This window comes from Thermobia domestica, chromosome 6, assembly GCF_964235325.1.
Source record: "Thermobia domestica chromosome 6, izTheDome1.hap1.1, whole genome shotgun sequence".
Classification (NCBI taxonomy): Eukaryota; Metazoa; Arthropoda; class Insecta; order Zygentoma; family Lepismatidae; genus Thermobia; species Thermobia domestica.
Window position 1 is genome coordinate 97331437 of NC_137459.1, and position 144179 is coordinate 97475615.

Below are 144179 nucleotides of genomic sequence, written 5' to 3' on the forward strand. Positions count from 1 at the left end.
TTTGCACCTAAAAGGATTTTATTTCTTATGTAGAAGTAATTTTTATCTTGACAACACGGATATTTTTTACCTTTTGTTTTCAAAATGAGTTGTCTTCAAAGAAGTTCATCTAGTTTATATTATGACGTGCCATATTGAATTGTTTCTTTCTTATGTATGTGTGTGTGTGTTCTTGTCTTCTTGCATATAAATGTCGTGTTATGAGCATGAGCGGATTTAGGGGTTGTCTGCTGTGTGTGTCTGTGGAGGGGGTGGATATTCCGGTCTTTCTTTGAATACTCTTCTGTCTAGTGGGAGATCCAATGGTTTTCACGCAAGAAATTTTAATATAAAAACTCGGTTTTTGAACATTTTCGTGTATAAGTTATATATATATATATATATATATATATATATATATATATATATATATATATATATATATATATATATATATTCAGAAAGTTGTTGACAGGGAATCAACGACTCTCCATGTCTACTCTGTAATTAAAGAGAAGCTCTAAAGCGGTTTTCAGTCATTATGCAAATAGAGTTGAGTTGAGTTGAGTTGATTTTAGTTTAGCGTCCCTTTCAGCAGCGAGGCTATATGAGACGCGGACCTACTGATTAACGTGGAATCCGAACCACATGAGCTCCCGCCGGGAATCAAACCCGGGTCTCCCACGCCAAAGGCGCGTACGCTAACCGCTTAGCCACGGAGGAGCTCATTATGCAAATAGAAATGCAATCTTTAAAGCAGCATAGCCTCACCGTATTTCAACATTTAGATAGCCGGTATGTTGAGTCAAAATCGTAATAGTTTCTGCTTTTTATTCACTTCGAACACTGTACATAGTTAATATTACATATATAGAAGAATATATACAGAGTGTTTCAAAACAACACCGACAACGTTTGGGAGGTGATTCCGAACAAAAAATAAGACAAAAAGTATAGACCAACTTGGGTGCACAAATGTTTCCTTTCGGAATTCTAGTCTGCCGAAATCATGAAAAATTGAAATTTAATGGTCCATAGCTCCTAAACTATGGGACCTACCGTAGTCGAGTCAAGACCTGACTTAGGAACTAGTATGTACCCTACCCAAATATCCATGTTTCAGAGTCCTTCGGTACTTCCGTAACGATTTTTTAAGAGGTAGTTGGTAAGTACTTCAAATTATGTGCCCGTAGCTAAACTCCCTCTATAAAAACTATTGCGGAAGTACCGCAGGATTTAGAAACATGTATTTTTGGATAGCGCACATATTACTTCCTAAGGGAAGTCTTGACAGACTTCGGTAAGTATCATAGTTTTGGAGCTATGGACCTTTAAAGTTCAATTTTTCATGATTTCGGCAGCCTATAACTCCGAAAGGAAGCATTTGTGCACCCAAGTTGGTCTATACTTTTTGTCTTATTTTAGTGTCAGGAATCACCTCTCAAACATTGTCGGTTTTGTTTTGAAACACCCTGTATATACAGGGTCATAGTGAAAATACAAGAAGGTGGATGCAATGCGGTGATAAATTCTTGTCACTGACGCAAATGACGTCATCTAAGTAGCAGATAGACTTTTAACAAGCGCTAGCTAGCTCGCTTGTATCTCACAGGCGAACTTCGATTGTATTTGTAGTGATCTTCAACGGAGTGAAAATTTTAGTACAAATAGTAATTACATAAACGTAATGTAATCAATGCTTAAGTTAAGTGAATTCAAAGCAAGATATTTGCAATACCAAATGAAACAGCAATATCAGTTCATATTAAACAACTTTGAAGCTTGACCAAGTCAATATTGCTCACAACATTTTTCTCCTTTTTCTTTCTTTTCTAACATATGATGTAATACACTCGAGTATGTATAGGCCAGAATAGTCTAAAATGGAGTGTGTCGTTAATGCAATTCATGATTATATATTTACGTATACTCAAGTATATTTTCGCAACACATTGATCGGCTTCGAATTACTATTATTATTATTTAGCTTGAAAGAGAATTCTTTACAGATTACTCCATGGGTGATATCAATAAAAATAAGTAACTACTCCTGAGAAATCCTGCTCGAGAATCGGATTAACTACACCTGGAGTAATTTCCTCCCTCAATTTCGTATCAATAAAACAAACCACTACTCAGGTCTAGTCTGCTCCAGATTTATGAACGTTTACTCGCGCTTCCTCTGCACGTAGCACTGAGTCGTATCAATAAAAGAAGTGATTACTCATTTCTCCCATTCATCGCGCAGTCATTTCGTTGTTTTTAATCTATGGCGTAGTATCTTAAAAGCCATGAAACGGGCAACAGTAGCGTGCCTATATGAGACAGAACCCACTGATTAACGTGGAATCCAAACCACATGAGCTCCTGCCGGGAATCGAACACGGGTCTCCTATGCCAAAGGCATGTACGCTAACCGCTTAGCCACGAAATAGCTCTTCCTATTAACGTATTACTCTCCAAAATACTAGGTTTCTTTAATGCCACTTGTGTATAGTCAAGTGCTCCGATAGCACCTGGAAATGTATATTGTTCTTGCCACTCTGCCTTTGCTGTTTGTATATTACGCACACTTCCGGAAACAATCCATTTTCAGGTAGTCATAGACAGTACTTTGAGCCACACCAGAATCCCCTGACATTCCGACCTGGAATCCCGGATCACTCACGTAACGCAAGAAAACCAAAGGCACCGATTTCTCTGTAATTTTTTTTGGGGGGGGGAGGGCATTCAGATGCAGAAGGTATATATAGTGGTTTTCAAAGCTAAACCAAGTTTTCTTATCAGCAGTAAAACTGTCATATGGTTGTTAGCGGCCACGTGCGGTTTGTTAATCAGTTGGATGTTGACGGTATTACAAAAGCTTAGCCGCTCTCCCTGTCGCCAGGGTGAACAATGAAGTCTCGAACTATTCTTTCTGAGTGTTGCAAACCAATAAGCAGATACATAAAAACAGAATAACCATTTAAAATAGGGATAAAATAGGGATAAAATATGTCATTCAACAAGTAATTTTCTCTCCTATTAAAATAATAATAATAATAATAATAATAATAATAATAATAATAATAATAATAATAATATGATAGTTTTTATGTCCGAGCCATTTCGGGCTACTATGCATTTGCGGTAATGCTCGGAAAATAGAATAGAAACTGAACCGCACGTTGGACCGATATTGTATTTTTACCCGTATGAATCGGGTTTGCCCGATTGAACCGTATGAATAGGGATGGCCGGTAATCCCGTTGTTATGAAAACAAGCGTAGTCTGTCATTATTGTAAATGATGTGGTGTTTCACTTTATTATTATAACACAAATTGTTCTAATTATCATGTACGAACTCATAACGAGTCTATCGGTTCAAACGGTCCAAACAGGCCAAACACGGGTCAAACGGGTTTATCAGGTCTAAGGATCGAGTAAACCAAACGCAATGGGTATCGGGCGAGTACAGTTTACCCGAAAACTTCAAGCACTAATTATAGGTTAAAGCCAATACTTAAGAGCTCTAATTGTTTGCATTCACTTTTTTCTTTTTTCTTTCTTTTTTTTAGGTAGCCGACCAACGAACTTGCGGATACATAAATATAAATGCTCGAATCTAAATTATTGCATTATATTATTGCAATTAGCATCAACGTGATTTACTATCAGGAGTTAGCATGATGCACTAATGTTAGTCTTTTATAAATGTTATTATTATTATTATTATTATTATTATTATTATTATTATTATTATTATTATTATTATTATTATTATTATTATTATTATTATTATTATTTGTTTATGCCCTTCATGCAACTTAGAATCAATCTCACATCAAGCACTATATCAGACCTGATTGAACATTATTTTGAAAATTTTCACATAAATAGTTAAAATAAACAATTGGAACTTAACACTTCACGAGTAGTGTTGTCACGAGACGAGACGAGACGGCACGTCTCGAGAAATGTCTCGTCTCGTCTCGTGTCTCAAAAATCAAAACGCTGGCGGGAATGGCCAAGATTGAAATTGCCAGTGGTAATATAGATTGCAAAAGGAAAATCCCCTTTGTGAGAAAACATGTTGAAAAGCCTTCATAGAAAAGTGTCTTCTGTCTATTGAATAAAACAATCGTGATACGTGAGCTTCCAGGAATATCATCCTTAATGTCTTGTACCCAATTCCCCTTGCTGTAAACTGAGGAATTCTCATTTTTTTTCATTTCTGGCTGGAATGATGACAAACAAAATCAAAGACAGGGAAGATTTTTACAAGGTCAAGAAACCGAACTACCACCACCATCTATTCAATTTGAAAACTGGGTAAGGTTTACACTCATTACAGGCTGTAGTTGAAAGTTCTGGCTGAGATGGCGGAAGAGAACAAAACATACTACACTTGTCTTTATTCTCTGGTGGCGGTATTCTTTCTGCTATATGAACCGAAAACGGAATTGAAGTATGTCATCTTGCAACTAAAATTTTGTCTTCTCTCTCTCTCTCTCTCTCACTCACTCACTCACACACACACACACACACACACACACACACACACATAAAAAAACACACTTTTACCATTTTACCAATCGCTCGCTTATTATACAGCAGTCATGTTGTAAAATTCACCTCTTCGTTTGGAAGGCTGGCGAAGGACAAAGAAAGCAAAGATATTATCGACGTTCAAAACATGTTCTCGTTTTCGTTTTCCTTAGTTTCTGAGGACGATTGATCTATCTCGATGACAACATGATCTTTGTCTCCATCAAAAATATTTTGCAAGACATCATAACTTTCTTCAGTCCTGGGAAATTATTATTATTATTATTATTATTATTATTATTATTATTATTATTATTATTATTATTATTATTATTATTATTATTATTATTATTATTCGACAGGCCATCTGTCTATAATGACAATTTAAAACTTTCTTTTTAAAAAAAGAAATGATTAAAAAGCCTTCTATTAAGTACCTAAATCCTCATATGTATTAATGTATGCAGGTTAATATCTTAGTAATAAAGCTATCATTATTAATTTCCTGTGTATAGTATCCTAATTTGTAGTTTGTCCAGTTTCCCACATTAGAAAGAAACTGATCAATTATATATTGACCTGTATAACTATATCTTAAAGTTAGAAATAATATACTTACAAGCAGAGGAGATAAACAGGCAGAATCTTTATTAAGCCTATTACTAATATTACATATTGTTATTAGCAATAATAATAATGACAACTAAATTCCTGGCGCAACAGCCTTTAGAAAGCCTGGACTTATGGCACTCATTTCTGTGGGGTAATGTGTTTGGAGGTCTGCACGGGCTCGGGCTACTATGATAACCGTAATGGGGTTAGCCATACTGAGAGCTTTATACAGTTCTACCTGAGTTGGAGTGGCAACGTCGGAATCTAGTTACAATGAAGGATTTATGGTAGGGACAAGTAAACCCTTAGATCTTGACCTTCGAGGAAAAAATTGGTTATGTTTTGTCGCGAGCTATATATCAGGATTTTAAGACAAATTGCACTCTAATTATGCCAAATATTGTATATTCATAAATACAATAGGGGGCCCACATGAGCTTTGGGGAGCCCGGGCCCCCACAGGATCGGCGCCCTTGAAGAAAACCCGCATCTTTTCATCATTACGTAGTCCATCACCCCGAATTTTGGTTGATTCTCCTTAAAAAAATGTTGTGCTAATCACTACATTTTCTTTCATAAACTTATAATGCTTTTTGTAATCTCCATTTCCAACATTTCTATGCAGTTTATAAGTTTTTCTACGTAGTAAAACAATCATATACTCTGCCATATTTCGCACGGAGTCACCTATTTAGCTTGCTCCACAAATTTGGAGAAGTTACTAGCATCACAGAGGAGTCTTTGATTTTTATTGATACCAAACGCGGAGTAGTTACTCGTCTCGAGAATAGAGGTGTGGTTACTTCAAAAGGGCGGGGCTTCTCCGAGGTCAGCCGAGACGACCAGTGCTCAGTTCTCTTTTTATTGATACCAATGCGAGTAACTACTTCAAAATTGGGCGTAATGAGTAACTTCTTCGTTTTATTGATATCACCCCATATATATATTTTTTAGAATATCTCAGGGCCGAATTCATGATTTTCCTAAACAGAGGTGCACATAGTATGTTTTCGTTATGTTTAATCAGTTTTATTATTATTATTATTATTTTTTAGTTTTGTTTATTCAATATGAAAAACAAATAGCTTTGTTTCGATTGTACAAAAAACTGAAATTATTAGTTTAGTGTCCTATAAATATGTCCCTTGGACTAAAGGAGACAAGTAATAAATGCAAGTGAATTATTATGGAAGAATTTGGTGGAATGAGAATGTGGGAGTACCCCGAGAAACTCACGAACTCTGTGTTGTCCACCACAAACTCACTTGACCGGGAAGCAAACTCGTACCCCCTGCACCAGAGGTGAGAGTTCTACTGCTGAGCCACCGTGCTTCCTTCCGTGAATCTACCATATTTTTATACTAGCATCAACTACCCGCTTCGCTGGGTTTAATTAAGAAAAATAGTAACATGTTCCGTTAATCAGTCACTTTTTACTATTACTAAAGCGCTCGTTCATATCGGTCATTTTCGATGATTTTTATATATCCCCTCCTCTCCCCATGTTGACGAGCACGGGATCGTATGTGCCATTGTTCACCTCAGCGACTCCGAAAACTATGAATTCGACACTGATAATTTTCATTTCGATCAATATATATATATATATCCCCCTCCCCCAAGTTGCGGAGCTGAATTTGGATTTAAACAGCATCAGAAGTGTCATTGTTCATCTTAGCGATCTCGAAAACTGGATTCAACACTAATATCGGTCATTTTCGATCATTTTTAAATGTCTCTCTACTCCCACACCTTTAAGTTACACCGTCAAAGTAGTGATATAACAAAAAAACATCTCAGGTTTAAACTTCATCTAGGTTGTAAATTTGATCGAGATCGGTCCGGTGGTCCAACAGTTATTAAGTTTTATTTATTTTTATATATCTCCCCTCCTATCCCCCTTCCCTAAGTTCTACCGTCAAAGTGAGATGATAAAAAACATCTCAGACCCGAATTTCATCTATGTTAAAATTTGATAAAGATTGATTGTTTGGTTCAAGAGTTATTGAGTTTTATTTATTTATTTATTTACCCCTCCCTCCCCCACCCTAAGTTCTATCGTCAAAGTGAATAGATAAATACCATCCCAGGGCCGAAACTCATCTATGCTGAAGATATGATTGAGATCGGTCGAGTGGTTCAAGACTGATGAAGTCACAAAAACAGTCAGTTTCATTTTCATTTTTTTTACTATATCTTCCCTACCCCCTCCTCTACATTGCACTGTCAAAGGTAAATGAAAAAATATCCCAGGCCCAAACGTCATCTATGTTGAAAATTTGATCAAGATGGTTGGGTGGTTCAAAAGTTAAGTCTTATTTATTTTTATATTTAAATCTACCCTTCCCTTCCCCTTTCCTAGGTTCTACCGTCAAAATGAAAATATTAAAAAAAAATTCAAGTCCCGAATCGCATCTATGTTGAAAATTTGATCGAGATCAGTCGGGCGGTTCAAGAGTTATTAAGTTTTATTTATTTTTATAGACCTCTCCCCCTCCTCTTAGATCTACGGTAAAAGTGATATGATAAAAAACACCCCAGACTTGAACCTCATCTATGTTGAAAATTTGCTTAAGATCGGTCGGGCGGTTTAACCGTGACGAAGTCACAAAGACAGTCACTTTTATTTTCATTTTTAACCTATATCTCGCCCCTCCCCTCCCCTCCCCCTACGTTGCACTGTCAACGTTGAAAACATCCCAGGTCCAAATCTTAGCTATGTTAAAAGTTTGATCGAGATCGGCCAGGTGATTCAAAAGTTATTAATTTTTATTCATTTTCATATATTTGTCCTCTCCTCCCCCTCCCCTAAGATTTACCGTCAAAGTGAAATAATAAGGAACTTTCCAGGTCCGAACCTCATCTATATTGAAAATTTAATTGAGATCGATTGGGTGTTACAAGAGTTAACTCATGAACATAAGCACTTTCATTTTTATATATATTTTATAATTCATATGAAATATATACAATAAATTGAATTAAACAAATTAAATAATTTAGTAATACAAGAAGTGATTATTTCATATTATTAATTTAAAAAAATATTATTTATATTTCAAACAATATTAACAACTATTGCCGATCCATTGCTAGGTTAAGGTCTTCCCAATACAATCTATCTTGGAAAACTTGTTTCCAAGATGTGCTACATAATCACGTTACACCACCTTGTATTGGGATACTAAGTAAGTCGCTACTAGTCACTTGTGGTTCCTATCCATCTACTATCTATTTACATATAGTATATATATATATATATATATATATATATATATATATATATATATATATATATATATTATAACTGAGACAAACATTTGGATAAATATATTTGACATTTTTTTACAGAAAGATAAACAGCAAATTCTGAACAGTTAGTTATAAAAGGAAAACTTCTAATATTTTTTTTCCCAGGAGGTAATGTACCTAAAATGGAAGCCACATTTCCTCGCTGAACTGCTATGCTGATACGTTGAGATATGTTTTTTTATATACATATTGATTTTAGTATATTTCCCCCTCGTCCTCCTCCCCGACGTTGCTCCATCAAAGTCAAATGATAAAAAGAACATCCTAGGCCCGAACCTTACAAGGGACATCACCCAATTGTCCGGCTCCGATTTCAATGAAATTTTTCTAGCTGATAGTGGATATATATGTATTATTTGTGATGATAGAAATTTTTGCCATGGTGCATGTTTTCTATTTTTTATAATATTTATGAGTTGTGATGTGGTTATTAGAGATTACTGCAGAAGTCCCTTACTAACCTTTGTAAATGGAGCGTCTATGAAAGAACAACCATAAAGATGCATATAAGGCCTAGGGGGAAGTTGTATGTTAGGTATGACCTTGATGGCAGCCATCTTGAAATCCCCCATTTTGAATTAAGGTCAAGCTTTTTAAATTTGAATAGGGTAATATGATACATAATTTCGGGCTAGAATTTAATCAGGAAGACAATGGTGAAGTTAGTGTTGAAATACACTCATTTGGGGAAAAGTTACAGGCATTTAATTGTTCACTTACTACGTGCGAAAGTCCCGTACCTCCGCTTTTAACCCGCGTATTAATGATAATAAGTGGAGAAAAGCTTCGGTAATACATATTATGCCTAGACGGAAGTGATACGGTAAGAATATCCTTGACGGCAGCCATCTTGAAATCCGCCATTTTGAATTAAAGTGAAGTTTAAAAAAGAAAACCGTAGCATGTGACACCTCATTTTAATAGGAAATTTTCCCAAGAAGCCAATGGTATGCTTATTTTTGTTCTATAATTAACCAGTGTGAATTTAGGACTGCTTCTAATGTGCACCAAACGTCCATTATTCGATCTTTCAAATTGGCAACACTCCTAGTTTTCACAGAATGTTTTAATATTCCAACTGGCACTCTGCAATTGTTGCCATGGTTCATGTTTTCTAAATTTATTACATGTTTTAAGAGCTGCTATTTGTCAGTTCGTGAATAGTGCTGGGATAAGCATCCAGCAATCTTTCTGAATTTTGAAGACTTGCAATGTAATTATTTATTTTAAACGAGAATACATGAAGAACCTATGGACCTATGTGACGTAAAGAAATACAAATTAAATTATAACAAATTGGTGTTATACGAACATAAAATTATCAGGAAATGTAGCCTACATGTTGCGCAAACGACAAACAATAAAATATTTTTAATAAATACAACATTAAAGAAACAGCAGCAATGCTAGAAAATATCAAAGAGGCATCATATGACTGTTCCCACAACATTGTTTGTACCACGAGCATAATACGAAAACAGGCAACTTGTTTATAAAGAGGTGTAACTTACTTGAGTGCCCGATCAATACTGATTATAATTTTACAATCATGAATCATCGACAACAATCGCTAGAAAACAAATGACTTTTTTGTCTGACTAGCTAAAAAATTAACAAAGAAAATAAATAAATAAATAAATATACAATAAAGAAATAAATATAAAACAAAAGACCCTTGATTTACACAACAATCATATTTCATTTTTTCTTTTTGAAGTGAATTTTCATTTGATTTTTCGTCTCATCTACTACGCAAGCTCTTCGGTATTACCTGAATGCAAAGTTGGTGTTGTTTCGTTGTGCGATGATTCATGTTAGTAAACGAGTTTTTAAAGGGCAGGTATAGGAAATAAATAATTACACGGTAAGTCTTCAAAATTCAGAAAGATTGTTGGATGCTTATCCCAACACTATTCATGAACTGACAAATCGCAACTTTTTAAAAAAATGTAAAATAATAAATTTAGTAAACATGAGCCATGGCAACAACTGCAAAGTGACAGTTGGAATCTTGAAACATGCTGTGAAAATTAGGAGTGTTGCTAATTTGAAAGATCGAATAATGGACGTTTGGTGCACATTAGAAGAGCCCTAAATTCATACTGGTTAAGTATAGAACAAAAATAATCATACCATTGGCTTCTTGGGAAAATTTCCTATTAAAATGAGGTGTCACATGCTACGGTTTTCATTTTTCAAACTTCACTTTAATTCAAAATGGCGGATTTCTAGATGGCTGTCGTCAAGGATATTCTTACCGTATCACTTCCGTCTAGGCATAATATGTATTACCGAAGCTTTTCTCCACTTATTATCATTAATACGCGGGTTAGAAGCGGAGGTAAGGGACTTTCACACGTAGTAAGTGAACAATTAAATGCCTGTAACTTTTCCCCAAATGAGTGTATTTCAAAAGTAGCTTCACCATTGTCTTCCTGATTAAATTCTAGCCAAAAATTATGTATCATATTACCCTATTCAAATTTAAAAAGCTTGACCTTAATTCAAAATGGGGGATTTCAAGATGGCTGCCATCAAGGTCATACCTAACATACAACTTCCCCCTAGGCCTTATATGTATCTATATGGTTGTTCTTTCATAGACGCTCCATTTACAAAGGTTAGTAAGGGACTTCTGCAGTAATATCTAATAACCACATCACAACTCTTAAATATTATAAAAAATAGAAAACATGCACCATGGCAAAAATTTCTGTCATCACAAATAATACATATATATCCACTATCAGCTAGAAAAATTTCATTGAAATCGGAGCCGGACAATTGGGTGATGTTCCTTGTTACCTATGTTAAAAGTTTGATCGAGATCGGTCATTTGGTTCAAGAGTTATTAAGTTTAATTTATTTTTGTTATAATTCCTCCTCCTTCCCCTCTCCTAAGATCTACCGTCAAAGTGAATAGCTGGAAGCACTACCAGGCGAAAACTGCATCTACGTCTAAAATTTGAAAGGATCGGTCGGGCGGTTCAAGAGATTAAGAGTTGCAAACATAGTCACTTTCAATTTTATAATGTGGACTAGCCTTTGGCTGGCTGGCGGTTCCGCCCCCAGACCCCCGAGTTTACTCGGCCTACAGCGCATTTCTTATCTATCGCCCTTTGCATCAACAGTTAATTTGGTGAACTTCCTCTTCATATTTCCTAATCCTGCCCATCCGGGGGCTTCGCCCCCGCACACCGTCTTTCCTTGCCCTACGGCCTCGCACCCCTTGAACCCACAATTCTATCGTTTCTTTTCCAATTTCAACTATCTAAAGATAAGATTTTGTATCCCAAGAAAACGCCCATTAAATAACATGGGAATTTCTTCATTCCCCTTTAAACCTCTAAAAAATTAAAAGTACTCACTTTTGGCAATTTTCCTGTCGGTTAGTCCTGGAAGGCTATAAAATGAAATGAAATCTTTGAGTCTTACGTCCCACGCTTATGCCGGTTAGGCTAAAGGAGACGGTGATGATGAGTAATGAATGAAATGGTGCAATGAAGAGAAAATGTGTAAGTTTTACGTCCCACGGTTATGCTGGTTAGGCTAAAGGAGGCAATGAAGAGAGTGGAAGGAAACGGGTGTTTGTGCATGGTGTTTGTCCACCACAAAGTTCACTTGGCGGTGTCTGGGATCGAACCCGGGACCCCAAGCACCAGAGGTGAATGCTCTACCACTGAGTCACCGCGGCCCCGCTGGAAGGCTAGAATCATGCCAAATTTCATCATTCTAATCGTGCCGCAAGTACCTAAACATTTTGGGGTGTAGAAGACCTCCCATATAGATATCATGGGAAAGATTTTTCAATTCCCCATAAAACGATTGTACGGTTGGAAATTATTATTTCTGATAATTCACGTAGGTAACGCTAACGAAAACGTACGAGCATACCGAATTTCAAGTTTTTATTCCAATTCTAAGTACCTAAAACATGAGATTACACGTCCAAAAAAAGCCCATTTAAATAACAAGGGGAAATTCTTCATCCCTTCTTTAGACCCCCTAAAAATTAAATATATTCATTTTTGGGAATTTTTCTGTCTGTTAGTTCCGGAAAGCTACAATCGTGCCAAATTTAATAATTGTAGCCCTACAGGAAGTGCTCATTAGCTCATTTAGTTTTATTTAATATATATAGTTAAGGTTTGCTGCAGTCATTCGTAACTTTGCAATTCTGGATGGGCTCCCTAAATATGTATTTATTATTATCCAAAGTTATGATTAAAATGAACAAAAATATCAAAATATCAGTGTAAAAATGCCCCGACAATGTCGCCCATGACACGGGAGATGGATACTTTATTCTTTTGGTCCAATGCATTGTTACATATCTTTGTAACCGTTATTCATTATTACGAACCGTCCATTTGTTAGTTAGTTAATTTGAAGTGCAACATCCTGCTTCAGCACCGAGGCTACAAGGAATGCGGACCTCCAGAATAAAATAGGATCTGAACTAATTTAACGCGTTCAATGCTCCCCATATGCGTAGGTCGAGGGAAGTAATGCTTCCTAGAATATGATGCCTCCCTCCTCAAGTTACATGTCTGTCTTTGTGGAAAAAATTTTGTCTCAATATCTTATATAGAAGAAAATGATGATCGTAATGATCACCACTGTCGCTCCCACCCCATGACTTGGAATCCAGGTCTTACCTCGAAGTTAATCTTTTTAAATTGCATGGACGACTCCAAAAGTGCACCACTGCCTGCAATTCTCATTTTCCTGCAATAGTAGGCAACCCAAAAGCGGGGATCTTGGGGAGGTTGAGAATTAGAAAGACGTTGGACTGTAACGTGAATTTTTGTTGATCTCGAAGAAAGCATGTTTGTGACAGTAACTTCTCGCTTTGATTATTTGGTTCGCGTTTTAAATGCTAGGGTGAGCCGTGTTTTGGCCTTGATTATCTCTTGATTGATTGATATGCCACCTGCTGGTTGAATTGTAAACCTCGTGCAGTGGGCGTTTACAACTCAGTTGGAATGTCAGGTAAAAACTGGGAAGACTAGGGGAAATATTGCTCTCTCTGTGGCGTCCAAATTTGTTGTCTGATATAGAGTGTGGTGAGGATGTTGAGCGGTGAGTGCTGATATCGGATGAAGCATCTGTAAGGGCATCAACTCTTAAGGTATCAAAATAGAGTGGATGAACATTTGTAATGCGTGATTGAATGTATCTTGTCCGGAGTGTAGCAAAATGATTTAAAAATGGTTGGAAAGTCTATGTGTTCGCAGGTCATGTAATTTGGATATGGTAATCGAATCCGATATGCCAGGTGAATAACATGGCGTTCCATAATTGCTAACTTCTCGTAGAGTTTAGGTGAAGCATAACACCAGGCAATGTGACCAAATGTGAGAAGAGGTCGAAGAAAAACTTTGTAAGTCTTTAGTAAGACATCCGCACTTAGTCCCCAGGTCGTACCCATAAGGCGGCGTAGAAGATTTAATCTAATTGATGCTTTTTGTGCCAGTTTTTGAAAGTGAGGTTTCCAGGTGAGTTTGGTTTCGAATACCACACCAAGATATGTAGCAGAGGCGGTTGGTCAAGAAAATGGACGTCAACTGATACACAGAGATTAACGGAATTTCGGCGTACTTAATTCTACGTTTTGGTGGAAGGAAAACAAGGGCTTGTGTTTTCTCCGAATTGACAGTTAATTTCCACTTCCTGCACCAGGTAAGAAAATTGTCGAGTGTCAGTTGTAGGCTTCTGTTGAGCTGAAGCATAGTTTTCCCGAGCGATAAAAATGCTGTGTCGTCAGCATATTGGGAAACATAAACATTAGGCGGTGGTCTAGGCATATCTGAGGCATATAAGATATATAATAATGGACTAAGTGCGGAGCCCTGAGGTACGCCTGTATGAGCAAAAATAGGTCTAGAGAGGACACTTCCTATTGAAACATATGCTATTCGATTACTTAAAAAAGAATAAATGAGACGGATGTAACAAGTGGGAAGTCGGAGTGACTGTAGTTTGCGCAGCAAGCCAAAGTGCCATACCTTATCAAAAGCTTTCTCTAAATCCATAAGTACTAGACATGATGGAAGAGCTTTATTGTATTGATTGGTGAGAACCGTGGTTAGGCGTAGCATTTGGTCGCTAATAGAAAAGTTTGGCCTAAACCCTGCTTGATGTGTTGGTAACAGATCGTGTTCTTTAAGATAAACATGTAGTCTGTTGACGAGAATCTTTTCAAATAGCTTACTGAAGACAGAAGCTAACTGAATGGGCCTGTAGGAAGGAACATCATGAATAGGCTTTGTTTGGTTTATGAAACATGCACACCTTTGGGATTTTCCATTGTAGCGGATAATAACCAATGTTGAGTATGAAATTATAAATAGATACTAGCAAAGAAATAAATAGAGGTGGAGATTTTTTCAGCATCCTATACGAGATACTATCAATTCCTGGTGATGTGTTACGTTTCCGTAGAAGATCGGTATGCAATTCAGGATCAGAGATTGGTCTGGTAAGAGGATGATTGATGTTGGTTTGATGTGATGTAGAAGGTTGTAAAGAATGTATTCTGGAAATATCAAAGCGTTTGCTCTGGCATGGAGACTCAGTTGGAGTGAATACTGTTTGCAGTTGGTCTGCAAAAGCATTAGCTTTATCTGCGTCTGAAAGAAGTGAAACATTATCGACATGGAGCGGATATGTTGTAACAGCGTTTTTTTTATTAATTGATGAAATTTCTTCCAGTGGCGGGTAGAACGTGCTTCGTCTCTCAGCTTATTGCAAGCGCCAATCCAGTGCCTCCGTTTATATACAATGAGGTAGAATTTAACTGCCCGTTGCCATTGTCTGTGACAATGAAAATGTGCCTCGTTCCCAGTACGATGATACTCTTGAATGTGCTGCCGTGCACGTTTAACAATGGCTAGGTATTGAGGCGGTAACTTTGGTCTGTGTGGGCAGATTTTGTCCTCAGGAATGGATGTTTGAGCATTTGTAGTTAAGGTATCTGTAAGCCGGGAAATAGTGTAATACAATTCAGACTCGGTGGTTGGTGCTGTGAGATGTCTAATGTCTCTTTCAATGGTTGTTCTATAACTATTCCAATCAGCTTTATCATAACGTTTAACAGTACGAAACACAGGAGTAGTGTGGCAAAGATGGCCCTCGTTGAGCGTTAATTTTACTGGGCAGTGATCACGACCGATTGTGCCAAGAACCTGTATTGTACAGTCACCGACCAGATTAAGTGATAATTACAACATCTGATGTTGTTTGACTACTTGACAGGGTATGACTAAGTAAGTCATGGATATGCAACTGTAACTGTTGAGTTACGTAGTTCAAAATCTGTTGTTTTTGCCGGTCGCTTCTACTATGGATATTGATATCAGCCATAATGATGACATTTCGAAAATTTTGTGCAATATAATTGAAAAATCGAATGGAATGGAATGGAATATAAATTGTAGAAACGTTTATGACGATGGAGGGAAAGTAAACAGAGAAAAGAAGATGTTCTGGATGATTGACATAAGCCTGTAGGTGATATTGTCTGAATGGTAATTTTGGTGAAAAACCTATTTCAACTCCACCTTGAGCTCTGGCGGCAGGTCCTCTATAGTCATGTCGGTGAAGGATATAACCTGTTAGGCGTGCTGTGATATTAGGTTTGAGTGAAGTTTCATTGAGAGCAAAAATATAAATTTGTCCCTCGAGTAAAAGGTGCTCTAGGAAGAGTTTGTGTTGTTGGAAAGATCGTATATTAACAAATAAGAAATTCATGACTACAAGCAAGATGGACATAGATTTAAACAATAGTTTCAAGAGGCGCGATTTGAAAATGAGCATATTGTCTTGAATATGTACCATGCATAGTGATGTTAAAAAACGATTTTGCAGTGGCAGTAATGGTGCGAAGTATATAATCGCCTTGAAATTGCATCACCTTCTAGAGCACAATGGTGAGGTAGCGAAGAAAATCTTCGATACTGAGCGGATGTAGGATAGATTGGGCTGGAGGTGTAGTTTTATCGCTACTTCGAATAGATGCAGTAAACTCCGGGCAAGTAGGTCCTGCAGGGGGCTTAGCCTTACAACAGTAGCTGTATGTGGGGTGCTCATCTCCACAAGTGGAACACTTTGGAGGTTGTTGTTGATTTTGGCACAATCTAGTTTCATGTTGGCTGCCACAATATCCGCATCGTGGTTGAATAGGACAATTGTTAGTGAAATGAGAGTTGTAGGATTGACATCTCTCGCACCTAAGAGGTACTGGCCCAGTAGTTTTAGAAGGCTCGACTCTATGGATTTTCTTATAAATAGGGGCACCATGGGCCAAAAGGTAGTCAATAGCCTGTTGGTTTTATGATAATACACGTACCATATATGTTGGTTCGTTATTGGTTTTATGCGTATGCATTTTTCAATGTTGATGACCTTTTGAATAAGCTCCTCGCGCACTTCGTCGTTTGTGAACTCTGGGAGAACACCACGTATAACGACAGATAACATTGACGATTTTTTAGGAGGTGGTGGTTATTTCGGCCTAGAATCAGACTTTTTTGTTAGTTTTGCGTTTTCTCCAAAGATTTCCTAAGATGCTTTATTACGTATATGGCTTCCGAAATTAGGATCTTTTGATTTTATCCATTCCTAGCCTGGACTATTTGTTCAACATTTGCGCGTGGAACGTATTTATTGATCTGGGGAAAGATCATCTTTGGATGAGTGTATTTCGTGTCAAAATCGGTGAGGAGAAAATTGTAAACAGGATCTGGAGTTATGCTGAGAGTTACAGATGACGATTCTGAAGGTGACGATCCAATGTTCATTGGTTGGACGTTAGAAGATTGAGATCCACGGCGATATCTCTTTGCAGATTGGGTTGAGTCAGCGGATGGATGTCTTTCTTTAGACGTACTGGTTGACTACCCCATGAAAAGTGTCAAGTGCGACAGGTAGTTTCAGTCGGTGTAGCTTGGGGACGTGATGTGCCTATACTTGTAGGAAGAGAAGCTGGTAATCCTGTATGTCGACCGAGAGCCGATTGTCCGTTAGCATTGGCAGAGTCCCCCATCACTATGAAGTAGTCTAGGGCCAAAGCCCAAATCTCATTTCTAGTTCTATTAATCTTGTAGTTCTGAGTCTGTGTTAAAATTACAGAGAGAAATAAGGACAATGAATTATGAATATTTTGTAGAACATTCGACTTTAATACCTCAGGCATTTCATCTTCCGACTTGCTAAGCTGTGGAAAATTGTAGAGCATATTGCTATGCTATTTAAAGTATATGTATTGTTGCTGATTTCTGATGACAATCAGAAACAGAATTAAAAGATAAATACTAATAATTTTCTATTAAAGGGGAAGTATAACTACTTTTAACAATTTTTTGGCTTAAAATGATTGCTCTGGTTCACCACCATCCACCTCACCCTTCAGTACGGAAATGCAAGAACATATTTAGATTTAGATCATTGATTCCAGTATATTTCAAACATCATTTCCCGGCTCTAGGCCTATGTGATATGTCGATATATGGATATCATCGATATCAATATTAACACATATTCGATTTCGTAAATATATCAACATCGGTATATCCGTATCTTAATTTTTGGTATCGATCTTGGGGTAGCTTGGAATAGGGGGGCCCTTAGACTCGCGATGGATGGAGAAACAAAACTTAATTTTTACAATAATGTTTTCCAATGACAATTTCTTTATTACCACAAATTGCAACGTAAATAAATCAACTTGCAAATTTTTAATATTATACCGGCGCCAAAACTTTTCTGTTCCCGAGGAAAACACCTGTGAAAGTAAGGGCTTTGAACTTTGACCCAGAATTTATCGTAAGAGAGTGTTTTTCCCTTTCTCTCGTAGATTTCCATCCCATTTGGCCTTTGATACCGCTCATTGACAAAAACTGCAAACATGACCGCTATATACAGACACGCTCTTAGGCCGAGTCAAATATTTGGAAAGGAAACGAGTTTTTAATAATAATAATAATAATAATAATAATAATAATAATAATAATAATAATTATTATTATTATTATTATTATTATTATTATTATTATTATTATTATTGTTATTGTTATTATTATTATAACAATGGGTTTACAAGTAGGATCGTATCTCTTTATCTTGCATGGGAGCCCGCAAGTTCGCTACGCTACTGGTGTCCCTTATTCTGGGTTTGTCTCTCTTTTCGTTTCGTGTGCATCTTTGGTTTTGTGCTGATAGTCTTTTACCACGTATGGCAAGATAGCCCCCCACTTCAGAAAACTAAAACAATGACTAGGTCATTCGTTTGTACTACGTTTGTACCGTTTGTACCGAAAATATTTTCGTTTGTACCATTTTCCTTATAGGATTACTTGAGAGGTCAACTTGGGAGCTATCTTGGCGCCAAGATAGCCCCCCGTATCACAGCACAAAAAAATTGAAATACACCATTCGAAAGCAAATCGTTTGTACCGTTTGTACCGAAAAAAGATTTGTTTGTACCCTGATAGCTTTTTAGACACAGGGGATGATATTTTGGGGGGATATCTTGGCGCCAAGATAGCTCCCCCGTATCACAGCAAAAAATTAAAATACACCATTCGGAAGCAAATCGTTTGTACCGTTTGTATCGAAAAAAGTTTTGTTTGTACCCTGATAGTTTTCGAGAAACAGGGGATGACATTTGGGGGGCTATCTTGGCGCCAAGAAAGCCCCCTTGTATCAAGCGCAAAAAATTGAAATACACCATTCGAAAGCAAATCGTTTGTACCGTTTGTACCGAAAAAAGTTTTGTTTGTACCCTGATAGTTTTCGAGAAACAGGGGATGACATTTGGGGGGGCTATCTTGGCACCAAGATAGCCCCCCGGTATCACAACACAAAAAATTGAAATACACCATTCGAAATCAAATCGTTTGTACCGTTTGTATCGAAAAGAGTTTTGTTTGTACACTGATATTATTCGAGAAACAGGGGATGGCATTCGGGGGGAGGCTATCTTGGCGACAAAATAGCCCCCCGTATCACAACACAAAAAATTGAAATACACCATTCGAAAGTAAATCGTTTGTACCGCTTGTACCGAAAAAGTTTTGTTTGTACCCTGATAGTTTTCGAGAAACAGGCGATGATATTTGGTGCGGGAGGCTATCTTGGCGCCAAGATAACCCCCCTCCGTCGTCTCATAGAAAAAAAAACTGAAATACACCATTCGAAATAAAGTAGTTTGTACCGTTTGTATCGAAAAGAGTTTTGTTTGTACCCTGATAGTTTTCGAGAAACAGGGGGTGACATTTGGGGGGGCTATCTTGGCACCAAGATAGCCCCCCGGTATCACAACACAAAAAATTGAAATACACCATTCGAAATCAAGTCGTTTTTTCCGTTTGAATCAAAAAAAGTTTTGTTTGTACCCTGATAATTTTCGAGAAAAAGTGGATGACATTTAAGGGGCTCTCTTGTACGCAAGATAGGCCCCCTAATGTGTACTTTTGCCGTGCCCATTAATAAGTATTATGTGTTTATTCATGTGAATTTGTATATTTAGAACTCTGGTTGTACATATCCAAATAAAAAAGAACTTGTTCGGAATAACTCAACGTCAAAATTGATTCGGCGAGGGGGGAAATATTGTGAGTCCAAAATAAGCCATTTTGAGTTAAAGGTAAAAGTAATTTTGAAGTAAATAACACTAAAGATGTAGAAGTACAAGCTGTAATGAAGAGCAGTACAATTTTCAAGACCTCGCACGTTATAGCAGAATGCTGTGATGTCGACTGTACATTTGTGGCAATAACAAATGAAAGTTCTTTTTTCAAATATCTCAAAATGCGTTTTGTGGACTACTAGTGCTTTCCACTCAACGATTCAATTAAATTTTTTCTATTTGCATTTAACATTGCATTTATTTATTATTTTTATATAAAATTCACTATATTTTGGCTTATTTTGTTCTGTCGCCTGCAAGCTAAATTCCATTTCTGAAGACATTCTCCCTCTTTTTGAGGAAATCTAAAGTATTTTATATTACTTCCTTTACATTTTCTAGTGATTACTACAGCCGTACATTCTCGATATACGTAACCGAACACAGTAGACGTTCCACTTCCAGCCGCGCCTTTTCCCGTTGTCCCTTGTCACTCAGATGACGTCATAACCACGGCGGCACTCAAGGCCACATGCGCATGCAACCACCTTCTTATCTTTCCGCCATATACAATGTCAATGAATTAGACCTACAAACTGAAATAGGTAATTCCTACCTACAAACTGAAATCAAAATAAGGTAGAGTTCGTATGGACCTGTGGTTAGAAGTTCGTAGTTTCAGAGCTAGGGCTGTCCAAAATTGTGGGAAAAGGAAATTGGGAGTGAATATCATCAAAACTATTACCATTAAGCTGACGCGGCATGTTATTATCTTAGACCTGTAATCTGCTCTATCCAAAAATGCATCGTTTTAAATCCTTCAGTGGCGGTGCAATTGGTCCCGGATATTCAGTTGAGCATGATTCATGACAGATGGAATGACATCCCAACAAGTTAAAAAAAAGTTGTTGACCGACCATTGATATTTTGAACAGAATGAAGGTTGTGAAGCATTATTCGTGGACTGTGCATGGTTGCATAACCACAGGAGGATCTGAATGTAGTGAATAAAATGAAATTAAAGAAAATCATTACATCTGCAGGTTCATGACCCACAATCATGGTCTGTGTGCGAAAGGAAACATACATTAATAATTCTTAATGATTTTCGAAGAATTGCTGCAATGAGAATAAACTAGAAAATGGGAGTATTCCCCCCAAAAAAATCAAAGAAACGAAAGAAGAACAATTGTTACAATGCTTTTCATCACAAACTCACCGGGTTGTGGATCCGAAGTGGAATCCAATGAAAAATAGGTGCACACTACCACTGACTGATCATGTACTTCTTTCTCCCTTCCCACGTAGCGAACAACAGATTGTTGACAAAGTATGGGAGGTGATGGCACATAAAAGCAACAATACTGCTTTAAAAAAAAGAGAGAGAGAAAATTAGGGTTAAGAAGGTAGATATCTCGAAAAGAGTTGGTAACGTATCCTCCCAGATTTATTTTGAACAAATTAACATTCCACAGTGTTGCCACTTATGCTAAATGAGGTGGATGATTAAAGAACTATGAAAAGATTTGAGAGGATCAACAGTACAATCTATACTGAAAGTAATTTCTCTCTCTTCACCTCCTCCTTTCCACTTTGATGTATGAACATATGAGATTATCACAAGAACATCAGGAACTAATGGTCTGCTCACCACGTTTACTACGCTGGTTTGGCGTACTGCGGCCATTGGCTCTATTTGATGTTTCACAAACATAAGCACCCGATCCGTAGTTTCTCTATCTTGAACGAATTGTCCTTGTGCATGTAGTACACCGTCAGTGTTTGCGCGTTAATCTTGTCGGAATTGTGATGTAACTCCTATTCTCTAAGGGAAAGATATACACCCTCTGTGCTGCCAGATAGATAGTCCTGAGTTTCTTCCAGCTAACCTACTGGTCGAGGCGGTTCTGATTGCAAGTCAAGTCCTCACATGCTCTGCTGTCATTGTGCTCGAGCGTTATGGCAAGCTCATTTCCCGCCCATGCTTGTCGTTACCCAGATTCCTGGGATAAGCTCACACAGGCTACCGAATCTCACGGTATGACTACAGCCCTGTAGAGTCCAACCCAATCCTAGCAAGCTTTAGGGGACTTGTTCATTCCTCGCCCTGCCTACCTCTGTACGTCCAATGGCTACCGCCTTCGCGTGTAGGGGTACCACGCACACATCGAGATACTCCCGTGTTTCATCCCGGATCCAATGGTACGTGTTTAATCACCATTTGAGTTTGATGCCAGCCCTTATCGTACAAACCTTCTTCCCGTCTACTGGGATTAAAAACTGTTACCCAGATTCCTAGATAGGCACTTTTCCCCAGTCACCGTTCAGTACCCCCTTGAGGCAGGAATCTTACATTCTTTTCCGGCAGGATCGTCGAAGTTATACGGGACTTCCTCTAATTACAGTAGAGGTACATCGTACATTACCAGAGCCAATGACTGATGTAGACCGTCTGCTTAAAGTAGACATGATCATTTGGGAGTCGTGTCTCCCCTTATAGGCTCGCCAAAGCAATAGGGGCTACTTATCTTTTACGTGTTTAGCTACCACATACATATTGTAGTAAAGCTATCTTCCGAACCCAGTCGTGCGTGTAGGCCTCAACTGCGAGGGACCACCACATCCTCCCTCGGTAGGATCGTATTACGGTAGAAGTACACCGTACATTACCAGGCCCAATGGCTGATGTAGACTGTCTCCCTTTAAGGAACAATGACCATTTGGAAGCGGTGGCTCCTCTGGCAGGGTCATGGGTTCTGCACCCAGTAAGGATCCTCAGGAGAAACCTGGGACGAAGAATTTCACCACCTCATTTATTCTTAAGGTATGAGTGTACGTTAGGATAACAAGTATCCCATCCCGGGCGCAAGAGCACGCACGAAATGTTCTTTGAGAGCAGTTCTTACATCATCCTCCAGTAGGGCGTGGGTTCGCCACTGAGTGCACCACTACTTTTCTGTCATACATATTGGGGTACAACGTAGTCTTATCTCCCGAACACAAAGGCACAACCTACTTGCCCATTACGGAGGATAGCCGAAGTCTAACCTCCACCGGTAAGGGTGGCAGTTAACACTAACTACCTCGATGAGAAGGTGACGAGGTAGCACGTACTCTCTCAGGCGCAATAGCACGAGTTAGTTGCCCATTTTGGAGGATAGTCAGAGCCTCACCTGCGTCGGTAGGTTCTTGCCCGTGTGTCTCCGCTACTCATGAATAGGGCAGCAATTTGTAAGACATTGTATGTTTCCACACATTTCCCAACTACCTGTCCCCCATCAGACATCACCGGGCCACCAAAAGGCATATGAACTATTGCTCTGAGATTGGTGCTATCGCAGGGACAGCGAAAACAAATTACAAGTAAATTGAAAACTCGTTGTTTACGGGTGCACTCATATTGGCCATAATGGATAAACAATATCACGCGCCGGCTTGTAATTAGGGGATACCTGGTTCGATTCCTAGGGTTTACAAGAAGTTCAAAGCCAAAGGTAGGTCATGATTTTATGTATAGTGTTATCGGTACTGAAAAAAGTCATACGACTATAACATAACCTGCAGTAAGAAACTTACCTATACCTGCGGCAGGCCCTAAAACGCCAAAAGAAAATGCAACATTTCTTAGAATACAATGGATTTGGTACTCTATAACAGTATGCATAGATAAATTCATACATAAGCTATTAAAATGCATATGTCAACAATGTACGGTGGGTGTGCAATCGATTCTGCAGAAGGCATAAGTGAACCCCAGACATGCTCGGACGGAAGGGTTTATCCAAATGCGAAATGTAAACCTTGACGGAATGTGTTAATGGGAAGTTGATCTGGAAGCCAGATTGGGAACATAGTGTCAATTGTGTTTGATTGCATAACGATAAAACAATACATAACAATAGTGATGAAATGGAAACATCACTAAATATTCAAGAAATGGCTTTATATTCATCTCTAGAGAAGCTGCCTAAAACGCCGTCCTCCGATGTCAATACAGACATTACAACGGCAACGCAGTGAGTCTACAACACGTGTTAGCATATGTGACGCCTTCCTGATGGCTTTTTGAGCGGTAGCCTTCTCGTGTTCTTGACTAGCTCTTCTTCAGACAGTGTTTCGTAGACCAGGGCATTCATATACCCCTCAAATAAAGTTTAATGGGTTTAGGTCCGAGCTAGTCATCTCACGAGACCGCCTCGCTCTATCCATTACTCCGGATACACAAGATTCAGATATTCCCCCACGCCATGTGGGAAATGGGACGAGGATCCGTCATGTTGGAACCAAATGCGCTCGCAAAGTTTTACGAGAGTTCTGGTAAAATGTTTGCCAAGAAATATCAATATAACTGCCTATTTAATCGAGCTGGTAAAGATATGGATGAACGAGGTAATCTTCGAAAATACCAGCTCAAATATTGACTGTAAACGAGTATTGGTGACCGATATGAATCATGGAGTGCACGTCCCATACACGACTATTCTGGCTATTTAACACAATACCTTTTGTAAAGCACGCTTCGTTAGTAAAGAGTATCTACGTTGAAAATACAGGATTATGTTACACATCCGATAAAACCACTCACAGAAGTATACACGTGGACCTTAATTATTGTCTAACAGAGGTTGAACTTTTAATAAATGATATGCATCTAACCGCTTGCAATTTGTTTTCGCTGTCTCTGTGATAACTTCATATGTTCATACATCAAAGAGAAAAGGAGAAGGTGAAGAGAGGGGGATTACTTTCAGTATAGATTGTACTATTGTTCAAAGACATGTCCTTGTGCTCTACTATGACACTTTATAAGCGCTGGTTTTGATCGTCTCTCATCCGTTCAATGATACTCTCACGATTGTGACTGACTACCAATACTATGTGTCCTCTTTTCTATTACTACCTACAACGTGACCCACATGGCCAAGCAACTTTTCATGTTGTCACCGACATGCGCAGATCCAGGAATGTCCATGATTTCCTCACGGTTCTCCCACTGTCTAGCATATTTTCATTCTCTCAAATATTTTCATAATTCTTTAATCATCCACCTCATTTAGCATAAGTGGCAACACTGTGGAATGTTAATTTGTTTAAAATAAATCTGGGACGATACGTTACCAACTCTTCTCGAGATATCTACCTTCTTAACACGACTTTTCTCTCTTTTTGTTGCAGAAACAGTATTGTTGCTTTTATGTGTCATCACCTCCTATACGTTGTCAACAATCCGCTGCTCGCCACATTGGAAGGGAAAAAGGAGTACATGGTAACTTAGTGGTAGTGTGCACATATATTTCAATTGATTCCACTTTAGCTACAAGACAAAATAAGTCTGTGATAAAAAGAATTGTATCAATTGTTCTTTTTTTCGTTTTCTTTTCTTTTTCTTCTTGTTTTTCTTTTTTGCGGTGGATATTCCTATTTTCTCGAAAAACCTCATTGCACCAAACCTCCAAAATCATTAAGAATTATTAATGTATGTCTCCTTTATCACACAGATCATGATTGTGAGTCATGAGCCTGCAGATGTAATGATTTTATTTAATTTCATTTTATTCACTATATTTAGCCCCTGCTGTAGTTATGCAACCATGTACAGACCACGAATAATCCTTCGCCATCTTGATTCTGTTCAAAATATCAATGGTCTGTGAACAACTTTTTTTTTTTTTTTTTTTACTTGTTGGGATGTCATTTACAACGAGATACTTTGTATCGGTTGATAATTACTTGTATCTTGGGCAGAAAGTGCTTCTACACAAGCACTATACCTGATATAATGTTACTTAAAAATAACAAAAGAAGAATGTTTTTAAGATATAAGAAATATACATTATTATTGTATATTTGGTTGCTATGTAGTTGTTTATAGATACTTAATGGACATGTTTTGATTGCAAGTCAGTTTGTGTGATTATACGTTAAAAGGGAATCAACGAATAAATTATCTAATACTTATCATGGACTTGTAATTTCAGTATAAAAGGTGATAATACTAGTGACTATAATTACGGAAGATATTTTAAGGTGTAAACAATTATTGCCACTAAAGATTTACTTATATTATTAGCCGAAACAGGGTTGACGACTACCTTTGGTGAGTCGTTGTAAAATTTTTGGTTTACCTCACCCGGGATTCTTGTAAATTCATATCCCGAAGTCTAAAGTAAGGGTGAATTTACCTCAGTAAGAAGGTTCATGAATACGAACTCAACTATTCTCAGAAGTGGCAGAGTAATCACAAGAAAAATTATGATCGGTGAGATAGTAGAAAATGAAACTGTTGACAGTGTTAACAACGAGCAAAACATTGCTCCCATTACACCCGAAATGTTGACATTAGAAGACAAAATTTTAATGGCATTACAGCGACAAGGACAACGACTGGAACAAAATATAACTCAGATGTCCAACGAATTAAAACAAACGGTCCAGCAAAAATCCGAAGAATCAAGTAGACAATATGAAGAATTGAGTAGAAGATTAGAACAAATAGATCAAAAATCAGAAGAGACGAAACAATCTGTTATCCAGGCGGTGAGAGACAACACATTACAGTTTGATGAAAAGCTAAAAAGATTATCTGAAGATTGCCAGGATAATTACAACCATGTAATCCAAGAAGTCAATTGTGTAAAAAAGGATTTGGAAGTAATAGAATCTTCTGTTCGTCAGCAAAAGATTCAGGTCACAGATAATTCTAACCAAATACGTGCAAATACTCAATTGATATCTACCTTACAAGAGGAAATTAGGACGTTACAGACTAAGGACAACGCATATCACAACAACATGGTTAATGATCGTTTGGAGTTCCCTTGTTCACAAGAGATGACCTCGCATTCACCCGCAGCAGATCAACGTGGACCTTACGTTATCTCTTCTTCAAGTAATCCATCCGATGAGGACATTATTTTGAAAAGAATTCATCCAAGGAATACAGATGGGCGGAAAAGAGATGGTGGAACCACGTATAACGCAGTAGGTAGAAATTGTCACTCAACGCGAACACGAAATGGTGAAAGGAATGTAAAGTTAAGTGTAAAGATGAGCGAAATACGTGCTATGAGTAAGTTTAGTGGTAAATGTAATGAAAATGCTACTTCTTTTCTAGAAAAATTTCAGGATGAGTGCAGTATAATGTGTATAGATAAATCTCAATATATGAAACTAATCCCTCATTTATTACTCCCACCATGTTCTTTATGGTTTAAAGCAGTACGAGATCACGTCAATACATATGAGGAATTCAAAGCCGCGCTGATTGCAAATTACGAAAACGACTTTTTACTTGCAAACAGAGATGCCACGATTAGAAACCAACCTTTTAATCCTCGTTTGCACAAATCTGTTGTTGATTTTGTTGTAAATACGTATAACGAATTAAAAGTCGTAAATCCGTTGCAATCGGAATCTAGAGTGATTGCATCTATTCGAAATCTACTACCGTTTAAATTACAACAGATCCTGTTTTCTACGCAGTGCATGAGTTTTAATCGCTTATTAATGCTTGTCCAATGTTATGAAACTCAATACCATGCACAGAATCATCAAGCGGGAATAGGTAAAATTAAAAACAATTCAGATCACCTTGTACCTGTTCGTAATCTAAATATCCGTAATATAAACGATACGGAACATAACCTAAGTCGAGCAAATTTAAACAATCAGAACGATCAAAATAGACAAAGATATGTTGGTAATCCACCTAACCTAACCAATCGTGACAATAATTATGTCAGATCATTTAATCGAAGTAGACTCAAAAACAGTCGAAATACATGGCGAAATTCCAGAAATACAGTAAACTACATGGATAGACGTAATCGTAATTCAAGAGATGGCATTCCGTATCAAAATCAAAACAATGACGCAATTCATGTGCAAAATAATGCGGAACATAATCACGATTGTGCAGTACAATGTACTTTATTAGAATCATATGCAAGTACGAATTTAAACTGACTGCAGTTGATGTAGTAAGGGTTAAACCCATATCAGTTATAGATTCTTATGAATATTTGAATATTCATATTTGATTTTGATACAATGCAGAGCATATGTTCTTTAAGGTTTCCCACAATCTGCACAGATTGAAGTTGAAATCATTGAATAATGTGGGATAAATGTATCCGCTCTTCCCGAATGATTTTTAAAATGTTCCACGATTAACTTTTGTAGAAAGAAATATTTAATTTTGGTGCAATGTGGTGTATTCCAACAATTTCTCAGTCAACTCTACAGTTAAAGTTAAAATCGATCAATAGTAAAAAAAAAAAAAAAAAAAGTTTATACCTTTCTCATTTCTAAAAAGAAATGTTCTACCCTAAATTTTTTAAAAAATTAACGGTTTTTATGAATTGGTATAAATAATACTTCTTTTTAATTTGATGTACACGAAATTCCCGCTAAGTTAATTTTAGCTGGAGGGAAAAAGTATGGAACGAGATACACAAACTCATTTTCATCCTCTTGGAAGGGAAGGAATTGCCATAAGAGTGGTGGGAAACAATCATCTTTTAAATTCAAAAGGAAGGCGATAAAACTTATAATAATTGAAGGGTTTCATGCAAGAACCAGGTAAATCCAATTTTAAATATTTTTCTGGAGTTGTTTGCTTCTTGCTCTAATTTCACGATGAACACCTCATGTATGCATTGTCTATTATATAAGTAATAAGTAAATGCATGTTTTCCGCTGGATAGTATCTTTTGCCCCTTACTATGAAAATGAAATCAGTACACATTCCTTGCTATCACTTCGCGATTTAATAAAATGTTTTAAAGGTTTTAAAATTTCAATCCCTAACCAAATCGATAACTGCGTGATCTCTCTTTGCAGTTCACACAAGACACTATAGAAATATCGAAACTTAATTATAAAAAAAAAAAAGTTCTTTCACAGCGTGAAGCTTACGGTTATTGCCATATATTTATAGAGTAGGTATTTTGGTATCTTATTCCGTAGCACATTGCATCCTTGCAGAATTCTCATTCCCGCGACCGCGTTCGAATCTTCGTCCTACTACTTTTTTATTTTCTTTTTTTCATTAATCAGGTAGGACTTCAGTAGAAAGAAACATATGGTTACAGTTTGAGGTGCGATTCGATATTCTGCAAGTATTTATTTATATACTAACTGAAATGCCCATTCTTCGCACGGAGGAAATATGTTTATAGGAGATAAGTGACTCGCTATAAATTGATTTGTGACTAAAAAGTTTCGTACCTTTATGTATGAAGTGCACGAATATGCAATAATGGAAAATTTGGTGATCGGAAATTCATTTACAAAGATAAGCAACAATAATGCTATTAAATTCGAATGAAGAAAATTGTAGTGAAAGGGAAATCTGGTTTGTATTTAATGTTATTTTCATTTTATTTCATACTTAACTAAGTTGTTTTATTATAATACTTGCTTATGAACTACACTTGTTATCTTATTATTTGGTGAGTAGATATATAAATTCTTTAGGTTTCCGACTCTAGAGCAAGCTACATATAACTGACCGTGAGAAAAGCATGATTCTTTTAAATTAATACCACAATATGTTAACGTTTGTCCTTGTGCCTTATTTATAGTGATGCTGAATGCTAATCTTACTGGAAATTGCAGTCTTTTGAATTGAAACGACAGTTCGGAATCCTTGGAATAAATACTGTTTTTCCTTTATCCTTTCCTGATATTATTTTTGCTTCAATTATATTGTTTGATAACTGTTCTACGGTCATTCTTGTTCCATTACATGATGTTGGTGAATACAAATTTCTCAACAAAATTATTGGATATCCTATTTTTAACCTTAAACAATGTAAAAGCATTCCTGGCACTTGCATTGAATTCATAAATTCGGTGGGAAAGTTAACACTTTCATTTTCATCAACCGTAGAATCTATTGATTTATATATTCGTTTCTCGCCAGGAACCTTGTTATGAATTTTTAAATTAATCTCGTCTACGACCTCATTTCTTACTGCTAGATTGGCTCTTTCAAATAACCAATTTGAATTTGTGTAATTTTGAACAACGTTAGGGTAAACTCTATCTATTAATTCATTTGGACTGTGGATAACATTACATAAATCACTTGTAAGTTCAATTTGGCCAGTTATACAATCAATTGGATGCTTGCCTTCACCAATCTGTAAGAGTTTTTCCGCAACGTGTCTCGTTTCTTCATCATTCAAAAGTTGAACTCGCATATTTGTTGTTAATTGTACTTTCTTGACTCGAGGCCAGAGAAATGATTGCTTCAAACATGCATTTATTTCATCTGCTGGAGTTGATTTTGGAATCACTGAAAACGTTTGCCGGAAATCTCCAGAAAGTATAACTAATGCACCTCTCATTAATTCTGAATTACCTCGGAGATCTTGTAGTGTTCTATATAATGCTTCGAATGATTTTTATATGCCATTGTACATTCGTCCCAAATGAGTACTTTAGCCTGTTTTAAAAGTTCACCTCGTCCAGATGCTCTTGATACATTACAAATGGGAAATTCTTGTTTTGCAACTGTTAATGGCAGTTTCAAAGCTGAATGCGCATTTCTTCCTGTGTTTAGATTAGTGGTGGGCACAAATAACGGTTTTTCCGTTTTCTCTAAAATTTGTTCTATTTCTGACCAGAATAGTATTTCGTTGTTCTCCGGAAACCGATTCCGTTTCCACAGAAATAGTTTTGTGTTTTCCAAAAGTTTTCACGAAACCAGTTTCGGTGAAAAAACCGAACCGGTTTTGGAAAAAAACCGAAATCGATTTCGGTGAACAAACGAACCGGTTTTGTAGAAAACCGAAATGTTGGATTTTCGAGTATCGGTTTTCTAAAAAACGGTTTCCAGTTTTTGTAAAAACCGGTTTTGACCATCCCTAGTTTAGACATGGGAGGCAGCCTTTAGTAGAAATAGTAGTGGTAGTACAAATAGTAATAGTAGTAGTTGGCAGTAATAGTGGTAGCAGTAGTAATATTAGAACAAATAGTAGTAGTAGTTGGTAGTAGTAGTAGTATAAACGGTAGTAGTGGTAGTTGGTAGTAGTAGTAAGTAGTGCTAGTAGTAATACAAATACAGAGGTTGTTCAGTCTACATTTGGCCAATTTCGACTTACCTAAAAATTTAGAAGAATCCATGGCGCCAGATCCGTAAGTGCTCGATCTGTTTCCCTTGGTTCCTAACTGTTTAATTTAATGTTTAAATTTAATGATTTTACTAATACTTGATTAAATGCTAATTGGTATGCGTATAGTGGTTAGTATCATATTACTCAAGATAACAGTCAAAAGATAAATTGGTAGTATATGAAAGAAAAGAAATTCAATGTATATGTTTATTACAAAAGATTTCTATATCATTATTACACATGTGCAGACATGATATTATCAAATATCAAATATTAAGTGAGCTCAAAAGTCTGCAAAGTATTACAATATTAATTCATTAATAAATGATAAATTTAGCTTTAAGAGCTGTTATACTTGAGGCCTTAGCAGGAGACTGCCTGAAGAAATTACTTCTTCAAAGAGACTTGAATTATTCAAAAGGTAAAGAACTTACATTTAACGTTAGGAGGTCTCTCTCTCAGCTCGATGTTAACCATCATCGTCGAAGCTTCAAAGTCCAATTGCAAGTCGCAAGGTGACGGAGTAGCGAAGACAAGAGAATGATGGAGATTAAGATAAATAGTTCCAAAATTTTAAGCTTTTATACTAGTTTGAGAGAGCGAAAACAACCTGTACGTAATCAGTTCTTGTAACTTATTTTCGTTGTGGATTTTCTTTTTGAAAGTTGTTTGTCTTATGACGTCTAACGTTATTTTCTTCCGTATAACACTGATGAAATGTTTTTTAATTGTACACTCATATACAGAAGTTTCGTTTTTAATATTTTAATAAATTAATTAAACATAACATAACAATAGTCCGACAGCGTAATATCCACTGTAATAGGCTTCTCTGAAGAACTGGGAGGGGAATCTTGTCCCATTCTCTTTGCACAGCTTTCCAAAGTCATTCCACAGTTGTCACACGCCGTTTTCCCAAATCCCGCTTCAGCAATCCAAATCCACAATAGTCCATAGGACTTGCATCTGGAGATTTAACAGGTACCTCATTGAAAGGTATCACCTGTATACCACTTGCCTCCTCCATTTCCCCATGGAATGTGAGGGACGATCGTGAGGTATGTAATGAACTCTTGTCCATGTGAATGCGCACCAGATTGGCGTCATTTCCGTACATTGTTATAATCTCATGCTCGTAGATCGGACGCATGATCTGCTCCTGAAAATACTGCGAATTTATTTTGCAGTTCTTTGCAACCCTACGAATCTTCAGTTTACCTCGGTAACAGTAGCCAGTAACGACCATGAACCCTTTTGGGAAGGATTCTTTACAGACATGAACCCACCTTCTGAAGATCTTGGCGCCTTTCTCTCGGTACATGATGGCTCTCGGTTTGCCGCAGTCGGAAAGGTAAATCCATGCTTCATCGAGCGTTACGACGTACATCCACCTTTGGTTTGCCAGATGCCGTTTGTACAGCTTCCGGGCGTTACACTTTCGTTCCTTTTGGTGGGCATCCGTGAGAAGATGGCCGCGAACTTTCATGATTTTTTTCAGCTTGAGTTGATGGTGTAACGTCCGGCTCACAGTCCCCAAAGACACTATATATTACTGGTATATTATACTACTCATTCTCTTTCACAAGTTTTAACTTTGCCAACAGATATTTTCATAGACCATACCTTGTCAAAAGAGAGAGAAACCGGCCAACAGTGTTAAGTGAGAATTTTGTGTTTTAATTTTTAGTGGTTACAAGTGAGTGTTTCTTCTCTTCTTGTTTAATTAACTATATGCCTACTCATCCAGAAGCTAAGCGTTTCACCTCCAAGAACCGTACTAGTATATTCATGGTGAATTTCGTTGCTCAACCGAGTGCATATGGACACTTGAGGAACCTAGGGTCATGGCACTCATCCAGAAACAAGAACTTAGTCATACATTTCAGTATTGACCGTGTGTATTTCGTTAGCATGGGAGTACCATGTTCCAGTGGAGAAAAGGACGACATCCAGACAACTTTTTTTTTTTATTCAAAAAACTTCTAAAAGAGAGGCATCAAAAACATTTGTGAAAAACAGAAAAGAGTAATTTCATATAAAGCAAAAACAATGACTGTCTTCAACACGGAAGAGGATTCTTCACAAAACTATTAACAGCCACTGTATATAAATCTAACAGCCTTTGAGTGACGTCACAGTCGAAAGAAACGGAAGAAATAGGATCTTCGATGGAAATAAATCTGAGCGTCCTCATTAAAAGACGGAAGGAAAGCAGTGACCAAGTTTAGAAATATCAAAAATAATATTTTGGCCAAAGTGGAATAGGATACAGGGTTATGACATAGATCAAAGTTACAGTTTGTAATGTGGAAGAGAATTGAGATGGTACATACATAACGACTTGTTAAGTTCGTTCAGTATTCAGTACGATTCAGACCTGTGCGTGAGCTGTATCTCTCCGCACAGTCTTTAGTGGTTCATAACCCGCGAAGGCCCACCCGTGGCCTGTGGAGCAGTAAATAATTAGCTCCGAAACTTCTCATTTAGCTGTATTAAACTTACTGCCAAAGTGTACTTGTGTCTAAGTCACTTTGAGTATTCGCGACTTTTACCCGTCGTTATACGAGGGGGGACCCAAAAAAAACGAGAAATTCGTCGTAACTTCTTTATTTCTCAATATTTTTACACCAAATTTTCATCACCTTCAAAGTATTGTCCATGGACCGCAACGCATCTCTGCAAACGATCCTTCCATTGTTCAAAACAGTTTTGAAAATCACTTATCAGGATCTTCTTTATGACCTCCAGCGATTTTTGTTTTACCTCCTCCACAGTGGCAAAACCTCCTCCAATGGTTTGATTGCTGCTTTGATTCGGAGTCATAGCCATAGCACCACGATTCATCATCAGTAGTCACCTTGGCAAAAAAGTCAGGGTCCTCTATGAGCTGATTTTGAAATTCAACACATGCCTCAAGTCGACGCTCCTTTTGCTCGTCTGTGAGAAGTCGAGGGACAAATTTGGCTGCAGCCCTTCTCATGTGCAAATCTTCTGATAAAATCCTCTGAATTGAACTCCACTATATTTCAGACATCTCACAGAGTTGATTAATGATTCGGCGACGGTCTTCACGAACGAGGGCATTGATTTTTTCGACGTTTTCGTCAGTTCTTGCCTTTGAGGGGCGTTCTGAACGAGGTTGGTCTTCAATTGACAGTTCTTCATTTTTAAAATGTGCAAACCACTCGTATACTCTGGTTTTACTTAGGGCAGAATCCCCATAAGCAGTCTTCAGCATTACAGTAGTTTCCGCGGCCGATTCCCCAACAGGAAACCAAATTTCACAGCCGCCTCGATAATCTGCCATCACGTTTTCGCCGAACTGGAAAAAGTTGGTTTACTAAACAAACTCTCAAGAGCGAACCGATGCACTCACAGCGACACAACTTGGCACACTGACGCAGGTGACGTGATCGTAACGGACAATTGGTACAACAATGGGTTCCCCAACTCTCCCTCCCCACTGCAGCACAATTCCCGTTTTTTTTGGGTCCCCCCTCGTATTTTGATTAAGTGTAGGGATGGTTGTAATTATTTAAGTATTATAAGTCTTATATTTTAAGTATGCATAACTGATTAATCAGGGTAACTCGAGAAAGAGTTAACTAGGTCTCATTATGACGTTGGCCCAGTGTATTCTAGAGTAGATAGGGAGCTTAATATTACTTTCTTTCGCAATTCGTCTTTATGGCGAATAACTCTTCGAATTCACTATTAATTGCTCTGTGTAATATTATATTACTTCTTAAAGCTGTCAATTAAGGCTAGAATGTATTCATGTCTTAGATAGCACGATCAACTAACCCCGGATCTTTGGTACTATATACTACCATTGTAATATCTTTTGTAATTAACACAAAACTGATCAGTGATTTACTACAATAAATAGGTATTGGAAATTCCAATTGATATCAATGAATACCTGTAGTATTAATAATCTTAGCTAATGTGTTAGGTTAAGTAAAGCGTGACAATGTCAACGAATCATTACATTTCTGTTATTCTAGATTATGTCCTAGATTATATATGACTAACTTCTATTATGTAGAAATATGGAGAATTAGAGATTACTCGACGAAGCCTGCAACGAATTTGACTGGCTTCCGTACTCATAAGACATGAATTCTTTCGATTTATTTTTTTCTGGGTCACATAGAAACTGAAACGTAATGGAGAAACTGCAAATCATTGGACGAGCTCAAAAACGCTTTAGAACGTGAATTTTTTGTCATTGCACAAGATATTCTTTCCTCAGTAGACTTCCAATTTTTTTGCTGCGATTGTGTAAAATCGTTACCGCAGAGGGCAATCGTATTGAACATCTTTACCATAAATGTCACACTCTGTAGGTATAATTACACTTTATGTGAACATTTTACGTCCTCTCATTCACTCTTTCTTGGTACTGAAAGTTTTCAGTTAAGTTTTGCGCTATCCGGTATGTTATCTAAAGTATGGTGGCATTTTGTATTTTTCAGGATCTGTTGAGCAAAGAGAACATTGCATTGGTAGTTTCTTTAAAGGATTAATTCTTCTCGCTTTACTACTTACTAAACAAGGGGCTAAAGCTATAAGTAGCAAAGCGTTGCAAATACAGATTCAGATTACAGATGATGAATTAGAAAATAATCTGTTCGTGAATGTGCATGTGGGAAGTTGGTGCTACATATGCTTCCAATGGTCGCTCGAAAGTAAAATTATGCAATACCAATATACTGGATCAGATTTTTATTAATCACTAGCTAATTTATGGTAATTCTCGTTTATTACACAAGCATAAAATCAGTCGACCTAAAGCACAGTTTACATAACATCTAGCGTTTGATATCTTTCAAATATCTATCCTTTTTATTTATTTATTTTTTTCAGTGTAATAAACGAAACTTAATTTTCTGTCTTTTGTTTTCTGAAAGTCCTTTACGCTGAAGATGATGATAATTCCAAGTAGACGGTTAGAGAAGAATCATAAAATAGTGGAAAGAAACCTGAGAAAACCCACCTATGCCCAGTACACACTCATGAGCTTGAATTGAACCAGGAACCCTTTGCACAAGAGATGTGCCTTCTACTGGGATGTAAGACAATTCCAAATGAAATCTTTAAATTTTACGTCCCAGAATTATGTTGGATACGCTAAAGGAGACGATGATGATGAGAAATGAATGAAATGGTGGAATGAAGAAAGTGGTAGGAAACTAGAGAACCCGAGAAAACCCACGCACATGGTGTTTGTCCACCACAAAGCTCACTTGGCGCGAGATGGAATCAAACCAAAGACTCCATACACAAGAGGTGAACGCTCTACTACTGAACTACCGCAGCCCCGTGTCTGAATCCCAAGATGAACGAGAATAAGCTAAGTACAATCTGAACATTCTTCGTTGCAGGTTAGAGTTCTAGCTGTCGATGCGGGAATTCGAGTTCCATCCCTATTGGCATATGGTTCGGACCTCATGTTAAGCTATATGTCATATGTCTCATAACTCTACTATTGAAAAGGGACGTTAAACTTCAAATAAATCTTACCATGTGAAAAAGCCTACAGTTCTACGATTCATTTCTAAGAATTTGATATTGAGCCGATACATCAGAATTTTGTATTTCTTGAAAAACTTTTATTTTATTTTATTTTTAATTTTTTTTTTAATGTATGAGATTATACCGTTTTAGCGGAGTGTAAATTAGAACAGAATATAACATAATTTTCATTCAACTTCCGAACAATTTCCGGCACTATATCTAGAATAGTGAAGGAATCAGGAAAAGGTTGAATGATAAATGAAACACCTGTGTCATTTTGTGGTAAAGCGTACTTTATTTTTAGTGCAAATGTAAATATATCACATGTGCCTATAACTTGCAATAGATTAAATTACTACATAAACACAGGAGCATTTAACATACATAAACCTTATTTCCTAAATTTTGGTTTGTGGAACAGATTTACATTTCAGCTTCAAATATCTCAAACGATAAAACACAGCCATATATACTTGATATTTAACCTGTTCCCTCACACACACACACACATACACACACAACGATTTCACTTGCACATAAATCACTCCCGGTTTCGCAGCTTTCTTTGAAATGTGACATTTTCTCTCTCTCTCTCTCACACACACACACAGACACACACGCATACACGTATTTGGTCTTCATATGCAGATTTGTTTAGAAGAAATGAAATAATGAAATACTGACAATTTGTTTCCTTCAGTGTGACACACTGACACCAGAAATATTGATCAGCAAGCATGCAAGATATTGTTTACACATTCTTAACTTTAAGATTTACAGAGACTAAGAGTTACCATAGAAACAAAATAATAATTATAATTGTGTATGGGGTGTGATATTAAGATATGCAACCAGAGATGAGAAGTTAAAATTAGCACTATGCGAATGAAAATGTGAATAAAAGCCATTTTTAACATGCCTTCTAAAAAGACGATATATCTAGAAAGTATTGTTACAGAAACGTTAATATCTGACATTTTAATTCAACCAGTGATGATAATAAAAGAAAGCATTCTCCCCCTAGCATTAACAAGCTAAGACTGATAATAACAAAAGTGATTATTTTATATAGGTTCTTCCCATAAATTTAACAAATTATGTAATAAAATTCACAGATTAATTAATTCTGAAAATAATTTTATTAGCGGTATTTTTTCTTTAGACAGCCGTACAATGAAATTGTGAATTAACTACATTAGCCGTGAATCAAGTTATTCAAAGCTTTCTAACCACACTGGAACTGAATGATAATTAACTTTATTAATGGCAATTTCATAGAATTTAGGGTAACAATTCAGTTAATATATACAGGTAATATTATTGGAAATGTGATTATTTGTCATAAAAAAGCAGATTTACTGTTTATCCTGTACATTTGAAAGTTAATTAAAAAACAATACGTTACGGATACAATACAATAAGTTACGGAAACACACTTAGGCTTACGTCACCTCGAAGGTTTGGTTCTGTTTTCTCTTACTTCATAAAATTGACTTTTCTAATGAAAATTAAAAAAAAAATTTAAAAAAAAGAAAAAAGAAAACTTGGAAGAGATCGTTCAAAGTGCGATACCTGTCTTAAGGGAAAAACAAATAGTTTGAAGCTCCTTCGGGGATATATGGTTAGAGTACGCACCAGTTTAATGGCCAACCAGTAGTTAATCACATTTTTAAAAATATTTATTTCGTTTTTCAAATTTTCTTGTTTCCTTATCTCCTGTGAATTTTCATTTAGTAGTATTTAGTATTTCTTCTTTCCTTAAAAGTTTGCCTTTTTTTTGGGGGGGGGGGGGGAGGAGGTGCATGTGTTAAGCAGACTTTCATATCTGCTAAGTGGGAAACTAGAAAATATGAACCATACATATCAGGTCAAGCTATACGTCCACGTCCTTTACGCCTTGGTGCTACTCCAAACCAACCACAAGAAACTAAAAATGGCCGTAATGAACTGAGTAGTGACAGTGGTATTACTTTCTGGGAAAATCTTGTACACAAGCGAAAATAATGAGATAAAATGGATGGAGAATCCATGTTTGAAAGGATTACACAGACAATTTGGAATAAGAAAGCGTGAAACTTCAAATAAATTAAATTAGATGTACAGCTTATTCAAGATTAGTGTATAAGTGCGTAAGCTTGTTTATATCTTCAAAACAACTATGTTCAGTAAAATGAAACTTTCTAAGGATAAGTTATCACAATCACAGGAACACAGATTTTTCTCAGTGTTCTGCCTACACCTAGCCAAATCGGGTTATTAAAATTAAGTTTGCCTTTTTTTTATTGTATATGGATAATCGATAGATGTTCGAACAAGAGTTCTCAAGTTTAATGAACTCTGAGGACCATATTCTAATGAATAAAGACAATACATTGGTACTTCCTGACAGAAAACAAAAATACTAATATATATCATTCTATTATTGTTTTAGGCCATATCTTTGATCCTAAAATGGACACGTGAGTATTATTATGTATCCTCAATATATGGAGTTTACTGTTTTATTGTTAGTTCCTTTCACAGCATCTTTATTAATTAGCGCTGTTTCCACAAGCAAATTTTAGACGATGTTTCCATTGAAGCTGAAGTCAGTTAATCTTTTTACAAAAATTTACTAATAAATTTCGAGACAACCGAAGTGCATAACATTAACTTCGAGTTTCAAAAACAATACGCTTTTATTGTTATTGATTATCAATAAAATAACTGAACAAAAATGTTAAACATACACTGATCGGTTTGTGACTTGGTTCTATCCATAGCGTGCGTTTAATTTTTGCTGTGCCTTACCGAAATGAATTAATCGTATGTAGGTATATATGTGTGTGTGTATGTTCATGACCTTACAAACGGACGTCCGCGTCACCCTCAGTCACCTCAATGTTTCATTATGTTATCAAAAAAAGAAAAGAACAAAAGAAAGAAGAAGATAAGGTTATGACTTATCTGCATACATGTGAATCATAGGCAGAAAATATCACAGAATATCATGCCATTTTCAACATACATCTTCATCACGTTCACAACTAAGCTGATACTCTTATATTGGATGGAAACTGTTGTTACAATTTTATGGTAGCATAACAGAAAAATCAGAACAGCAATTTATTTCAAATCCTAATATTTTACATTTGATTATAACTGTACATCACAAAAGTGAGTTATCCATCATACGAAAATACGGTGAAGGTGCAACTTAAATTCACATAGAATCATGATAAAAGTTGAGTACATAACTTGAAATCCATTGCACTTGGTTTCTATAATTCTAAATGGACACTTAGAATACTTTTAGATTATTATACATATATAAAGCCAATTAGCTGCCTGTAAATTGATTTTCGAAATTAAGACATAACTACTATCATACGAAAAAAAAAATCTCACAAAAAGCAGCCTATAACAGTTCTCTCAATATAAGGGCAACAGATTTGTACATTTTACATCTAATATCTAGTGTGTCATAAATGCATTTTCATGTGAAGCTTCGTGTATACAATCGCAATAATCTAAAATTACTACATTCTCTGATGTAATTTGCACAGAAATTTTTAAAGGTGAATGCAATGCAAGGAATATATTACATGAAATGTTAAAAGCATATCCACGTGTTGTACACACTACTAGGGAATATGTACACAATTTTAGAGAAAATATTGTCTTGAAGCACACTGATATTTATTTGATCCCATTAACTTACGCATGGAACCCGGCAAGATAACACTTTTGCAATTTGAGCGTACAATACATTTTCTGCACGAAATACTGTGACTTTTTTTTTTTTAAATACAAAGTTAAATTACTTCCACTTACGCCGGACAGTGCCTCCCCGTTTTGAAGTTCAGAGTAAATTGTCGAACACACATATATAAAAATATGAAAAATAGGAACAAACAAAAACGAATTCAATAAATAATTTTTTTTAAAAAAATGTATAACTCAAAATCTATAAACAGAAATTTCATTCTTGCATCATTTACATTTACTATCATACACATTCACACATATATATATTTACACAAACTTTGTAAACTATACAAAAATGTACTAAACCATTGACAACTCATGTATACAAAATATACACTGGTTCCCAAATTCGAATTTAATTCAATAACAACTGTTTACGTCAGTCTTCAATAAAAACAGTAGACCAACTTTTAATATTTTGAAATTGTAACAAATAAAGCTAATAATTGGTTTGAAATATAATTTGAGAAAATGACTACATGTATATATTCTTGACATTAAAATCCTTAATTAGAAATTATTTTATAATTATTAGAAATAAAAACAAACAAATTTTGAATGAAATGCCTAATTATATATATATATTTTAAACTCGTGGCCCATGACAGAATGAAGAAAGAAAATAATTTTAATAAAATGTCCAAAAGAAAACAGAAAATTAATGCACAGGAAATTTAATGGATGAATGACAAAATACAATTCACTGAAATACTCTTATTAAATATAGCATGCTTTCTTATTCCACTAAGTGCTTTCCTCATTTCGCAGTGATTTGTGGTCGTATACAAATCCTCAAACTGAACTGATTTCTAATAATTTGTAATGACTATTTTGGTATATTTCAGAAAGATGTGAGGGAAATACTCACAGAAACATATTATCGAATTGGAATGGATACAGTATCAAAAATCTTTGGTAGGAAGACAGGGCCTTATATAATTATGAATAAAAGTTTTCTATAAAATGCAGTTTCATGTCAACTATTTGTCTTGCCACACACTTAAAAAAAATCTCATACAAAAAAGAGCACACAAACCAACAATCATGACAACATTATGTCGAATACAACACACCAAAAAATAAGACAGAAAAAATAAAGGATGTCAATTACTAAGAACCAAAATCCAAGAAAAGTGATCCAATTCAACCAATCGGTTACTTGACTAGAGGTAATTTCCACATTCACTTCATCATCGTATATCTCATTTTTAACAAGTCTAATTTGAGTCCTTGTGATATTATGCTTTACAGCTACGACGGTGCAATGATCCTCTGATGCGTAGGACTGACCGTATTTTTCTACTTTGGTACTAACCCTCTTGCTTGGGGATATATTACTGAAATTACACTGTCCGGCTTTGAGGTTTGGGGGAACTGTTTTACACTCTTCGGTCTGAAAAAGAAAAATTAACAACATAGAATTAAATATTATATATATATACATACATATATATATAGAAAACTATACTAACCAACATATAGTATGAATTTATACCTATCCACAGACCCTCTTGGATAAAATTTACAACACTGTGTGGTATATACACAATAGTTCAATACAAAAAACGTGATTTATTAAAACGAGAGCAGCGAAGCCTCTACCATTCGACTCGATCGGCATTTGTGTGTGTGTCCGTATGCTCCCCGACAACTTTTGCAAAACTTATCTGATTTTAATGAGACTTGGTAGATAACTTCCTTCAACATGAATAATTTAGGGGTATAGAAGCAAAACCTGCTAAATCCATTTTTTTTTCCATTTTTTTGTCAGGAAACGAGACAATAGTGACGCTCTTATGTTCTTTTATTTTTTTAAGTGACAGATTTCACTTATCTGCATTAAGTAGCGACCATTAAATAAAAAAAATTGTTGAAAAATTCTGAAACATAAGGACGTCCCTTTTTCTTCGTTTCCTGACAAAATTGAAAAATGGATTTAGCAGGTTTTGCTTCTATACCCCTGAATTAATCTCATTGTTTGGAGTTACAATTCATCAAGAATAAAGGAGTAAAAGTCATCCCACATTGCAAGTTAGTACATATACATACAAAACTATTTCCCGTATAAATTACGTGAGAATTACTATTTTGATAAAACGTAGTGTACAGTATATTTTCATTATTTCGATTATCCTCATTGGTTACGGGTGAAATCGGCCAAGGGTAAATGGGTTAACACAGAATAAGTTTCATCATACTTCGAGGTGTCCTTTCATATATATAACTTTTACCAAAATGATTCGATTTTGATGCAAAATGGCGTATATTTTCCTTCAGACTTCCTAATAATCCTATTGATTGGAGTAGATTGTCTAGAATCTTACCCTTCTCACAATAAAAGATACGTTTCATGATAACTTCCGTAAATATATATATTATATATATATATATATAAATGATTTTCAATATGGCGCATATTTCCTTTGAGGCTTCCTAATGATTCCCATTACATGGAGTTAAAATCACTGAAGAACAAAGAGAAACTTAAAAATCATGCTGCACGATAACTTTCGGAAAAAATATCTCTTGTGATGGAATATACGTTGCAGAATCCTTTCAATCATCTTCAATGCTTGAGTTTAGAATCAGCCGAGAATAAGGCAGTGAGTTTAACTCCATCCTAACACCCTGCAATTGGAAAAAGAAGGAAAGAAAGAATGTCGCACGATCGTTTTCGTAAACATTATACATTTTTTATAGTATTTGGTACATACTTCTATGACGCTTTCCCAAATTCCTATTGCTTGGGGATGAAATCAATCAATGAGTGAGGAGCTCCTCCGTGGCTAAGCGGTTTGCGTACGCGCCTTTGGCGCGGGAGACCCGGGTTCGATTCCCGGCGGGAGCTCATGTGGTTCGGATTCCACGTTAATCAGTAGGTCCACGTCTCATATAGCCTCGCTGCTGAACGGGACGTAAAACTCAAAATCAATCAATCAATCAATCAATCAATGAGTGAATACTTTCCCTCCCCCCTGAATTTAAAAAGTATGTTCCACGAAAATTTTATAAAATTCGTATAGGTGGTAGTAATTTATAAATAAAAAAAATAAACTTTTACAATGCTTTCACAAAACCCAAGCATCACTAATTATTATTAGTAGTAGCAGTATTGTTGAAGTGCATTTCTATCATTTCAATTTATAGGATGAAATGAAATGAAATCTTTAAGTTTTACGTCCCACGGTTATGCCACTTAGGCTAAAGGAGACGATGATGATGAGTAATGAATGAAAATGGTGGAATGAAGAAAGTGGGAGGAAACGAGAGAACCCCTAGAAAACCCACGTACACGGTGTTTGTCCACCACAAAGTTCACTTGGCGAGGGCTGGGATCGAACCAGGAACCCCAAGCACCAGAGGTGAACGCTCTATCACTGAGCCACCGCGACCCCCAATTTATAGGATGAAAATGCATTTGAATGCGTGTCTGTGCATTTGTCTGTTCCACAATAACTTCATAATAAATTTCTAGTTTTGATCAAACAGGGCGTGTGCCTTCTTTTTTCAAACGTTGTTTTCTATGGGATAGATGTTTGACTTCCACAAAATATATACACGGACATGTGCACTAGATGACGTTAGCTGCCTGCATATAATGTGTGTGCAGTCATACGTACGTACGTACATACATACATACATAATACAGACTGACACATATATATATATATATACCGTATTTTACAGACTATAAGACGTACCTTAATTTTTAAGCATTTAAAAAAATACCGTATAATTTTACCATTTTAATTAGATGTCGGGGCAGGAGGGAGACAGTGTTAGCAAGCTTGTGAACCCCCGCAACTCATGTTTGTCGCATCAGTGCACTGCTGCTACCAGTTGAATCCAATGTTACCAGATAGAGATAGGTTTCCCGCGGCATTGAATATATGGCCATTTTTAAGACTGGCGGGAATTTTAAATCAAACACTGGACATTTCTATACTAATTTCGAGTACAAGACGCACCTGAATTTTGGAAACAATTTTTCGAAGAAAAAACTGCGTCTTATAGTCCGTAAAATACACGATATGTATATATCACTCACTCACTCTCTTTGACCCATGCGGGCACGTTGGCTCAGTGATAAAGCGCTTACCTCTGGCGTGTAGAGTCCTTGGTTCGATCCCCAGCCAAGTTAAGTTTGTGGAGACATCGTGTTCATGGGTTTTCTAGGAGTACTCCCATTTCCTCCTACATTCTCATTCCATCAAGTCTTCCATCATCATTCACTTGCCTTAATCATCCGTCTCCCTTAGCCGAAAGGGCATAATCGTTGGATGTTGAACTCAAAGATTTCATTTCATTATACCACGACCGTTTCTTCTCACAAGAATATCCCAAATGGACAAGGATTTCAAGTTTTCGAATTATACGTAATTAGAGCATTTTTCAGGAAACACTTCGTTGAATTCGCCCGAGACGCCCCAAATATTACGGAACTCCCACTCTTCTAATCTCCAAAATAATTCCTGTATCTCCTTGTCTGCTGAAGTGATATGCGAAAACTTGAGAATACAATACGAGAAGTCTAAAAATGTAAAAGAGAATATATCGAATCCAAAAGATTGCTTCTACAGCGTATGACACCGCTAGTTACATTGATTGACAACTGTTAGGGAACAAGCAGTTGTACACATGGCTCTGTGATTTTGTTTGTATAAATATACCAGCAGACGACACTAGTGAGCCGTTGCACCCATCAGTAAAGGCAGCCGTGCAATGTGAGCATCATTATCAGAAGAAGATTGCGACACTAAATAAGAGGAAGATGGTATGCATGAGATAGTTAAATACGGTAAAGAACGCTATCAGTGCAATACTGTTGTTCAAAGTGAATTAGTAGTCTGTTTGATAGATTGCGTTATAATGTCGTCAATCCTGCGGCGAGGACCACCAAAATTATATATAATGACAACCGCAATATTTTATATGACGACACTTATACAAAGGCCCTCAGTCATATTTTATACTTAGAACAAGCTACGAAAATCCTGATAAAACAGTTTATATGGCATTTAATTTTCCTTCCTTTTATTTTGGCACACAATTATTAAAATAAATACACACCTTTAAAGATTATGTGTACGTCCTCCTTTTAAGATGGATCCGGAATTATACCATTTATTTACAATTCGTTGTTATGACAACCTAAAGACAAAAACTCATCAAATCACCATCTCTACATAATAATCTTAGAATCAATTTGAAAATTCTTCTTCTTCGAACTGGTTATTGCATATTTTAAAATCACACATTGCCCGGAAATATAAGAAAAGATATTTAAAAATTATACAGAAAATACAAGATATAGTTACATGATGTCGCCCGAAATATAGGACTTTCTTTTATTGAGTTTACAAATAATAAAAAAAAAAGAATCCTGGCTTATTAACTAATACATATTAATCATTCGAGTTTTCTAATGCACCTCGTATATATTAAAATCACAATTTATGTAAATATATATCATATTTATTTTAAGCTTTATCATTGACTTCATTTATTTACGTATTTTAACGATGATAAGGCACATTCGAAATTCGATTTACAAATTATTTAATGTTATTTAATTTTAAGTCCTTTTCGGGTCCATTCAAATGTCCGTTACAAGTTAATAATTATTTACTTGGGCATAATGAAGGTTTTGAAGAAGATTTATTTATGATACTCATATGGTTGTTCTTTGAATGTTCTATGAATGCGTACATATATTTTCAAAAAAAAAATAAATAAATAAATAAATAAATAAAATAAAATAAAAAATAAAATAAAATAAAAACCAATGGTATTCACGATAAAACATGATGATTAACATCATAACAAAAATTAAAGTTACAGTTTGAACAAAAGACAAATATAAGATCTTATCGTAATCAAGAATGTACAGGATTTAAATAAAAATATGAACGATAAACGGAATCATAACGACACTTACAATAAAGCAAAACACAAAATTAAGGGAATATATTACAACAATTAGTTCATGTTACATATCCAACAAATTCATTTATTTCATATTAGATATCATAAATTAGAATACAACATGACACGTTGTATATCTCTAAAGTTCCTTGTTTCCCATTTTGAGAATTAGTGCCATCTGTTATAGGACATTCATGTTGACTTTAGTCGCAATCTCAGCTGGAACGAAAGTCTTAACTAATTCCATCCATTTACTTCTAGTATACTTTGTAGTGCCAAAATGCAATTCATAAAAAAAGAAAGTGTTACTATTTGAACAAAATAAGTTCTTACAAAAATCATAAATGTACGAATGAATGATCATAGAATTCAAATGAAATGCAAATAACAAACAATATCATAACGGTATTTATAGTGAATTAAAACAGAAATCAATTGAATATATTCTTTCGGACGCCACAACATTGGCTTAAGTTACATGACCAATGAACTCGTTTAAGTTGCATTGAAAGTCATAAATCGGAATACAATCTTGCGCGTTATTTACATCTACAGTTCTTTGTTTCTTATTTTGAGAATTTATACCGTCTATGAAATTTCTATGAAATCCAATTCGAATGAAATTAGATCTAATGAGTACACGCTTCTTAAGTGTACGATTATTATTACTGTTGCTATCAAGATTAGGTGCGGTTACGCGATTACTATTACTGTTAGGTTCGGTTATCTTACCGGTAAAATTAGGTTCAGTTCTCGTTCGTTTTACTGGTGGCGAAATGTCGTGTCTCCTAACGGATCTGTATTTGTCCTTTACACGATATCCACGGTAGTCTGTCCTACCACGGTTTTTGTTTCTTCTGTAATTAGGTTCGGTTACATTACCGGTACACATGAATTTAACATCACCTTTTACATTGGTATCACAGTTTAATCTCACATGGACACTTCGAATTTGATTTCGATTAAGGTTAGTTTGGTTTGGGTTAATACTGTATTGCACCATTGATGGATTTTCAAAATTTTGTGATGTCATACCTAGATGATTGAAATCAACGCACTGCATCACATTCGGTAAAAGCACCATCGGATTGTTCACTATTATCATTTTAGTCTTTTCGTTGAGGGAACATTTCAATAGCTCTAACTCAATCGAACAATCACTACAAACATTGGTAAAAACACACATTTTCTTTCTGAGTTTCACGAATATTGGAATCAATTTTCTTCCTGCTACATGAACCAATGTCGTGTACATATCATTAAACGGTTCCATTACTTCATCACCAGAATTAATATCATGTTGAATATACTGGGAATACAAGCAACCAATAGCATTTAATAGACAAAGATGACCATAACTTTTCGCACATTAATACATATCAAAATCAAAATACATACAGTATCAGTAATGCAATCAAAAACATTCGAATGAAGAGAAAAGTTAGAATAATCTGATCCAACCAATACAGCAGTATGTTTTTGCGAACACTCGGCAAATTTCACCAGTGCAAACTCAGGATCTGCATTTTCTGTTGTTTCTATGGAAGGTTCAGATTCATTTGTTTGGGTAGTGTAATCATTAACTATAGTTTCTACCACTTCGATAGAATTTTGCATTTCGGTGAATCTACGTATGATTCGTTTCATTTTAAGGTCACTTTGTTCAATTCGTAGGTTTGTCTGGTCAATTTTACTACTGAGTTGTGTCATTTGTTCACTAAATTCCTGCTTTAATTGTCCCACTTGTTGGTTCATTTGCTCAGCAAGATCTTGCTTTAATTGCCCTATATGTTGGTTCATGTGTTCCGTTTGTTGAAACATTCGGTTACCAAAATCTTGCTTTAATTGTCCTATATGTTGGTTCATCTGTTCCGTTTGTTGATCAATTTTACTGTTAAGTTGCTTCGATTGTTCCATTTGTTGTTTAATGAGATCGGCCAGGTCAGAAAAGCTCATTTCTGATGCAGATGTATTTCCAATATCAGGAAGACTCATTTTGCTATTTCTAAGAATCTTTGTGCCACTCCTTAACAAAGTATACTCCGTTTTGATACCGATTTTAACAAACTTACTACGTAGCCTTAAAGACAATCTGCACACTTGGGTTTTACTGTTTAGGAGATTGTCTACTAAACTTAGTCAAAATCTCCTAAGGTTCCTGGCGGCAAACCACCAAAATTATATATAACGACAACCGCAATATTTTATATGACGACACTTATACAAAGGCCCTCAGTCATATTTTATAATTAGAACAAGCTACGAAAATCCTGATAAAACAGTTTATATGGCATTTAATTTTCCTTCCTTTTATTGTGGCACACAATTACTAAAATAAATACACATCTTTAAAGATTATGTGTACATCCTCCTTTTAAGATGGATCCGGAATTATATTTATTTACAATTCCTTGTTATGATAATCTAAAACAAAAACTCATCAAATCACCATCTCTACATAATAATTTTAGAATCAATTTGAAAATAATTCTTCTTCTTCGAACTGGTTATTGCCTATTTTAAAATCACACATTGCCCGGAAATATAAGAAAATATATTAAAAAATTATACAGAAAATACAAGATATTGTTACAGCATGAAGGATTCCTCTAAGTGATTATGATCGTGGCACTGCTATTGGTCCGCTTGAGGCCGTCCAATGTCACAGTTTGGACGGTAATGGGCCTATGCATTACTTCAGACAGCCGCTGTTACAAAAAGAACAGCTACACGTATGCATGGCGGAGGTCATGGAAGTTGCGCAACAATTCGACAGGATCGGTACATAAGCTAGTTAGCAAGATAGAATCGATTTGAAAGTCCAGCCCGATTTGCCTATGTTTCTGATGTCCATTGTCTCACAGAACCATTTCACGATTGAATAGTGTTAGGTTGTTTGTCTGGAAGCCAGTGAAGTGTTCCATTCTCCCCTCTCCCTGTCGTGCCAGATTGCAGGGGTGTAGGGACCATCGTAACTAGGACCAAGGGAAATTGTCCAATGTGATGTTTTCACACGAATCACGGTTCTGTGCGACAAGTGATTCTGGACATCACATGGTGTTAAGGGACCAGAGAGCACAATATATCGACAGTACATCCGTGAATGTGACAGGTTTAAGGGTTGTCGAGTTATGGTATGGGCGACCGTAATGAAAAATGGAAGCACACCACTGTACATTTTCGACGCAGGATCCGTTATTGGAGAACAGTATTCTACCGAGATCCTGAAGGATATGTTCGTCTTTTCCGTAGTGTGGTCGGATTAGGAATTATATTTTTGAGCTTTCGTCATTTACGGCCTGTTACCCGGTCACGTATGAAGAACGATGTCCCTCGGCGATCAAACTATCTGAGGATTGCAGAGGAAGAAAGGAATGGGGAAGGAAGGAAAAGACCTGAGACTATTATGTCAGATACCATCAGGTATGGTGTGAGTGAAGAAAGCCCAGAAAAAGCTCACTCAGGATGACTGACCTGAAAAAGCTTTTACACATTTTCGACCCAGTGTCCCTACCGGGAATCGAACCCGAGACCGCCCGCACAAATGGCGAGTGTGTTAGCGACTAGGCTACACTGGGCCACGTAGTGTATGTAGTCGGTCTTTGTTTACATGGGTGACACCATTCACTTACAGAGAACTGTCCAACTTACAGAGACTAGAGAGGAAGACATCGTCATGGATTAGCCAGGATATTCCCCAGGTCTTAATCCCAACAAATATGCCTCGAATACCCTCGAAAAATGCGTTGTAGAGAGGAATCCCCACCCCGGACTCTTCAGGCGCTCAAAATTGCCCTTAAGGAAGAATGGGACAACATACCTTAAGCTCTCCTTAACACGCTCATCAACAGCATGCCAAACGAATATGCAGGATCCTATGCTATCCGAGGTGGCAATATGCCTTGCTGATATGATCAGAACTCTCTGCATTCACGGCAACTAGCATTTCATACCCTCCCTCTCCAAAGTGCTCTCTCTTTTTTGATTTATCACGTCCTGTTTCCTTGAATGGCAAGAAGTCTCAACTATCTTTCGACAATAAAGCTGGACTAATACCGTACTCATTTATTGATCACTTGATGTACCGGAATCGTGTTCCCGAAAATTATAAGTTAATATGTTTGTTCCCCAGCAATTGTTAAATATCTTACAATACATACTTTCGAAAACATGTACTGTTCTTTTACAGTGTATGGCACCAGAAGTTTTTATATTACATAAGCAACAGTAATTCGAGTCCTTATTTCTCAGAAAACTTGTTTATATTTATTTGAATTCTAAACTTATATCCTTTGTTTGCGTGAAGTACAAAATGTGGCTCGTTCACCTAGCCCATTTCTGTGGTAACTATGGTTTCTTTAATGCTACCAAAATATACAGGCAAAGTATTTTACAGCAAATACTATAATTCACTTCTGGAGGAGTAAATGTGTTCAGCTCGCTGAAACTTAGAGTACGAGATAAACATAGTACTTTTGTTATGAACTATACTAACGAACACTTACCTATTTTTAATTTTACGTTTTTCACGTCGACTAGATCTCAATTTTCCGTCCTTGTTCAAAGCAGCAAAGCTTGCATCTATATCAACATCTCGTTCAACAGTACTTAGAACAGCGTCCAATGCCGCTTGAACTTTGGGAGCAATCTTTGGTCTATGGTAATACATTGTAGTCTGTACAGGCATGTCCAACTCCAGAGTCATGATGTTCTCGGCCTGGAAAAAAAAAATTATATATATATATAGACTTACTACTGTTCCGTTCCATATAGATTTATTATTTTATGATATTACAATGAGTAAAATTATCTCTGAAGCTACTACACTGTAAAGCACTGAATTTTTAGGTTCTGGCTGAGTCCCTCCTGCAGGAACCTAAGATGTTAATTTTTATTTATTTTTAATTTTTAAAAGGTAAATAAATAGCAAAATTGAATAACTCGAAATACAGTACAAAATGTAAATATATTTAAATGAACAGTTTCTATATCGCAGCTGCGACATCTAGAAGTTATATTAGTATACGAAGAAACATGAGGAAGCTACTTTGGTATGTTTCTATTTTAAATTCACCTACCATATTGTCGCAATATTGATTAAAAGTTGTGTTGATTTTATTCAGAGATGGTCAAGATATTGAACTAGGATGCAAAAATTGTTTAAATTTTTATTTCTAACGTGCATATATATATATATATCTTGGTCTCTGGATTAATCATTATATTTCCTTCCTTTAAGTTAAAATACTTTTCCCTATCGTTATAAGAATCCCAATAATGTACTCAGTCAGAGCTCGAAAATTGGTGCTTCATATTGCGAACTGGATTTGCAAGAAGGTTTCGATTATTTCTCATTATTTCTTATATTTTAATTTCGTTGTCACAATAGAGAGAAAAGTTAATGAGTTATGTGGAAAACGTCAGTATGTTACCCGGTATCTTACTGATATTCTGATCCTCACTTACTTTGATTTATCATAAGCATGTAAGCACCCGTCATTGAAATGTGAGTGTAATATGGCATAGTTTAAGTTAATGAAAGACTTTTCGTCATGCCATGCAACTGATTTAAATGAGCGTTCTGTAAACATCATATTAGCTTTGCATACTTCAAGAATAATTTTCGCCATTCATAAATAAATGTATATTCGTAGGTATCTTGCGTTTCTTGGTTACTCTCTTTCCTAAAATTACATTCTCACAGAGTTTACTTTACTCTCCGAATATATATATATATATATACATATATTTATACCGTCTAAGACAGTGATTCCAACCTGGTGGGGCGTAAGGGGCACATGCTATTGACAAAAATAAATTACATTCGTTGTCAGAAACACTGCAAATATTGTAACAAAAAGAGAAATTAAATTAAATTCTGTACAAACACAAAATATCTAGTAAGAACAAAGCTGGAAAGAATAACACTACTACAATGTTATGTGGAAATTCTGCTGGAAATAAACACAAATTGGTGAGAATAATTATTATTCAATATTTGAGAATTCAAGGCTCCATCTGAAATCGCACAAATGATCAGACGAACAGGGAATCACGAATTGTATAGGGTTCACGAAGGGGGGTGCCAGGTAAACAAGGTTGGGAACCACCGGTCTACGATGTCACGCAGGCATTGACAGTGTATCACTTAATGAAACCGGTTAGGTTTATTGATATAACCAAACTTGAGCTCGCACAACTTCAACGAAAATTTAATAAATCGATTCGAATTGAGTATGTTGGAATTAAACCACACAAAAGTTAAGCGAGTACTCAAGTCATCGTTGCGAATTTCTGGAAGGAGTGTCTTACTGTACTAATAAGCACAAGTTTTTAGTTCGGATACAGAAATACTGCTTTGTGGACTATTTCCACTCTTTATTCTTAAAACATTATCACTATAATGGAAGTCCAGAATTAATAGCAAAATGCTAGAAATTCTATCTTTCACGACATTTTCAGAAAGAGTGCAATTTCCAGGTTTAGAAGTCATTTGCTGCCTTATCGTATGCTCATTCTCTCATCCCCTTCCATTCCCATTACGCATTACTCATGCGTGCATAATCGTTTTTCTAGCAGAGTTCGTTGGCCTTACCTATAGACTGATTAGTGACCAAGAGTCTGATACTAGTGATAAGCGATCCTTTACAGTCAACTGCTGTTGGAATGCGGCAAATGCAGGGGGAAGAACCTGGTGCGTCGTCATTCTTGGAATTGTGAATAGCAAAGAAATTTGGAGATACTTAATTTAGCCATTTACCAGTTATGCAAGCCTCTGGCGCAAGTAATACATAGTTGCTTTTGGAGGAATCCATTGATTCAAGATGCCTAAATAGTAGGCCTTTCTAAGAAAGAGAAGGTGGGAAAAGTTGTGAATGATTTTGGGTGCAGTGCGTTTTCAATGGATGCTTCTGTATTGTTTTGTAAATTGTGTGAAATTATTATTTCCCCCGGAAAAACATTATTTTATCATACTCCATATAATCGATATATATATATATATGCACGAACACACAAACCAGGTTGTGAAAAGCTTCAGAACCTCTTTCAAACATTCAAGAATTCTCAGTCGCGTAGCATGTGCCAATGATTTCCGTGAAGCTTAATTATTGCCAACATTCGTTCGCAAAATCAGATCTTTTCTTCAGAACATTTATAGAGAAATACACAAAACAGAAAATTCCAAAGGAATAATCTTTGAAAAAGACTGATATTGATAGTGTATATAACGGAACTGTTAACCAAATTCGTGGAAGTGTTGGTGACAGAAATATATGGATTTCAGCTGATGGAACATGCGATGCTCCAAGCCAGGGTTACTCAATCTGTGGCACGCGAGCCACTATTGGTGGCACGCCAGTGGAAAATGTTAACCGTTCTGTTGCTAACGTAATTGGAGCCTTGGAAGTGTCGAAAGACACAAACACGTACTTGATTTCATCAGTAGTTGAAAAGGTAAATAGTACGGCACCGCACAGCTATTTACAAAATCTCTGTCTGCTTCTCTGCCAGAAAGTTTAAAACATGAAAGAGTTTTTTTTTTTTTTTTTTTTTTTTTATCCCAGATCAAAATATATAGATGAAAAGCGCAGAGAAAGTCCTAGTTACTCAAAAATATGCTGCCTGTCATCTGTCTGAAATATGCATCACATAAAATAACAACTGAAGTGTATTATTTTCCAGACGCTGATCTCACGTCAAACGTATCAAAATTATTTCTGAAAGCCTCCTCGCGAATAAGTGTTTTCCATAAGATGGTCTCTAAACTTCCGTTCCCACTCAAGCACGTCCTGATGATATGGAGTACATGGATCTGAACTGCTCTCTCTATCATGCTAACAACTCTGAATTAACAAAAAGAATTATTGATACTTCTGATGAAGTTAATGATGCTTCAATTAAAACTGCTCAAAGTTTATGTAAAAATAATTCCTTATAATAGATCCTAGCTTTCATTGCTATACACTGTGCAAAGTTATTGGAAGCAATTACCAACCTTGAGAAAAAGAACGAAACTTTGCCTAATTCTCTTAAAATACTCAACCATGTTTGTCAAATGAGCTGAGTATTTTACCTGGCGCACACATTTCACAAAAGTGTGATCGTTTCATGTCCCACAGTTATGCCGGCTAGGCTAAAGGAGAAGTGACGAGGAGAAATGAATGCAATGGCGGAATGAATAAAGTGGGAGGAAACGGGAGAATCCCGAGAAAACACACGCACATGGTGTTTGTCCACCACAAAGTCTACCCTGCGCGAGCTGGGATCGAACCAGGGACCCTACGCACCAGAGACGAGCGCTCTACCATTGACCCACCGCGACCTCGAAAGTGTGATCATGTTTAAGTATTAATTAAACTTGGAAAAACTGAAGAAAATTGCTAAGTTTATGGAATGTGGTGGTACTATTGGCGCTGACATAAATTGTGCACAAATTTATTGTTTCCGATATAAGCCAGTGATATCTGTAGATGCTGGAAGATCATTTTCATGTCTAAAGTATATTCTTTCTGACAAACGACAATCTTTCTAAAAGAAAGTAATAGATTATTTCACAAAACAAAAAGATCAAATGACTTAATAACTCTCTTAATAATGTGAAAACGCACTGATACTACAGTGTAAAATAAATATTTTAATAGTTCGCCTGTGTTAAATATTTTCCAGACTGCTAACGTAAGTGAATATCAATAAAGTATGATAATGTGCATGCGATTACCATTTTGTTTCATTTCATTAAAAATCGTCAACTACGCATTCCGCAATTAGCAACTCTCGGAAATTTTAAGTGGTATGTATTAGCTGCAAAATGAATTACATTTTATTTCAAATTATCCACGTTATTTATTCAATCAGCAAATTGATTGTAATTTAGTTTTTAATATCTTAATACAACCGTTACCTCATTCAATAGAATGCATATTAAATACTTATAAAAACTGTACTTTAAAACACTCCCTATTTATTCAATGGCACTAACTATTTGCCGAGACTTACAAGTTGAATAAATAAAAGAGTGTTTTAAAGTACAATTCTGATAAGTTTTAATAGCAGTTTATTTATGTTTATACAACCCTTTTTTGTCTTTCGTTTGACCCATTTTGCTGTTTTATTTCACAATACTGTCAGTAATTTTTGACTGTTTATTTTGCCATTAATTTCAGGATTTAATTATAATTTACCACTTACTGACGATGTCAATAAAATTGTATTTTAAAACTCATATACACTTTTGAAAATATAAAATCTAAGTTGAGATTCGTTTAAAATAGTATCCTGTTGTGAAACTTACCTTATATCTTGGCATTCCACCACTCACCATAGCTGCAAACTTAGCATACTCTGAAACAGGCCTTCTCACACCTGCTGCAGAAACAGGTCGCTTTGTGATTGTGTTATGATGCTGCGGTGGGGGAAGCAAAACCCAGCTGTCATTTTCATCATCAAATCTCAGGCGAGTGACAATTTTATTTTTCTCTTCAACGGGAATGAAATTCTCTATAATCAGGTACTTCAATTTCAGCTCCCTGAAATTCAAGAATTTATTCATTTGATTACACACAGAAATGTACGGAACATGCTCCGCCACAATTATATTACAATTCATTACCGGCTACTTACTCCTTTCTGTTTAAATTTCTACTTAAAATTGTTCAAACCCTAATGGGCTTTAAACTCGAGATGTAATTCAGATCCCACTTTAATAGGAATATACCCTTCTCCATAACCTAAAGTTATCAGATTATTTTCAATAAATACGGGGACGCGATAGAAGTTTGCCTTTATGCTATCAAGATAGTACAGTAAAATAATTTTGTAAATCCGGGGACTGTCACCGAGTACCGGGGACGTCTGGTAATCTTGCCAATATCTCAATATTGCAGATGGATGTACCTCACAATCACGATCTATTTATAGGTTACTTTTTCCCTGAGATTAGTCAATTTCAAATTGTGGGATTTTTTAAAATTTGATTTGAGTTTAGTGTCCCTTTCAGCAGCGAGGCTATATGAGACGCGAGTCTACAGCTTAACGTGGGACCCGAACCACAAGACCACCCGCCGAGAATCGAACACGTTTATGGATATTTTAAAGATAATGTAATTTACTCGTGATACCAAAATGATGAAATACTTTTTGTCAGTATATGAAATGAAAAAGCGGTATCAGGAATAACTTCTTTAAAATGAACGAATTTACCCAGGATTCTACTTATCAAACGATATCAAAATGGCAAAAATGTAGGCTTGTTTATTCTGCGAGATGGACAAATTTTTGATATGTTGAAAACAATATTAAACTAGCATTATTAGCATGCATAAAGTGTTAACTAAGTAATCTCTCAATGTAAAAAAAGATATATATATATATATATATATATGTAAACAATTACCTGATGTTAAATGAATATTGTGGCTTTTGACAGCTAACAAATATAGAAAACTAATAATGTCGCTGAAGAGTATAGCCACAAACCGGAATACCGGAGTTAGCCTCTCCTGTCTATACAACAAAAAATATCCCTTTTCTTTTTTAAAATTAATTCTAAAAATGAATATTTCTTGTGCACACAAACAGACGTAAAGCTGTTTCAATAACATGATTCACTTACCTCATAAGTTCATTCTGAGTTAACTCTAAGTCACGACGATCTCTGTTGAATTCATCCGTAGCATCGCTGATCTCCTGTTTGACATTTTGCAACTTCCCGAAGAGTCTCTTAAGCTTTTTGGTCTTCATTTCAACTTCCTGCTGCAAACTAGAGTAAGTTTCTTTTATCTCTAGGGTTGACTCTTCTTCAGCTTCCAGTTTCTGTAGCATCTCACGTTCTCTGCGCTGAATACAAGGAAAGATGATATGGTATTAGTAAAACTATGTTACACACACACACACACACATATATATATATATATATATATATATATATATAAACTCAAAGCGTTTAAAGTAAGTTTGTTTATTTATTCAGTAAAATGTTACAAGTCGAGAATTAAAACACGTAAATAAATAAACAAAATGACAGAATACATTAACGGAATTCCAAAGAAACTTTACATACAAATTAAGCATCCATTGTTAATTGTGTATTTAGTAACAACATGCTCTGTTGAATAACACAAAGTAATATTCATACTGTAATGCACAGTAAAACCAGTAATTATGAAACTGCTGCTTACGTAATTTATCTACACTATTATATAAAACAGTAGAATTGAACTCATTATAATCCAGGCGATACTACCATAGGCAGAAAGGTAAAATTTGGACAGGATATATATATATATATATTGGGGCACGAAAGCAAGGAATAAAGAACGATTTTTGAAAATACATATTCTAAAAAGGTTTAAAAATTTTGTCTGATAATATATCTCACAAATTTCTGAAGTTAGAGACATGGAACGCAGCATATAAGCTCTTCAGTAAAAAATAAATGTTTCTCGTTTTGAAGATTCCACTCCTAAGGGACAAATGGGGCCGTTTCTATAATATCCCAATTAGGAGACTGTTTATTGAGAAAGTGCCCAATTCGAGGATTTGCTTGAATTGAAGACGTGAAATTCGGTCAGATAAAAATTAACTCTTAGTTGAAAATTCCCATTAATGAATTATGAAACATACCTAGTACGTACCTCAAGCTACGTTGATGCTAGTGGTCTACTATTTCCACGCTTAATTGCATGCATGCAGAGCATGCCCGCGACCGTTCCGTCTCTTTAATGCACGGGCTCCGGTGAAGCATCCCGCCCGTAGTTGCTCGATACTGGAATTGTATCCTCATGCACGAAGTGCACCGCCAGGATTTGTCCCCTAATCCTGACTCGCTAAAGCAATGTAACCCTCATTCTCTGAGGGAGTGGGATACGCCCACTGCGCGGCCAGACCGAAGTCCTCAGTGCCTACCAGTTAACCTACTGGTGAAGGCAGACTGCTAGCGAGCCAGTCCTATCATGCTATGCAGGCATGGCGCCCGAGCGTTATAAGGCAAACTCACCTTCCGCCCATGCTCACAGTTACCCAGATTTCTCGGATTGGCTCCCATGAGCTACCGAATCCCACGGTATGACCACAGCCCGGCAGAGTCCAACCCAAATCCGGGGCTCCAGGCAATGCCCGAGAGGGCTTGTTCAATCCCGGCCCTACCTACCTCTATCGTTCAACTGGCAACCGCTTTGTCGTGTAGAGGTACCACGCATACGTCGAGATACTCCCGTATCTCATCCCGAATCCAATGGTAAGTGTTAAGTCACCATTTGAGTTTGGTGCCGGCCCACATCCTACAGAGTTACCTCCCTTCCGCGGGATCAGAACAATTACCCAGATTCCTGGGATTGGGCCTTCCCCCACCTCCGTTCAGTCCCCCAGCAGGCAGGAATTCGACACTCCTTCCCCGGTAGGGTCGTCCAAGCAATACGGACTTCCTCTAATTACGGTAGAGGTACACCGTACATTACCAAAGCCAATGACTGATGTAGACCGTTTGCTCAAGGCAGACACTGTCATTTGGGAGCAGTGTCTCCCCTGGTAGGCCCGCCCAAACAATACGGGGCTAGCTATCTTTTACTTGTTTTGGTATCACGTACCCGTTGTGGCAAGCTACTTTCCGAATCCCAATGGTACGTGTAAACCACCATTAGAAGGGACACCCACACCCTTCGTTCGGTAGGGTTGTTCAAACAATGCGGAACTACCTCTAATTACGGCTGATGTAGACTGCCTACCTTTAAAGACAATGACCATTTGGGAGCGTCGGCTCCCCTGATAGGTTCGTGGCAGCTCCTGCACCCAGCGTACTGGGAATACCACTGGGGAACTGGGACGAAGGAGCATCACTTCCTCAGCGCTCCTAGGTGCGAGTGTGCGTTAGGATACTAGGTATCCCATCCCGGACCCAAGAGCACGCACTACACGTTCTTTGAGGGCAGTACCTACATCATCCTCCCGGTAGGGCGCTGGATCCGCCCACACTTTGGACACACCAGCTACCCACTCTTTCATATGTCTTGGGGTACGACTTAGCCTTATCTCCCGGACTCAAGGGCACAGCCTAGTTGCCCATTTCGGAGGATAACCTAGGGCTCACCTCCGCCGGTAGGGGCGGCAGCCAAAGACCACCTACCTCGCTGAGGACGTGACGAGGTCACACGTACTCTCCCAGATCCAATGGCATGTAGTCGTCGCCCATTTCGGAGGATAGCCGAAGCCTCACCTCCGCCGGTAGGTTGACCTCGAGCTACATCTCAATCAACACTTTCATTAAAGCATGTATCCTAAGGGGTTAATGGGGTTTAGAATTAATGTGGTAAATACAGTATTTTACAAGCCTCTCAATATCGGAAGAGGAAACTGTATATGAACTCATCACAAACAAGCAGACACATAACCCAGCAGTTTCCAAAATTCCGGTTTTGAGGAAGGAGAGAGAATTTCTGTATGTTTCACCACATTGAAGTCGACCTTGTACTATTATACAGAAGTAACTAACTCATCATCTTTCAGGCCATACTATTACAGGTAGAAACGTGAAATTTGGATAAAACATTCCTTTTGTCACGAAAGCAAAGGATACGGAAGGACTTCTGGAAATTCTTATCCTAAGGGGGTAAAGTTTTATTTATTTTTACTTTCCCAACAATAGTATATCTTACAAATTCCTTAATTTAGGAGATAAAGCTTGACATATAAACTCCTCATTAGAAACAAAGGAACACGTGTTTTAGCGTTACCAAGAATTTTGCTTCTAAGAAGGGAAAACTAGGCCATTTCTAAAATACTTAAATTTCCCTTACCTGGTTCAAAAAATGCCGAATGTGAATATTCGCTTAAACTGCAGATCTAAAAATCATTATACAGACTCTAAATTAAAAATACGAAAATACATGTTTCCGAGTTTTCTAAAATTCTGTTCCTAAGAAAGAAAAGGGATAATTAATACTAACATTTAAATTTCCCCTTTTTTATTGAGAAAGTGCCGAATTTGAGAAACTGCTTGAAATGTGAGTTTCTCAAACTCGTTTGAAATGTGAAATCCGGTATATGAACTCCTAACTAAAAGTAAGAGAAAATGTCTCTCACGAATTTTCAAAAATGTCGTTCCTATGGTAAGAAAATTTTCATATTGAAATTTCCCTTTATTTACTCACAAACTGCCAAATGGGAATTCGCTAAGTTGAAAAAGTGAACATCGGTATATAAACTCTTAAACAGAAATAAGGGAATACGTATTTCAGCGCTTTCGAAAATTTCGCTCCTAGTGCCCAATATTGGGGACTCATTTACATTGAAGATGTGGAATCTAGTATATAAACTCTTAATTAAATATACGATAATACGAGTTTCCCAAAATCATGCTCCTGGTTATCCCTTTTATCAGGAAATTCCTGTTATTTTTGGGTCCTCCCTCGTATATCTAGAAACGTAAGTATGCATGATAATGGAGGTAAAAGGGGTTTAAATGTTTTCCTTAGAATAAAATACTACACGAATTTCTGAAGTTAGGGAGATGAAACTCGGCACACAAACTCCTTATTAAAAGTAAGCGGCTGTGTGTTCCAGCGGTTAAAAAAAAAAAAAAAAAAAAAATCCGTTTTAAAGGGATTTATATATATATACAGATGGTGATCAGAAAAATGGAAACACCTGAACGAAATTGCAACTTACCAGATTAATATGGTGTCGGGCCACCTTTCGCCTTCAGAACAGCCTTGATGCGTTGTGGGATGGAGGCATAGAGGTCGTGAATGGTAGCAAGTGGAATTTTACACCATTCCTCGTGCAGGGCATCGACCAGTTCTGTGAGAGAGGATGGAGGTGGAAATCGTCGCCGGAGTCTTGTTTCCAAGACGGACCACAGATGTTCAATTAGGTTGAGATCTGGAGATTGGGCGGGCCAGGGGAGGTGTTGAACTTTATCCCGATGTTCCTCAAACCACAATGCAACAACGCCTGCTGTGTGAATGGGTGCATTATCATCCTGGAAGATGGCGTTATTGTCCGGGAACAACATCCGGACCATAGGATGCAAGTGGTCTCCTAAAATTGCGACATAATCGTTGGCAGTGATTCGTCCGCTAAGTGTGACCACAGGACCCAATGAAAACCATGATATGGCGGCCCACAGCATCACCGAGCCGCCGCCATGTTTCGCAGTTGGGCGGAGACACTGCAGATCATAAGCTTCTTTGGGCGTTCTCCACACATAAACACGGCCCGTGGTTGGGAATAGGATGGAGGATGACTCATCCGACCATATCACACGTTTCCAGTCCTCAACGGTTTAAGTTGCATGGTCGCGGCACCATTTGCGGCGTGCGAAAGCGTTATGGTCCCTGATGAGCGGTTTGGCCCGTGCAACACGACCCCGTAAGTTCATGTCATGTAATTCGCGGCGGACTGTGATTGTCAAAACAGGGTGGGGGAGGTGCTGATTGAGTTCCTCCGTCACTTGCTCCGCAGTGGCACGACGGTTCTGCGTGACAATGCGCTTTAATACCCGGCGTGACCTGTCACTCATGATTTTCTTCCGCCCACTGTTCCGCTTTCCCGATGTGGTTTTCCCGTGTGTTGTGTAGGCCATCATCACCTTCGACACTGTCCCACGCGACACACCTAACACAGTAGCCACTGCCGTCACACTTACTCCACATAACCGCGCACCAACAATTTGCCCTCTTTGAAAATCTGAGAGGTCTCCCATTTTACACTACCTCCGTCTGTTGCAGCCACTGGACACTGCTGTTCCACTGCGCCTGACGTAGTATGGAGACCGACCTAACACACCACCACCAGCGGTCCGGCGCTGCGGGCGCCATGACAACACTGCCAAACCATACCTCTGACGTGTTGCCAACTACAGGTGTTTCCATTTTTCTGATCACCATCTGAATCTAGATATTTTTTCTGTCACACTCAAAGTGATGCTCTACGTTGTTTGTGATCATATCACAGAAAAACGGCTGAAAACTCTGAAATAAATTTTGAAGCATACTTAGTCCCTATATCAAGCAAAGTTTCAATAATCCTTTTGATTAAAGGGCGTATCCTAAGGGGTTAGGGGATTCAAAAATTAATGCGAACAATACAATATCTCATTAAGCAGAACGCATTATTCAAATAGGATTACAGACTGATTTTTGAGGGAAAGAAGTAGGAGGGTATCTACAGTTATCTCTTTCTAAAAGTTTTATTATTATTATATTCTTGGTAGAGAACAAAGATTCAATTTGTTCTGGTCCACTTTTAGAAAAAGCGTTTCATTCATCAATTTTTCTGTAACTTCAACAGAACGTCTTAAAGTGACTTAGGAGTAAAGAGCTCTCTCCTCTGATTTGAAGAATACCAGATCATGCAAACTTGTAGCAGATGTAACCTTGTCCAGACATTTACTTAAAATTCTCCTATTTCCACCCAGGTTCTTATTCTATCAATTATCCCACAATTATTTACTTCCATTTATCAGAATCTCCTTTAGCCCACAAGCCATAACCATGGGACATTAAACTAAAAATTTCGTTTCAGTTTTTAGTTTTTTTTTTTTTCTTTCTTTCTTCATCTATCTTTATCTTCTCAGAAACTAACTTCGTCATTCGATGCTGACAATATCCTTTTCAATAAAATCTCACGCTGTATAGTTTTATCTTCGAGATAAACGAAACTATCAAAATTTGCCTACTTATTTGCTTTATATATTGATCAGACTCTTAAAGTCTGTAGCGGCCCCTGCCAATTATCTTGGAAATGATTATCCAAGATTGAATATAAGGAGGCCTCTAGCATTGGAAGGGATATAAAAATAAATACTATTTTGGTTGTTTCCAGGAAAACGTGTACAATATGTATAGAGACATAGAAATTCAGGTATTTCATTGTATTACCTTTTGTTCTGCGATTTCCTGTCTCTGTTTCTCCAAGGCTCTTTGTTGTTCATTTGTATGATCAATGATATTCTTTCCTCCACACAGAAGTTTACTTTCCATAGCCTTGATCTTCGCAGCTAATGCCTCTGATGAAGCCTTCTCCTTCACGAGCTGTTCTTCTTGCTCTTTCAATTTTTGCAACAATTTCTCCTTTTCCTAATGAAAAAGATACAAACGCAACTTAGCATAAGCATAATATAGAACAATATATTAAAAAAGGAAGTATATCTCAAAATTCCCTACCATTTTGGTCAAGCATCATACAAATTATCTTGGTTGACAATCATTTAAATCTGGAATTTTAAATATCTCCTAAGTTATACATAAAAAAGAAAAAAATCAAACTGTAATGAATCATTATAGCAAACTATTTCTGTGAAGCAAGTTCTTTTTTTTAAAAAAAAATTACTTTGTACAACTTTTTACAATACAATTAACACTTAATTTAAAACAGTATTCATACTGAATGAATCCTCTACAATCCTAAAAACAAAACAGGAGAAAAGGTAAGATGTTATTCTTTACTGGAAGTGTTTCAGCAGATCGTTCAAATTGACGAGAATAGTTTAACGCCATTCACTAAACCGATGTGTACCCTTCCTGTACTTGTAGGACAAACAATTAAAGAGTATCTGCTTCGGGATTTGGAGCAAAAAGTTTTATTCAAAAGTAAACCAGTACCAAATTTGGAATTAAATCTTACACGAGAAGAATCCTTCACCAACCATACAACACACTCTGGAAGCTGCGACGAATTTTGCACAGAATAAACTTTACTACTCAACAGAAATAGTTTCCCACAGTTTTAAATATGATTATTTGTTTAGGTCCAAATTTAAGATGGGTATCATAAAACAAAGGCATCTCTCTGTGACTAAAGAAGACTCACACATACACGTTAAAACGGCAATGGCATAGTTAGAAGCTACCAATCGAAAAACCCGATTTGAATCTCCGATGAGGTCGAGATTTGTTTCCCGTTCTAATCTTGTTCCAAAGCAAGGCAGGTGTTCACCCAGCGTCGGGAGCAAGGAATGCTAACGTCACCTCCAATACATAAAGTCGTCAAGAAAATGTGGGGCTCTAATTTCACATTGCATGTGGGCCACCGTTGTCGACATCTGGCCGCCAAGGTGGTTGGTGTTAGACTCCCGAAGACCTCTTAAGGCGCCCTTTACCAAGCGTAAAGAGGGATTTTTGGTGCAGTTTGTTAGGTAAGTAGCAATTCCTCATTCTGAGGAGCCGATTTCTTCCGACAGTTCCCTTCTGAGCCACTTGTGGGCTCCGGTAACGATCAAGGAAGTTACTGGAGTTAGGCTTAGTTGTGGAACCGGCCCTGGACATGATGGTTTGACCGTAAATGAGCTGTTAGAAATTCCGGTCCGACTTTGCCTGAAGATGTACAACCTTTTATTCCTGAGTGGCATTCTGCCTGAGCACCGGTCTTCATTCTGAAGGCTAGGGTGATCTTTGGCGCCGTCCAAACCAATTTCATCTGGTCTGTAATTACCAGACAGTTTCATAAAATACTAGCTGCCCGGCCAGTTAAGGCCCCGGTATTCGATAGTCATCAGCGGGAATTTTTGCCTTTCGATGACATCTTGGAGAACGTTTCCGTCCTGGACGCAGTAATTTCTACTGCGAACTAGAAAGGGACGTTTCCAAGACTTTTGACTGCGTGTTAAAGAATGCCATCCTTGCTCTTATCGTCCACATTGGGGTTCCACTTCTTTTCGTGGATTACGTTGATGCGTTGTATACCGGCTTTTAAATCATTTTGGGGAGGCCTCTGAAACTGTTTTGATCAATCGGTGTTCGAAAGGTATTCAACGGCGCCCTCGTGCCGGCGCCCTCTCTTCCTACTACTATTTAATCTAGTAATCGACAGCGTGCTGCATGCTTTACCGTCTGAGGTCAGTTTTGATCTCAGTGTACCTAAGGATGAACTCCATAACCTTTGCAGATGACTTAGTGCTTCTACCATCTACAGAGAAAGTATGCAGCTGCTGGTCGACACTGCAGTGGAGTTGCTTCGGAAGAACGGCCTTGAACTTGACCTTAAGAAGAGCTTTGCGCTCTCATTAATGCCAGACGGAAAGGGGAAGACGATGACGATCATGATGGAGCCACGATTTCAAGTGGGATCCTACGCTCTTTCCCAGATCGGTGTCATTTCACACTGGCGTTATTTGGGAATACAGTTTACATCTAAAGGACGTCAGATGACTAAGGCTTCTTTCGCGATTCATTTTAAAGATCGTCTTGGGAAAGCACCATTGAAAACGCAGCAGCGGATCTTGCTGTTGGTCCGGTTGTTGCTGCCGAAATTTTATCACACACTGGAGCTCGGCCGGATGGCAAGTGGTCGCCTTGAAGCACTTGATTGACAAGTGCGTGCTGCAGTGTGCCGTTGGCTTCGTCTGCCTCATGATGTCTCCGGTTACTTCCATGCATCGAGAGGGTGGACTTGGTTTTTCCGACTTGAGTTTGACCACATTATAAACACAAAACAAACATTAGACCAAAAGTTTTCGTTCTTTTGAATGAGGACGAAAGACAAACACAGGAAAAGAAACAAAGGAAACAACAGGAAAGAAAGAAGAGAGGACGAGAAAAGAAAAATTTATAGTCGATTGCTATTTACAAAGCTTATTTGACAATAATCATATTTTATGTTGTACACAAATCAATGCACATTATGTACTAGTCAAACCTTTATTTTCCAACATAGTTGCCAAAACAATTGAGGTCTCTGTCTTACCGTAATACGAGCTTGTCGATGTCACTTTCGTAAAATGTGGTTTCTTGAGTGTTGAGCCAGTTTTGCGCCGCTGCTTTGGAATCGTCTTTGCCTTGTAAAATTTTTTTTGGGCAGGTTTCGTGAGACTTGGTTAAAGATGGAGGGTCGACTAAAGCAATGGTCCACGCAACAAGTGTGTGATGACGTTCAATTTCTCAATGTGAAGAACGTGTCAGCTGCGGAGATTCATTGTTAGTTGGTGGATATCTATGGGGGAAGCGTAATGGGTCGTCAAGAGTGTGGCAAAATGGTGCAATCAATTTGGAACAGCGAGGGTAGAAACAGTGGACTGCACGGAGGACAGACCCACAACAGTTAGCACGGCAGACAACAAAATAGGCGTAGAGTATGCGATTCTAAAGAACTGGAGAATCCCTATCACACGACTAACGTATAACTTTAGTTTGTCATGTTGAACAGTTAGCTGCATTATTAAACAGTTGGGATTTCACAAAGTGTATATATGTTTGGGTGCCACGAAACCTTTCTAAAGACAAAGCACAGAGAATGACTTCTGTCATTGTTGCAGCAGTATGCCAAGATTTTCTAGAGCATATTGTCACTGATGATGAGACCTGAGTTAACCACCATACCCCAGGAATATAAAAGGCAAGCATGGAATGGAAGCATCCAGGTTCCCCATGCAAGAAATTAGGTCGTGAACGTGACTGGGAAAATGATGGCTACTGTCTTCTGTAATCAGGTTTATGTTTCTGGTCAATTTCTTGGAGAAAGAAGCAGCAATTAATGAAGCTGTCTACAGTGCAACACTGGAAAGTTAACTGGCTGCCATTCACTGGAAACGTCCAAAATTGCTGTCAAAGGGTGTACTACTACTGCACCAAAATGTTCGGCCACACACTTGCCACTGGCACTCAAAAACTGTTGGGACAGTTTCGGTGGGAGTGTGCAGAACATTCATAATATAGCCCTGATCTCGAGCTCAGTGATTACCATCCCTCTCCGACACTGGCACTGTTTTCCATATTTCATTGAGGGCACTAATGTTAACACTGTGACCAGTTTACTTGTATGTATGTGTGTGTGTGTTCATGCGCACTTGTGCATGTGTATGTGTAGGTAATGGGCCAATAAATTTGAGTACCGATATTTAGCAATTTGTTATTCGCTCGCAATTATATAGTATGTTTAGAAATTCAGTGATCAAAATCCGAAAGGTAATTCCTAATATCAAATGAAAGTAAAACGTTCTAATAAACATCGATCGAAAAAGTTATATTCCTGTATGCGAACATTCCAGTTTTCGACCATTTCAATGATTGTGCATTTTGCCATCAATTTTGATTCAAAAATAGGTATGATTTGTTGGCAATGATAAAATATTCCAGTTAGCGTCCGAACGGTGACTGAGTCTTTGAACAGAACTTTTCGGAAGGAGGAATCACTCACTGAACTTGCTGTCAGGTTCTATTAATTTTAACTGCTAACGGAAATAAAACTAACCATCATACTAAACATGGGTAAGCACAAAATTTCGCATCGCATTTCAAAAATTGTATTGAAAATTATAATTACTGTAAAAGCAATTAAATCGTGTCCTAAACCGTACTAGATTAAAAGCTTCTGAGAATGTACAGAAAAATACAAATGTAAGTGAGAATTACCATTCTGACCTCATTAGGATCTCTTCGTCTCGATGGCAATACATGCAACCGATCCCACGACAAGGATTATTTCATAAAATTAATATAGCCTTATTTACCTTCTGCTTCCCTCAGCGATGAGTTTTTCGGGCGAGGCAATGTCTCTACTGACAAGTTCCTCGGAGCAATGCCCCCATCGATACGAAGTCCTTGGAGGCACACGCCCTTTTGCCCCCATGCACTCGGCGCGAATGCTTTCCGGCCTTGAAAGAACATCATGGGGGCACATGTTCCAAAGTTACGAAGATGTCAAGAAAGCGGTGCAATGCTGGTTCAACAGTCCGAACCCCACATTTACGAAAGTGACATCAACAAGCTTGCCTCACAGTTGGACAAATACCTCAATCGTCTTGGTAACTATGTTGAAAAATCAACTATCGACGGTAGCACGTAAAGTGCATTGGTTTATGTAACACAGTATATGATTATCGCCATATATGCCCTATAAACTTACACTTGGGACGCCCCTCGTACTTCGTACCTCTGCAATCATCTGTGAATCACTCATTATCCTTTGCTTCTCATCTTCTAGTTTTTGCTGTTCTTTCAAAAATTCCTCCATTATGACATCCTCTTCATCATCATCATCTTCGGTAGGTGAGTCACAACTATCGCCTGCTCCGTGTGCTGAATGCCTCCTTATTTTATACTCAGATTTTTCAATCAACTTCTCATCCATTTTGGTTCCCTTCTTCTTCTTCTTTTTCTTCTTCCTTTGTGCTGTTTGCTCAGCTAATGTGGCCTATGAAATAAACAACAAAGCAATCAAGTGAATGGATTAAACTTTTTAGCACAATGTCTCCTGCTACAAACTTATCTACTACTTCACTGCTTTAAACTGCTGAATTATAGTGCAAAGTTTCAAAGTAAAATTTATTACGAAGCGGTTTTCTTGTATCACATTACAGTTAAGCTATTCCGTGTAATTCGACAACAACAACAACAAATAAGTTTCAACAACAACAATCTCAAATTTTGTACAATGTACACTACCCCCGAAAAGTTTCCGGACAAACACGAAATAAAGAAATTTTCAAAATGTAACATAAGAATGCATTATGATTTCCTTACAAATGAAAGGAGAAACATTTTAGAATCCGACAGGAGAAAAGGTCTTGGCCTGTTGTGGATGAATTAAGGAAAATACACTTAAATATCGTGTCGCTGTGATGGTGCATTACGTACGCGTGCGATACAAAACAGTCATTACACTGCAAATTGAAGGTCGAACACACAATAAATGCATCATAGGTGTCTCTCAAGCTGCTATGTCTACTTCTCTCTCAGATCTCACTGTTGGGAGTTGTCTATTTTACGCTAGTTGTTGTATGAGTGTGTTGAAGTGAGGTGTAAAGTGTTCCCTATTATTCAGCATAATACCCCGTACGAAAAGGGAATTGGGAATTGAAACGAGAGCAAAAGTAGTTACTTTACGAGAAGAAGGCTATACAATACGGGAAATAGCAGCAAAAGTGAAAATACCCCATACTACAGTGCATGATACCTTAAAACGATTTGCTGAAACAGGAGAAAATCGCTCTCGAGCAAGATCTGGAAGGCCTAGACCTACTACTGCAAGGGAGGACAAGTACATTATAGTGACAAGCAAACGTGAAAGGTTGAAAAGAGTGCCCCAAATACAAGGTGAAGGGAACGAAACTTGCGAAAAGCCGATCAGCTATGAAACTGTACGGACGCGGTTAGTTATTGCGGGATTAAACGTTCATGTGACAACTAGGAAACCGCTCTTGCGCCCTCAAAACAAAAAGAAGAGATTGCTGTGAGCAAGAAAATTTGCAAGCTGGTGGCCAGAGCAGTGGAACAAGTGCTTATATACTGACGAATCAAAGTTCGAGCTCTTCAGTCATAGACGCAGGGTTTTCGTGCGTCGCTCCAAGGGCGAAAGACTGCTTCCGTCGTGTATTTTGCCAACGTAAATTACGGGAGTGGTTCTGTGATGGAGTGGGGTTGCTTTGGTAACAATTAAGTGAGTGATTTAGTGCAAATACAGGGTGCAATGCAGAAAGAACAGTACCGCCAGACCTCGATAAGACATCCAGTGACATCTGGGGAGAGGCTCATTGGTCGTGGGTTCATCATGCAGCAAGACAATGACCCAAAACACACATCCCGACTTTGTAGAGGGTATTTGTCAGCAAAAGAGCAACAGGGGAATCTCAAGAATATTGTGTGGCCCCCACAATCACCGGATTGTAATCCAATTGAGTTACTATGAGATGAGCTTGATAGGGCAGTTCGAAAGATGTGTCCGTCTAGCGAGAAACACTTATTTAAGTGTCTTCGCAAAGCCTGGATAGCAATCAAACCCAAAACTCTACAGAAACTAATACGGCGAATGCCCAAATTCTGTAAAGCTGTTATCACAGCACGTGGAGGCTATTTTGATGATTCAAAGATTTAAATTTTTGACAAAACAATGGTTCATTTCTCTTAAATTTCTGTATTTTCCTCTCAAATACATATTGTAGGTTCCAGATAAAAATAAATTCCATTGATATGCCTTTGCTTTTTCTCGAATACGCGTAAAGTATACATAAACCTACTTTGTACGGAAACTTTTCGGGGGTAGTGTATATGTCATTAACAATATATAATATATTTCTTACTTTATGTGTCTAAGGGATAATTTGACCATAAAGGAATTATACAAGAACCTAGAGGACGAGGTCATCGTATTACTATTGTATATGTATGTATCTAAGCATGTATGTATGTATATACGTGGGATGGATTAATGTAGGTTTCTGTTTAATTTTAATCTTATATTCCTCCCACTTCTTTATTTTCTCAAAAACCAGATATGAACAAGTTCGAACGTAGCTGTTTATACAGGGAATGATAGACGATAAGTAGAAGGATAATTTTACATTTAAATTCTACATAGCTTTAAAATTCTACCATATATATTTCTACTATGACTGACAAGGGAACTTTTTCTGGTGTCACACGAAATGTGGAACGAGACTATGGTCAATCGATTTGTGCTAGTGAACAAGAAAATCCACAGGGGGTCCCACGATCGCAACCGTTCCGTACTTACGGGGAAAGTAGGGGCTCTGACAACACAACACGTTGTAGATAATGAGACGAAATATGGAGCGAGTTCGATGAAAATATGCGTAGAAGCACAACAAATACTACAATGTGACATTATATTCGACAGTACTCTGACAAGTGAGGGCAGAGGCGTAGCACATAACGACAGTGGAGAGGGTTCGTAAACGCAAGTAAAAATGGTTGTATAATTGAGAAAAACGGAGAAGCAAGATGTCAGAGGAAAAATGAAATCTTCGAGTTTTACGTCGCACGGTTATGCCGGTTAGGCTAAAGGAGACGGTGATGATGAGAGATAAATGAAATGGTGGAAAGAAGAAAGTGGGAGGAAACGGGAGAACCCCGAGAAAACCCACGCACACGGAAGACGTCAGAGGAATGGCACAGCAGTAATACATGGTCAAGTAATGAATTACAAACTACAGACAGCCTGTAGACGACACCGTGAAGCAGAAATGGAAGAAAGAGAGCTATGGAGGGGAATATCCGTAGGTTTCGGACCTCCTCCCCTCCATGGTGGTTGCATGCGCATGTAGCCTTGAGTGCTGTCGTGGCTGTGACGTCACATTGGTTGCAACGGACAACAGGAAAAAGCTCGGCTGGAAGTGACTAGTGAAAATTCTTTTGTGTTCGGGTAAAAGATATTGAGAATGTGTTCTGTTAAATGATATCGAGAATTAACTAACTAACGAATGGAAGTTCGTAACAGGCACGCAGCCAAAGGGTGGTGGTGGTCCGTACTCCCCCTCAAAACCAAAAATGAAAAAAAAAAAATAAGAATGAAACAAAAAGAAACCAGAAAAAGAAGAATCAGTGTTAAAAATAAAAAGCTACAGCAAGCTTTTGGTTACTCTTTCTTATGAAGAGATTTGTATTACTTGAATACATGGTGGTGAATGGGCGGGATATCCTGGAAGTCAGGGAATTTGAAATTTCTAGAAAAGTTACGGAATTCTCAGAATTTCTGCTACTAGTCAGGGAAATTTCAAAGTTTCGAAAGCATAGCGCCACTCGAAAGCATAGTTATTTGACAACTTAATAATGTAGTAAATAAATCAAGGATCCAGAAGCTCAATCTAACGAAAGAACTGAAATAAAATCTTTTCTTTGACTCAACTGAATTGAGTTGGGTTTCATTTAGTTTCCTCTGATTTTATTCTCAATGACTCACATTTGTTATTTTTCTTTTCAGTCATAAGTCAGATTGAACTGCAAGACGTTTCACTTAATTTTATTTGACACTAGTTTGAAATGTCGCATTGCTGTCATGTAAGCTAACAGCGGCTCTAGAATTACTAGCAATCACAGCGAAGTGGAACATTCTAACCATTCGGCTACTATGCGACTTCTGCTACTTTCTTATTCACTTTTAAGGTAATCGCTGCGTTAAATTGTTATTTCTCTTCCTTTGTTTTTGCTAGCAGAAACGCTTTCAGTCTTAACTGGAAGTCCAATCGGAAAACGACCATTAGGTAGACCTAGGCGCAGATAGGACGACAATATTAAGATGGATCTCGTAGAAATAGAAATACAAAGTAGAAACTGGATCCAGTTGACTAAGGATATAAGTCCATAGAGTGCTTTCGTGAATGCAGCATTGAACCTACAGGTTAGATAGGCCATAGAGAGAGTGTTATTTTTGCTAGGCACATTCTAATTTATCTCACTCGTTTTTGAGTTTATGTAACAATGCTTAAACTCCAAATATTTTACTGAATACTTTAGTGAGAAATAAGTAGCTTTAACGCAAGAAAGAAAATTCTGTCCTTCACTGACTTCAGCAAAACTTTATTCTGAGCATGCACTGCAACAAAATACTAATAAACATAGGTACTCTTCCTGTGTGTAGAAGTCTTCTATTTCCCACCTGGAGATCAGTTTAGGTGGATAACCTTCACAAGTATCTGGATGCAGAAGTCTTCTCATAGTGTGCATTGTGTCAGTGCATTGTATATTCTATGTCGTAACTAATTCATTGAAAAGTTGTTAACAAAAGAAATTTTACATGCGTACTAAACCTGTAAGGTCGGACACCACCATGCCAAATTTTGTAAAGATCCGCTGAGTTCTATCGACAGCGTAACATACATACGTACAGTTTTCTTTCACTAAGTCCAAACCCTAACTAGGATGGTCAATGATTCGGGAACTAAAGATCTGTGCACTGTGTTTAATATGCGTACTAAGCACGTCGAAGTTCACCATCATACCAAGTTTAATCAAGATCGGATAATATTTGATCGCGTATGATATAGTACACAATTCTTGATGGATTATTTTCTTAAAACAGAGGAAGCAAATGGCATGAAGTAACTTTGCGGGCACCAAAATACCCGAATGGTTATTTTTGGTGCATATGTCTAAAAGTAGAACAGTCTTCATTTCAACCCATTACGTACAACTAATATATATCTATATCTATATCTATCTATCTATCTATCTATATATATATATATATATATATATATATATAAACTGAAAAATGATAATTAAACGGGATAATGTGCAACAAAACAACCAACTGCTAAATAACGAATTAACATGACTTTCGACAGCAAATAATAATAATGATGATAAACTTACCCGAAGTCTAGCAATTTCTTGTTGAAATTCTCTCAGTAAGGCATCTTTTGGATCTTCATTAATGTGAGGCTCGTTCTTAATATTCTTCGCTCTATTTGCGTACCTCAAAGTAGTAATAGTTTCGTCATAATTGTAACTAGCCGGGCCTATGTTGGCTACCATAACTGTCTTCGAATTGCCACCCAAAGAGTCTGTAAAATGAAGTTGTTACACAACAATCTCTACATATAATATATATATATATATATATATATATATATATATATATTATGTGTGTTCCAGTATAACTCTAGAACGCCTCGACCAATTTTTAGCAAACTCAGTACACATTACTTAGTCTAGAAAAGAATATTGTCGGGATAAAACCTCTCTGGCACACTTAGGGGGGAGATGGACGGATGCAGACATATGAAAATGATCGCAAGCGATTGATATTACTGTCGAGTCCATTGTTTTTGTGTTTTGGTGCCCTTTAAGTCGAAGGTCAGCTTCCAGTTGGAATAAGATCCCATAGTACTCCTAGGAGAATGGTAGAAGAGGGAAGGGGAAGACACATACAAATGACTGAAAATGACTGACATTAGTGTCGAATTCATAGTTTTCGGGATCGCTTAGATAAATACTGACACTCTCATTGCCGTTTGAGTCCGACTTAAGTCCCCATTAGCAACCCAGGGGGGTGGGGGTGGGGTGAAATGGTGATATGTAAAAATTTCGAAACGATCGATATTAGTGTCGGATCATTAGTTTTCAGCGTCACTGAGTTAATTGGTGGCAGTCCTGATGCCGTTGCAAAACCCCCTTAGCACTCCTAGGAGGAAGTGGGACGGGCAAACATAAAACTAATTTTAAAAAAGGACATTAGTGTCGAATTCATAGTTTTCGGGGTTTGTAAGTTGAATGGTGGCAGTTCAGATGACCTTTAAATTCAAGTTCAGCCTCCAGTAGAGGTAACACCACCTAGCACATTTAGAACGAGTGGAAGGGGTAACCTATAAAATGATCGAAAACGACAGATATTATTGTAAAGTCCATAATTTCGGGGTCGCTGAGATGAATAGCGACTGACATTTACTGACGCCGTTTAACTCCAAGTTCAGTTCCTATTAATACCCCTGGGGGAAATAGTGACCTGATAAAAATCAAAAACGACCGACATTAGTATCGAATCCATAGTTTTCGGGGTCCCTAAGCCGATTGGAGACACTATACCATTTAAGTCTACATTTAACCCTCACTAGCACCCCTAGGGTGATGGGAAGGAGCTGACATGTAAAAATAGTCAAAAATGAACGATATTAGTGCTGAATCCATAGTTATCGATGTCACTGAAATTAATAATTATCTGCCGATAGTCCACGTTCCGCCCGCATCGGCATGAGAGTGAAAAATAAAAAAAACTATTAGGTTAGAATCGCGATGACATTTAATAACAAGTTTAAGCATGAACGGGTATGTAAGCTGAATTGGGAATTTACAAGGGGCTCGCACATCTATATATATTTCGATGTATGTTTATAAATGAATATACAGTGTAACTCCGGAACGTCTTGAGCAATTTTAACCAACCTTGGTAGACATATGACTTTCAATCTGGAAAAACATTGGAGGAGTAAGACACACCAAGGGACGGGAGCTGAAAGAAGTGACATGTGAAAGAAATGCAAAACGACTATTATTAGTGTGTAAACCATAGTTCCGGGGTCGCAGGAGTGAATAGCGATACTCTCAATGTCGTTTAAATTTATTCCCATCGGGAAAGGATAGGGGGAAGTGTATAATAAAATTCCAAAAATGACTTATATTTGTGTCGAATTCAGTTTTTGGAGTCGGGAAAGCGTCTGACTCGTTTGAAATGACGTTTGGAAAATCGTCAATATCAACTTCATGCTGGATTTTTTTTTATCATATCAATTTGATTAAAGGCGTGTTCTGTGAGGGTAAGATGTTTCAATATTAATGCCAAAAGTTGAGTATTTTCTGTATTTTATCATTACATTATCGTTTAAATAAATATTCTGAGGAAGGGGAATTCAAACATTTCCCATAAACTTATTCTTCCCGTGCAAAGAACGGGCATTTTAGGTAGTTAAAAATAACTCAAAAAAGAAAGCAACACAAACGTAAAGCGTAAATGTAGTACAAACAATAAGCTGATACACTATTATACAATCTTACGTTACGATAGTATATTAGTTGAATAAATAATTATTTGCTTATGCATTCTTGTGATGCAAAAAATGCAACTAGGAAGAACAAACATGATGTTGACAAACATGATATACGTATATATACCAATCTTATGTTCTTATATTCACATATATATTTCAATACTTGTCAAACTACGGAAGGAGAAGCAAATTAAAGTTCAGCAGAAAAGATTTTTAATTCAGAAACCCTAAAAGTAATAACAAAATATTTGGAGTGTTTGAAGAGTAACACGCTTACAATTAGCAAAATGAACATTACTCAAAATAAAACGCAAATAAAAAGAAATGCATATAAACCACTTACATTACAGCAAGAATATCTTCTCTTAGTTTAGAAGTAGGCAAAACTCAATACATTGTGGCATTATTAACACTTTCAGGAACAAAACTAACAACAATTATTTCTACAACATCTCTCAGTGTAAATTTCTAAATTTGATCTGGCAATATTGACACATGTAAACTACGTACGAAATACTACAAGAAAGAAAGAATGAAAAAAGAATGACTTTGGATTATATATTTTCGTTGTTTGGTACTTTTTAAAATTATTATTATTTGCCTGTCATTTATAATTATATACCACACCTATATACCATATTCCTCTCGCGCCCTAAAAAATTCACACAATAATAATAATAATAATAATAATAATAATAATAATAATAATAATAATAATAATAATAATAATAATAATAATAATAATAATAATAATAATAATATTAGGTGCGTTCCAAAATTTAGTGCACTAAGAAGCTTTCATAATTATTAATTTATGAATCGCATAATATTCCTTGCTTTAATATATGAACAAATTATTTTTATCAAAAGGTGTCTAATACTAAGTACCGGTAACGAAACAAAAATATTTATAAACATAACAAATCCATGGATATGATTAAAAATTAACTACTTTACCTTGTAACAGTCTTGTTAATTTGGAATCCCTATATGGAACGTGCAAACTCCTTCCATCTACTAAGGCCGAGATCACATTGCCTAGAGCAGACAGGGACAAGTTGATCTTTGAGGCTTCTTTTAGTCTCTCGCCCTACGAAAAAACAATATGTACTCACATACGTGGCAGAGACCATGCAACAAAAATATTTTGAGAAATTGTTAAAAACTCCACACAGTGAAACAAGAAGATAGCACGAAAAATTATGGACATTAGTCTGGAAGAAGCATCAGCAGCACTGAAATAAATAAAAGTACGCAAAGCTCCTACACCACACGAACAGAAATAATAAGAGTGGCAGGTCTATGTGTTTATACACTGGTTGTACAGGGTGATGAAATGTCTCGAGTAGTGATGTTAAAGCGTCAAAATATGTGTACTGTCCCCTTCAGAGGAGAATACAAATGCGGGGTGACGAAGCGGGGAGCAGAGGGTATAGTTGTTGCCCTCTGAAAAGTTTTACGATAGTTTATTATTCTCCAAAAGCAAACTTTTTTTCAGAGTTGCCAGGTATATGGTGAATGCCATTTTTGGGTAGAAATCCAAAGAAATGTTCCCTTCTGATCATTTGGAGGGAGGAGATGCTGTAAATCAAGCTTCAGTGACACCTGACACATGGCTAGCCAGCAGTTAAAGAGCAGAGAAATTCCGTCTTAGTCTTTAGAATGAAGGACGAAAAAAAAAAAAACGCGTTTGAAAAACTTATCAATGAATATATTGTATTTGAGATTAAATATGCTACTCATTTCGCTAGTTTAATTTATTAGAGTACAGGGAGGATCTGGAGAGATTATTTGAAAAAATAAATACAAATTATTTGACACTTTTTTCAGTCTCGATACTTCCATAGTCAGAAAATAAAATTATAAATCAATTTACCTCGCATCTCCATTGAATTTATACATCTTGCAGCTAGCATTCATTGTCGACTCGAACAACTTTATTATTATTATTATTATTATCTCATATTTTGGTTTAAAGTAGTTTGGAACATAAAAATTTGACAGGATCTGTGATTACTGTCCCTCTTGGTGATTACCCGTTTGTTAATTTCGTAGCTTTCTTCCTGAAGAAGAATATCATCATGGTTTTTACCTAAAAGAATTAGCTGTTATTCTTACAGTTCCCAAAACTTTCTTACAGCACTTACGAACATTAATGATGGAAATGCAAATCGGGATAATTTATACAAAACTGAAGGGTAGTTACAGGGATACATATAGTATGTAGTTGAAACATGAATGCAAATGTTTGCTTTTGATTGGTCAAAGCAGGAAATTGTCAACAAATGTTTATCTTGTCGGTGTAACAGCTGCGTACAGTTTTTAAAGGAAGTTTTTCCAAACATTTTTTTTGTTTTTTTTTAATAGTTTTAGTTTTGTTAACAAAATTTCAATAAGTAATTGTCAATGGTTACTCAAAATATAACTTCCTTTCTTTTTTAGTATCGTATCGAGATACTTGTAATTACCGTTATGAAACAACTATCCAACAACTTACCAACGTGAGCGATTTGATCCAAAATTATCCATTTCAGTTGCAGTTATGCTTGGCTAATAAGGGCAAATTTAGGGGCACTTGATCAGATTTGACTCGGAATCTGAACAAATTTCACACTGATTAAAATTATATACATATTAATAGAAATACTTATCAGGCATACAAACAAGCAGTAGAATTTAGTAATAAACGGAATGAGACATTCTGAAAGATTAGTGAAAAAAAGAAATTAAAAAACTCGAGCAGAAACAGAAAGGTAACAATCAAATGATATTTCTGTTCATACTCTAAATATATGCCCTTTAACGTACAAACTATATATTTACTAACATTCGGATATAAGAAATAAATTACAAATTAAGAGTCCTTTTTAAAAATGCTCACTTTTTAAAGGATGAACAAAGAAGGATTAAGAATGGAATACAATGCAAGCAATCACATACATTATAACCACCCCACCCGCAGCAATAAAAAATCTTTAATTTCAGCCATCATATCTTAAATATACGCCTCTTTATCTTAAATATAATATACACTACTTTTTTCGATTATGGAGTGGTGCTTTGTTGATGATTAACGAAAAGTAATTAGAAAACTTTTTCGAGTTCATCTTTTTAGGTTATGTTGTTTCAGTTTGCGGCTCACATAAAACCAAAGAGTTCTTCAACTCTAGACTAAATCATAACTAAAGGGAAAGGCCAGGCCGGTACCCAGACCAAATATGTATGGGGGGGATAGAAATTACGGAGGCCCGATCCAACCATATTATAGTTCATCTACATATTATAATTCATTTGCAAACCTACCGTGAACATTTTAGGGGTCCGGCCCTCCTAGACCCCCTTGGATAAGTGTAAAATAACTAAGAGGAACTTACAATAGAGCAAAACCCGTGCAACAATCTGACGGCCAGCTATGTCTAATAAGTGCAATAAAAAGAGTTCTCCAAAGAACTTTCTTACCACACGACCGGGATCAAGACATACTTTTGGGAGGGGGTCTTAGAAAATTTTTTGCATTTATCTATTTCAATTGCGTCCTAATGCTTTTATGGATAATAGATTTAGCTGAGGACATTATTATTAATTAATATTCTTATGTATAAGTTCATATGTAGAAAGGTGAGAAAACTTGCGATTGTTGGACATCAAAATGCCACTAGACTAAACTTCACGTGTTTTTCTTTGTTGGCATCTTGCACGTATACTTTTATCTCAAGTCTAAATACCTGCTTACATTTTATGGCATAAAATGAGGAAGAAAGTGGTTCAAGCTTTTCTAAGTGTCGGTCCCAGTATTTGTCTGATATGAAAAAGGAAAACAGGAAGAGTTTGGGCATTTGGTATCCAACATAGAGGCGGGATCTCGGTCAAATGAAACGAAAAAGTTGCAGTTAGTATTCTTAGTTTTTTCTATATTGTAGGATACTTTCTATGGCTGAATTGTCAATAAGTGAGAAGATAATCCTTTATCTTGAAGCACGAATGGATACACACTTTAAAAAGTTCACTGGGAGGACTTAAAACGAGTTCTAAATTATCGTGAAATGAGAGTATTCTTTACAAATGTGAACCAGTAGCCATGTGATAAATGTGAAACAGATTGTGTCAAGTGCCATGTTGAGAATGGACAATGCACACACGTAACACTATCTGCCCTTCCTTTGCTTCGTTTTCTCCAAGACCCTTCCATTTCAAGAAATAGTGTTAGTCGTGTGTTTGTATATATAAGACTGGCCACCCTGAAAAAAAATCTTCACAGCCGGGAGTGGGTGGAGAAACTCAGCTGGAAGGGTCGCGAAGATCGAATTCCGTAGACTTGCAACCTCCTGAGATGCGGATATTATTCTATTCGCATATCTTATACACATGAATATGACAGTAAAATAATTACAGTAAAAAGTAACAGATGACAGAATAGAAAGAAGAAACTAAGGTGGCATAAAGAGTCGTTGGAGATATCTTGTGTATAACTGATCCAGATAAGCTGATACCGGAAGTTAATTACATCGATGATCTCTAAATTCTTAGATAAAGGTGTATGTGTAATGATGGGGTGATTTGTCTAACAATTTAGATTAAATCCATCACAGAACATTATTCAGAGGTAGCAGCTTAATACTGTGTACTCAGGATATCATATCAAGTTGGGATTCAAAAAATGAAACCGTCCGTCCTATATTCCCCTAAAATATTTCTATTGCAAATCGAATGTGGGATATTTTAGTGCTCTGTTCGTAACAAGGTTCTCAAAAAGGCATTCACATTTGATTTTCTTCATGTAATCCCATTATTGGATATCAGTTAAATCAGTAGTTTTGAAAAGAGCACTCGTCAATAAGAGCCAAGTTTTCGAAGAAAAAAAATTAAAAAAATAAAAAAAATGCACAACACCACTAACCGACGCCTTCTTCAAAACACACAACTTTCTAAGACGTTTATACCAGATCTACCGTGAATCTGACTGATGCCACTTTCCATACAATTTTAAATCTAAATCTCCAAAAACTTTATTTGTCCAACAGTCACTGACGTTCTTTTCAAAACTATTTATCTTCGCTTTACTACAACTTAAAGTGTACCACCATCTTCGTTGCCACATACATATTTTTCAAAATAGTACAATAAAGGCAATTTTCTGTCAACGTGTATCTTGTTTTCTGGTACTGTCTTTAATTAACGACAAATACAGAATCACTACACCAGTGTAGAGGACCTTCACTTTTGCTGAAATGGAAACTAAGTATTTTCAACTAACTCAAATGACTGATAGAATGTATTGAATATTCATTTCAAGATTCAAATAGTACTCACTTAATGTGTGCTATTCTAATCTTACCATAACCTAACTTTAATCATCATAACCCATTCTAACATATATTGGTCCAATACTTTATCTATACTCGTGTACTATTATACAAAAGAGTAGAAGTGAGTGATTCATCACCGCCCAGGCCATACTACTATAAGTATTAACATCAAATTCTGGAGAGAATATTCCGTTTGTCACGAAGGTACGGGGATAAGGAATGATTTCTGGAAATACCGCAGGGGGTTAGAGGGGTTCAAAACGTCTCCCAAGAATAGTGTATTTCACGAATCCCTGGCATTAGAGATGAAAACTCGGCATATGAACTTTCATTAAAAATAAGGGAACATTCATTAAAAATATGGGGATATTCATTAAAAATAAGTAAACACGTGTTTGTGTTATCGAAAATTCTACTTCAAAGGGAGAAAGCGGGACATTTATAAAATACTCAAGTTTCCCTTTTGTTTAATCACAACGTGCCGAATGTGAGGATTTGCTTAATTTGGAGATCTAAAATTCGGTACACTGACTTTTTATTAAAAATAAAGGAACCCGAACTTCTATGTTTCTACTAATGCGCTCTAAAGGAAGAAAAAGGGCAATTTCTAAAATGTTGAAATTTCCATTTATATATTCACCAAGTGCCAAGTGTGAGGAAATAAATAAAATATAATAAAATATTCGGTAGATAAACTGTTGAATAAAAATAAGGGAAAACGTGTTTCAGCCTTTTCGAAAATTCCGCTTCTATAAGGAAAAAGTTCGTTCATTTCTATAATATCCAAATTTCCATTTCTTTATTGAGAAAGTGCACTAAAGTTGAAAATTTGAAATTCGGTATATACACTCTTAAACAAAAATAAAACAATACGTGTTTCAGGATTTCCTATAATTTTGTACCCTGGGAAAAGGAGGCAATTTCAATAATATTAATTTTTTTTCTTATTTTTCATTAGGTGAAACATGTGGGAACTCGCTTAGATTTGAGATGTAAAATTTGCTTTATGAACTTTTAAATAAAAATAAGGGAATATGTCTTTCCGTGGCTTCAAAGATTCTGCTCCTTGAAGGGTAAAAGGGTCAATATTTACGATTATATGGAAGAATGAAAGTGACTCACTGAAAATTCAGGTCATATCAATAAATCGAGAAACGTGAGATTTGGATAGAAAACTCCTTTTGTTAGGAAACGAATGAATAAGTTTTTCTTTCTCTTTTACGTATGCTAAGAAAGACAAATGAAACTCTAATGTTTTGCCCAGAACAGAGTACTACATAAATCCCTGAAGTTAGGAAGATGAAAATATCTATATAAACTCCTCATTACAAATAAGTGGAAACAATTCCGTTTCTAAAAGAGAAAAATGCAACTTCTGTATGTTTTCGCCACATTGGAATAAACGTTGCTTGTTGTGATCGCATTACGGAAAACGGTTTGTCCATTTAAAATAAATCTTGAAACATAGTTCCTGCCTTAAGATTTTTATCATGTCACGTTGATTAACGAGCGTATCCTAAGGGGTTAGAGGAGTTCAAAATGCATGCCAAAAATAAGAGTATTTTATAGGTTTTTATAATTACACTTTCACTAAAATGTATGTCCTAAGGATAAAGGTGGTTCAAATATTTTCCGTACGCCTATTCCCTCCGTGCGAAGGACGTGCATTTCAGCTAGTAAATATATATACGTATATAAAAAGAAGAAATCCTAAGTGAGTGAGTGAGTTACTGACTAATCAACGCCCGTGCCAAATCGCTTAAGTTAAAAACTGATAGTGCACAGGATTTGACGTAGGGTACCACTAAGGAAGGATTTTTTTTTTAAATTCGACGGGGAAAAAAGGAGGGGGAACTGATGTGACAATTATTATCGTAAAGTATCCATATCTCCAAGTTTCTGAAGGGCACAAACATGAAACTTGATATATGGACTTTTCATTTAAAATAACTAAACACGTGTTTTACAATTTTTGATATTTGCTCTAGAAGGGAAGAAAAAAGGCGGAAAGAAATCGGGTGGGAGTTACAATTGGTATAACAGAATAGCCATATCTCTAAATTATTTACGCTTGAGACATCAAATTTTGTATTTAGACTTTTCTTTTAAAATAATTAAAAACGCGTTTTTAACGTTTTTTGACATTTCTCCAAAAAGTAAAGAAAAAAGGGTGGGGGTTGCAACTGTTAAAATCAGATGGCCACATCTCAAAATCGCTTAAGGTTGGAGACATGTCAGGGATATAAACTTGGTACATAAACTCCTTATTCGGAACAAATGTGTGTATGCCACAGCATTTCGGAAATTCCGCCACAGTTTCCGGAATTCTCACTTTTAACGAGAGAAGGAAGGCAATTTCTAATTCTTTTTCATAATATACAAAAATGACTTCGAGGCTGTCAGTCTCATCACCAGGAAAATACGGGTAAACCATTTGAAATTAATTTTTGAACACAGCTCTTATGCTGATATGGGATTTTATCACTTCACTTTGACTGAAATTAATATTCTAAGGGGAAAGGGGTTTAAATTTTTCGCAAAGCATAATGCCATACGAAGGACGAAAGCAAAGGCTGAAACATAACATACGAGGCAATAGGGCGATCAAACGTGGGCCTCCAGCTTGCCGAAGGATAATATAATAAACAAGTAACTATCATAAAGAAATTTACTCTCTAGAAAGGCAATTTATTTATAATAATAAAATCACTACTTGTTTATGATACAAAAATGATTTGTAACAAGGTTTTCAATGGACTGCTTAATGATAATATTGAATGCATATTGAATAGTTGGAAAGATATCTTTAAACGCTTAGAGGTGATTCCTTTGAACTTTTCAATGAAGAAATGTCCTTTATGAGCCAACAGTAAAGACTAAGCCCAGTATAGCGTGATTATTACTTCATAGACATTTCAGTTATTTCTAACAGTTAGTTCTGTAGACAATAATACTATTACAAATATAGTGCCTGATATATGAAAGTTTCTAAGAAGAGTAACTTACCTTAGCACCAGTTTTAGCCTGTCTTTCACTTCCAGCTAAATCAACAAGATTAAGTTTCCCTACTCTTATCCGATTCTGTCTCCCTGCTTCACTGCATTCAATTGTGATTATAAATATAGCGTGAGATCTTGAACTGTGAAGATTCATATTTGTAGCCCTGTAATGAAATGAAATATTGTAATTTAACTTAAATGTAGGAATCCTTGACAAAAGTTATCAAATGTATACATGACCATCTACAACACTCACTGGAAGCTATTCAAACAGTACCACACTTCCAAGAATTTAACTGGAATGTGCAGTGTATAAATGAAATGAGGGAGCTTCCAGAAGATGATCCGGTTTCAATTTGCTTTAAGGATATAAACGTGGGGTATCCTACATTAAAATAAATGCAACTACAACATGGTAAGGCGATCACTTGTACAAAATGGAGAAAAGAAAGAAAGAAAGACAGAAAGAGAAAGAGAGAGAAAGAAAGAAAGAAAGAAAGAAAGGTTTCTTATATGAATCGAGAAATATTTTGACCAAAGTGTGAACAATAATTAAACGAAAATTTCCAGAAGTTGTAAGGTGGAAACAGAGGGGTATGATAATGGCGTTTTTAAGACAATATAGCCTGTGAACATAAAAATTTCCAATAAATATTAAGTGGACAAACTATTCCATAAATGCAAAGTTCTCCTAGGATTTCTTTCATGATATGCTGCTGGTGTCGAGAATACCTTGCGCAGTGTCAATTCACTATAAATTTAATTGAGAATGAATTTCATTGATTTAATTTTTCACTTGTGGCGATTAATATCCATTCAGACATGTAACTGTTTTGAACATAAAAGTTTTGTTTACATGTTTTACGCCTTAGATTTTGAGTGAAGCGATTTCGTAGAAATCAAATATCTATATTTTTTAAATATTATTATTATTTATATGTTCAGTATATGGAGTATAATCTCCCGAAACTTGTTCCCATAGTACTTTCAGCACACACAAGATCTTCAAATAAGAAATTAATGTTTGTGAATGTGAATTTGTTTCACCATGGACTTACAAATGTGGCTTAAATATAACAACTCTGTTTATGAACCTGTCAATCGGAGGCGAGAGTAATTTTCAGTTCTAATTAGATTAGTCATTGTGGGTGAATTCTGTTTGCACTACCCAAATAACATGATGCTACCAAACACAGAATTCCTGTTTGAACCGACTCTACAATTTCAGCAGTAGAAAAAAAGTATCATCCTTTTCCATTCAACGATGTCCTTATACCATTCTTATGAATGTTTCTGATGTTGTTCTGCTTTTACACCTTACTCTCATACACCATTAATAATAATAATAATAATAATAATAATAATAATAATAATAATAAATTCTGCCAACTTTTTTCATCTTTTTTTCGCTCTATTAAAAAACAACACAAATTAAAATTTTCGTTTAACGTTCACAGTTATGTTGAGACTAAATAAATTCAATAAATGCACGCGAATTATTACGGAAGAATAGATGGAGATACTTATATGGGAAAGAAAGAGAGAATAAAGTGGAAACCCACGGGCCAATCTTGCCCAACTCAAACTCACGTGACCTGTGATCAAACCAGTGACCCTCGATCCAGAGTTTGGAGCTACGTCATTAAACCACCATGTCCCGTATCAAACAAGCTTGTCTAATATTTAAGATCAATGGCGCGTGACTACCCTAGATACGTCAGATTACTGTTTCTAGAATGCTTCGTTTTGCTCCAAAGCAACATGTGTTTCTCCATTGTTGAACATCTCTTTCCAACATGAAAACTGTGTAAAACATGGATTTACAATTTAACTTGAGATCCGAAACACATGTGCTCGTAATATGAACTGCACCCGCTATCACGCACATAAAATGCATGGGTATTTCAACTAGATCACCATTTTTACTTACCGTATAGTTCTGTTTTGACCGCCTACTACCATTACATGGTCGATTTCTTGTATGCTTTTGCACACAAAGGATGTGAGATCTTTTACATACACTCCACAATCAGGCCTCTCTTTTAGCACTAATTTCTTATGTTGGTCTTTAGATAGCAAGTCCCTGTTAAAAGAATAAAGTGTTAATGTTAATTTCCAAATAATTGCCAATATTATACTTTAATATTCTATGCAAAATGAGAAAATTGAAGCTGTAATTTAATTAAATATATTTATTAAAAATGAAAGAGAAAAATAGCAATGACTTCCCAACTTTCCCTTCAAAAGCCCCATACACTGAGACTTTTACTCGACAAGAAATCGAATCTCGGGACTACATAAAACAAAGTCGAATGTGTTAATCACTGTACTACTGAAAGCTACAAGTAATATTTGGTTATAAGCAAGCACATAATATGGATATATCGACGAATCTTCATGGAGAAAACATACATAAATTGGAAATTTGTTGGTCATTTCAAGTATATACAATTCTGAACCAGTGACAAGAGAATTAGGAAACTTGTACATCTTGAGATTTACTCTTTGCAAAATTCAATGGGGGATAAATAAGTGGGAACTTTTATTTCAGCAATAACCAATTCAACTGGAACTTTCTGATTTCGAAGAAAGAAAGAAAGAAAGAAAAAAAACACATTATATTTGGTCTAGGAATTAATTCGTGCGGGTGGACAAGAGATGGCGCAACGAACGGAGCGGCCCACAGTTCCGTGTATCCACACATGTGTTGCAAACCCCTGTCATCGCGTATCGTTCGTAGTATAGGGCAGTGGATTAAAGCGTCAACAACACCAGTTTGTAGTTAAGTGAACATGGCGCAATTTGTGCCTGATAAAGTGTTTTTGCGGGGTGTCCTGCTGCATTACTTTAACATGCAGAAAAGTGCGACTGAAAGTCATCGTATTTTGGTGGAAGTGTATGGTGACCATGCTCTAGCTGAGCGAACGTGTCAAAAAGTGGTTTGCACGGTTTAGAAGTGGTGATTTCGGCTTGGCAGACCAAGAGCGAGCTGGACAGCCAAAAACATTTCAAGACGAAGAATTGACAGCATTGCTCGAGCAGGATTCGTGTCAAACGCAGGAACAACTTGCAGCAGCATTAGGCGTTGATCAAACAACAGTCTCCAAACGCTTGAAAGCCATGGGAATGATTCAAAAGATGTCACATTGGGTTCCACATGAATTGAAAGACAGAGACGTTGAAAGACGAAAAACCATTTGCGAATTGCTGCTTCAACGACAGAGCAGAAAGGGGTTTCTGCATCGAATTATTACGGGTGATGAGAAGTGGATCCATTACGAGAACCCTAAACGAAAAAAGGCCTGGGTGAAACCAGGTGAACCAGGTCCATCACAACCAAAACGAGATATTCACTGTGCAAAGGTTATGCTGTGCATATGGTGGGATATGAAAGGTGTGGTGTACTATGAGCTGCTGCAACCGGGTGAAACTATGAATGGAGAACGTTATCGACGACAATTAATGCGTTTGAAGCAAGCTCTGGCCAGAACACGACCAGAATGGGAGAACAGACATGACAAACTTATTGTTCAACATGATAACGCTCGCCCACATGTAGCAAAACCGGTCAAAACCTATTTAGAAAATGTCGGATGGGAAGTGTTACCCCACCCGCCGTATTCACCAGACGTTGCTCCTTCGGACTACTACTTGTTCGATTGCATGAACAACGATTTGATTGGACAGCGGTTTACTTCTTCAGAAGATATCGAAACATGGGTCTCTGACTGGATCGCTTCCAAGGATGAGGACTTCTTTCGCCAAGGAATCCGTACATTGCCTGACAGATGGGCGAAAGTGGTGGCTAGCGATGGTCAATATTTTTCTTAAGGTATTTATGTATTTTGTGTTTGTACTACAGCTTCAATGTGTGCGTACCAACCGCACGAATTAATTCCTAGACCAAATAGTTCCTACTAAAAAGTTTAACGTCCCACGATATAGCCACAGCCTAAGGGAGATAGTGATGATGATGAGCGAAATGGTGAAATGAAGGAAGTAGGGGAAACGGGAGAACCCGGAGAAAGCCCATGCACATGGTGTGTGTTCACCACAAAGTTCAATCGGTGAAAACTAGGATCGAACGAGGAACCCCACTCTCTACCATGTGAGCGCTCTATTACTGTGCCACTGTGGGTGCGATTAATATTCTTGTGGTAAAATATAACTTGACAAAGCTTTCACCTCCACGGAAGATAATGAAAAAATCTACAATTACAGCATTACTTGACTTTACATCTCAATGGATTACTTATGAGAGGGAAACGTCCAACGATTCCTATCTATTACCTGATATCTTCTTGGTAGATTTCCAGGTAGGACGCACGAACAAGATACTGTTTATTTTCTGAACGTGCAATGTGATTGAAGATGTGGTCGAAAGAATTTGGTATAACTCCTCTTTTCTCAGGATTTTTGGCATCACCTGTAAAGGAAACGAGTTCTCGTTATAATTAAAATGTAATTTTGAAATAGCTGGAATTTCACATGCGAAAAATTGTTTTAAGTATATGGAATTGAAAAAATAACGAGATGTACACACTATGTTAGTAGTACTTTCTCTGTCAGTACGCAACAGTGCGTACTATCGGTACATTGATTTAGTTTTTTTTTTTTTTTTTTTAATACTATTTCTCTACAAATTTTTAAAATGTTTGTATTTATGAAACGATTTTTTTTAAAAATTTAAATCGATTCGAAGACTGGAAAAATAATATAAGAAGTAATATAATCAATAGATGGCAGCACTTGTTAATATCTTCCATTTGTTTAGGTCTCGACGCCAGCCAATCAGAGTACTTACATATTCATGGTGAGTGCCAGCACTTTTTTTTTTTAACACCTCCTAACAAGTAATATTCAACCCGTGATTTAACTATAAAGATGAGGAAATCCCTTCTGTTTGGAGAGAGAATAACGGAAATTTTTATGATTTCTTGATTTGATTTGCTTTTAGAGTATAGCGTCTCGTTCAGCAGCGAGGCTATATGAGACCTGAACCTACAGTTTAACGTGGGATTTGAACCACATGAACTCCAGCCGGGAATCCAACCCGGGTCTCCCATGTCAAAGAAGCGTACACTAACCGATTAGCCACAAGAAACCTAAAAGCTTGAAAACTAACGGATTTAAAAATAGACTTACGTTCTCAATTTAAGCATATTTTTTTCTCAAATATTCGATTTAAAGATCCTAATGTGAGTTCTATTTTTAAAATTAAATAAGTGGTTTTGCCATTTCGAGAATGTTGCATGATAGTAATGGTTTAATCATACAGTTATTTTATTTATGAATGTACGTACACGTATTTATTATTACAAACTGAGAACTTCATATTTCTCGTATTAGTATGTTTGAAATAGGAATCTTGGTTTCAGTGTAGAAAACAACATCCTTTTCTTTGAATTTTAAAGATCTCCAAATGCAGTACGGATACTCATTTAATCTATGCATCTGCATTAAATATGATTTCAGTTCTTGACACATGTAACTTAGTTTATACTTAAATTGTAACTAATACAACTACTCTTTGAGTATAGTTATTACTGAGATTATTAATCCCTGAATAAAAGAAATTTGTCGTTGAACATTACTCTAGCTATTCTAAAAACCACCAATCTACAAATCATTCGTTGGAATTAAGGAAGAAACTGTGTCCACAATTCGCGTCTTCTTTCCTGTAAGATTTTTATTTTTTCTTGAAAAGTCCTCTCTTTCGTCCAGTACACAGTCACTAAATGTAGTTTTATGTTATGATAGAAAAAGAAAGATGAAACTCTCTATCAAACAACGCTTAGCTTCCAAATTTTCAGCATAAACGAGGAACAGAAATATAATGATATCTATACTTTCTCCAATTCTTTTGAAACAATTATGTCAGAAATTATGAAAGAAAAATGTGCAGACGATATATCCTAAGTACCTATTTTAAAGAGCCAAGAATATAAAAGGTTGATGATCACGTAAGAAGTGATTTGGTAGATTTATAAATGCAATATTCACACAGAATTCGCTTGTTGATATTATTAACTATCCTTACTGCAGATTCACTGAATGACTAAAGACAGAAAAGTTAAGCGGAGATGCAAGATCAAAATAATGTAACCTCACCTTTAAAAGTCTCACCATATACCCCCAACTGCTGATCTTCTTTAGAATATCATTTCATTTCGCAATGATTCTGTTATCACTGGAATCGAATTCACGAACAAATGTGACATACTCAGGTGCGAAATGAAATGATGTCCTAAAGAGGATCATCAGTTGGAGGTACAAGATGAGATTTTTGAGTTTTAAAGCATTTACTTTTTTTTAAACTAAAAATAAGAAATCTACCCTGTGATCTGATTTCATTTATGAAATATTCACTATCTAAAACTAATCAAAAATACTTCTAATAACAGTTTACCAACATGAAATGACACACACCTTCCATTGTAAAAGTTTTGCCAGTCCCAGTCTGTCCATAAGCAAATATTGTGCCGTTGAATCCATCCAGAACACAATCGACGAGGGGTCGAAAAGTTTCATCATATAGATCCTGTTGTTTAGCACTGAAAAATAATGCATTAGAAAAATTAGCCATGTATAGATAGGGTCATGAGCTAAAGTTAGGGTCGAACCCAAATATTTATAATAAGGATGGGAAACTTCCAGGATTAATTCTCCACACAACTCTAAAATTATAATACGAGGCAACGTTAGTAAGTTACAAACGTCTACAGAAAAGAAACAAGAATACTTACATGCAACTAGTTCTATTTTTCCACATAATCTACATATCTACATTGAGACACTTGTTCCATCGATTTATGAGCGCCCCAGTAACTGCTATATAGCTGCCTGTGGGCTGTTGTCGCAGTCACCTGTGGACCTCCCGTTCCACTCCTGCATCATTCGTTAATCATTTACCGCTACGGCAAGATTTTAGGATCCCAAACAGGTGAAGAACATTTGGAGCTAAATCTGAGCTGTACGGCGGCTGTTAGAAACGTTACCCAAATGTTGCAAGATGCTTCTGGGTTGATTCTGCCACATGAGGCCTGACACACTGTTGTGATTAAGAAACGCGCCTCAATTTAACAGTGTCAGGTGTTTCTGGTGTTTGGCAGTCCGAAGTTGGAACATAACATCACGCAGAAGTTACTATTTCTCCTCATTTCTAGAAAGGGATAAGCAGCACTCCCTGTCGATAACAGAACATGGTGAACATTACCAGCGGAATACAAAACCTTGAAACTTCTCACTAGTGGTGAAAACGAGTTTTCATTGCATTGCTGCATCCATGTTTCATCTTCTGTAACGATCCTATTAAGAGTTTGTTCTTCCTTGACGTAGTGACAGAAATTTTCCAAAGATAGACTCATTCAAATTTTGTGTTCCACCGCGCACACTCTCTTCGGAAGTTCAACTGCATGCGCATCATGGTGTGGGCTAATCCATGTGAACACTCAATTTCAGATGCAATGCGATCAATCGACTAACGCCTCTCTTCATGAGCCATATCCTCCACCCGTCACAGTATTACCGCCGTCACAATATCCATTGGGTCGTCGTTCATCACTACACTCTAGCACACTTTCTACCTTGAATTTCGCGAATCAGTTGTACACTGTTTGCTATAACAAACACTCCCCATACGTGGGTAGTAGCATTTCTTTATGGATTTCCTTGAGAGGAATTTTTTTTAGATATCACAAAACGCACTATAGTCTGTTGCTGCTCTAATGTACATCCTTCCAGGACGCACACTACCCTGCCAACCTCCAGTGCTCGGAGATGTTGCTCAAAGTCTCAGTACGAAGTAGAGTGGTGCTGCCACCTGATAAGAAAATTTAATATCGTTCACTCCCCTTCAGTGTTTCCACGACTTTTCCTCGTAAAAATAAAAATAAATAAATACGTAAATAAAAATAACTTGTTATAGTGAGAAAAGTCAGATATAATGGAGTATTATTATTTTTAAGGTAGATCATAAAACGTAGAATTAAAAGTTTCAGTTTCAGCTAGTAATGAGAACTATCTATCTGACGTATAAGATGTAATTTCTTTATCCATATTCAGGGAGTCAAGGAAAATGTTGCCAATCGGCACACATACACACAGATAAGATTTCGTTCATCATTTTCTTACACCAAATAAGATTTCGTTTATCATTTTTTTCATCTTTTTATGTTCAATAAGGTTATGGATATGTGTTGTACAATATTTTTAATTTGCGATCAAACAGTTCTCAATACCATAATTTGGAACATCACATGACAATGTCAATTCTGCTGGCCATTTTCTGGGAAAATATCGGGTGCAGAAGGTTAAGCTATACTACACTCTGAGATTCTATGAACAGTGGAGACAAAATTTTTAGATATATTTTGTCCACCTATGTCTTGTTTTATCCAATATAGCTAACTCTAGCGATGAACCCATTCAGTGTGTTTGACACCTAAGTAAATAAATAAAACATGGATGGTATCTCAAAATTTGATTAAAAAAAAAAAAGTTACGGACATTTCCGTAAATAAATAAAACATGGATGGTATCTCAAAATTTGATTTAAAAAAAAAAAGTTACGGACATTTCCGTAAATATTAAGTAAAAGGTATTAAGTTTTTTTTTTAATCTATATAGAAAAATTAGTAACATCTACGCAAAGAGTTTCTGCAATGTGCTTATTTTCGGAAATATTTCTAGCAAGCAAGACACTGCTTGAAACTATTAGAATTAACAAATTTGTGCGAAATATTTCAATCAACTTGATAGGGTCCTCTCCCTGTTACTTCGTTTTCACTGCATTGCAAGACAATCAAAATATTCGCTGTATAAGTGTATGCACGTAGTCACTTTCAATTGGAATAAAACCAAATACATCCTTAATGAATGATAATTTTCAAAAACAGAAGAATGAAATAAAACATACAGAAGGAAAAAAAAAAAACAGCAACATGCAAAGTAAGCGTGGTAGACTGCATAAGAATATAAAAGGATCGTCAGCTGAAATACAGACTGAGGAACATGTGATTTATAGAATTCAAAAGCTTGTCGCTCAATTGGGAAGCTTCCATCATTACTAAGTTACTAGCTCTAATAACAAAAAAGTTCGTAAGGTATGTATAACTTGTTAAGAAAAAGAATTCGAACAGCTTGTGCGTTTCAACTAGATAGTCCGTGAGCGTTTCTCTTGAAGAACTGATATTAATCTAAAGAAGCCATATTTTCTATTCTTAATTAGGTTATCAATAAAAAGTAAATGAAACTTTTTAGTTTCAGGGATAAAGAATACACAAAAATACGTACTTCCAATCATAAACTGCATCGAAAGTAAATCGCTTCAGAGCATCAGGTCCATCCATTTTCGGGTTTGTTATTTCTACTACGCCTCTTGATGGATAGAGGTTTACCACTCTGAAATGAGACAAAGATATGATTATTATCTCATTATTCTTACCAAGATAAACACAAATTAACTTTTTTTTTTTAATAAATAGTCTTATATCCGCCTTCTATGTCAAAAGTTGTTCCGCCCAAGCCTTCGGCCTAGAGTAAAAATAACAATTAAAACTTTTGTTTAAAAAAACTTTTGTTTATATTTACCTTTAGAAAATATTAAAAAAAAAAAAAAGTTTGCCCACCAATCACCTCTAATTCCATATTATTTTTATGCAAAATATTCAAGGACTTTATTATACAGGTAAGCGACACAGTCCAGATGGCGACATCTATTAGCGTGACACACAAACTGATCCTTTGCCATTTATTATTAGGCTGAGATGACGTTCATAATCATTTATTGACGTTCATAATCATTTATGGAACTCGTGAACCAATTCTGATGAAACTTTCAAAGAATTGTTCATAATAGCTCTCAGAAGGCTTTAAGCATATCAACCTATATCTATTTTTGCCTGCAGGGATATAATCATTGAAGTTCTTAAACCATGCAGATGAGGTCTTTTAATAAACAGGTCCTTGAAATATAAAGGAGATATTCATTAAGGGATTTCATCAGCACGATATAAAAGCTTTGGATTATGCAACTTTCTTGTTGGAGTTAGGACAGCAACTCAATATTAGTGTGTTCACGTTTGAAGAACGCCCCTGCTAGATTCTAGACACGTGATGTGATGGACAACACGGATTCCGTAGGTTTTCTCAGATTTCTGCCACATTCTCTCAATGTGTAGCAATTGTACCGTCATCCTTTTTCCTTCCCTTCTAGAGCAAATATCAAAAAACGGTGAAACATGTTACTAATCATTTTATATGAGAAATCCAAATATCGAATTTCATGTTTAACCTCAAGAGATTAAGAGATATGAACATATTATGATAATCGTAATTTTCATCCCTTTTTACTTGACATCCATTTTCCTCCTCTTCTAGGTCAAATATCAAAAAACGCTGAAATACGTGTCAAATTATTTAAATGAGAAGTCCATATATCAAACTTCATGCCAATACCAACACCATCTTCAGAGATTCTGAGATATGGCCAATATAAGATGATAATTGCCACCCGTCCCCCTTCCTTTTTCCAGTCGAATTTCCAAAACTTCTTCCTTAGTCACCTTACATCACAAATCCTATACCCTGTCCTAATTTTAAGTTTCTAGCTTAAGCGGTTTGGCCAGGGCATTGATCAATCTGTCAGACAGAACTCCTTTTATATAGAAAGATTACTAATCTTAAAATATTCCTTTAGCGACCATAATTCCTCAAATGAACCTCAATATTTCGAACATTTGTCGAGTGGTCAGTTTCAAGGTTGATTATCAAGCTTATACCATGTTACGTAGCGAATTGGTTACATGTACCTCAGCATATAATAAGCTTGTTAAGCAATTTTGAAGATGAGCACTCGATAAATGTTCTCGAAACATTCAAGACCATTTGACGAATTATAGTTGCCACAGTAACTTTAAGGCTAGTAATCTTGATAAAAAATTATCAACCTCCTAACCAATACTATCGTATTTAGATGTTTAATCTCTTAAAGCATATCACGATACCTAATTGATTCCATGAACAAAATAATATATACAATAAGTAAGTAAATAAATAAATAAATAAATACCTGCTGTAGCCTTCGGCGACTTCCTTCTCCGACATAGGCCGACATCTTACAATGACTTTTACTGACTCCCTGTTAGTCTTCTTTAGGCCAAATACTGCCTGTAATCAATCAATGTTAAATTTAATGGCTTTACGCACAACGAATGGAAGGTTCGATATATACAAATATAACATACCAAATTACTCTATTTGCGGTCCCAGGACCAGTACAATATTTTTATGTAGTTTGCTCGAGTGAAATACGTGTTTCAAGGCTTAGTAAGTTAAAGGATACCACAGAGCTTTAGGCAAGCTAAGTAGGCAGGGAAACTAACCTTCAGGCAAGCTAACTGACGGAGATACTAGCTGAAACTCATGCTGTTTAAGGTCTTATAGCGTGTGTTATGCCCTCTTTTGGACAGCGATGCCACTAGTAATTTATATATATATATATATATATATATATATATATATATATATATATATATATATATATATATGACTTAATGAGATGCCTGTTGACTGCTTGCTTGTAGTAGTTGTAATTACAAAAAAACACGTGGTTTTGTCTCCTAGTATAAAAGCACTTGATCTTGTTTACAAACATGGATCACTTATAAAATATTACAATATACTTTGCACAAGAGCATTCCTTGCAACCAAAATACTTCTTACACTACACATAGTCCAATAAGCACGAATGACTTGGTTTCAAATATAGTAAATAACGCAAGGCATCAAAGAGTTATATCGATGAAAGCTTGAAAGTGTGCTGTTACATGAAACCGATTTCTCCAGAAAATGAACACAAGTTTAACTATTAACAAAGACTGACTATCTTCTTAGCAATTTATATACTATAAAAACCTGAGTACTGATTTAATTAAAATTATGAGGACTTGAATGTAATTGAATCTAATTATCAAAATCAAAATAAAAGCTATCGAGTTCTCCTGAAAGTAATTTTAGATTGATTGGTACGTTTAGGGTCTCACAATGCAAACTTTTGTTAATAGCACTATTGCAGGACTAAAACACTGAAAGTACAAAAATTACATTGTGGTTTGTATATATTATTCGATAGACAGGTTTACTTACTACAACACACAAACACAATAAATGGTACTCATATTTTCTTAAAATTGCGCATTAACAATAGTGTTATCATAGACAATCCCTTCACAGGCAAAGAGGCTTATAAACTCAAAGTCAGTATGAATTAAGCTCCGTGGTAGTGTGTTCAACCTCAGGTGCATGGATTATCCCGTTTCCTCACACTTTTTTCATTCCACCATTTTCATTCATTCTCACCATTCAGTCTCCTTTAACCTACACTGCATAACCGTGGGATGTAGAACTTAAAGGTTTCATTTTTGCATTTCATTTCAATTTGAATTTGAATTAACTTCTGTTGAGCAAACACACAAAGAATAAACCAATAAAAAATAAATCCACCAATACTTCCAAAGAACTGGCTAGAATTTAACGATTTTTAAAAGTTAACCTTCCTTTCTTCAAGATTCTATTACAGTAATATATTTTATCATCGACATGGCTGTTTTGCCAAGTGTCAGCGTTTTGTCTCGCAATCGGAAGACCTCAAATTTGAATCCTGTGGTTGGCAAACTTAAGTATCTTCAGGAGTTTCCCCTCAGTCCTCTTAGGTGAATGCTACGATGACATCGAAGCAAGCCCTCGTCTATTTCCTACGAACGTTTCATCATTGATTCACTGATGTGGTTATCAGTGTCGAGACTATTAGTCCCCGTAATCCATCGTTAGTTAAATTTCCCACTGTTGTTGGGGTTCGGAAATTTAACGTCATTTCCTGTCACAAAAGCTATATATGATACAACGTTCACCTACATGAGTACCAGCCACTCCCGAGTTCTCCCGCAAAACCGTTTTCATTGTAAAATATCTGCCCAGCTGCATCTGGAACTTTGTTACTTTATTATACTTACGAAAAGTACTGCAAATAAATATTACCATAAAAAATTTAGCATGTTTCTCCTTGAAAAACAGGAAGAATCAAAGGCATTCGTTTCGATTCCTTTTATTCACTCTTGATTTCCTTCTTGAGTGGATAGTATCTTCAAAATACTGGTATATTTACCTTTAATTATTACTATATTCTACTCAATATAATTGATTTGTATTTATTTAAGAAGTAAATTTCAAATTTACATAAAAACACAATAAATAAATTTCATGCAAACTACCGGTCACCACACACTATATGATTAACATAACAGTAAATTCACATTCGAAAATACTGCAATAATCACGTACTTGTACAGGTACATGAGCTACATATAATAATACCATAGTCCAGAATGTCCAGTACAATTGTGTTCTCTTTTCTCCCTGAAACCTGCATTATATATTTTAAATCGTATTATTTTTATGTACTACTACAATCAATTTCCCTTTCCAAAGGCGGCTATTGAAAAACTTTTGAACATATTTATTCAAACTTCACTACCACCAAATTACTACACAAAAGAGTAACCTTCTAGTGTTATAAATTTCATTTAATCTGAAATTAAATACCAAGATATGCAGATGTGCATTCACTAGAACTCAAGTGAAATTAAATCATGCAAGTATTATGAGAAAGGTTATCAAGACAAATACACGAAGAAAAGCAATATTATTAAATAATGTTTCCTCTTCTTTTAAAAGCTCCTATACCCTCGACCATAAATGAAGCTCTACCAAACAAAACATAGCTCTCCTTACTTTTTTTCTTGTTCTCTTACGCGAATAAAAAACATCCTACTCACGGATTTGGATGAACGAAATTCGAAAGACAGCAAATTCTAATTTTTCTCACACTGTACCTCAAATTATGTATCGAAATGTGCAGCTTCACATTAAAAACCACGTATCGTTACAGAATTTTGAAGACTATGTTAACATGGGAGAAGACGCTCTTGTTAAGTTATAGGCTTAAATTGAAGAAGACGCTCTTGATGCTTGCGCGTAACTCATATATGTTAAACTACGAATACGTTATTTTGATGTCTTGCAGCATCTCGTCTGGTTTACTTCTTTCAATTATCTCTCTCCGAACCCGAAAGGAATGGTGTATAATCGACACATTCCTATTTGCTAACTAAAAGAACTCCCTTGTGCTACAGCCTTGGAAGAGCTCTGGCTACCCAGATAACAGAAAGTCGATGAGTAACCAGCGCATCGGCTCACGGCAGTACTGTTTCTGGTTTCCTAGAATGAAGTCTACTCTCTTCATCCTGATTGCTTTCAAATATACTCACAACGGTGCATTAACACCGGAAAATACGTGATGTAATTTTAATTATTGAACCAGGATCGTCCGTTCCTTAAATACAAGGTGGGCACAAAGTCGCTATCCCCAAAACAAGTAAGGATAAAAAGAAATAAGGGAGCTTTTTTCTTTTGCTAGCACTGGTACTACTGCTCCTGTTAGTGTGGCTGGGACTAGTAACCGCGTTTTCATACGTGTTTTAACTGGAACTGAGGGGTGTTTACTGAGTAAAGTTGTGCCAAGTAGTACAGGTGTTGAGATGAATCGCAAATTAACAAAAGAACAACGTTTCGCGCTACACAAATATGGTGACAGCAGACTTCAAGAAAATATTTCCAGGTGTGGAACCACCATCACGTCGAGTAATGATTAACCCGAAGCAACGATTCTAGACTACAGGTTCTGTGTATAATCTTCTGCGAAACAAACAACCACGAAGTGTAAGAAATAAAGGAAACACTGAGCTTGTTGATTCGAGTTGTGTAGTGTATTAGCAGCGAAGAAGTGTATTAGCAGGTGCACACGTGACCTGGGTAAGACAAGTACCTCTTTAAGGAACATATTAAAGTATTTCAAGATGAAACCTTACCGGCCAAAGTTTTTGCCTGTGTTGCACGAATGTGAACTGGACCGGTGTGTTGAGTTCTGTGAGAGGTTTCTTATCCAGAACAAAACTGATAAAGACATTTGGAAACGAATTTTGTGGACAGATAAGACCTCATTCAAGACGAGCGATCGCGTACACAGACACTATTGTGTTTATTGGAGTGATACCAATCCACACGAAATTGTGACAGAAGAGTTAAAACGTTCCTGGTGTCAATGTTTGGGGTGGTATTTGGAGTGACAGTGTCATTATCTTCTGAAAAAAAATTGTTACCAGTGACACATACCTGACTGGCCACCCCGTTCATGTGACCTTACATCATGCGACTCCCCCATGTGAAGTATTGTCAAAGAAGAGGTGTTTTCAAGGCAACCGCACGATTTGGATCACTTCAAACAGCTAATCGAACAATCATTCAAGAGATTGAATGCGTCATGATATTTGCAAATCACTGCTGAAGAAATGTGCATTGAACATGGTGCGAGACAGTTTGAACAGTATTTGTAAGTATAATGATGACTGTCAAGTCACCTTATTTCCTTTTTTCCCATATTAGGAAAAGTGACTTTGTACCCACTTTGTATATTGTTGCGCTTGTGACTGCAAGGATCTTCTACCTTCCCTAAAATATGTCATGCTGAAACTTTCTCATACAACTCCCAAAACTGAGAAAATGCCATCAAGAAATATAATTTGTGGATATAAGATATGTGAAGTACTTATCGCATTAGCCTCCATGTAAACAATACGTAAGTTCTTCAGAATTAACAAATGTATCTTCGAACACCAGAACACCATGCTCATAGAAATTTTCTTTTAATTTATCTGCCAATCCTCCATATTAACTAGCTGGCATTCACAGCAAAAGGATATATGGACAGATCTTTAGTTACTAAAGATCCAAGTAATCATGTGAACAGGGAATTTGAATCAAAATTCACAATTTATCGCCAGTGCGAAACGAAACCACTATCAAATAAGATACGGTTAAAATATGCAAAACAGATCTGGAAATTTATTTTGAAACTGTAATATTTTAACAATACTGTCAAAACCTCGTTATCAGTTTCGTAAAAATTGCTAGATGACAGAATGTTACTAGTTTGAGTCCCGTAGTACCGAATTTCATGTTGAATTTTTTGTAGCAGAAAAATTACGTGATTTCTGTAAGTAGTAGAAAATAACTGCATAGTATAACCATAATAACTATATGAACTCTGTAGAATTATTGCGAGGCTACATATTCTAATGCAGAAGACTGTTTTAAGCGAGATTTTCTAGAATAATCTTGTATATCATTTAACTGCATAGGATTCTAGTTCTGCTATGACTTGGAGTTCACATAAATACAAGTAGATTCCACCTTTTATAACCTCGATTTGCAGTAAGTTGAGTTGAGTTTAACATCCCTTTCAGCAGCGAGGCTATATGGGACGGAACCTACTGATTAACGTGTAATCCGAACCACTTGAGCTCCCACCAGAAATCGAACTCGAGTCTCCCACGCCAAAGGCGCGTACGCTAACCCTTAGCCAGGAAGTAGTTCACCTCGATTTGCACTAGGACGTAAATTAAAATTCAATCATTGAATAAAATTTCATCGTAGACTTATCCGTATTGACCTAGAAAATTTAGTCATATTTATATATATCGTATTGCTGTCAACAGAAGCTGCATAATGAACTTCAAAATTGTAGGGAAGGAAAAAAAAGAAGAAAGAAAGAGAGAGAGAAAAAGAAAAGTTTAACACAAGCACCATTCGCCACATAAATCAGGTAGTCTAGTTATTAAGGACACACACATATGGTAAGTAACACCAAAATCATGCAGGTTGGGAACAGGAAACAGGAATGTTGAATGGTCTGAGGGGAAGTAATTGTCACCTGAGAGTCAGATGATTCAACATCCATGTTTCAAGTCTGCGTCACGTATTGGCTCAAGACAAAATTTTGGCTTAGCAGCTGGATGATGCTCGTGAAATACATGGTAGAAAAGAAAATTATCTCTTCATCTGGAAATAAGAAATATAACATATTACATTAACAATTCCACAATATTTGACAAGTAGTTTACCGGGCACAGCATTTTACACCCATTTCTTTTAACACGCATTATATCATGCCCGAGAAATATTATATCTATCTATACAAAAACTAAATTACAATTTTCACATTACATTAGTATTTACCTCTATTATACAGTAAAATACAGACAACAAAAACATCTTCGTTGCGTATCAATTATTTCGAAGCAGGTCAAATAATCACTCATAAAATTATACAATGTTAAACAAAATTTATATAATACAAACTTATTACCACCACCAAACAGTTCATGAAATGAAACAAATTATATTAACTTACGTCTGCAGCAAAATCGTTTGAAACATACGTACAACTATGCAGACTTAAGCGACATGCTATTGAAAAGACAGTAACCTAATGGATAAACGTATCGGATAATCAAAACAGCTTCAAACGGGTGGACAACAGGAAATGTCTTCAACTCGTGTACCTTACGCTGTGAACGTTAAGTGCAGCAAGTATCTTCCCTACGTTACACTCAACTCTTCGAAGAGAAGAATAAGATTGTTGGACACATTATGAGACATGAAGAACCTATGGGAAAAATTGGCAGATGAAAAAATACCTCGAAGAAGGCCGCGATTGAAATATACAAGTCAAATAATACAAGATGTAAAGAAGAAAAAGTAAATGGATGAAATGCCTCTCCCTCCTGGCAGTAGATAGACTTTTTTCTTACTACTTGATACACTTCTCCCTCTACACAGTAGATGAGTTTTGTCTGCATATCATTATTTATTTATAATGTTGAATTGGGTTGATTTTGAGTTTAATGTCCCGTTCAGCAGCGAGGCTATATGAGACGTGGACCTACTGATCAACGTGGAATCCGAACCACATGAGCTCCCACTGGAAACCGAACCCGAATCTCCCACGCCAAAGGCGAGTACGCTAACCGTTTAGGCACGAAGGAGCTCTTGAATTGTTAAGTGTCGAAAGTCTTTGGGAAAGCACAAAGTGGGATGCCGAATCTGGGGACACTAGACCCGAGTCGCCATCTGGAGGGGATCTCCAGAAATATTAGCACAATGAATAATGCATTCCAAATTCGTCGAAAAACGTAGCTGCCACCAAGAAGCTGAAAACCCCTGAGATTATACCAATATTGTAATAAAACCGAATTTAAGAATACTTCGACAAAATTAATGAATATTAACCCACAACAAGTAACTCGAAAACATGTTATTTCGCTGTGCTAAAACCAATATTAGTGGAGGTAATCAACTAAGTTCAAAATTGAATTAAACCACTACCATTTTACGAGTTTCTAGATTTTTACATATTTTACTATTTCTTCTCAGGTGGAGTTCCAATCGATGTCCTATTTACGAAGCTAGATGAGCTTCAAATGTCCTTTCAACTGGTACCAGTAAGTATGGGATTACGGTAAGTATCTTTGAAGTACGTCAGGTTTGGGTTTGATCTAGATCTTTGGTTTTAATATTCTACTAGCATACTATGCACACCTAATTCATATTGTATTCAATAAATAACAGAAGACTCTTAACAAAAGGAGGAAACAACCGAATTTTTTACACAGCAGATCCCCTGTAGGTGCAAATTCAATAATACACAGAGTGAATGACTGGACCGGTACTCGAACCTGAGATCTCTGACATAACGTGCCAATCTATTAACCACTACGGTACCAAGCCCACTTCCTGAACAGCCATACACTCTCTTACTATTGAAGTTGGGGTTCTTTCACTCAGACTACATGGTTTTTGCTATAACTTCCTATTGTGCTTGGACAATTCAGTGTCCACATTCAGAACACCTCTGGCGGTTGTATATCATTATGCTAACCGTATGAATGCGTCAACCAACACGCTATTCAGTCCGATCCTTGAACAGCTATACTCTCTCTCACTCTTGAAGTTGGTGTTCTTTCACTGAGACTGCCCGTACGCCGAAGATCCTGAGTTCGAGTCCCGGTCAAGTCATACACTTTTTCACCCTTTGCATATCATTGAATTCGCACCTATAAAGGAATTGGAATGTTAAAAATCGGTTGTTTCCTCTGTTTCGTTAACATAATGATAATACAACCACTAGAGGTATTCTGAATGGTGACACTGGACTGTCCAAGCACAATAGGAAGTTCAGTACAAACTATGTGGTCTGAGTGAAAGAATACAGGCTTCAAGAGCAGATATATATTAAAACCAGCAACAGAGCCAAAATGGTCTATTGCAAACCACAACTTGTTACTTTTCAGATTTATCTAATTCGAGCCTAATTACTTTCCAAATGTATGCGGAAACTAACTACAAATCCTTGATTCAAGGGAATGTACAGCAAAATTTTTAACTGTCAGATTTCTTTCATCAAAGAAGAAAGTTATGAATTTAATGCTATTTCCCGTAAGCACACCTATATTGCTTTCAGCATATATGTACCATATACTAAAAGATAATACGTAAAATACCTTACCCTACGAGCTTTACTCCAGCTTTGTGGAAGAGTTTTCTTCATTTTCCACTGTTGATGCACTCAACCCTGAAAAGGATATACGTTTTAAACGATAATTTAAGTAATATATAGCTATACCATGAGAATATAACCATATAATCACACACCAATTCAAAAAAAAAAAAAAAAAAATGGCAAAATTATGAAGTGAAAAACAAAGAAAAAAGCTTGGTATATGTAAAAAGGAAAGATCATTTTTATTGTCCTCTTAAATACGGTATTTGGTTATAAATAATGACTAAAACAGAAATTATTCTATGTAATGTATAAGATCGTCTTTCAATAAACAAATCTTGCTAACAATCGATGGATGTACTCGTGATTCACAAATTCAGCATATAGCAAGAGGTGACTCTTAATCTCTTGAACAGCCCGACCGATCTTGATCAAATTTTTGACGTACATGCGGTTCTGGCCTGGGAGTGTGTTTAGTAATTCACTTTGACGGTAGAACTTAAGGGAGGGGAAATTATAAAAAAAAATAAATAAATAAAATAAAATAAAACGTAATAACTCTTGAACCAAACGACCAATCTCGATCAAATTTTCAACATAGATGAGTTTCGTACCTGGAGTGTTTTTTGTCATTTCACTTTGACAGAGCAACGTAGGGGAGGAGGAGACGGGACTAATATATATATATATATAAGTGGCGATGTTCGTAAATTGATAACTCTTAAACTACCGATCGATCTCAATGAAATTTTCAACATAGATGAGCTTCGAACCTGAAAAGTTCTTTGTCATTTCACTTTGACGGTAGATCTTAGTGGGGGGAGGAGAGGACGGGAAATAGATGAAAATAAATAAAACTTAGTAACTCCTGAACCACCAGACCGATCTCGATCAAACTTTCAACATAGATAAAGTTCGGGGGCCCTGGAATGTTTTCGTCATTTCACTTTTACGGTGCAATGGAGGGGAGGGGGAGATATATGTAATAATAATAATAATAATAATAATAATAATAATAATAATAATAAAAGTGACTGTCTTTGTGACTTCATCACGCTTAAACTACCCGACCGATCTTAACCACATTTTCAAATTACATGAGGTTCGGACCTGGGGTGGTTTTTATCATATCACTTTTACTGTAGAACTTACAAGTGGGAGAGGGGAGGGGAGAGGTATATAAAAATAAATAAAACTTAATAACTTTAGAATCACCCGACCGATCTCGGTCAAATTTTCAACACAGATTACGTTCGGGCCTGGGATAATTTTTGTCATTTAACTTTGGCGGTGCAACGCAGGGGAGGGAAGGGTGTATATATATATATATATATATATATATATATATATATATATATATATATATATATGTGTGTGTGTGTGTGTGTGTAAACAATAAAAATGAAAGTGACTGTCTCTGTGGCTTCATCACTTTTGAACCCCTGATCGATCTCGATCAAATTTTCAACACAGATGAGATTACAGACTGGATTTTTTTTTTTTTTTTTAAATATTTTCTCTTTGACGGTAGAACCTAAGGTCGGGGGAGGGGGAGTTATATAATATAAAATTAAATAAATCGTAACTTTAATTTTCAACGTAGATGATGTTCTGGCCTGGAATAATTTTCATCATTTTACTTTGACGGTGCAACTTAGGGAAGGGGATGGAGGAGATACACATGTAAAAAAATAAAAGTGAAAGTGGCTGTTTTTGTGACTTCATTAGCCTTGAACCACCCGACCGATCTCGATCAAATTTTCAACATAGATGAGGTTCATTTCTGGGATGATTTTCGACACATCACTTTGACGATAGAACTTAGGGGAAGGAGAGGGAAGATATATAAAAATAAATAAAACTTAACTCTTGAACCACCCGACCGGTCTCAATCAAATTTTCAGAATAAATGAGGTTCGGGCCTGTGATGATTTTTATTATTTTACTTTGACGGTAAAACTTAGAGGACGGGGAGGAGAGAGATATACATAAAAAATAAAAATGAAAGTGACTGTCTTTCTGACTTCACCACTGTTCAACCACCTGACCGATCTCGATGAAATTTTTATTATAGATTAGGTTCAGATCTGAGATGGTGGTGTCGCATCACTGTCACGGTGCAACTTAAGGAAAGAGGGACAGGAACATTTATAAATGAAAACGACTAATATTATTGTCGAATATACAGTTTTCGGGGTCACTGATGTGCACAGTGACACTTCTGATGCTAATTAAATCCAAATTCAGCACTGCAACTTCCAATAGCAGAGTCGAATCCATGGTTTTCGAGGTCACTGACACTTTCGATCCAGTTTATAACCAAATTCAGCCCCGCATCTTGGAGGCGGGGAAAAGGAAAATGCATAAAACTGATTTTTAAAAAAATATATTAGTGTCGAATCCAGTTTTTGGGGTCACTGAAATGAACGGTGACACTTCCGATACCGTGTTCCGCAACATGGAAGAGGGGGAGGGGTATATATATATATATATATATATATATATATATATATATATATATATATATATATAATGGTCGAAAATGGCCGATATTAGTATTTAATTTATAGTTTTTGGGGTCGCTGAGTTGAACAGTGACACTTGCGATCCCGTTTAAACCAAATTCAGCTCCGCAACTTGGGGAAGGGAGAGATGTATAAAAATGATCGAAAATGGACGATATTAGTGTCGAAACCATAGTTTTCGGGATCGCTGAGATGAACAGTGATATTTCCGGTGAAGTTTAAATCAGTGCCACTAAAAACGAAAACAGCATATTTCACGAGTATCAAACACATGAGATACGGAGTTGTGCATTTAAATTTTCATTTTAACTCAGCGAAGCGGGTAATATATGCTAGTACCTTATAAAGGATTACGTAAAGTAACTTACAGGACAGGCTCTTCTAACCTAGCTATACCGGGTGGAAGGGAACAAGACCAAAAAACTTCGGGAGGTGATTCTACAGCTAAAAGCAAGGAAAAAGTTCCAATAAGCATAGGTCCAACGCAGCGGCGTTTTCAAGCAGCAACCGTGCGAAGTTTCGCCAGCTTCCTTCTTCTAAGCACAATATCTGCCGAACGAATAGATATTTACGTCGGGTCAAAAGAATGTAAAGAAAGTCATACTCTACCAAAATGATAGCACAAACACAAAGGACGGTGCGAACTGCGCAAGGAAACTCCCCAAAGGAAGAAGAAATTCACCAAATGAGATGCAGTAGGGGACGCGAAAATGAATAATACGTACAAACGTAAAATTAGCTGGATATGTTTAGCGTACGTACTGAATGATCGATTGAAACGTGCAAATAAGGATTATCTACTGGAGCGTCGGGGAGCAATGTATACGATAGGAGAGACCACGACCGAGGTGGTTTGTTAGATCGACGGTACCACTCGCAACTATTGTTTCCGACAGCGTCCAAAACCGAAAATTTGGAATCTCCAAAACCTCTCCTCAATGTTATACATTGTGTTCTAGACTTCCACCTCCCAGTTGCTTAATTCCTGTTAAGCTAAAAATCTTCTTATTTGCTGCACGTCATCGACAAAGTCGCAAAATTCAAAATATATGTTTAAAAGTTTCTGATCTTTACTTAAAAATTAGATGACTAAGTCTTTCAGTTGAAAATTTGTTCAGGGAAGTCTTTCTTACTTTGTATAGTTTAATAATTCGTACTCGATCACACAATAAGCAGAAAATTCGTAGCTAGCATTAGACAAGAATAAATAAATATACATACACAATATCTAAAATCGAACACATAAAGAAAAGCGTTTGATTATAGAGAATCTCTGCATCAACAGATCAACAGTGATATTGGTACATTGTGAGTTATACCTATATCTGTAACAACTTACTCCCTGTTATGCATCTTGGTGCACTCATAACTGATCATTTCAGAAGATAACATCCATATGATCGCATTACTTTCTTTCTTTACTGTTATCAGAAACCCAGAAAGGAATATTTAAAAGCACAAATAGACGTACTAAAAAAGTTGTCTAGATCGTACATGACAATCTGACGTCTTCCAAGCGAGACTGAAAGATAATTCATTGGCGAAATGTAATTCGCTCCTCGGAACGGATTTTGCACACATCGACTTTAGGTTGTTTAACTAGCTCTAGCTCTGACAGATTTTTATCTTCATTTTTAAACATTAATCACCAATTAGTTAATAAAATAATTATGATAAATTTTATAACACAATTCTTAAATATAAACACACAATGTTATAATTCTTAAACTCTTTACGGAATTCATAAAATAATTTTTAAAAAAGTCTCTTTTATTTACGTAAAAACACTGCAGAGTTAAAACTAGATTATGAAAAAACACAGGAACAAAACTGACAGTCTTTTAAGGTGAGTTTAAAAGAGCGACAATAATCAATAGATGGCAGTACGTGTTTCCTAGCTTTCCAAAGTATTTTGTACGGATAACAAACAATACTTAAAATAAGAACTCCTTTGTGATTAAGCGGTCAGCGTACGCGCCTTTGGCGTGGGAGTCCCGGGTTCGATTCCCGATGGGAGCTCATGTGGTTCAGATTCCACGTTAATCAGTAGGTCCCGTCTCATATATCCTCGCTGCTAAAAGGGACGTTAAACTCAAAATCAACTCATTATATCTGAATTTTACGAGAAGGCCTGCAGTAATTACAAACTGTTTTCAATACCATTTTGTATTTTTGTATAAACAACGTTCTATCTGTAATACTTTTTTTGTGTATTTGGACTTTAAAATGTAGGGGGCTTTATTGGGTGACTCTACACATCTGTGCTTTATTGATCATAAAGAAGAAATTCATTGAATATGTTGTACTACAAGTCATATACGTACCGTATCATTGCTTAATCATATACAGACACTTTTTCTTAATAAAAAGTATACAAAAATTAGTATAGGAAAGTGCAATTAGAAATGTATCCAAGCGTGGGCATTTTTACTACTGACGTAAGTGGTATTTCAAAGACTAACTGTGAGGTATTTTTTTTCATGACGTCATGGACAGATACGTTTGAAAATTAGTTTATTTAGAATCAGTCGTTCTCAATTCAGTACAATACGCAGAATTACAAATTTATCCAAGCGTAAGTACTTTTTGATAGTACCATAAACGGATATTCTTTGAATACTCTTCTCTTGAAGTTGATGTAATTATTTTGAGGATTGTCGCTCCCTTCAAAATGGAAAGGAAAAATAGGGAACACGTGCTGCCATCTATTACTGATACACTCATCTTAAAGTGAAATACAGTACCCAGTTCCCTAGTAATTATTACCTTTGTTCACTATATTCGTAGCATCATATGATCCAAATTTCAGTATCGTGTGTGCATGTAAATTGTGACCCAAATTTCATTTCACGTTTACATACACACAGACAAATTATGTAAAACTGCAGGGGTTTGTTTAATTATTGAAACTGATGCACTTCAAATTTTACACACACACACAATGAATAAGTAAATAATATTGGTGGAATTTGGCGTTCAAAATCCTGTTTACAGCGCCACTATACTCGTAAACCGTTTATATTCGATAACTTGATTTCAAAAGAAAATTATAACTCCTGAATTTATAAATTTACTTCCTAAATGAAAGTTAATGTTAAATATAAATTTAGTTTATGCCACAAGTTCGATCAATATATCTGTTTCGAACATGCGTGCCTGACCAACTGCCACAGTAAAAATATATGGGACACTTGGCTTCGTACTACGTATCACCACCACAGACAGATTACTTTAATCAATGTCATACTTTCAAACAATACTACTTTTGTACACTTTATATAACGATACGAAGATGAATTTAGATATACATGAAAATGTAGAAGACTGGTACTACTTTTACATATTCATCATCAATTGTGAATAGTGCATATCATGAATATGTTCAATATCAAATGTGAACACATACTATTTTCTGTTAATACAAACGTATACATTAATGCACGAAATCTACGTACCAAATGGCTTCAAAATCATCTTTTTCTTTCTTTAATGATATTTATAGTGGCTACATGAACTCTTTCCAGTGGAAGTTACATGTGTTAATGATGATCAGCACGTAAGCACACAATAAATAACTTCATGAGATTCAGCTCACTATTGCTAAAGACTATGAGCACTATACATTGAACAGAGCATGGTAGAATCTTCAGATGCACAGGAATAGAAATATAAATCCATATCCTAACTATATATAAAACTACATGAGCTGACATAAATTATGGAGCCCTTCCTGCAGGGTTACAATGATTAAATTTGACATGATTGTAGCTTTTCGGGACAAACCCACAGCAAAATTACCAAAAGTGAATATTTTTAATTTTTAGGAGGTCTAAAGAGGGGATAAAGAATTTCCCCATGTTATTTAAATGGGCCTCTTTTTTGGATCTATAATCTCATGTTTTAGGTACTTAGAATTGGAATAAAAACTTGAAACTCGGTACGCTTATATGTTTTTGTTAGTGTTACCTAAGTGAATGATCAGCAATAAAAATTTCCAATCGTAGAGTGGTTTTATGGGGAACGGAAAAAACTTTTCCATGTTATTTATATGGGAGGTCTTCTACACTCCAATATGTTTAGGTACTTCCGGCAGGATTAAAATTATGAAATTTGGCATGATTGTAACCTTCCAGGACTAACTCTAAGGAAAATTGCCAAAAGTGAATATTTTTAATTTTTTAGGGGTCTAAAGGGGGAAGAAAAAATCCCCATGCTATTTAAATGGGCGTTTTCTTGGAATACAAAACCTTATCTTTTAGATATTTGAAAATAAGAAAAGAAACGATAGAATTGTGCGTTCAAGAGGTTGGAGGCCGTAGGCCGACCAAAGACAGTGTGTATGGCGAAGCCCCCGGATAGGCAAATTCAGGAAATGCGAGGAGCAAGTTCACGAAATTCACTGTTGATGCGAAGGCCGATAGATAAGAAATGCGCGGCCGTAGGCCAAGCAAACTCGGGGGTCTGGGGGACGGAGCCCCCAGCTAGCCAAAGGCTAGTCTAAAAGTGAAACTGGTCTTTTTTGGATGCGGTTTTATTAATCCTGCTTCCGATGAATGTTTATTTTGCTACTAGCACATCATGCCTTCACACAAATTCAGTAACATTCTTGGACTCGCAATTATTAGTTATGCAAATTACGATGGGATTTAGTGTGCCACACGAGAAAACAAAAAGCATCCCAAGTTCAAGAAAAATGCTAACTCGTCTAAGATGACGAGGTGATTTGCTAGAATCGAAAGATACAGTTTTTATTATTATTATTATTATTATTATTCCCTTGTAAAATAACATTTGGATAAGAATAACAGAAATTAATGTTTCACTGTACAAAAGTTTTAACAAGTATTGTCGGATTAGTACATATTGGGAAAAAAAATCTTGATTTTCTTGTAGGCGTGTGTGCCAAGAACGCTCCTCTATTAACGATACATAATATCGTTAGGAAGAAACTCGATCTCGCAAGACAAGTAAACAACATGAAAATAGTCTAATCACCCTCCATATTTTAAGTTAATACATTTGTCATTTGGGGTGCCACTGTGGTTCGTGGTAGCGCCTTCACCTCTGGTGTGTGGACCCCCGGTTCGATCCCAGCTCGCACCAAGTAGGCTTTGTGGTGAACAAATACAAAGTACGGCTTTTGTTGGGGTTGTTTCGTCTCCTCCCACATTCTTCATTCCATTATTTCATTCATTCCCATCTTCTTCAGCCTACTCAGCATAAGCGTGAGACGTAAAAATGGAAGATTTCATTTAATGTTATTTGTCATTCGGTACATAGGCTATATTAAATGCTGTGGAACTGTAACAAAGGAAAAGAAAGAAAACAATATCAAGAGTTTAGTAGTTTTGCCAACTAGTCAAAAAAGCATAGGTTTTCGGAATTCTAGCTGATCAATGTTTACTTACTAATGTAACAAAATCAAAGCCAATTTTGCGTCACGAAGATACATTGATATTTTTATTGCAAATAATCGGTTTCCAGTGGAAAAAAAAAATATTCTTTTGAATATTAACAAAAAATTGGCTACTTACTAATGAATCCTCCCTTGAAAAATTTAAAGGTTTTGAAGTTTCAGAACTCTCAGCTGGTTCCTTCCTCAGTGGCAAGGTAAAAAGGATTAAAACGGAAAGGAGAAAAAAGGAATTAAACTAGGAATACACTCTGCTCTGTTCTTTGAAATGAAATGAAATCTTTTGAGTTTTACGTCCCACGTTATGCAGTTAGGCTAAAGGAGACGGTGATGATGAGTGATGAATGAAATGGTGGAATTAAGAAAGTGGGAGGAAACGGGAGAACACCGAGAAAACCCACGCACACGGTGTTTGTCCACCACAAAGTTCACTTGGCGAGGGCTGGGATCGAACCCGGGACCCCTTGCACCAGAGGTGAACGCTCTACCACTCAGCCACGGCGGCCCTGCTCTGTTCTTCTCAGGATCTTTTTTGTTCGTTACTTTTATATAGGGGTATGTATTCCTGGTTTTACTCCTTTTTTTTCCTTTCCGTATTAATCGTTTTTACCTTGCCACTGAGAAAGGAACCAGCTGAGAGTTCCGAAACGTCAAAACCTTTACATTTTTCAAGGGAGGATTCATTAGTAAGTAACAGAAATTTTTGTTAATATTCAAAAGAATGGTTTTTTTTTTCCCACTGGAAACCGATTTCATTGGTAAGTAGCCAATTTTTTGTTAATTTTGAATATCTCCCCATGCGTTCATGTAATTATATTCTTTTGAATAGTTTACTTTACTCTTGACGATATATGTATGGCAATTTCAAGTCAACGATCCATTTGTATAGAAGTAAATAAACGAACGTGAAATGTGTAAAACTTTGTAATAATAACTTTGCTACAGCTATATCTGAGATTCAGGTTTATTCGTATTTCAACCTGTGCTGTTGCAAAAAATGAATGGTACGGAAGAGTACGCTACTGGGAAGAGATCGAAACATCTAATTCAACCCGTAAATTTTATTCAATGATATGACTCATTCTAAATTTTACAACAAATTACATCGTATAGTATTTGTCTCCTCTCTTTACGTATTATAATTAATGCAATTTAAGAATATGTGTTACATTATATATATATATAAGGCAAAACCTAATAACAAAGATTATATAAAGAATATTTACGCAGATGATACACATGTTACTTAAGAAGTAAAGGATTATAACATTAAAGTCAGCTTAATTTCAAGAAACGTTCATACGAAAAGCACTCCGTTCAGAATACACGGTCGAAGAAGCTACTTTGATTCATTGTAATTTCAGTAGCAGCAACTTCAAATGGGACATATCGCACACCGGGAGGAAAACTGTTACAAGTTAAAAATACACATTTGAGGGAACATGACTTTCAAAGTGTGTTATTCTATCAAAATTGCTCCTGGAATACTGGTATCTCTGCCATCTAGGAGTTAATTTATTTAGTTACGTTTACTGCGAAAATACCTCCAGCTAAAGCTCGCTTTTCTCTCTCTATTCTCTTTTGAGCGATGATAACTCAAAATTTTCATTTTTTGAGTTGTAACAGTATATGGTGCGATATATGGTAGTCTGATATGATTGCATTATCATACATATCTGCAATCAACCCCTCGAGAAATAAATTGAGATAAGCACCATGGGTTGAAGTGCAGAATCAGATGGGTAGCTAACTGAGCAAATACGTAGCTATTAGCAGAAACTAAAACAAGAATTAATATTAGAAGAGGCAAATCTTTAGGATCAAACAGAATTGCATATTAGTTTTACGCTCAAAGAGAAAAAAACAGCCCTGAGTGATATTTTCCTCACTGAAACAGCGAGCGAACTGAAAACGAAACCATATGCAAACATGAGGTAGATCCTAATTTATATAGCAACTTTGATGCATATTTTTCACTCATACAGCGATTGCGAAGAGCACCTGTCCCTAACAGTCCTTGCAACTTGCCTGCCTCATGAGTTCGGGGCGTACCATGGAAGTGTGCGTATCGCCACCGCCTTAAATTCAACATGGCAGATGTTCATCTAGACAAGCAGTCTCTTCCTGACCAAGTTTCAGGTTCTTCCCACTTCCGGTTCAAAAATTAACAGGTAAAAAGCTCCTTCATAGGAACATGTGTAAAGTCATTAATAACTTACTCTTGGATCAAAGGATATAGTACCGTAAATCTCTACGATAAAAGTTTCCTAAAGGTGTGGGACACGTAAGGCAAAGAACACAGTTTTTCCCCACTATCTTTGTTCACGCGCACACTCTCAATCACTAACGCACCCCTCTGCTGTGTTCCTGCCCTGACTAGGTTAGATACAATTCTTCCTTTTAGTGGCCACTTAACACAAGCTAGCTAGTGTTTTCAGCACAGTCGTTTTGATGGTATACCTCTGAACGCGTATTTATGTCCATAAAATGTAAGCCCTTCAAAAGTGAATCTACACCATTAGTGCACTTCTTCCCGTGTGAAACACTTCTTAAGGTACTAGGAGTGAATTTCCTGACCAAAGTAGTAAGTATGCACCGAATATAAGTATCCAAACCTTATATAGGTCAGCACATTTATTAGTTTACGCGGGAAGGTTTTAGAACGCAGGTAACCTAATGAAATACATTTTATGTACCTTGCTTTAGTTTCTTTTCGTTCCTTATTCTTTTCTTCCAGTTTTTAGACTTTTTTATCGTTGAAATATACTATTACAAAACTAAGCACACTGAACTTTGCTCTAATCACTGAACAGTCAATTAAAATATTTCTTTACTTCACCACATAAATCATATGTAAATCTGATGTTCTATACATAAAGTATTTTAATTAATTATAATTTTAGATAAATTAAGTTTTTTTTCTTTTGTTATTTCTTCGATTTTACGCACGCATACATCTTATTTTAGTTTGCTTTTTATTTTATTTCAAATTCCATTCAGTTACGCTTTCGTATTCGGAGTCGATATTGAATTGTTCATTGGCGGTAGACATGGTATGTGATTGTATTGTGTCAATGTATCAAAGTATTTATATATGGCAATATTTTGTTTTATACCTCGTGTGTTCTGTGTACATTTTTGATTCATGTGTGTTTTGGTTTTATGGATTCACTTTTTTTTTTTTTTTGGCATAGTGTGGTATTCTTTGAAATTAATTTGCTCGCAATGGGTACCGCATATTATTTTATATTGTTTGATGTTATTGGTGTTCCTGGTTAGTTTTGTTTTTTTAGGGCAAGTTGAGTCAATTACGACAAAATAAATTATTCGAAATTATTAACCAAAATTATACTTGCATTGAAGGATTTCTCCCAACAATATATATTCTAAAATTGCATACGTCTGGGGTGTGTGGGGGAGCTCCCCCCATTATTTTATAATGTAGGTTATTGGAAGAAATCCTTTTATGAAAGTGGTATTTTGATCAGATGATAGTTTGAAATAGCTTACTTTGTCCTAATTCACCAAACTTGGCCTCATTGTCGCGGACCTGTGTTCTGCAACCTTGTCGGTCTACGCAAACTGCACATGCACGGGAACACCTTGTTTGGTATTAATACGAAATCAGGACCTCACAGTGAGTGCAGCTACATAATGTCAATGCACCTATCTGTAGTACCCCAGCCCTGAGATCTCTCCTGGTCATACTTCGATTTAAACTCATTCAATGACAGCATTCGAATTTTTAAATCCGTACCAATTAATGAACAAACGCCATTGTAAGCTTTTAATGCATTAGACGGTCTGGTATTTTGTATTACTTGGCAGCACCCAAATTCTTAATGTGTACGTCATAACCATATATTTTCTTCCAGTGAACCCTGATAAAACACTGCTTGTATTAAAACATTTTCGCACAAAACTAAAGAAATGAGAAGGTGAATACTCCCTCCTGTAAGCCTATCACATGAGTTTTTACAACACACGTACCTGTACAATTAAAGCTCTGGCAATAGTTAAAATTGCTATAAAGTTACTAAGTACACTTATTCAGCAGACGACATTCCGGAAATTCCTTCTTGGAGAATATTCTTGTAGTGGAAAACTTGCTGAATGTCATTCAGAGTAGCTTTCTATAAAGTATACTATTTGTACTAGTTTATTGTTTTCAATTGCATTTAAACATGAGTAAGGCAACGCACAAAGTCAGTCTAAAGCAGACCAAAAGGCATTTACATCGAATTACAAGGAAATAACTTTCGTAATATATTACCATATAAATCAATACTTGAAAAATGCGAACTTATTATAAGTATTTACATTTTACAGCCTCAAAACGTCTACTTACTCTAAACCTTAATTATATTTGTACTTAGTATTCCATCACAAAAAACATTAAATAGTATACCCATATCCTCAGCACACCATCATACAGAAACAGACTACAACTTTAGTAAAGTGCATAGCTAAAGTAAACACAGTATTAATTTTATAGGCACCTCTTGTGTCCTTCTCCCGCCTTATGAATAATAATAATAAACTTCATTGTACTATACTTCTGCCATAAAAGAGAATTATTTAAAAATTTACAGTGACTAAAAATTTCTTACAAAAATAAAAACAAGAGTATATAGATATCCTCTTGCTTTCGAGGTTTCCGGTGTTTACACTGCGTTTACATATACTATGCATTAATAACAAGCACAAAACTGCTGCGAATTAACGAACCGATGCGATTAGGCACGATACGAAACAAACCGTTTCATGAGTGATGTATATGAAATGAAAATATTTCCATGATAAATCCGTACTTCAGGGACACAATCAATTTTCCTCATGACTGTGCGTTACATTTAACTTGCAAACTGATCCCACGATTACGGGGCCCCATTCCGTAACGGTTTGCGTCAGCGTAAATCAATAATTGTTTTAAATCGACACCAGTTATAATTGTTTACTATAGTTTTCGTTTCGTAGCGATTCTGGAATTTTACAATGACAAATACGGAATGAAGCCCATGCATATTCCTGAAGGTTGGTTGCTCTAGCCATATTCTGTCGAAAAGATAGGTAAATGGCATCCATGTATATTGGGCTCCATTCCATACTGGTAGCGTCAGTGCAACACAAAATTAGCGTTTATTTTGCTAAGGTCATTCTTCTCTGACAAATCTAAACTTCTAATCTAATATAAATAAAATAAAGAGTTTGTTTGTCTGCCTATCTGTCTGGTGCGGCCTGGGGACCAGACGACTGGACCAAGAGTTACCAAATTTTGGTCACATGTACCGTAGTCTAGGTCCCAGACAAAGGCGAAGCGTTTTTTCCACAATTCGAAGCAGGGGCTCTCAGAGGGGGTTATCATGACATATAAAAGTAGTAGAAAAGGACCGAATTCACAATTTTTGCGGTCACTGAGATCAATGATGAAACTCAGATCGCATTAACTTCCAAATTCACCCCATTCGGATGCGGGCCGGGGGTCACCGGAGGGGGAAATAAAGAGACATGTAAAAATAACCCAAAATGATTGATCTTATTGTTAAATCCATAGTTTTCGCGCTCGATGAGATCAATGATGACACTTCCATTAGCGATTACCCTAAAAGCACAATTACATAGCAGGCATATGCCTATCATGTTCCCTCAGGTACATGGGAATGTGTTCATGTATGTGGCTTATGTATCTCTGGAAGAGAAATCACATGGATGGCAAGTGATAGTCACAGTCTATGTCCGCCCCTAGGCACATGTTTGACATGTACCTCGGGAACGTGCCTAGTATGTTCTAGGTATGTTCCCCATGCCATAAGCTTCAATGAACCACGAAATTGCTCCTCCAAAATATGTTAAATCGCCTATATGCATAATATGTTTACATTAAGAGGGGACTAATGGGCGCGAACCACCAACCTTTGGATTACTACCCGGGTGCTCTTCAGACTTTTTTTATTGCAACTTAATGACAATACAAGTCAATGAACAAAAGAAGGCAGGTGATACAAATGGGTAGATACAGGAATAGGTACATTATGCAGAAAAAAAAATTGCAAATAACCTATTGCGCATGGCAAAAGGAATTTGGTTTAGCTGGGCATATAAAAACATAAAATAGGAAGTATTAACAAGTTTCTGAGATTCTGCTAATAAATATAAAACAGTGTTGCCAATCAACCAATTAACAGCTTGATATTTTGTTCTTGGAAAAAAAAGTAAAGTCGGGAAAAAGTTTGTCAATGAGTGTCTATTAAGTCTATTGAAATAGCCGTAGGAGTAGTGCGGCATATGTGGGCCATGTAGCGACAGAACTGAGGCCACGCCACTGTTGCTTCACCACATTATGTAAAACGATGTCGAATAGTGTCCTTTACATGGCAAGAAACACAAAGATCAGAGTCACTAAATCCAAGTAAATATCGTCTGGCTACAATATCAACAATTTGATGCACCACAATAAACCATACGGATCTTGCACGGTAAGTTAAATAAAGGTAAGGCTACTCATGATGCGCTCTCCACCTTTCTCATAGACATATGGCAAGCATTTCAACATCGCCAGTATGTAGTGGCTCTCAAACTGGACTTTGACAGAACATATGATCAGATCAACCTAGATAGACTGGTACAACATCTCTCAAAAGCAAAACTGCCATCTCAATTTATTAGGTATGTACATAACTGGCTAGTTAATAGACGTATATCAAGGGAAAATATCAGCTCCGCGCATCACATCTCAAGGTCTACCTCAAGGATCATGTCTCAGTCCACTCCTATTCAATATTTACATGCTAGAATTTCACCTAGCACTGAGACAACATGTCAGAATTCTGAGTTATTTCGATGATCACCTATTATATGTACGTAGCTCATCTCTAATTGAAGTCAAACACAAACTTCAAGCCGCCATACTATACATCAAACATTGGAACTTAAACAACGGGATGCACGTCAACTGGGAGAAAACGACATATACCATATTTACACGTAAACGACAAGTGGGCAACTTTCGACTCCATATAGACAACCACATACTGACACATCAACCACAGCTTCCTTACTTGGGAATTCATTTTGATTCCCGCCTATCTTGGAAGCCTCAAATAGCATCCCTTCAGGCCAAGATACAACCATACATCAACATCATAAGAAGTGTCAGCAACAAAAAGTGGGGGACGGACATAGGACCACTCCTTCGAATATCTCAACAATGTATCGAATCCATATTGAATTATGGAGGATATCTCCTATCTCCGATTCCAGCGAGACTCAGTACTATACTTCTCCATCTTCAAGCTCTTACTCACCGCACAATATTCTCATTACCTCAATCTGCACCTACGAATGCTCTCTTAGAAGCAGCAGGCAAAATACCGTTTCAGATACAAACACAGTACACGGCTGCCCGTTCCATTACGAGCAGAATAGGAACTTCTTCAACTACAGTTATTTCCAAACTGGAACTGCTATATACACAAAATCGTACCGGTTCTTTGGCGTATCGCCAAAGACTTCCCTGGGTGTATCAGGCTTATGTTAACCTACGCCGTTGGACACGTGCTATATATCGTAATCCTCGCCTGCCATGTTATAACATTCAATATAATACCACTCTTCAATCAGTGGAACTGGATTTCCGATCACCACTACCAAACGAACGAATCTATTATGTCCGAAAAGCTTGGCGCCGAGATGGGAATATTATACGGCTCAATATCATCCTCATCGCACCCTAATATACACAGATGCTTCCAAACGAACGCAAGGAGGTATGGAATATAGAGGAGTGGGCATATACATACCTCACACATCTCAGTTTGTAATTCAATGATTACCAAATCAAATGTCTATATTTCACGCAGAATTATGGGCTATTCGCACAGGCTTAAGACATGCCATACAGCATAAATATCGTTGTTTCGGCATATGTAGTGATAGCCTTAGTGCCTTACAAAGTTTACATGCAACGGCTCTATTGAATCGAGTATCATGGATTCATAGTAATATTAAACAAGAACTCTCGATTCTTAGGGAAAGAGGTCAATCTGTCTCCTTTTTCTACAGTCCTGCACATCTCGACATACCTGGCAACACTGTCTCAGATATCTTGGCAAAGGCCGGAACACGGGAAGATCATATCATCATCACTTTTCCAACGCAGAGTCTACACGCTTGCCTATATCATCAAAGACAAGGAAAATGGAGATGCTATCAAGAGCAAACAAGACACGGCGAAGGTAAACACTTCTGGAATATATTTCCAAGTCCTACGACCAAAAAGTGGATTTCACCCGAAGGTTGGACGAGGAGACACGTCTGTTCACTCTTTAGGTTATATCTACGCATAGCTCAAACGCTGTATCGATTATATCAGCAAGAATACCGCAATACACCTTTATGTTACTGTGGTGACTCAGAAGGAAGCCTACCCCATCTCATCTGTCAGTGTAAGTTAACACCAGCCTATCGTGATATCGTTTATATGGTTCTGTACCGGTACCACAACACAACACCAGTGAATGTGTCGTTTATCTTAGCGAATAATATACGCACCGTAGTTTATCATCTTCTCCAATACATAATAGTGAACAACATTTCGCTCTAACAATACTTTTTACAATAATTCCGTGAACATAATTAACATGATAGGTTTATCTTACTGGACCGTATAAAGTATACCTATACCGCCAAACTCAGCAGTTCATAAATTGTCCAAAGGTGGAAGCCGGGGAAGAAAGCAAACAAGAACAAGAAGAAGAAGTTAAATAAGGAGCATGTAAAACACGACAGATACGTTGCCAATTATGATGGGAATGCTTAGTAACAATAGTAGGAGCAAGAGTGCAAGATTGGCGAAGTGCCGAATACAGTTTTTTGACAGAGAGCAGTTCGTCGAAATCATGATTTAACAATCGATAACAAACCTCATACAAAACCGGTTTCAGATAAGTATATTGAGGTGGGAGAGGTCCAAGAGAGAAAGGGGCCTCTAATGGAACACGGTGTAATAATTTCATGAGAAGCTGAGTGGTAGGATGAGCAGGATGCTCATGGAGTAAACGTAAACATCGTTGGAGCAATAGGGCTTTAGTCTGCAATTCGACATCTTCCAAATTTAATCCACCGTTCTGGAAATCGTTGCATAAGGTTTGATAGGAAACACGAAATTGTCTTAACCCACAATTGTCTTAACTTTTGCAAGATGACAGGTAGAAAAAGGCAGGAATTGGGCAATGTAATACAATTGAGATAACCCATACAAACGCACAAATTCTAATCGAGATAAGAGGCTGACGTTCCGAAATCGATGTTGGTCAAGAACATAAGTGATCCGATTGACTGTAAGGCCAACATTATTAGTAATAATGTCCACCACACTGGAACTGAAAGTCACTCCCAAGGTTTTAACTGACTGTTGTAGCTGACCAATGGAAGTAGTAGTAATATTGGTTGACTTACCCAGAGGCATTACTTACGTTTTATTAGGGTTAAGCTTGGCTCCAGATACTGATTCGTAGAGCCGTCCGTGCTGTAGTAAAACGTTGAAGTCGTCGTGACCAGTCGTGAAACGTGTAACATCGTCCATAAATGAATAAACTCGCACAGAAGTATTACACATAGTGACACCATGAAGGGCATGTCGGACATTATATAAAAATGGCCCTAAGCTTAGAATAAAAAACTCACTGCTCAAGGGGGCGCCCTGTTGGATGTCATTACTAATGCGAAAGGCAGAATTGAGGTATCCGTTAATTTTGAGTTTAATTGTCCAATTACAATATAACAGCTTAATCCAATTACAGAAGTCAGAGCCAAATCCATAGGCTTGAAGACAAGAAAATAAATATGTATGGTTCACTCGATCAAAAGCATTAGAATAGCCCAAGGCAACTAAGGCCGTATCACATTGGTCAATATCTTGATGGTAGGCGATGACGTCGCGTATAGCAGAAAGATTATCTTGGGCACGTTTTTGTGGTAGACCATTATGTTGGATAGGCCCAACAAGATGGGCAATATCAGATTGTGATCGGGCACTAATACATAGACTATTAATTTTATAATCGCATGTGAGTAAAGATATAAGTCTATAGTCCACCACCGTACGAGGATGAGTCTTCTTCGGAATTAACACAATGACAGCAGTCCGAGAGGATTCTCCCAAAATGCCTACTTGCAGTACATAATTCACCCATTCAGTAAGCATGGGCCCGAAACGAAAAAAGGTCTTATATAACTCTACCCCTAGTCCATCTATGCCAGGCGTTTTACAATTCCGAGTTGTAAATACGGCTTGCTTCACTTTCTCCTGAGAAAATGGTTGAGTGAGTGCTTGCCGTTGTTCCGCCGTTAATCTATGCGGCAGATGGGCAAAGTAGTCAATGGGAAGTGCTGAAAAAACATCCTGCAAATTGAATAATTTTTGGTAGAGGAGAGGGTGCAAATGTGGAAACGTGAGGGTAATGTGGAAACATAACATATGTTGACTGCAGAAAGCTTTACCTAGCGGCGATTGCCGTAAACAATCACCCTCATCCCCATTCGTCACTGCACAACGCTATGAAGCAGTCGACCAGTGTAGTTAATGGTGGTGCGTCGATTGTTGTTTACAGATTTTCGTGAAGTTTTTGGAGGTAAGTGTGTAGTATTATTAAGTCATCATAGATGTATCATAGATGTAGTGTAATACATGTCAGAGTATTGTGAAAGGGGGTTATTGGGAAGGTATTGGTGGCTTTCAATCAATCACAAGCAAACGTGTTTTTAACTTAACTCGTACAATCCAATTTGACTACAGTGCTAGTAACTTGGAAATATGTGGATGAGGGAAATGTGGAAATGTTTCCACATTTCCCTCACCCTAAAGACCATTGCATTGTTTTATTATTAGTAAATAATTTATTGAACAAAACACACATTTGAATCATACAAGTATATGTTAGATACTTTTTATTCATGGCCTAACTGAGGAGTACGGCAGAGGGGTAAGGCTTAGGGAAACTGACAAAGCAAAGTGGAAACTGACAAAGAGGCGGAAAAAAGGCAAATAATTGTCTCCACGATTTTTATTACAGGGTCAAAGCGTACCGAGTACCTCTTCAGAGGATCCCAGCGTACCGAGCACCTCTTCAGGGGATCCCAACGTTCCGAGGACATCTTCAAAACTTTTTGTGTCATATATGAAAACATGAAAACACCTCCTTTGAAGAGGAAGACTACGAATAGAGGTCGTAAGCCGAGTTCTTGCGCTGTTTTCACATAGTCTCCGTACAAAAACAGCTCGAAGAATTTTTATCTAACAGTACGACTAGACCTAAACAGTAGCCGCCTGCAGCCGGTAAGAAAACTAGAAAAATGCCCAAAGCTCCTCCTCCAATTAAAAAAAAACTGCAGTCGATCTTCCAGTTGGAGTTGAAGAGCCCACCGAAAAAGACGCCCTGTGCATATTTTACGGAAATCTATTTTCGAACGATATGCGTGGTGAACTATGAATTCAATGTCAATTATGTGAGAAATGGAGTCACTCTGAGTAGGCCGGAGCAGAAACAGACATTTATATCTGTGACTTCTGTAAATAAGACTTACCTACATAACATTTTTGCCTGCTGACAACAAAACCTTGAATCGAAATTTGTTTACTTTGTAACTTTTAGCTTCTTAACTTTGTAATCATTTAAAATTTTTGTTGTCTTTGTTTCATCTACAGATTAAAAACATACTATGATCCAACAACTTTGTGTGTTTACACATTGATTTGCTGTCATTTTAGGGTGTTTCCACATTACCCTCAGTTTTTAAAAAATCGAAAAATGCTAGTATATGTGCTAAATATTTTTAAAATTTTTTACGTACATGTTTTTGGACCTGCGAATTATGGTCCCATATTTCTAACATTATAAGGCATTTTGAGGCAATTTTCCAGGTTAAATTAACGATTCACTGCTTCCTTACAAATTAAATACAAACTGGGTTTCCACATTTGCACCCTCTCCTCTAGTAACGAAGGGTGATAGCTTGTACATCAAAAAACTTAGTGACGGATTCTCCATGTTCATCAGTGATACTTTCAATAAGTTGAGACCTAGAGCGCTGAGGCTAACGCAAAACTTGATATACAGACACACACTCATCGGAAAATATGGATAGAATAGAATGATGGCGGCGGTTCGTCAAAGACTTTTGAGTCTCGTTATTTTAATGGTTTCATCATGTTTGACAAGGTTTAAAAAGTGTGTGACGTTGATTGCCACATGTGAAAGTAGGTGAGGGTTTTCCTGTAAGTTGAATGACCAGTATCATGTGATATTTTAAAACCGGATAGTATGCGTAACATACTCGTTCTTAAAATTGATTGTGATGTAATAATATTAAAATACTCCTTGTTAAAATATGCATAGTATACGTGTTATTAAAATTGACTTGTTGTAATATTTTTTTAATCGATCGCTTCCGTAGGAAGCTCAGCGTACCCAATAATTTTTAAATAGAGCAGCTATGCTGTGATCGTATTATTTCTTTTAATTGCTTCGCTTCGATATGAAGCTCATGAAAACAGCTATACTAAAAATAAAATTAATATCGAACCCAACCTTTTTTTGTAATTTATTCGCTGAACAATTTTTGATTGTAATGTAACAAAATTAAAGATTAGTTGTTAAAATATGATTCCTATGGTCCCTATACCCCTGAAAAAGAAGAGGAAGAGAATAGTCCCCACCCCGTGTTAATATTATTACACGACCTCTTAGGGAAGGAATATTTCTTTATTCATGAATAATATGTAAAGTAGGATAAATCGCAAACGTCACGAAAAATGCTGCCAAGCTCTTACGATAAAAATGATCTGTTTTACTAAACTTTTACATATTTTATCATATTTTGTGGTACAATTTATAGTGGTTTTATATAATTTACGGTGATTTTATGGTAATTTTATACTGTTTTTGGTATTTTTCTCACATTTTGCCATTTTTATACTGATTTTTAGTGTTGACACCCAACAAATATTATTGTAAAATATTTTTGATAATATACTTTGATATCTAAGTTGGTAACGTTTGATGGAAACACACAAATGGTTGAGAATACAAAGTTAACTTATCATCCTTCCTAAGCCTCTAAAGAAACTTGTTCCTTGATTTTTGTCCTTGCCTGAAGTGGTGAAGAACAGGTGAATAAACTTGAAAAAGCTAACTGGAAGTGGGGGCAGGAAGTGGGACACAGGTGCATGAAAGAATGCTAGGAATTTCTTTGTTCACGGAGTAGAGGTAGGACCAACTGGTAGCTCAGTTGTTATTGTTAATTATGGTCCGAATTGAGACATCTGGCGCCAAGACAAGGTCATTTGGAAATTATGTTGGGTCTTGACAATAGATCTTTGTTTACAGGAATGTTGGTTATTCTTGAGTACACATGTACACCTGTACGAACAATGGATGCTGCAGATGTTTGTATATGTAATAAATTAAAGTCATTGACATGGCGGTTTCCTTCATCCTTTGTTGACAGATAAATGGTTGGAATGACTACGTGACTGGATGCATGTACAAAGGAGAAACTTGTTTAGGGAGCGCAGCTGCTTGTTAATTTTTTCTATTCATGACAGGAAAATGGTTGGAATGATTACGTGACAGGATGCACGTACACAAGGGTTGCATGTTTTGATTATATTCAAGAAAGTAGGTTGAATTTTTGATGATAGGGTGGAAAGGTAAAATATTTAAATAATTGTAGCCAATGCAATTTCGTGGAGTGAGTGTGGGATTGCCTTTTAACAGCTAGTTGAAAGAACAAAGTGTCGTTGTTGTGTTGTAATATTGGTTATTGATATTTTTATTGATAGGTAGATAAAATATTCATATTATAACTAGAGAACATATTGATAAAATAGTGGAAGAAAATACAATCAGTTATGTTAATTTGTATTAATTTATGTTTAAATTTGCATGAATTATAAGCACTTTTTGGTTCTCAGGAGATAGGGAAATATACCCTGATAAGAGGTAGTTATTTCTCTTCTAATTTGTTTGAGCTTTGAGGCAGAAGGTGGAGCTTGTTAACTTGTATAGAAAGACTCCAGCAAATGAAAAACCAGAGTTGGAGAATGGATTTACAACTTTTTATTCCACCCAGAAACTTGTAGGAACAATAATAAAAATATAGAGGAGGGACTAGGCAAGAACGAAGAACGAATGATAATTTGATTCCTATTGCTTGAAGGAGGTCCTTTACGGCTTAAAGATCCTTTATCGATTGGCCTGTCCTCTGTCAACCAGCTTGTTTTATGATCCTGCCACCCTTCGTTACCTGAGTTTATTTTTATTGCAAGGGCCTAATAAACTGTTTACCTGCATTTAGGTTTATGAGGGGTGCAAAAATGTGTTTACCTGAGCAGAGTCTTCCTTCTTTCTTCTGCAGGTAGGCTTCAAACAAGATTTCATCAACATATTTTTGCATAAATTAGATTAATGAATTTATTATTCATGAATATTGATTAATTGGTAATGAAAGGGTTAGAAAGAATGATTTTTTCGTATTTAGCGTTTATTTAGTGGTTTATTATAATAGTATAGACTAGTATATATTGTACGTCCATATAGCAGATATTGTGGGAGGAAACGGTCACAGCTCTAAGAAAAGTATCTTATGCATTTATATGATCTTTTCACTGATATGCGATTTTAAAGTAGAATATCATCTTTTCATTGATGTTTGTGTATAATCGTGTACGAAACACAGCTGAATCACAAATTATGTATGTATATAAGAACTTTTTCTCAATGGACGTTTGTATACGTGTTCTTGTTGATATGTGGACAGGAATATATGTGCATGCATATTACGTTCTGTATGTCTGTAAGTGTTTTATCATCACCTTTAATGCAATGCGTGGGTGCATAACCTCTTGTTAGAGTTATAATATCAGGTTGCATAACTTTCAGCTTTGGTTTGTATTGTAGACTTATATATTATGATTCTTTATACATGTAAGTGTTTAACCTTATCTTCTACGTAATGTAGGGTTGTATAACTTCTTCTTTGGTGGTATGCTAGGTTGCATAACTTACACCTTTTCATTTGTATTGTAGACATATATAATGACTCTTTATACATGTAAGTGTTTTAACTTTGCCTTTAACGTATTGTTGGATTCCATAACCTCCACTATTAGTATAATGTTGGTTGCATAGCTTCTACCTTAAGGGTTTTATTGTAAACATATATTGCCACTCGTTATACACGTAAGTGTTGTAACCTTGCCTTGACTGGATTGTTAGGGCTGCATAACCTCTTGTTATGATTGTAATGCTGGGTTGCATAATCTTAACTTTTGTTTGTAATGTATGGTTATATATTGTGGTGCTTCAGAAATGTAACTGATTTAACCATGTCTTAAATGTATTGTTGGGATATATATTGTGATTTTACGTATGTAAGTGTTTGTTAGACATATCCTGGTTGTAATTTAAGCACATATGATATCAATTTTTAATTGAAGTTTTAACTGAAGTCTAATTTGCAAGTAATTTATTTGTGCGTCACTGTAGAAGACATTATGACGTCAACAGGGTTTGCAGCACATGTTGATTTATCGTAGGGTGTCAAATAAATAACCTTATATGAACCATATGTATTACTTTTTATCTTATATAGAATACCATACTTATTTATAAGATACCAATATTTTGTTTAAAGGTTTGAGCGTCACATAAAGTATTAATAAACATGTAAAAGTGATCGGTAAATACTTGATATGACGCAGTATATGTATTCTTCGTTTATATTATACAGAATACACATACCTCTTAATATGATACCAATTATTGAACGTATATAATCATTTGAAATAAAAAATGTAATTGAAATTTGTGTTATTTGTTTATTAGCATTAATTCTTGTTCTACAGTGCCACGCTATGTTATCGATTAGAGATATTATTTACATATATTTAGTTGATTGATATATTTATAAGTATTCAATATAATAAATAATTATATAATTACAGTATTGTTTAAATAAGTTATTCACAATATTTACATACTTACGTTATTTATAATAACAACATTTACAATATATTATTTACATATTTATAATATTTACGATAACAATATACTATTTACATATTCACATATATACACGTAGGGAAGTGCCAATTGACGAGGGGTGTGAAAATATTTGTGAAATTTGTCTCTGTCCCAGAATATCATGACTATGTCACTATGTTAGGACACATTAACATAAGATATATATATACAAATATTTACAACGCACACTCATACCAATAATGCCAAGCATTCGACACGCCTATTATTTTATACCCGTACAGTAATGTCCTAAAGTCGGTCAAATTGTGAGGACCAAGTCATCGTCTTTTATTTTCAACCTTTTGATGTGTCTTAATTTCAGGCCTGGACACAATGGCAAACCCGGGCTTTCGAACAATCCTCCCTGGATTGTTTAACTGTTTCTTGTCAACTTTATCGCGAACTAGATTATTAAAATGATCAAAATTAATCTCTTGACGCGTACGATAATATAAAGTTATTTCCCTAAATTTAAATACATAATCTACTTTCCACGTCAAAATCTCTTTTAAACGGTATGCGTTATTCTTTGGCCCTAATCCTATAAATGCATTAATTTCCCACCCTTCGGGAACTTTGTTAGGTAATTCACCCAGGTAGGAACCCAAAAACCGCGGTAGTTTCTCATTACGAGGCTGTACAAACATAATACTATCGGTGTCGCAGCACAGCACACGGTCAGGCCCTATTGTTGTCAATAATTTATAAAGTTTTAGACGGGCCCACGAGGTGATGAACGCGGCAAGGACAACATTCGAAAACTTCCATGGTTTGTTTTTGTTCTCAATGTTTTATACGTTACAATGAGATGCCGCTCTCCAATAGGTAATATAGTTTGCACCTCGTATTGCGGTGCCCATAGATAAGTCAACATTTTTTCCGCAGTATCGACAACCATCGATTGCGATAAACCCGTTCGCTATCCCCATTTCCATACAATGAATTCAGGAATATTTTAGAAATATACCGCAATCCCTGGTTCAATTCATTGTTTTCGTCTGTTAACTGTATGCCTTCATGGACATAATAATTTGCAATATTGTTTTGTCTTCTTCGCTTTTGCAAGATACATGAAATCCCGCTGATTCCTGCTTCATTTGAAGAAAGGAATTCACATAGTCTTCAAACAGACCATCTGAATCCCCTTCTTCAGGGTCCATGAGTACAAACTCTCAGATCTGAATTAATTGCAGAATTTTGTATCCGAGCTGTGAAACTACATGGAGTTCAGAGGTACAGTACGTGGCAGTTAAGGCACGCTCGGAATCGCTATGCACGCAATGGTCAATACTTTTTTCCATACACGTACGGCACAACCTAAACAAAAGATGACCATTGCACGCGTATGTTAACACAGGAAAATACAAGTGATTTGGAGGCAAGACTGCATTTGACTAACCCATGGATACTTTCCACTTTTGGAAAGTCCGGCCCCTTATATATTTTTGGCTTACCTACAGTCATTGGTTTACGTGCCATGACCCAAGGGTATAACGATGTTATATCATAATATGCAACGGTTTCTTCGCTGGTACATTGGTACTAAGCATTAAAACATTCTGTACGACCACCATGAAAATTATCCTTCGGTATTAGAGGATCAACAAGATCCTTACAGTGAGTTTGAATAAACTCCTGCATGGTCTTATCAGTCTTCGTCCAATGATCCCATTTGCATTCCCACATTTGAACAATATTAAGATTTAATTTTTTCGGCAATGCTATTTTCGTGGTGATTCTTTCATACTGGTCTTGTAAGGATGTACCTTGCTTAGAAGTGGAATCCAGGTATACGTGTCGAAGTGTAAGTCAAGCACCCGTGGAAAAAACACCCATGAAATTCGAAAACTGTATTTGTTTGATGTTCAAACCCATCGACCTTATACCTCCCAAATCGTTCTTCCAAGCCATTCCCCTAATGCTGGATTCCATTACTCTTGGTACGTTCAGTATCGTAACTAGTACATTGCCTTTAAGCTTTCTCGGTCACGATGGTCGAACCCATAGGGTGGAATAATTTGAATAATTTCTTTAGGGAAATATAAGGTACGATAGGGCAGTATGGCCAAGCTAGCAATAGTAGGCGCGACGATAAAACATCGAATGCCATTCCTTTTATTCTCAATTAAGTTTGAAAATTTAATTACACCCTCTGCTAAAATTTTGACATCATTTCGACAAGACGCAACCATCTCCTTTTTGAACTCATACTCCTGGCCACTACAAGCACGTTCCTGGTGCCAGGAGATTAGTTGTCTTTCTTCCGTACTTCGCGAGTGAGGGTCAAAATATTCAAGAGCGTGAAACAAACCTTCACAATTTTTATTTCCCAAACTGTTAAATAAATATGGGAAATCTCCCTTCTTCAAATTTCCAGGTAGACCTAAAGTTTTAGGGAGTTTTGATAATTTAACAACCATATAGAAATACCTGTCACGGAAGTAAATATTTTGTCCTAAACGCATTTCAACAATTTTTTGCCTTGACATTGTTACTTCAGGTGTATGATGATGTGTCATTATCAAAGTTTCAGCACAGAACTGTATATCATAATTACTCCCATTAGGGGAAAGTATAATGATTTTTTTAAACATTGGTCAATTTATTAATACATGATTAAGAAATCCATCAATGTCATGGAAATCAAACGAACGGAACCCATTTTTATCTCCGCATACAAAGCAAGGATCATCCAGCTTTGTGTTCGTACACTTGTAACAGGCATGAATACAATTTACGAAATCCACGTAATGTTCTTGTTCTCCCTGTTCATTTTTAGGAAGTAACATTGTTTCTACATCAAAGATGATGTACAAAAAGGTCTCAATATGCTGCAAAGTAGCAGCCTGAACAAAAGATATGTGGTCACCGTTCACATACGTATAATACGTTTTACAATAACGTTCACCGCATTCGTGTTCAGACTTACGGCCTCGCATGTCAACCATATCACCGTATTGGACACAAATTCTCTTTGTTTCGCATAAAGTCTTCCTGCGAGCAATCACCGTTTTATGATTGGCAAACAGTCTTCTGAAGAAAACAGACTGCGACAATCATTACATTCGCGTTTAATATCATCATCAGAAACATGGTGATACTTCTCGCACATCCTACATTTGAAGTTACACTTATGGTTTTCTGTATGATAATATCCTTCCAAACAATATTGACAATACCTATGTTTGTTCAATAGAGTTCTAATGTTAGTAATTAATTCATAGTGTCCTTCAGTATACAAAATCAAGATTTTCTTTGATGCATGTATTCCCGGAAAAATTACAATGTAGTCCCGAGTCGAACGATTCTTCCCGTAGATGGCAATTTGTTAATGAGGCGCTAGCTTATTTTGGAACTTTTCACATCCTCAAAAGTACAACCATCAGGGATTTCAATGTCAACTTTAGCATTGACACACAAATCCTTTGCTTGTTTCAACAATCGTTTAGGATGATTTTTCAATTCACATACGTAGTTACGACGATGATCAGCCTTACCCTTCCCAAGCACAATGCTCTTGGGAAGACAATACACATCCTTTTCCATTGGGATAGTACACTGTTCCAGGAGTGTAACAAAACTGGTATATTTTGCTGAACCCATAGTTCGACCCCTACCCTTACGTGAATCAACAATACGAATTTTGAAAGTTAATTTATCCCCAAATAAATAATTGTCGTTACTATTGAAACATTTTCAATGCTCTGAAACAGAAGCTCAGGGCTCAATTGCGACTTTTGACGCCACGATATGTATATTGGCTTCTTGAATATGGAAGCAGAACTTTCTATTGACATGCCAACATACTTGTGACCGTCGACTTCGTTCAACGTATGCTCTTTTACAAATTCAAATAATGAATGAATATATTTTTCCGGGTCATGAATTCCATTGGTGCGCATACGTTCAATGGTAACTTCCTTTCCTGTAAGTCCAAAATAAGTATAATGTTTGGCTGTAGTATTAATAATATGAAAATATTCATCCGTTCGAGCACCATACATTACAGGTTCTGGTACAGAACTAGTGCTACGCTCAGGAAAAATACGGAGGAATTCATTGGACTCATCTGCAGTTAAACCGGATGTTTTCTCTACAGACACAGGTTGCATAAACTTTTCACGGGCTAAATTCCTCATATTATCTTGGCGAAAGAAGCCTACATGATATAAAGCAATAATATCTTTTGCAGACTTACATTTCTTCAAAACAACATGAGAATTACAGTGAAAATGCATGAACAACGCTTGCAATAGCTTGGAAAAAGGTTCGTTTCTTACCCTCGCACTCATAGCATGACATGTGTCAGCAGTTCCCACGTAAATAAAACACCGTTTGGATTTACGTAATCACGCGCTTCTTGTGCTGCCAGCATGGTACAAATCACATTAGGACCCTACATTGTATCACTCTTTAAGTAAAATACGTACTTTTTGTTTCAATTACTGTTTCTTAGAACACTATAATTACTCTTATTTATCAAAGATACACTTAAAAATTCCCGAAATTACAATATCACCAAAGGTTTAGCTCCCGTAACTTTTACAGTCTACCGACGATGCAGTTAAAAGTTTAAAGGGAAATCCACTAGTACTTTTCGGTAACTATAATGATAAAATTTTCGTATTTTTTTTTTCAGTTTACCGTACATGTTCTTCTAAGGTTATCGGTAAATTCTTCACTACTTTCCAATAATTGTAATTTGTAACCTCCCATAATAAAATTTTCTTCAAGTTAATTGATCCACGCACCGTACAATCAGGAAACGCCTTCACTTCTTCAATGGTTCTTCAATACTGACTAGCCGCGTAACTTTACCTCTCTTATATACATGCACAGTACTAAAAATTTCAAGAATTCTATGTAATTCCACACGAAGTTTCGCGAAGATTACCAAAGTTTGCCCAACTTTGTCGAAGTTCCCGAAAATGTCAAAGTCCTTGTAACTTTTTCAGTACAGAGATGATGGTGCTAAAAATTTAATGGAAAATCCTGCAATACTTTCAGATAAGTGTAAATGTCAATGTTCCGTAATATTTTATCTAGCTGTTGTGTGTTTAAAATTACAACACGTAGTGTACAATCAGGAACGTCTTCATTACTGTAGTATTTCTTCTAAAGTGAGGCCGCACCGACTTCCCGTGCCTTATATAGACGCAAAAAGACGTAATCTCGTACCCAGGTGCATTCATTTTGTAATCTCGTACGCAGATACTTTGAAATGTATGTGAATTTTTTAAAATTAGTATTAGTAATATTACGGGCAGTGTTAATTATGTTACAATATAACAAACTAATTTCATGATCATTACGAAACTTATACAATATCTTGCAACACTGAACGAATCATAACTTGTATTTTGACAGATCGCTTCCATAGGAAAGCTCATTTATTTATTGGATCGTATGCCAAAGCATACTCGTTGTAAAAAATATTCCGAAAATATTAAAAATTGTAAACTTGTAAAGAATTCGGTTCTTGAAGAAATGTTGCTTATTTATTGGATCGTATCTTTTCATACTCTCCTAATTTTTTCGGATCGATTTCAAATTTTGTCGATTTGCTTCTTCAAGCTCTGCTTTTGTATTCCCTCATAATTATTCGAATATGTGTGAACGTACTAAAAGAGTTTCGAAAATACTAATATGTGTGATCCTACTAATAAGGTTGGTAGTTAAAAATAGTTCGAATCTGCTAAATCATTTCATTGCATGAAACTCAATAATTTGAATGTAAATTTATAAAATTAAAAAATGCAAAATTAAAATTTAGAAGTACAAGTTAGGAAACAATAATGTAAAATTGAAAATGTAATTACAGAAAGAAAAAATTAAAACACAATGATGCAAACTAAAATAAAAAAAGAAAAAGTTGAAACTACAAGTAAAGAAACAAAAAATAGTAAACTGAAAATGAAAATGAAGAAAGTAAAAATCTTAAAAACAATGTTGCAAACTAAAATACAAAAGTAAATTAAAATGTACAAGAAAAAATATAAACGGAAAATGAAAATGCAGAAAGTATAAATTTTAAAAACAATGTTGCAGTTTAAAATCCAGAAAGTAAATTTAATGGTACAAGTTAAACAAACATATAAAACTGAAAATGAAATTGCAGAAAGAAAAATTTTAAACATAGTGTTGCAAACCAAAATACAAACAAGTAAAATGGAAAAGTACAAGTTAAGAATCACACAGAATTAAAACAAACGCAAAAGTAAAAATTTTAAAAGCAGAATGTTGCTATTCAAATACAAAAAGTAAAATTTAAAAGTACAAGTTAAGAAACAAAAATACGAAACTAAAAATGAAAATGCAGAAAGGCGAAACTACAAGTTAAATAAAATATGCAAACTAAAATAAAAAGTGCAAAAGTAAAATTCTAAACAGTGTTCCAGGAGAAAATGTAGAAAGTAAAAAATAAAAATGCAAAAACAACTCGTAGTAGAATGGACCGCATATATTTACCAAAATTGCACAGGGGTTGACAACACTTTTCATGACATCCGACTTTTCGTTTACAGTGAAGTGTCCAGTTAGATGTCCCGAAACTAAATGGTAATTTTTAACCGCGTTCACCTTTTAAGTTTACTTCTATCGTATCAAAATATTTATTTTAAACTTTAACATAATGCTGTGTGTGAAACACAATAATTTTTACACGACCGTATTGGTCATTATATACAGTAAGTTTTCGAACTATCAGAACTAAATCTTGTTGTTGTTGTAAAATATCAACGCATACTTTAATTGTATTCTTAATATTATAATCTAAATTACATGGAAATTTTCCACGTGTTAATATCATATCAACATTTCTAACTTTTGTGTATACAACATTATTAATATCAAGTGTACTTTCACTAATAAATACAAAAAGTTGTTGTAATCCCGGTGTAATATCAATCATACATTGATCTTCTAATTGTTAAGAATGTTTAATAACAATTTGATTTTTATTTTGTAAATATTATAATAAACGAACAATTTCAGGTATCAACTGAAGAATAGATTCAATATATGAATAATATCCCGGTGTTATTGGAATATGAAAATGTTTAAGTTTATAATCAATAACATTAGTAATTATAATTTCTTCATTTTCACCAACATTATAAAAACTCCACGGAATAGTAATTTGTGTTACGCAACACCCCATTCCCCCTCACTTAAATCAATAGGTTGTGCTAATTTAACTCTAATTTAGGCTCTAGTATTATTATTATAATCGAAAAATTTACTACTTGCATTTGAAGGAAGAGTAACGTAAATGTTATATACAAATTTGAATTCATCTTGCAGACTTAATAGAACCTGATCTAATCCAGGAATTTATACTTGACGGATATCCCAACCATTTTACATACATCCAACCGTTTTTACATTTTTATACTTTTTCAATTAGATAACTTCTCTTTGAATTCATATTTACTTTTTGTAACTCTTGTGCATAAAATATCCCTTTAATTTCTTCCCTATTGCAATCTTTTAATTTATTAGTGACCGGATCTGATATAACTCATTTATAAACAATAAATATTTCTTGTGACCATTTAGGTAAATATCCTTTTTTAATATGTATTTATACTTACTAACACGAGCATAACCACCAGGACTAAATTTACAATTTATATTCTTTTTATTCATTTTATTTCCGTATATTTTCCACATTTGGTCGACATTGGAATCATTTACTTGTGCATGTGCCATTTAATTACGTGAATGATATGAATGATAATAATTATTTACAATTTGCTCCAAGACATTAATATATCGATAAGTATTCTTTGCAGTAAAGTAACGATACAATTTTTCTTTTAATGTTATTATAAATCGTACTGTTTACGCACATTTAATTTCGGAATGAACACTAATTATTAATTTCATATTCTTTTAACAATTTTTTTACATAACGATTATAAAATTCATGGCCTAAATTTGCTTGTACGTTAAAAACGGGCAAATTAATTTTATAAAAATTATATGTTATTGCTTTTGCGATTTGAGGACCTTTCTTTGTTTTTGTCAGAACACAATACGCATAACGTGAAACATATATATATTTATATACAACTTAATATATATATATATAATTATTATATTTTGCAATATTTTGCATATCTGCTAAATGCATTTGTAGTGTTTCATTTAGTGCACTAACATGATACTTTTTACGTTCATAAGCTTTACGAGCAGGTGCATATAATATATAGGCATCTTGAGAAGCTATTCATTTTTTATTTTCTTTTTACACAACTTTGTTTTACGATGTAATGTTTGTATACTATATAAAGAATCAGGATTTTAATAATCGTAATATATTTTTGATATTTTTTCACTTTTACATATTATATTCTTTCCAATGTTTAAATAAATTAGCTACCACTCCAGAACTAGATTTTCTTTCTTTACTACTACGTTGTCTTTTACTACTACTACTATTCACTTTTGATGCTGGTGTGCTAATAGATGTACTAATAAATTCTTTAGGACCATTAAGATCTTTTAATAAAGTTTTAAGTTCATGAATACCTATAAAATTTTTTGTAAAATTTCTTGTACGAACAACATCATTTAAGAATCTATAATATTTGAAACGGGTATTGGTTTTCCTTGGATACGTACTATACCAGACTTATCCCATTGAATTTCATCAGAATTTGTCAATTGTTTTAGTAATAGATCTCTTTTTACGTAGTTCTTTCGGTACCCTTGTAAAATGTCTGGTACAAATGGTAAAATATAAGTATTGTTATCATGTGGGAAACTTGATGATGATTCTTCTTTTCTTCTTCCTTCTCAATAACAAGTAATGTAATAGGTTTATGTGAAGATGAAGAATAGTGTAAAAACGATGCAAAGCTTGTTGATATAATTTCCACTTTTATTGTACACTAACATCATGACGTTTTAAAATACTATTCATTTCTTCATGTAATCGTGATTGATGTGAATCTATGGATTTAGAATTGAATCGAATTTCATGTACGGCAGTTTCAGGAACTAAAATCATTTTATATAGTTCTGACATTGTTAAGGAATGTAAATACTACTTCCTACTGCTGCAAGAAGTGGTCCCAAGATTAATGGTAGAAGCGCAGCACCTTTGTGTACTAACAACTTCTTTTTGTTCTTTAATGCCGAACGTTGTTGATATAAAGCACATAAGATTTTTATGCCTACATAAACGTTGCTTCTGAGGAGAATACAAAAAAGGGATGTTTCCTTTTATTGTGTTTTTAATTAGCTACTTGAGAAATTGTTCTTATTAAATCCCCTGAAGCATTTTGTAAAATTGGTTTTCGTTTTGTACTTTTGCATTTGCACAGAGCACGGAGCGTGTTGTAGTATTGTTTCACCTTCAACATCTTGACTCAGACTAAACAAAAATTTCTGTATGCATGTCTTTTACGTTAGCTTAAACATGCATGATTTCATTAGGAAAAATATTTGTACGTATTCGCAATGCATCGTTTGTTTTCTGTGTTAAGTCAAATAACATATAAGTGTGAGGCTCACGTGTTACCTCCTCAAAAACATTCATGATTTCCTTACTATATCGAGGCATTATTTGCCTTGCTAAATACTGTATTTGTAATTTATCACGTAGATTTTTAAATAGTAAAATATAATGTTAATTTAAACTAATATCACGTACATGTTTTCCTTTTGGAAATAAATTTTGAATAATAAATATTAGAGTCAACGGTTTATGATATGCATACTTTGTAAATAAATTAGACACATCTCCATTGGTTACCGACATTAAATCACCAAGTACTAATAATGACTTTTCTTTAATTTCAAAATTATTCATGTCAGGTATCCCCTCCAGAAATCATATTTTTGAATGGGCATTTAAGTTTGGTATTACTGCACCATAACACCAAACAATATCATTAAATTTTATACTAAACATTTGATCACGTTCATTAAGTAATCGGTTTAATAAAAAGTTTTCCCCGCCCTTGACGCACCAGCGATTAAAATAGTACAGGCATGTTGAAAATTTAACATCTTCTACTCAAATGAATTTATACAATAGAGCTTTTGCTTTATATACACATATTCAGAAAGAGAGAAAAAAGAAATGGAGGATTTTAAGAAAACGAATCAATAAACAATTAACACCGAACCTTTGATGAAGCGATACAACAAAAAAAGAGAAAATCACTGCGAATATAAGAATATTAAAGCTTTCGAGTTAAAAAGTCACTTTGAATATAGGAATATTAAAGTTTTAAAATTTCTAAAGCTCTCGAGTTTGCACAGCAAACGATCCAATAAATAATTAACAACGGTTTTTCCACGGGAAAGGAGATAGTTAAGAGATAAGAAACGATCCAATAAATGAGTATCCTATGCAAACGATACAACAAAATAGGAAGAAATTAAGAAAAATAAATAAATATATTAGGAATAAATTAAGACTAAATTAAATTTTAATATTTTCACAATCAATTTTAAGAACGAGTATGCTATGCATACGATCCGATTTAAAAAAGACACATTCATGCAGCTCACAATCACTCGTTCGTGGGCTTATGACGGTAAGATACACTTGCACGGTTTTTTATGGGTTTATCGTCAGTCGTGTCATGTACGTCAATACAATTACGTTTTTGTTGACCTCACGGTGTGTCTTCGTCTCTGTACAGCTAAAGATACGGAATCCCGGTCTCAGCACGATACTATTTAGATTTTCTATTACTGTGGACTCTAATTGTCCAGACACTAATTTATAGAAACTCCCAAAGTTAATTTTCTGAAAGGTAATATCGTTTAGTGTTGATTTTGAGTATATGCCGATCATCCCCTTGAACATTAATTAGCCTATAAGCGTAATTTTTGGCGCCTAAACCTATAAATCTTGTGAACTTCCAGCCTTATGGAATTACATCTGTTAGATCAACCAAATAGTTTCCAAGCTGTAACAAAGGATCCTAATCTTTTTTTCTGTATAAACATAATACTGTCAGTGTCACAGTAAACTTCTCTGTCTGTCCTACAGTCGTTAGTAGTTCGTATAGTTTAAGTCTAGCCCACGAAGTAATAAAAGCAGCTAGTATTACATTGGAAATTTCTTAAGGCACCTTTTGAGTTTCAATGTCTCTGTAAGTGATAATTAATATATCATCATTAATTGGGACAACACCATGAATTTCATACCGCGTCGTTGTTAAATACCTAAGAAACGTGTCTTCATCACTAATGATTACACTATATGACATATCAGTGCGCTGTTCCCATTTGCCATATAATGAGTTGGGGTAAAGTTTTGCACATTGCCTCCATCCTGGGTTCAACCTAATGTTATCATAATTCAACTCTATGCCTTCATGGGCATAATATTCATCGATATATTTTTGTTTGTCAGTTTTGTTCTTCAGTTTTAAAATAAGCAGGAAAACCTCACGTTTCCTGCTTCCTCTGAAGGGAGGAAATCACATAAGTTCCTAACAAACTACCTAAACTCCCCTCTTCAGGACCGATGAGTTCGAATTCCCATATTTCGTGTATATCGAGTATTTTGTAACCTTTTTGAACAGCAAGGTGTAACTCTGGAGTGCAAAGTGTTCTTGTGAGAGCACACTCATTGTCACTATGAGTACAATCATTAGTGTTTCCCTCCTCCATATATGTACGACAGAGACCGAAAAGTAATCGGCTTCCCGCAACATACCGCAGGATTGCAAAATAGAGGTCTTTTGGAGGCAGTACAGTGCATTTTAGTACACCATGAATACTTTCCACATCTGGAAAGTCCGGCCCGGTTTGTATCTTAGGTGAATTAACCGGCATAGGTTTACGTGACATGACCCATGGATTTAACGATGTGATATATAAATATCTCTTGACGACATCACCCCCACAATTGACGTAAGATCCGAACATTTAAGTGCGACCACCGTTTTAACAATACTAGGGAATATGGAAATCAGGCAAGTTAGTACAACATTCTTTAATAAACCTTTGTACGCCCTTATCCGTCTTTACCTTTTCATCCCAAGAACATTCCGAGATTTTATATACGTTCATACCTATACTGTTCAGGTACTTCCGGCGAAGCATTTATGTTCGTATATTTTTTCCATCGTATTGTAACAGTCATGAGCTGAGCTTCATGCAGAACAACGTCGCAGTTAAAGGGATAACAGCGCTCACGTGAATGTCAGTAACATCCCGTGAAATCGAAGGCACCGTTGAGTCCTCCGTGCCATCCATCCACAGTGTACATACCAATTTACTTTTTCCCCACTTCTCCTAGCATGCTGGATCTCTATCCCTAATTGTTTTTCTATATGCATAAGCATAGGTTTAGTACTATACTTGGTCTTATGATGGAAACCCAACGCGGGTATTACGGGGATAGTATTTTCCAGTAACTACATAGTACGATATGTGTGCATTGCAAGACTTGCAATGGTGGATGAAGTAATGAAACATTGGAAACCATTCGTTCTCTCTTCATAATATCACAAAATTTGATGATCGCTTCTGCTAAATTTCTAACATTTTTCTCACAATTAGAGAGTATTTCCTTCTCGTGGTTAAATTCCTCGCCACTTAGCGCAAGTTTTATGTGCCAGGCTTCTAATTCTCGCTTTTCTTCTGTGCTTCGCCCCTCAAGGTCATAGAATTCATGCGCAAGATAAGGACCAACATTTTTGATTTTATCCAGTATTGAAGAAATATGTGAAATCTCCCTTTTTAAATTTTGATTAAGGCCTAAAGTCTTGGGTAATTTAGTTAGTTTGTAACCGAGGAACAAAAAATGATCTCTGAAAAAAATTCGGTTGCCAATGCTAAGAATAAAAATTTTCTGACACTGAATACGGACATTAGGAATAATTTGCTGCTTTGTTATTAGATTTCTAAGGCACGAGAGAGCATCGTATCTACTACAGTTGTGGACAATGCATACTATAGGGCTAATGACGGGACGTTTTAGTAATACATGATTAATAAAAGCCGTTATTGTCTTAAAAGAAACGAACGATTTCCACATTATCACCACACGTTTTACAGGGCTCATCGATACCTTTACTTATACAGGAGTGACAGACATGTTTACAACAGACCAACACTACTTCGTGTTCCCTTTCACCGAGCGCATTTGGTGCCTTCAATATAGTTTCTGCGCCATAGGGAATGTACAAAAATCTATTAGTATGTACAGACATTTGTCTTCCTACAAAATATGTGTGATTTATATCGACGAGTTGCATGCATGTCGAACAAAAATGTTCACCACACACATGATCTGATTTTCGACGTCTGTTATCAAAGATAACACCACAATTAATGCAGACCTTAACATTATCACAAACAGATTTATCAGCTTTATTTCGCTTCACATGATTCTCAAAACACACACTCAGCAAAGTCTCTATTGCATGGATAACATGCAGTTTTGTTATTATTATAATTGCGTTCGTGTTTGTGTTCGCAAAGACAACATTGAGTTTCACACTTGTGTTTATAAGACTCACCATTATACCCTTGCAATACTATACCCAAATAATACAATACTTCTTTTTACCAAGGAAACTTTTAATGTTAGGAAAAGGTTCAAAATGACCAACAATGTCACCTCTCTGATAATAGAAAAAAATATATTTTCTGCTGGTTCTCCCTGGTAACGAATTACATATTTCATGTTCATAAATTACAATTTAATACTCTATTTTCAATTAAGATTGAAAAATATCAAGTCTGTAAAGTCACAGCCTCCCTTCGTTTCAACGTTAACTCCTGCCTTCTCGCAGAGAACTTTTGCTTTAACAAACCATGTATTACGATTTTCTCTTTTCAAGTTATACACACTTTGAGCACCTAATGTATGTTTCGTTATCCAATAAACTATTACCATTGGGAGGCAATAAATATTCTTATTTTCTATGCGCATTAAACACTTGTCAAGTAATCTTTTTGCTTTGTATATTTCTCCACGGCACTTCTTGCATTTCTTAACTGACCATGCATATTGTCGGCCAAATGGAACTAAAAGAGTACTTCATGCACCGAAAGGAGTTTGTCATTTGAATTTATAACTCGTTTAATTGAGGTAAAGGCACTTCTAGCAGAGAAATTGCGCTTTCTTCTCCATGCCACATACACAAACTTTTTTTTCGACTATTACTACTGTTTATGCATAGCCCAAAATAATTCTTGGGGCGCGCGTTGTAGATCAGATGTTCCTACCCAAAATCAATTAAACTTTCAATATAGGCCTCTGGAATACCAATGGTCTTCTAACTTTCCACAGGTTTAACCGCGATTTCATGGCCCGTAAGATGAAACTTACGAAACTTTTTTCTGCATTCTCTAACAACTTCGAAGTTATTATTGCTCTTATTTTGCCCGTCATCGTTATTAGTACTACTACTACCACCACTTGTATTACTAATACTAGTACTACCACTAGTACCACTTGCACTATTACTATTATTCTTCTCACATCCATCCAATACTGGATCAGAGGCGTATGACGGGCCAGGCTGAGGATCCCATAGCCATGATGATCCTGTACACAATGTTCAGGAGGAGGTGGAATGTATACAAGATTTTGTCCTTGGACCTCTTGCGTGGGTATAAGCACAGCTTCTTCCATATTTCGAACAAATCTCGTCATTTCTTCAACTGAATTTATATCAATCCCATCTAAAAATGCTAAATCATCATTAGTTAATTAATTGATTTATATTAATATTACTGCTCAAGTTACCATTTTCTTCAGGGGTCACGATTATGGAGGTTTCAGATGGGATTACACCTTTATTCAAAACAAACGCGTACCAAAATCAAAAAGGTAGATAACTCTCTATCTTCTATCCTATATACGTGACCTTCCCCACGAAATAATAAATACATAAGTTTCTGCTGAGCTCAATCATAAGTTTCTTTACTACGGAAAAATTCGTAAACAAACATTTCCAAGACATCAGCACTGGATACACAGTGCTGCAAGAGCAGGGGCGGATCCAGGGGGCGATCGCCCCGATCGCCTCCCCAGAAGAGGAAATTTTCGTATTTTATATATATAAATAAAACCCATTCTAAAGTTTGAAGCCTTTAAGTGTAGCAGTATGACAACCCATCGCCCCCCAGGAGTTGGTCCTGGATCCACCCCTGTGCAAGAGTAATATGTCAGTACCTTCAAAGACACGAAAGGCGCGTAAAAGTGCATCGCATCTCTCCGAGCCCCGATGTCCCAATAGTTGTAGTTCCATTATGACTTTCCAAACGCTGCAAACCCTCGGGTACTCTTTTAGACCGCGTAACACTTCTTGTAGGTAAATCTCATCGACCATGTTGAATTCTTGGGCCGGGCAGAAGAACTCCATGTGAAATAATCGACAGAGAAACAACGATTTCCAGTTATCAAGCTCACTTTAGTAATAATGTTTAAAAAGGTTCTCAGTATTCCTTGATATCAGTTAAAATTGAGTGTGACAAAAACAGTACAATATGTTCGGACACCAGTTATATAATGTGTAAAGGAGAGAGAAATTACTTATTTTCAAGCTTCAGTTATATAACAATCATATAAGTAAAAGAGAAAGACAGCAGTTAACTTACTTTCTGTGCGCACAAGGTTAACTACAATTTAAAAAAGAGTCTCTTACTGATCATTAGTACTAGGAAAAATTGTGTGTGACAAAGAAAGCTATCAGATATTTTTAAACAGCAGTTAAATATTGTATAAAGGAAAGATGAATTAGTTATTTTCAAGTTACAGCAATATAATAATCGTATAAATAAAACAGAAAGACAGCACTCAACTTACTTTATATGAGCAAAGATTAACTACAATTTTAAAAAAATCTCTCTCACTGCTTATTAACACTGGTAAAAAAACAAGCCAAGGAAAAGTGCAAATTGTATGATTTCTTTTTTAACAATTCAGTAACTACAAGAAATGAAAAATACACACCTCTTAATCTCTAGTTATTCTCTAAAAGACAGCAAAATGACGTGCCCATGTCGATACTCCTGTCGACCACCAAACAACAAAGTACCAAGCTCTCCTTAAAAACTTGAATGTTTTTCTCGTAGTGCAGGGCCGACTAAAATTCTAGCAGGGATTAGTTCACTGTATTATATTAATGATAAATCTCCATAACAATCTTATCTCCTTTAAAAATTCTGCGCCAATATTATTTATTTAAAAACAGCTATTTAAAACATTTGCTTACCAATGTACACGAAACTCCTATTAATCCTTTACTATGACGGTGCTAAAGGGAATTATATCAAAACCGTGCAAATAACTATTTTATCACCTCGTATCATGTATGCCGACATGTCCTAATATGTTGCCGACAACGCTGCTCGCAGCGCGCCCTAGTGTCAAAATTTGAATTATTATTTACTTTACTGTGAGCTAGTGTCAGGCTGGATACTAACCGAACCTTCTCTCTTTCTATTAGGTATGTACAGTCATTTTATGATATGTAACTTTATTACAAATAACCATTTTAAAATATTGTATCTATTGAACATTTTAAAACAATTATACAAATTTAATAATCAATGAAGCTTGTGTATTGTACAGTCCGCGGTATAGAAATCGTTACACAAATTCTAAGTCCAAGTTAACAACCAACTCTTCCCCATTTTCTATACATCCAGAAATACATGTCTCAATTGATTAGTTGCTTCTAGTTTTCAATCAGTTCCTTCCCCTCCTCCACCTCTCCCTGTCTAAAGCACTGAAGTGACGCAGTAAAATCTTTCCATTCAGTTAAAAAACAGAAACCAAGTTTACAACGTTATAGCTCTAAAACAGTCTTGTTCATTCGTTTCTGAAATAT

General features: G+C 36.2%; 2 protein-coding genes across 4 annotated transcripts; both read right to left on the reverse strand.

Annotated features, from left to right (window-relative positions):
- Positions 1-29662: 29662 nt before the first annotated feature.
- Positions 29663-30412, reverse strand: LOC145687246 (uncharacterized). Its single transcript, XM_081760721.1, has one exon. The coding sequence runs from the start codon at positions 30410-30412 to the stop codon at positions 29663-29665; it is 750 nt and encodes a 249-aa protein (XP_081616847.1).
- Positions 30413-36972: 6560 nt separating this feature from the next.
- On the reverse strand, positions 36973-115773 carry LOC145688111 (kinesin-like protein KIF3B). 3 transcript variants are annotated; one of them, XM_081761864.1, is made up of 17 exons: positions 115629-115773; positions 103349-103414; positions 100715-100842; positions 94958-95055; positions 93181-93288; positions 90316-90440; positions 88177-88312; positions 85817-85969; positions 83894-84050; positions 76539-76671; positions 73411-73601; positions 68234-68494; positions 63247-63444; positions 56985-57208; positions 55665-55899; positions 50878-51089; positions 36973-41840 (listed from the first exon to the last, which is right to left on the reverse strand). In XM_081761864.1, exons 3-17 carry the CDS (start codon positions 100739-100741, stop codon positions 41747-41749), a joined length of 2352 nt encoding a protein of 783 aa, XP_081617990.1. In that variant the 5' UTR covers positions 100742-100842; positions 103349-103414; positions 115629-115773; the 3' UTR covers positions 36973-41746. The 3 variants fall into 3 exon arrangements, with proteins under 3 accessions (XP_081617990.1, XP_081617988.1, XP_081617989.1); XM_081761862.1 differs by having other exon boundaries at positions 68207-68494; XM_081761863.1 differs by lacking the exon at positions 115629-115773 and adding an exon at positions 115271-115289 and having other exon boundaries at positions 68207-68494.
- Positions 115774-144179: the final 28406 nt, after the last annotated feature.

Bases quoted from the DNA above. Each gene is read 5' to 3' on its own strand.
- LOC145687246 (XM_081760721.1), bottom strand. From the start codon at position 30,412: ATGAGAGGTGCATTAGTTATACTTTCTGGAGATTTCCGGCAAACGTTT.
- LOC145688111 (XM_081761862.1), bottom strand. From the start codon at position 100,741: ATGGATGTTGAATCATCTGACTCTCAG. The intron at 93,289-94,957 runs GTATTTATTTAT...GTCTCATTTCAG, and splicing joins GTCGCCGAAGGCTACAGCAG to AGTGGTAAACCTCTATCCAT. The intron at 73,602-76,538 runs GTAAAGTAGTTA...TTCATTTTACAG, and splicing joins ATTAACAAGACTGTTACAAG to ACTCTTTGGGTGGCAATTCG.